The 102,866-nt window shown below is 40.0% G+C and overlaps 1 protein-coding gene across 3 annotated transcripts; it reads left to right on the top strand.

The window, feature by feature from the left end:
* The first annotated feature begins 19,649 nt into the window (after window positions 1–19,649).
* spartin lies at window positions 19,650–95,705 on the top strand. Of its 3 annotated transcripts, none has more exons than XM_053791111.2 (12): window positions 19,650–19,951; window positions 24,310–24,485; window positions 26,630–26,760; window positions 32,122–32,246; window positions 35,140–35,210; window positions 35,640–35,823; window positions 49,608–49,757; window positions 50,363–50,548; window positions 70,795–70,989; window positions 75,788–75,909; window positions 85,774–85,904; window positions 88,956–95,705. In XM_053791111.2, the coding sequence occupies exons 2-12, from the start codon at window positions 24,312–24,314 to the stop codon at window positions 89,230–89,232; spliced, it is 1,746 nt and encodes a 581-aa protein (XP_053647086.1). In that variant the 5' UTR covers window positions 19,650–19,951; window positions 24,310–24,311; the 3' UTR covers window positions 89,233–95,705. The 3 variants fall into 3 exon arrangements, with proteins under 3 accessions (XP_053647086.1, XP_053647085.1, XP_053647087.1); XM_053791110.2 differs by having other exon boundaries at window positions 19,667–19,922; XM_053791112.2 differs by having other exon boundaries at window positions 19,672–19,922; window positions 50,363–50,536.
* The last annotated feature ends 7,161 nt before the right edge of the window (window positions 95,706–102,866 follow it).

The following is a 102,866-nucleotide window of genomic DNA, read 5'->3' as shown; positions in this document are numbered from 1 at the left end:
GGTAGCCACAGCCACTCAAGAGGGAGAGGTTTTTTAGTGCCAGGAAGGAAAAAAAACTGGCAGGAAATGGCAGAAATCGTACACCAAATCCAGTCATTCCTGGAGTGGAACCACAGTCGATGGCCTCCACTCCAAACCAACAGATACAGATACTAATGCCGGAAAAAAAATCCCCCCCCAGTACCAACAATACCACCAGTCCGATAACATTCTTCTTTGCAAATATACAGGGTCTAAAGCCAGCAACAAACAACAAAATACCTTTCATCCGTGGACTGCTTGCAGAGGCAAAGGCAATGTTCGCGGCTTTCACTGAGACCCACATAAAGGATCACTTGGACAATGAAATATGGATCCCAGGTTACAACCTATACAGATGTGACAGAGTGAACAGGCAAAAGGGGGGGGTTGGCCTGTACATTGCAGAGTCACTTGTTTGCACAGAACTGCTTAATGCCTCAAATGACGTAGTGGAAGTTTTAGCAGTAAAGGTCGAGAACCAAAACCTAGTCATTGTGGTAGTCTACAAGCCTCCGGATGCAGCATCCCAGCAATTCCAGGAACAGATGTTAAAAATTGACCACTGTCTGGAAAATCTTCCAGCTCCTGCACCCAACATCTTGCTCCTGGGGGATTTCAACTTAAGGCACCTAAAATGGAGGAATATAGCAAATAATATTGTTGCAGTAATAACACCAGGAGGCAGCTCTGATGAAAACTCACACTCACACGAGCTTTTAAATCTCTGCACAAAATTCAATTTAAACCAGCAAATAATAGAGCCTACTAGACTGGAGAATACACTAGACCTCATATTCACTAACAATGATGATCTGATAAGAAATGTCACCATATCAAAAACAATATACTCAGATCACAACATAATTGAGGTTCAGACATGTATGCGAGGAGCCCCAGACCGACAAAATGAGACTAGTCACGAGGGAGCATTCACCAAATTCAACTTCAATAACAAAAACATAAAGTGGGACCAAGTAAACCAAGTCCTAACCGATATAAGCTGGGAAGATATACTAAGCAACACAGACCCAAACTTATGCCTAGAACAGATTAACTCGGTGGCACTCGATGTATGCACAAGGCTTATTCCTCTAAGAAAAAGGAGGAGTAGATGTAAAATAGAAAGAGACAGGCGCTCCCTTTACAGGCGACGGAAAAGAATAACAGAGCGGCTAAAAGAGGTCAATATATCTGAAATGCGTAGGGAGACACTGGTCAGAGAAATAGCAAGCATCGAACTTAAGCTAAAAGAATCCTTTAGGAGTCAGGAATCGAGGGAAGAACTAAAAGCCATAAATGAAATCGAAAGAAACCCAAAGTATTTCTTCTCCTATGTCAAATTAAAATCGAGAACAACGTCCAGTATTGGGCCCCTACTTAAACAAGATGGGTCCTACACAGATGACAGCAAGGAAATGAGTGAGCTACTCAAGTCCCAGTATGACTCAGTTTTTAGCAAGCCGCTAACCAGACTGAGAGTCGAAGATCAAAATGAATTTTTTATGAGAGAGCCACAAAATTTGATTAACACAAGCCTATCTGATGTTATCCTGACGCCAAATGACTTCGAACAGGCGATAAATGACATGCCCATGCACTCTGCCCCAGGGCCAGACTCATGGAACTCTGTGTTCATCAAGAACTGCAAGAAGCTCCTATCACGAGCCTTTTCCATCCTATGGAGAGGGAGCATGGACACGGGGGTCGTCCCACAGTTACTAAAAACAACAGACATAGCCCCACTCCACAAAGGGGGCAGTAAAGCAACAGCAAAGAACTACAGACCAATAGCACTAACATCCCATATCATAAAAATCTTTGAAAGGGTCCTAAGAAGCAAGATCACCACCCATCTAGAAACCCATCAGTTACACAACCCAGGGCAACATGGGTTTAGAACAGGTCGCTCCTGTCTGTCTCAACTATTGGATCACTACGACAAGGTCCTAAATGCACTAGAAGACAAAAAGAATGCAGATGTAATATATACAGACTTTGCAAAAGCCTTCGACAAGTGTGACCATGGCGTAATAGCGCACAAAATGCGTGCTAAAGGAATAACAGGAAAAGTCGGTCGATGGATCTATAATTTCCTCACTAACAGAACACAGAGAGCAGTCGTCAACAGAGTAAAGTCCGAGGCAGCTACGGTGAAAAGCTCTGTTCCACAAGGCACAGTACTCGCTCCCATCTTGTTCCTCATCCTCATATCCGACATAGACAAGGATGTCAGCCACAGCACCGTGTCTTCCTTTGCAGATGACACCCGAATCTGCATGACAGTGTCTTCCATTGCAGACACTTCAAGGCTCCAGGCGGACATCAACCAAATCTTTCAGTGGGCTGCAGAAAACAATATGAAGTTCAATGATGAGAAATTTCAATTACTCAGATATGGTAAACATGAGGAAATTAAATCTTCATCAGAGTACAAAACAAATTCTGGCCACAAAATAGAGCGAAACACCAACGTCAAAGACCTGGGAGTGATCATGTCAGAGGATCTCACCTTCAAGGACCATAACATTGTATCAATCGCATCTGCTAGAAAAATGACGGGATGGATAATGAGAACCTTCAAAACTAGGGAGGCCAAGCCCATGATGACACTCTTCAGGTCACTTGTTCTATCTAGGCTGGAATATTGCTGCACACTAACAGCACCTTTCAAGGCAGGTGAAATTGCCGACCTAGAAAATGTACAGAGAACCTTCACGGCGCGCATAACGGAGATAAAACACCTCAATTACTGGGAGCGCTTGAGGTTCCTAAACCTGTATTCCCTGGAATGCAGGAGGGAGAGATACATGATTATATACACCTGGAAAATCCTAGAGGGACTAGTACCGAACTTGCACACGAAAATCACTCACTACGAAAGCAAAAGACTTGGCAGACGATGCACCATCCCCCCAATGAAAAGCAATGGTGTCACTAGCACGTTAAGAGACTATACAATAAGTGTCAGGGGCCCGAGACTGTTCAACTGCCTCCCAGCACACATAAGGGGGATTACCAACAGACCCCGGGCAGTCTTTAAGCTGGCACTGGACAAGCACCTAAAGTCAGTTCCTGATCAGCCGGGCTGTGGCTCGTACGTTGGTTTGCGTGCAGCCAGCAGCAACAGCCTGGTTGATCAGGCTCTGATCCACCAGGAGGCCTGGTCACAGACCGGGCCGCGGGGGCGTTGACCCCTGGAACTCTCTCCAGGTAAACTCCAGGTAAAACACACTAATATACACAACACAATATACAGTACACACTAATATACGCAGCACAATGTACAGTACACACTAATATATGCAACACAATATACAGTACACACTAATATACGCAACACAATATACAATACACACTAATATACACAACACAATATACAGTCCACACTAATAAACGCAACACACAACATAGAATATGCAGTACATACAACATTAAAAAAATACACATACATTAGCATTAACACTGGGGTCGTCCCACAGTTATTAAAAACAACAGACATAGCCCCACTCCACAAAGGGGGCAGTAAAGCAATAGCAAAGAACTACAAACCGATAGCACTAACATCCCATATCATAAAAATCTTTGAAAGGGTCCTAAGAAACAAGATCACCACCCATCTAGATACCCATCAGTTACACAACTCAGGGCAGCATGGGTTCAGAGCAGGTTGCTCCTGTCTGTCTCAACTACTGGATCACTACGACAGGGTCCTAGATGCACTAGAAGACAAAAAGAATGCAGATGTAATATATACAGACTTTGCAAAAGCCTTCGACAAGTGTGACCATGGCGTAATAGCGCACAAAATGCGTGCTAAAGGAATAACAGGAAAAGTTGGTAGATGGATCTATAATTTCTTCACAAACAGAACACAAAGAGTAGTAGTCAACAAAGTAAAGTCTGAGACGGCTACGGTGAAAAGCTCTGTTCCACAAGGCACAGTACTCGCTCCCATCTTGTTTCTCATCCTCATACCTGACATAGACAAGGATGTCAGCCACAGCACCGTGTCTTCCTTTGCAGATGACACCCGAATCTGCATTACAGTGTCTTCCATTGCAGACACTGCAAGGCTCCAGGTGGACATCAACCAAATCTTTCAATGGACTGCAGAAAAAAAATATGAAGTTCAATGATGAGAAATTTCAATTACTCCGATATGGTAAACATGAGGAAATTAAATCTTCATCAGAATACAAAACAAATTCCGGCCACAAAATACAGCGAGAAACCAACGTCAAAGACCTGGGAGTGATCATGACGTAGGATCTCACCTTCAAGGACCATAACATTGTATCAATCGCACCTGCTAGAAAAATGACGGGATGGATAATGAGAACCTTCAAAACAAGGGATGCCAAGCCCATGATGACACTCTTCAGGTCGCTTGTTCTATCTAGGCTGGAATATTGCTGCACACTAACAGCACCTTTCAAGGCAGGTGAAATTGCTGACCTAGAAAATGTATAGAGAACCTTCACGGCGCGCATAACGGAGATAAAACACCTCAATTACTGGGAGCGCTTGAAGTTCCAGAACCTGTATTCCCTGGAACGCAGGCGGGAGAGATACATGATTATATACACCTGGAAAATCCTAGAGGGACTAGTACCGAACTTACACACGAAAATCGCTCACAACGAAAGCAAAAGACTCGGCAGACGATGCAACATCCCCCCAATGAAAAGCAGGGGTCACTAGCACGTTAAGAGACAATACAGTAAGTGTCAGGGGCCCTAGACTGTTCAACTGCCTCCCAGCATACATAAGGATGATTACCAATAGACCCCTGGCTGTCTTCAAGCAGGCACTGGACAAGCATCTAGAGTCGGTACCTGACCAGCCGGGCTGTGGCTCGTACGTTGGATTGGGCGCAGCCAGCAGTAACAGCCTGGTTGATCAGGCTCTGATCCACCATGGGGCCTAGTCACACACCGGATCGCGGGGGTGTTGACCCCCGGAACTCTCTCCAGATAACTCCAGGTAAACACCTGTAAGTAAGTATACACCTGTAAGTATGGTATACACAAATACAGTTACATAGATTATCATACATAGCAGCATGTGTGTAAAGTACCTAGGATAACCCAAAAAAGTCAGACAGAGTGACTTATTTACATTGGGGTCTTGCACTCAAATACTTTTTATAGATTCAAATAACTGATTTCAATATATACTGAAGCCATCATTAAAAGAGCGTGGCACGTGCAAAAAAAAAAAAAATGCCGGTACACGAATCAAGATCCCAAGATGAAGAATGAGAGACATTTAGGAATCTTCAATCCTTGTTCTATCTAGGCTGGAATATTGCTGCACACTAACTACCTTTCAAGACAGGTGAAATTGCTGACTCCAGGTAACTATAGGTACATCTTTCTTATACGTGTGAAATTTTCCACTGAGGACTTCGTCTCCTGCTGCTTCAGCTTCTTTGTGGTATATAAGCCACTTCTTCGCATATGCTGTACTTTTCCCAAGACTGATGGACTGAACACAACGACCCCAGGCTGAGGGACTCCCTATAGGCCTATACAGACGAAGGCGAAGAGTCACAGAGCTGCTGAGAGTGGCCAATATATCTGAAATACGAAGGAAGGCAATGGTTAATGAAATTGCAAATATCGAATTTAAGCTGAAGTAATCTTACAGGAGACAAGAATCGCAGGAAGAACTTTATAAAAGCCATGGAGGAAATTGAAAAAAAATACTTCTTCTCTTATGCCAAATCTAAGGGAAAAGCAACATCCAGTATTGGACCCAGCTTAGGCAAGATGGGTTAGTTTCGTTAGTTTAATATGTTTATTATGCACCCCATACCCATCCCGTGGGCGGTAGTTAAAAGATTATAGAGGTACATAATGGGTCCAGGGACTGGACACGCGGACACAGATGACAGCCAAGAAATGAGTGAGATACTAAAGTCCCAATACGACTAAGTGTTCAGCGAGCTGCTACCCAGACTAAGGGTCGATAATCCAAATGAATTCGTTATGAACGAGACCCACAATTTAGTCATCCTAACACCACAAGACTTTGAAAAGGCAATGTATGACATGCCCTGGACCCATTATGTATCTATGTAATATGTAAATACCCTTGTAACTTTTCATGATTGTGACCAGATGTACCTACAGTTCATTACCTTAGTAACTTGCTCAGCTATCAAAACTTTGGGGCCCAGTCCCTGGACCCATTTTGTACTTCTGTAATCTTTTGACTACCGCCCACAGGATGGGTATGGGGTGCATAATAAAGATATTAATTAAACTAACTAACCATGCACTCTGCCCCCAGGCCCAGACTCATGGAACTCTATGTTCACCAAGAACTGCAAGAAGCCCCTGTCGCGAGCCTTCAGCATTCTGTGGAGAGAGAGAATGGACACAGGGGTTATCCCACACTCACTAAAAACAACAGACATAGCCCCACTCTACAATGGTGGCAGTAAAGCAATTGCAAAGAACTACAGATCGATATCACTAACAGCCTGGAGTTTACCTGGAGAGAGTTCCGGGGGTCAACGCCCTCGCGGCCCGGTCTGTGACCAGGCCTCCTAGTGGATCAGAGCCTGATCAACTAGGCTGTTACTGCTGGCTGCACGCAAACCAATGTACGAGCCACAGCCTGGCTGGTCAGGAAACGACTTTAGGTGCTTGTCCAGTGCCAGCTTGAAGACAGCCAGGGGTCTGTTGGTAATCCCCCTTAAGTATGCTGGGAGGCAGTTGAACAGTCTCGGGCCCCTGACACTTATTGTATTCTCTTAACGTGCTAGTGACACCCCTGCTTTTCATTGGGGGGATGTTGCATCGTCTGCCAAGTCTTTTGCTTTCGTAGTGAGTGATTTTCGTGTGCAAGTTCGGTACTAGTCCCTCTAGGATTTTCCAGGTGTATATAATCATGTATCTCTCCCGCCTGCGTTCCAGGGAATACAGGTTCCGGAACCTCAAGCGCTCCCAGTAACTGAGGTGTTTTATCTCTGTTATGTGCGCCGTGAAGGTTCTCTGTACATTTTCTAGGTCAGCAATTTCACCTGCCTTGAAAGGTGCTGTTAGTGTGCAGCAATATTCCAGCCTAGATAGAACAAGTGACCTGAAGAGTGTCATCATGGGCTTGGCCTCCCTAGTTTTGAAGGATCTCATTATCCATCCCGTCATTTTTCTGGCAGGTGCGATTGACACAATGTTATGGTTCTTGAAGGTGAGATCCTCCGACATGATCACTCCCAGGTCTTTGACGTTGGTGTTTCGCTCTATTTTGTGGCCAGAATTTGTTTTGTACTCTGATGAAGATTTAATTTCCTCGTGTTTACCATATCTGAGTAATTGAAATTTCTCATCATTGAACTTCATATTGTTTTCTGCAGCCCACTGAAAGATTTGGTTGATGTCCGCCTGGAGCCTTGCAGTGTCTGCAATGGAAGACACTGTCATGCAGATTCAGGTGTCATCTGCAAAGGAAGACACGGTGCTGTGGCTGACATCCTTGTCTATGTCAGATATGAGGATGAGGAACAAGATGGAGAGAGTACTGTGCCTTGTGGAACAGAGCTTTTCACCGTAGCCGTCTCAGACTTTACTTTGTTGACTACTACTCTTTGTGTTCTGTTTGTGAAGAAATTATAGATCCATCTACCAACTTTTCCTGTTATTCCTTTAGCACGCATTTTGTGCGCTATTACGCCATGGTCACACTTGTCGAAGGCTTTTGCAAAGTCTGTATATATTACATCTGCATTCTTTTTGTCTTCTAGTGCATCTAGGACCTTGTCGTAGTGATCCAATAGTTGAGACAGACACGAGCGACCTGTTCTAAACCCATGTTGCCCTGGGTTGTGTAACTGATGGGTTTCTAGATGGGTGGTGATCTTGCTTCTTAGGACCCTTTCAAAGATTTTTATGATATGGGATGTTAGTGCTATCGGTCTGTAGTTCTTTGCTATTGCTTTACTGTCCCCTTTTGTGGAGTGGGGCTATGTCTGTTGTTTTTAGTAACTGTGGGACGACCCCCGTGTCCATGCTCCCTCTCCATAGGATGGTAAAGGCTCGTGATAGGGGCTTCTTGCAGTTCTTGATGAACACGGAGTTCCATGAGTCTGGCCCTGGGGCAGAGTGCATGGGCATGTCATTTATCGCCTGTTCGAAGTCATTTGGCATCAGGATAACATCAGATAGGCTTGTGTTAACCAAATTCTGTGGCTCTCTCATAAAAAAATAATTTTGATCTTCAACTCTCAGTCTGGTTAGCGGCTTGCTAAAAACTGAGTCATATTGGGACTTGAGTAGCTCACTCATTTCCTTGCTGTCATCTGTGTAGGACTCATCTTGTTTAAGTAGGGGCCCAATACTGGACAATGTTCTCGACTTTGATTTGGCATAGGAGAAGAAATACTTTGGGTTTCTTTCGATTTCATTTATGGTTTTTAGTTCTTCCCACGATTCCTGACTCCTATAAGATTCCTTTAGCTTAAGTTCGATGTTTGCTATTTCTCTGACCAGTGTCTCCCTACGCATTTCAGATATATTGACCTCTTTTAGCCGCTCTGTTATTCTTTTCCGTCGCCTGTAAAGGGAGCGCCTGTCTCTTTCTATTTTACATCTACTCCTCCTTTTTCTTAGAGGAATAAGCCTTGTGCATACATCGAGTGCCAGCGAGTTAATCTGTTCTAGGCATAAGTTGGGGTCTGTGTTGCTTAGTATATCTTCCCAGCTTATATCGGTTAGGACTTGGTTTACTTAGTCCCACTCTATGTTTTTGTTATTGAAGTTGAATTTGGTGAATGCTCCCTCGTGACTAATCTCATTATGTCGGTCTGGGGCTCCGCGCATACATGTCTGAGCCAATACCATAAAATTCTTTGAAACGGTTCTAACAACCCAGGCAACACGGGTTTAGAGCAGGTCGCTCCTGCCTGTCCCAGCTACTGGATCACCATGACAAAGTCCTGGATGCTGTAGAGGATAAACAAAATACAGATGTAGTATACACAGATTTTGCAAAAGCTTTCGACAAGTGAGACCATGGTGTAATAGCGCACCAAATGCGCTATAACTTCCTGACATATAGAACACAAAGATTAATAGTAAACAGAGTAAAGTCTGAGGCAGCTATGGTGAAAAGCTCTGTTCCACAAGGCACAGTACTTGCTCCCATTCTATTCCTCATCCTCATATCTGAGACAAACAGAGATGTAAGCCATTGCTCCGTGGATGGTTCTATCCAGTATATAAAGTGCATGAAGCATTAAAGATTACAGATGTTGCACAGTGACATACTTCAGTTAGTTCACGGAAAAAAAATATTACACCATTTTAGACATGAAATTGACAAAGTGGCACTTATACTGTTCAACTACCTCCCAGCATACATAAGGGGGATTACCAATAGACCCCTGGCTGCCTTCAAGCAGGCACTGGACAAGCACCTAAAGTCGGTACCTGACCAGCCGGGCTGTGGCTCGTACGTTGGATTGCGTGCAGCCAGCAGTAACAGCCTAGTTGATCAGGCCCTGATCCACCATGAGGCCTATCACAGACCGGGCCGCGGGGACGTTGACCCCGGGAACTCTCTCTCCAGGTAACACTTTCAACCTTCTACATAGTATACACCAATACTGAAATTATTATTATTATAATCAAGGGGAAGCGCTAAACCCGTAGGATTATACAGCGCCTAGCGGGGGGGGGAAGGTGGAAGGCATTCAGGCTTAATTCGGGGAACTGGAGCACAGATCCAATTCCCTAAATCAAGAGCCCCTCACCAACATCAAGGAACCTTCCCTGAGGGGACCAATACTGAAAGTATGATGGGTGTCAGAAGAGCAAGCACTCAAATGGAAAGAAGTCACTGATTTTTTTTTTTTTTGGGGGGGGGGGGTTATCCTAAATAATTTACACAAATGTTAAATTATGTATGATAATTGTACTTATGTGTACCTGTACCTAAATAAACTTACTAAGAGGCAGTCTCAAGTTTTGCACGGAAACCTAACCTAAGGGGCATCATATGTTTTCATCATTTTCTGCTACTGATGTTGCAAAACTGTTCCTGCCTCTCAGCTGTTTGACCAGATTATATTAAAGTGGCAGTCATTGCCTCCTCTCTCTCTCTCTCTCCCTCGACCCAGCCCACCTCTCCCTCTCATCACACTAATAATGCACACAATTCTTACCACTTCCCTCTTGTTGTTTCCATATTTTTCTCTCATTATACAATCTAAAATAGTTTGATACTTGTGACGTCACTAAGTTTTCACTTCCAGACACTTTATTCAAGATTTGCCTTAATACTTCCTAAGGCATTTATATTTTTATTTTTATTTTTGGCTTATATGCAAATCATCATCTTTTCAAAACGGATTTTCTTAATGATGTCAATTTAGTCGTATAAACAGAAAGGTGGAAGGTCGTACATTCATTGTTTGACTTTTAAGTAGACAAATATTTCAGGAGAAAAGGAAGTAAATTCGGTGTTGTACTTATACCTACAGAAATAAAATTTGTTTGACATTATAAAAACGATAAAAATAACGTCCCAGTAAAATGAAATGCACAGATGGATGTTTTTACGACAAAGAGAAATGAATGATTAATTAAATTAGATACGATTATGGGTGTCTTTTACGAGAACCTCAATGTAAGTAAGTCACTGGCTTTTTTTTTGTTTATCCTGCTGGGTAATTTATACTTGTTACTATGCATGATAAATGCACTTATGTGTACCTGTGGCTAAATAAATTTACTTACTTAACTTACTAAACTTGAACGAAATATTTTGCCAGGTAGAATATGGCAGTTGTTAATGACGTCAGTTATATCATGACGGGTTAGTAATGACGTCACAAGATATATATATATATATATATATATATATATATATATATATATATATATATATATCCACAGGTTAGTAAGTTTATTTAGGTACAGGTACACTTAGGTAAAATTATCATACGTAATGTAACATATCTGCATATCACTTAGGATAACCCAAAAAAGTCAGATAAAGTGACTTTTTTCCCTGAGGTCTTTGGTTGGGTATTGGGTTTTTTTAAGTTTATCTGCTACACCTGGTCTATAAGACTGCACAGGTAACCCTTTCACCACTAGACAAGATTACTTTAATCTCTAAACTAGGGATTAAAGTCAGCATATATACGGTGAGAGAAATATCCTCAGGATATATATCTTGTTCATAGAGGTGTTTATCCTCAATGTATATATGCTGAATTTAATCCATATTTTTAGTTTTAAAATATCCCCGATTGGCATGTGTGCTATGCTGCCTTAACCCTTCAAGGAAGGTTCCTTGACGCTGGTGATGGGCTTTTGATATAGGGAACTGGATCTGTGCTCCAGTTCTCTGAATTAAGCCTGAATACCTTCCACCCCCCCCCCCAGGCGCTGTGTAATCCTAAGGGTTTAGCGCTTCCCCTTTTTTATAATAATAATAATAATAATAATAATAATAATAATAATAATAATAATAATAATAATAATAATAATAATAATAATAATAATTCACTATGTAACGCAATTTTTGTTCCTGGGAAGTGTTATTTTCCAACTTCTCTTATTGCAAAACAATAGAAAATGCCCATTATTCCTTTTAAATTTTGCATTTGAGGCTTACAGGATAAATTTTTAACAAAAAATGGCTAAATTTCAATACTTTTTGCTAGTTTTGGATGTAAAATAAAAACATAATAAAATAAAATTTACAAAAATTTTATTTTAAACCTTCTGAAACATATTTACAAAGTTAAAATGAGCAATTTTTCTAGATTTGTTAGCATGCAACAAATCGCTTTCCCGTTTAAAGCCCCCAAATGTAGTATCCCATCATGTTTTCATTATAAGATCCCTGATATCTGTTTTCAAAGTCCATTATATCTTGGTGGGAGCGCTTCCCTTGCTTTTCTGAGTATGCTCCCATATTCTCCTTGAAATTGTTAAGATGAGCATCAAGGATATGGACCTTAAGGGACATCCTACAGCCCATCTCAACAAGTTCCACATAATTGTCAGCCTTGTTGTTGCCCAGAAAGCCCTGTGCTACAGCAACAAAACTCTCCCGGGCTTCCTTTTCCTTCTCTGTAAGCTTCTTTGGAAATTCTGAACACTCCATGATTTTCCTGACTTGTGGTCCAGTGAAGGTGCCAGCCTTCACCTTCGCCTCTTTGTCAAGAGCTGTAACAAACTGTTTCATTAACCCTAGTTTGATATGTAATGGAGGGAACAGAGCCTTTTGAGGATCCACCAATGGTTTATGTTTGATATTATGTCTTCCTACTGAGAACTCAGTCCTTTGAGGCCAGTGTTTCTTCTGGTAATGTGCTGCTCTGACAGAAATAACAGGGAAACTTGGTAAAATCTCCCTAGAGTCCCATAAAAAATGCCACCATTTTGAAGTCTCCGATAACCTAGCGGCCATACTTATCATAGCTCAAAGCTTCCAGTAGAAGTTTGACACTGTTGCTGTCCTCCTTAAAATGCACTGAATGAGCCAAAGGAAAAGATGGATACTTGTTCCCATTGTGCAGAAGTACAGCTCTTAGGTTTCTGGAGGAGCTGTCAATGAAGAACCACTCATTTGGATTGCATGCAGTTCCAATTGCATCAAACAGGCCTGCTACATCATTACAGTAGCACAACATGTCTTCATTAGTGAAGCTTGAGAAATGTTGGTGACGTTTTCTCTGGCTTGTCATTTGCACACTTTCATCCACTAAGTCCCGTCCTTGAGCCTTGAAATCAAAAGCTCAGCATTTGACTTTGTCAAATCAAGATCGTTGATAAGGTCATTGAACTCTATTTGGTTTGGGTAGTAAGGATTCCTCCCAATAGCTGCATCTGTGAGATCATAGTCTTGTTCACTGTGCTCTTCATTTTCTGATTTACTGCTTTCTTCTTCTGACTAAGCAAATTTCCTAAATTTGCTTGTAACAGATAAATGAACTGTAGATATAAACCCATATGTACACCTGTTAACCTTTTTGGGGCCTAGTTCCTAGGCCTTTTGTGTATCCATATGCTCTTGTGCTACCGTCCACAGGATGGATATGGGGTGCACAATAAACTAGCCACTTCAGTGGCAAAATCTAATCTCTAATCTTCTTCTGACGGTTGACTTCCTTCTGGAGGTGTAGGTACAGGAAGATCAGCACCGTGTGGTACTGGCGCAATAGAAGAGGGAAGGTCTGGATAAGAAATAGCAGGTGTATTTTTCCCAGTTCGGCGCTTGGAAGGATCCACCAGGCAGAAGTAGCAGTTGGTCGAGTGATCAGTGGGTTCACACCATATTTGAGGAACAGCAAACTTCATGGCTCTATTTTCTCCTCTATACTATCCTGTAAAAGAACAAAAGAATTAGTTTCTGTTACATACATTTCATTTAAAAATGTTCCTATTCAAGATTTTGCCCTTCATATAACTAATGACTTTCTTACCTTCCAATGTTTCTACAATACTCACAAGCAACATGAGGTGCCCAAGTCTTTTCTTGGTCCCCAGCTGGCATGCCAAAATATGCTTTGTAAGCTTCACACATTTTTTTAGATGCTGTTCCAGAGAGCTTCTTTGCTCTTGTCTTAATGAATTGGCCACATATGTAGCAGAATGCATCTCTAGAATGATTGCAGCCTCTTGATGCCATTTCACTTTTTTATTTATTTATTTATTTATTAACAATTTGAGCACACATACAGAGGTACAAAAAAATACAGATAAGAGCAGCATGCCAAAGCCACTTATACTATGCATAGCATTACGGGCTGGCTTAAAATTAACTTAAGATTAACTAAGCAATGATGAAATCAGTGATAAAACATTAATGTAAACAGATTACTATACAGCACAAGTGAGTATTACAAAGACAGGTCACATGGTTGCATGCATTGTTGTACATTCAGTCGTATGAAGTATTCTGTTAGGTAGTGTATTTAAAAAATAATAAAGTTAGATTCGGTTTTAGGTTTAACATTTATGTGATATAATTGTGAGAAACATTTAAGATATACAATTTATAAGGTTCAGTTATTCAGTATTTATTTGGTTTTGGGTGAGTAAGTGATCTTTGAGAAGAGACTTGAATTTATAAACAGGTAGTGTTTCTTTTATATTTACAGGTAATGAATTCCAGATTTTAGGGCCTTTTATGTGCATTGAGTTTTTGCAGTGTGAGATGGACACGAGGAACATCAGAGTGATCTGTGCCTTGTGTTATGGTCATGTGTTCTGTTGAGGTTGGCAAGATGTTTGAGGGGAGGGTTAATATCAGAGTTAAGTGTTCTATGTATGTAATAGGTGCAGTAATAAGTATGGATGTTTTGTATGGTGAGTAGGTTTAGTGTATTGAATATTGGTGGAGTGTGCTGCCTGTAGTGAGAATTTGTTATCATTCTAACTGCAGCCTTTTGTTGGGTAATTAGTGGTCTGAGATGGTTAATTGTTGTTGAGCCCCATGCACAAATTCCATAGGTGAGATAGGGGTAAATAAGAGTGATATAGGGCCAGGAGGGCTGACTGTGGAGCATAGTACCGTATCTTCGATAGTATGCCTACAGTCTTGGAAATTTTCTTAGAAATTTGTTGTATATGTGTTTGAAATTTGAGTCTATTATCAAGGTGGATTCCTAAGAATTTTCCCTCTGTTAGCTTTGTGATAGGTGATCCGTTTATCATTATGTTAAGAGGGACATCTGTAGCTCTGCTACCAAACTGAATGAAGTAGGTTTTGTCAATGTTTAGTGTAAGTTTGTTAGTCCTCATCCAGGTAGATATTTTCTGTAATTCGGTATTTACAGTATTGGCTAGCATGACTGGGCTCGGGTGAGAGAAGACGTATGTAGTGTCATCTGCAAATAGTGTGGGTTTGAGTAATTGCGAAGCATTTGGAAGGTCATTTATGTATAGGAGAAAGAGAAGAGGGCCAAGGACACTTCCCTGTGGGACACCAACTGTAATTGGTTGCACAGAAGAGTTTGCCCCATTAGCGTACACATATTGGCTTCTGTTGCTGAGGTAAGACTTGAGGTAGTTGAGGGAGTGCCCTCTTATACCATAGTGTGACAATTTTACGTGGAGCAAGTCATGGTCAACTGTATCAAAAGCTTTACGTAAGTCAATGAAGATATCTTCTTTTTTCTCTATTGCAGTGTATATACCTGGAGTTTACCTGGAGAGAGTTCCAGGGGTCAACGCCCCCGCGGCCCGGTCTGAGACCAGGCCTCCTGGTGGATCAGAGCCTGATCAACCAGGCTGTTGCTGCTGGCTGCACGCAAACCAACATACGAGCCACAGCCCGGCTGATCCGGAACTGACTTTAGGTGCTTGTCCAGTGCCAGCTTGAAGACTGCCAGGGGTCTGTTGGTAATCCCCCTTATGTGTGCTGGGAGGCAGTTGAACAGTCTCGGGCCCCTGACACTTATTGTATGGTCTCTTAACGTGCTAGTGACACCCCTGCTTTTCATTGGGGGGATGGTGCATCGTCTGCCAAGTCTTTTGCTTTCGTAGTGAGTGATTTTCGTGTGCAAGTTTGGTACTAGTCCCTCTAGGATTTTCCAGGTGTATATAATCATGTATCTCTCCCTCCTGCGTTCCAGGGAATACAGGTTTAGGAACTTCAAGCGCTCCCAATAATTGAGGTGTTTTATCTCCGTTATGCGCGCCGTGAAAGTTCTCTGTACATTTTCTAGGTCGGCAATTTCACCTGCCTTGAAAGGTGCTGTTAGAGTGCAGCAATATTCCAGCCTAGATAGAACAAGTGACCTGAAGAGTGTCATCATGGGCTTGGCCTCCCTAGTTTTGAAGGTTCTCATTATACATCCTGTCATTTTTCTAGCAGATGCGATTGATACAATGTTATGGTCCTTGAAGGTGAGATCCTCCGACATAATCACTCCCAGGTCTTTGACGTTGGTGTTTCGCTCTATTTTGTGGCCAGAATTTGTTTTGTACTCTGATGAAGATTTAATTTCCTCATGTTTACCATATCTGAGTAATTGAAATTTCTCATCGTTGAACTTCATATTGTTTTCTGCAGCCCACTGAAAGATTTGGTTGATGTCTGCCTGGAGCTTTGCAGTGTCTGCAATGGAAGACACTGTCATGCAGATTCGGGTGTCATCTGCAAAGGAAGACACGGTGCTGTGGCTGACATCCTTGTCTATGTCGGATATAAGGATGAGGAACAAGATGGGAGCGAGTACTGTGCCTTGTGGAACAGAGCTTTTCACCGTAGCTGCCTCGGACTTTACTCTGTTGACGACTACTCTCTGTGTTCTGTTAGTGAGGAAATTATAGATCCATCGACCGACTTTTCCTGTTATTCCTTTAGCACGCATTTTGTGCGCTATTACGCCATGGTCACACTTGTCGAAGGCTTTTGCAAAGTCTGTATATATTACATCTGCATTCTTTTTGTCTTCTAGTGCATTTAGGACCTTGTCGTAGTGGTCCAATAGTTGAGACAGACAGGAGCGACCTGTTCTAAACCCATGTTGCCCTGGGTTGTGTAACTGATGGGTTTCTAGATGCGTGGTGATCTTGCTTCTTAGGACCCTTTCAAAGATTTTTATGATATGGGATGTTAGTGCTATTGGTCTGTAGTTCTTTGCTGTTGCTTTACTGCCCCCTTTGTGGAGTGGGGCTATGTCTGTTGTTTTTAGTAACTGTGGGACGACCCCCGTGTCCATGCTCCCTCTCCATAGGATGGAAAAGGCTCGTGATAGGGGCTTCTTGCAGTTCTTGATGAACACAGAGTTCCATGAGTCTGGCCCTGGGGCAGAGTGCATGGGCATGTCATTTATCGCCTGTTCGAAGTCATTTGGCGTCAGGATAACATCGGATAGGCTTGTGTTAATCAAATTTTGTGGCTCTCTCATAAAAAATTCATTTTGATCTTCGACTCTCAGTCTGGTTAGCGGCTTGCTAAAAACTGAGTCATATTGGGACTTGAGTAGCTCACTCATTTCCTTGCTGTCATCTGTGTAGGACCCATCTTGTTTAAGTAGGGGCCCAATACTGGACGTTGTTCTCGATTTTGATTTGGCATAGAAGAAATACTTTGGGTTTCTTTCGATTTCATTTATGGCTTTTAGTTCTTCCCGCGATTCCTGACTCCTAAAGGATTCTTTTAGCTTAAGTTCGATGCTTGCTATTTCTCTGACCAGTGTCTCCCTACGCATTTCAGATATATTGACCTCTTTTAGCCGCTCTGTTATTCTTTTCCGTCGCCTGTAAAGGGAGCGCCTGTCTCTTTCTGTTTTACATCTACTCCTCCTTTTTCTTAGAGGAATAAGCCTTGTGCATACATCGAGTGCCAGCGAGTTAATCTGTTCTAGGCATAAGTTGGGGTCTGTGTTGCTTAGTATATCTTCCCAGCTTATATCGGTTAGGACTTGGTTTACTTGGTCCCACTTTATGTTTTTGTTATTGAAGTTGAATTTGGTGAATGCTCCCTCGTGACTAATCTCATTATGTCGGTCTGGGGCTCCGCGCATACATGACTGAACCTCAATTATGTTGTGATCTGAGTATATTGTTTTTGATATGGTGATATTTCTTATCAGATCATCATTGTTAGTGAAGATGAGGTCTAGTGTATTCTCCAGTCTAGTAGGCTCTATTATTTGCTGGTTTAAATTGAATTTTGTGCAGAGATTTAAAAGCTCGCGTGAGTGTGAGTTTTCATCAGAGCTGCCTCCTGGTGTTATTACTGCAACAATATTATTTGCTATATTCCTCCATTTTAGGTGCCTTAAGTTGAAATCCCCCAGGAGCAAGATGTTGGGTGCAGGAGCTGGAAGGTTTTCCAGACAGTGGTCAATTTTTAACAGCTGTTCCTGGAATTGCTGGGATGTTGCATCCGGAGGCTTGTAGACTATCACAATGACTAGGTTTTGGTTCTCGACCTTTACTGCTAAAACTTCCACTACATCATTTGAGGCATTTAGCAGTTCTGTGCAAACAAGTGACTCTGCAATGTACAGGCCAACCCCCCCCTTTTGCCTGTTCACTCTGTCACATCTGTATAGGTTGTAACCTGGGATCCATATTTCGTTGTCCAAGTGATCCTTTATGTGGGTCTCAGTGAAAGCCGCGAACATTGCCTTTGCCTCTGCAAGCAGTCCACGGATGAAAGGTATTTTGTTGTTTGTTGCTGGCTTTAGACCCTGTATATTTGCAAAGAAGAATGTTATCGGACTGGTGGTATTGTTGGTACTGGGGGGGGATTTTTTTTCCGGCATTAGTATATGTTCTAGCATGTGTATAATAGCATCATTAGTATTTTTATTAGGCCTGAATCCAAATCCAATATGAAGTTCAACGATGAGAAATTTCAATTACTCAGATATGGTAAACATGAGGAAATTAAATCTTCATCAGAGTACAAAACAAATTCTGGCCACAAAATAGAGCGAAACACCAACGTCAAAGACCTGGGAGTGATTATGTCGGAGGATCTCACCTTCAAGGACCATAACATTGTATCAGTCGCATCTGCTAGAAAAATGACAGGATGGATAATGAGAACCTTCAAAACTAGGGAGGCCAAGCCCATGATGACACTCTTCAGGTCACTTGTTCTATCTAGGCTGGAATATTGCTGCACTCTAACAGCACCTTTCAAGGCAGGTGAAATTGCCGACCTAGAAAATGTACAGAGAACTTTCACGGCCCGCATAACGGAGATAAAACACCTCAATTACTGGGAGCGCTTGAGGTTTCTAAACCTGTATTCCCTGGAACGCAGGAGGGAGAGATACATGATTATATACACCTGGAAAATCCTAGAGGGACTAGTACCGAACTTGCACACGAAAATCACTCACTACGAAAGCAAAAGACTTGGCAGACGATGCACCATCCCCCCAATGAAAAGCAGGGGTGTCATTAGCACGTTAAGAGACCATACAATAAGTGTCAGGGGCCCGAGACTGTTCAACTGCCTCCCAGCACACATAAGGGGGATTACCAACAGACCCCTGGCAGTCTTCAAGCTGGCACTGGACAAGCACCTAAAGTCAGTTCCTGATCAGCCGGGCTGTGGCTCGTACGTTGGTTTGCGTGCAGCCAGCAGCAACAGCCTGGTTGATCAGGCGCTGATCCACCAGGAGGCCTGGTCACAGACCGGGCCGCGGGGGCGTTGACCCCCGAAACTCTCTCCAGGTAAACTCTCTCCAGGCAGGGGTTGAGTATGTTTTGGGAGATAAGGTAGGAGTAGATTCGTTTATGTAGCCAGAGCTGAACTGAATGCTGGTTTTTGAGCCCCTGTTTTTATATTTGCAAAGCAAAACCCTAGATTATTATTATTATAATCAAGGGGGAAGCGCTAAACCCGGAGGATTATACAGCGCCGGGGGGGGGGGGGGGGATGTGGAAGGCATTCAGGCTTAATTCGGGGAACTGGAGCACAGATCCAATTCCCTAAATCAAGAGCCCCTCACCAACATCAAGGAACCTTCCTTGAGGGGACAAAACCCTAGAACATAATAGTTTTACATCAGTCTTTCTTGAAAGTGTTCCAGAAGTGTCCTGACCACAAAAGCAAAGTTCTGTGATCAATTTTTTTTTTTTTTTAAATTTTTGTTTAGTTATAAAGAATTGGGAAATGATGCTTATTTCCCCGGAACACGACAAAAGTGAAATTTTGTTATATAATATGCAACTTAATGAGAGTCGCGTATTAGATAGACCTTAAACCCCATTAACCAAACAAGCAGTGATGTCACTGAGGGTGATGATGTGAAGTGAGTGATGATGAGCGAGACTCACACCCTGTGTCAGTGCTGGGCCGCACCTCACACTCTGTATCAGTGCTGGGCCGCACCTTACACCCTGCATCAGTACATTGCTGGACAATAAACTCGCCTTGCTGAAGACTTCTTGCTGGTACAGCAGCAGGTGGGGCTCCACACTCACTGTAACTCGCTGTAAGGAGCATTGTAACACTAACTCTGTAACTCTCACTGTAACAACTCACTAACTCACTGTAACTCACTGTAACTCTCACTGTAACTCTCCACAACAACTGCAGCAAAGTAGTAGTAGTGTTATTTGATACACAACTTTGCAAAGTGAGTGTCAGGAAGGTATAATGTGTGGTGAGTGGTAACCTGTGGTTGCAGGGGTCAAGTCACATCTCCTGGACCCCTGATTGGTGACCTGTGTTCATGTGGTTATGGGGGTTAAGTTACAGCTTCTGGACCCCTGGGTGGTGTCCTGTGAGGAACCTCCGTGGATATAAGTCACATTATTTATCCATGACTTGGTGTGCCTTTAACACGCTCATAACACCTGAATGCTCTCAAACCATTGTAAAAATATATTTGTATGACATGTACACAAAATATAATAAAAATTTGTGTGGGTGTAAAGGTGGGAGGTTTAGTTTAATATATATATCATGCAACGACTCCAGTGGAAATAAGTCACTTTGACTTTTATGGGTTAGCCTAGGTAATTTTCAGTATGTATGATGTACCTCTACCTTAATAAACTTACACCATGTACCCATGGTGTAGGTGGTAGTCAAAAAATTAGAGAAGCACATAATGGGTCCAGGGACTGGGCCACAAAGTTTTGATAGCTAAACAGGTTACAGTGGTAATGAACTATTTACATGTTTATATCTAATTACAATTATAATGAGTTATTTATAGAAGTAAGAATCAGGTTGCAAAACATATTACAGAAATATAATCTTAAACTTTTTTACAAACATAAAATATAAGTGGTTGTAGGGAGCCTTATTGTGTGGGCATGTGAGTGGGTGTGAGGGTGGGATCAAAGGCCCCTAATACATAATGTGTATGGTGAAGGGGAACTTAGTAAACATGATTTAGCTTCAGCTGCCTTACTCTAATACTCCTCTGTAGGTTTAGTGCTTTGTTCTGATTGATCTGCTGTATCCAATATTATGCAATTTCAGTTGTAATTCATCCTGGCCTACATGCTCTCTTGGACCCAGGGCCAGCATGACTCTCACCATCTTATTCTGGGGAATTTCTAGTCTTCTAGTCTTTTTTTGTTAGAGCAGTACTGTGATGAATAAGAATAATCTACATGACACCGTATAAGAACTAGATACAAGGTCGTACAAGCCTCAGTAGGTAGGTGACAAGATTGGACCGAACAGGTATTTCCAGATATTTTAGCGAGGGTACAGTTGTGATGGGTTCCCCATTACACAGTACAGTGGACCCCCGGTATTCGATATTAATCCGTTCCTGAGAGCTCATCGAATACCGATTAATATCGAGAACCGAATCAATTTTCCTCGCAAGAAATAATGGAAATCAAATTAATCCGTGCAAGATACCCAAAAGTATGAAAAACAAAAATTTTTACTACATGGAATATTAAGTTTAATGCAATAGAATAATAACAATAAAATAATTGACACTTACTTTAATGAAGATCTGGTGATGATTGATGGGATGGGAGGAGGGGAGAGGTGCTAGTGTTTAGAAGGGGAATCCCCTTCCATTAGGACTTGAGGTAGCAAGTCCTTTTCCGGGGTTACTTCCCTTCTTCTTTTAATGCCACTAGGACCAGCTTCAGAGTCGCTGGATTTCTGTCGCACAACATATCTGTCCATAGTGACTGTTCAACTGCCTCCCAGCATACATAAGGGGGATTACCAACAGACCCCTGGCAGTCTTCAAGCTGGCACTGGACAAGCACCTAAAGTCGGTTCCTGACCAGCCGGGCTGTGGCTCGTACGTTGGTTTGCGTGCAGCCAGCAGCAACAGCCTGGTTGATCAGGCTCTGATCCACCAGGAGGCCTGGTCACAGACCGGGCCGCGGGGGCGTTGACCCCCGGAACTCTCTCCAGGTAAACTCCAGGTGTACCTCCCGTTCCTTTATGACATCCCTAAAGTGTTTCACAACATTGTTAGTGTAATAGTCACCAGCACAGCTTGCAATAGCTGTGTTAGGGTGATTGTCATCAAAAAAGGTTTGCACTTTAAGCCACATTGCACACATTTCCTTAATCTTTGAAGTAGGCAACTTCTTCAATTTCTCTATCCCCTCCTCCGAAGCAGTTTCCTCAGGTCTGCCCTCTTGTTGTTCAAGATGATCTATCAGCTCATCAGTGGTTAGTTCTTCACTGTCCTCCACCAACTCTTCCACATCCTCCCCACTAACCTCCAACCCCAAGGACTTACCCAATGCCACAATGGATTCCTCAACTGGCATAGGATTCTCAGGGTTAGCCTCAAATCCTTCAAAATCCCTTTTGTCTACACATTCTGGCCACAGTTTTTTCCAAGCAGAGTTCAAGGTCCTCTTAGTCACTCCCTCCCAAGCCGTACCTATCAGGTTTATACAATTGAGGATATTAAAGTGATCCTTCCAAAACTCTTTTAGAGTCAGTTGAGTTTCTGTGGTCACTATAAAGCACTTGTGAAACATAGCTTTTGTGTACAGTTTCTTGAAGTTGGAAATGACCTGCTGGTCCATGGGCTGCAGGAGAGGAGTGGTATTAGGAGGCAAAAACTTGACCTTAATGAAGCTCATGTCCCCAGAAAGTCACTCTGACAAGTCTGTAGGATGACCAGGGGCATTGTCTAATACCAGGAGGCACTTAAGGTCTAATTTCTTTTCAGTTAGGTAATTTTTCACAGTGGGGGCAAATGCATGGTGTAACCAGTCATAGAAAAAGTCCCTAGTGACCCATGCCTTACTGTTTGCCCTCCACAGCACACACAAATTAGCCTTGAGGACATTGTTTTTCCTGAACACTCTGGGAGTTTCAGTGATACACCAATAAAGGCTTCACTTTGCAATCACCACTAGCATTGGCACACATCAACAGAGTAAGCCTGTCTTTCATAGGCTTATGTCCTGGGAGTGCTTTTTCCTCCTGAGTAATGTAGGTCCTGCTTGGCATTTTCTTCCAAAACAGGCCTGTTTCGTCGCAATTAAACACTTGTTCAGGTTTCAGTCCTTCACTGTCTATGTAATCCTTGAATTCCTTCACATATTTTTCAGCTGCTTTTTGGTCCGAACTGGCAGCCTCGCCATGCCTAATCACACTATGTATGCCACTACGATTCTTAAATCTTTCAAACCAACCTTTGCTGGCCTTAAATTCACTCACATCACCACTATTTGCAGGCAATTTCTTTACCAAATCGTCATGCAACTGCCTAGCCTTTTCACAAATGATTGCTTGAGAGATGCTATCTCCTGCTATCTGTTTTTCATTTATCCATACCAATAACAATCTCTCAGCATTTTCTAACACTTGCGGTCGCTGTTTCGTAATCACAGTTGCACCTTTTGCAAGAACAGCTTCCTTGATTGCCGTTTTCCCGGTCACTATAGTAGAGATGGTTGATTGGGGTTTATTATACAACCTAACCAGCTCCGACACACGCACTCCACTTTCGTACTTTGCAATTATCTCTTTCTTCATTTCATAAGTCATTAGCGACTTTTTTCTTGAAGGGTTGGCACTAGAAGCTTTCTTGGGGCCCATGGTGACTTATTTTGCAGAAACAAGCACCAAACACAGTGATAATATGGATAATATGGAATGTACTGAATGTATCTTTAGATGCGCGCACACTGGCTGGCTTGTAAACACTGGCATACAAGGGGCAGTTCAGGCCACACGTGGACACGTCTCGTACGAATCGTATCGAATATCGAGGAAAATTTTTTGCGATATAATGTATCGAATACCGGATTTATCGAATACCGATGCCATCGAATACCGGGGGTCCACTGTACATTAAAAATGTTTATCCTTGCTCAGTGTACTTTTTTTTGTGCCAAAGAGTATGGCTTCTGTTTTTCCTAAGTGTAGTAATGTTTATCTACAAACCATATCCTGCAAGACTAGTTCCAGTGACAGTACATTAACTATATCCTGTTGGTTTTTATCCTAGATAATTTACATCAAGTATGATAATTGTACTTGTGTCTACCTGTGACTATATAAATCTACTTAACTGAGCCTGAGAGAGTACTGTCATCTACATACAATTGAAGTTTATACATACTTAACATTGATGGGCATGTCATTTACATAACACAACAGTAGGGGACCCAGAACACTCCTCTTGGAAACACCACACGTCATTGGCAGGAGCTTTGATTCTTTGTTATTGACCTTGACAATTTGCTAACTGTTGCTCAGGCAAGAACAGTCTACAAAGTCTGTATCAATAACTTGTAGTGTTCTACACAATACATTATGGTTAACTGTATCAAATGCCTTTTGCAAGTCTTGGATCACCATTCTTTTTATATTGAATTTTTGAATGATTATTTATTTTAGAAATGAGTGCTGAACCTCCTAAACAGCCAGCACCAAGTCGGCCACCACCACCAAGCAACCTGTTGGGAACAGCGTGTACAATCACACCGGAGGAGGAATTTGAGAAGACGTATGTAGAGGCATACAAGCTGATTGACCATGGTATCACATTGGTGACAAAAGGGCTTCATACTCAGGTTTGTATGAAATCATAAAACTTGCATTTTATTTAGAAATATTAGGGCATAGGTCAGTAACCTGAGTGTCAGCTCATTCTTAGAAATGTATTTTTCACATCTGGTGTAGATGATAGTAAAAAGCATTATCTGAGTATTGTACATTATAAAAAATGCACATGGATCCGGTGATGTTTATGGAATAATTAGACCCATTGCTCATAGAAGCTTTTACAGAAGGGAATTTTATGAAATATTTTGTATAATTTGGGGCAGCAGCAAGTTCTATCACATTTGATGGTCTGTACCTGGAATATACCTGGAGGGTCTAAATAAAACTTATTGTTTGGGTTCTTTTAATTCTGATGTCAGTATGCATACCACTATACCCTCACACCTGTGGAGTTAAAGTAACAAATTCCTGCATGATTCCTCACTTCTCAACATCATTACCAGAAGATGATTTTGGGAGTCATTGCCCCCTGTGGCTTAGTTCCAGACCAAACCTAGTTGACGGCATGATCAAGCAGGCTGTTGGTGCTAGCCACATGCAGTCTGATATGCACCACAGCCCAGCTGATCAGGAACTGACTTGAGGAATTTACCAAGTGTACGCTTGAACAGTGGCATCGCTAAGGTTGGTGTCACCCGGGGCGGCATCTTTGGTGTCGCCCCCATGAAATCCAGGGGTGAAGGGATGGGGGGGAATTAACTCCAGTTACATCACTACTGCATGACTAATGACTAATGTTTAGCAATGAGAACGTTTAAGGGCCATAAATCGAGCAGGAGAATACTTCTCAACTTTATTAATGATAAAATAAATAATTGCAGTAATATTGAGGAAACATAAAATTAAATACCACTTTCAGCACTGTACAGGCAACAGATCCTACATTTATTCATCTTCAACAATGCAAAAAAAAAAAAAAAAAAAAAAAACTTGAAAAATAAAGAAAAACATTGCAATATCAGAGAAGCATTAGTTCCGATTTGACCTTGAGTACAGGTAACATCTCAGTGACTCTGATCTTACATTTCCTTGCCTTCAGTCCTGCAAAATCATCTATCACATCATCAAAATCAATGATTTTCCCGATATAGGGCTATTTGTACTTTGTAATCATACGATAGGCTATATAGAAATGAAGGATTTTTCTCTTATGTTGCTGCAGCACTGTTTTGGGCATTAGTGTCACCTTCTTTAGAGGCTTTATGGTGTCACCTCCTAAATGGTGTCACCTGGGGTGGCCCGCCTCCCTTGCCCTCCCCTTACGACGCTGCTGCTTTTGAAGACAACTTGGGGTTGTTGGTAATTCCCTTTTTGTATGAAGTGTGTTGAAAAATCTTGGTCCCTTTATGCTTAGAGAGTTATCTCGTATCATAATTGCTGAACCCCTGTTTTTCACTGGGGATATTTTGCACCATTTGCCAAGTCACTCGTTTGTGTAGGAAATGATCTGTGTGTGCAGGTTTCGGATAAATTCCTCCAGAATTTTCCAGGTACAGTGGAACCTCAAATATCGAACTTTCTTCAGTCCAGAAGGCTGTTCGAGTGCCTTTACCAAATGAATTTATTCCCATCAGGAATAATGTAAATTAGATTAGTCCATTTCAGACCCTCAAAAATACACTTATAAAAGCACTTACAAAAATACACTTGCATAATTGGTTGTGTTGGGAGCAGTTCGATTTTTGAGGTTCCACTGTATATATATACATTATGATGCTACTTTCCCGCCCATGTTCCTAGGAATACAGTTCGAGGGACTTAGTGTTCCTAATAATTTAGGTGCCTGACTGAAAATATAAGGGTAGTAAAGGCTCTCTATACATTCTCCAGCTCTGTAATTTCACCAGCCATAAAAGGGGGTTGATAATGTACAGCAGTATTCCAGTCTAGAAGAAATAAGTGATAGACTATCATATTTGGCTTTGCATCTGTGTAAAATGTCCTATAGATCAGGGAATCCATACAAAAGATCATAAATAGGAGTGGTCACACTGCAAACTGCAGCTTCCTGTTTTAAATTTTGTTATACAGTATTTGCCAGCTCTCACAATAAATGACATTTTGTATAGTACAGTAATATTTTTTAACTTTAAATTTTTTGACTGTTTTCATAATTCAGATCTACTAAAGGATTCCTATACTTTACTTTCAGGCTGGAGTTGTGCTGCAGAAAGGTCTTGCAATGATTGACAAAGCTCTCACTACCAAAGTTGAATCCTTTGACTGTAGTGCTGAAAAGGTACAGCAGTATGCTGAGATGCAGCTCAAGATGAGATGCACAAGGTAGAAGTGTTTTCAGTTTAACAAAAGTGTCGGCTTTTCCTTTGAATTTTTTGTTGGCTTATGTTGGAGAGCTATTCCAAATGTTTATAATAATGTTACTGTGGATAGAATGTTTGTGTTTTTTAATAACTTGACACCTAAGAAAATGCTACATGAGGATGTAAAAGAGTATAATTGCTGACTATAATATGTATAGAGCTAGACTTGGAGTAATATTTTATTTAATTTTGAACTGTAATTTGTAACATGTGTCTTATGTTATGTAAATGTGTTTTATGCTAAATATCTTATTTAGCTTATGCATTTCCTAAGAGGGAAGGCTTTTTATAGTAATTAGGTACAGTTATCCTCAGGAGGGATACGTTATGGTACATACGCTGTTGTCTTTCTCTCATTTCTTCTTTTCCTCCCTTCCATTATGTTCCTTGATATCTTAAGAATGCCTCTTCAAATGAGACAATAGATGTCATCCTCTGTAAGACAGTGGTTGCTGCTATCCATAGTGCCAGCAATATTGATAACAGAATATTTAACAATTTAATTTCTGGCTTGTATGGAAAATTGTGAAATAAGTGCAGTATCTATACGTAATGGGGATTTATTTATATTTGAAGATTCGTATCTTGAAGCTTTGTATTTTATTTATATTTGTGACTTTTGTATTTCATTTGTAATCTAGGGTTTCAAAAAATTATACAGTGGAACCTTGGTTTTTGTGATTAATTTGTTCCAGAAAGTCTGACAAAACCTGAATTGTATGAAAGCTGAAGCAATGTTTCCCATAAGAAATAATGTAAATCCAATTAATCCATTCCAGACACCCAAAAATATTAACAAAAAATACATTTTATAGAGAAAAATTATAGTTTTACATACAGAAAACAATGACAAATAAACATAAATGACTAATGAAATGGCTAAATGAACATTTAACATAACTTTCACCTTTATTGAAGACTCTTGTTGGCGTGTGGAAGACAGCGAGGAGGGGAGAGGGAGGAGGAGTGGTTATTGTTTAGAATTGGAATCCCTTTCTGTAAGGACTTCAGATATCAAGGCCCTGACTGGGGTTACTTCCCTTCTTTGTCTTTTACTGGCACTAGGACCAGCTTGAGTCAATGGACCCCTGTCGCACAAAAAATCTGTCCAGAGAGGTCTGTTTCTGGCGTCTCTTTAAGATTTGCCTAAAATGGGACAAGGCATTGTCATTGAATGTTGATGTGGACTTCCCGTACATTCTGGCGAGATCGGCGGACACACGTACGCCACTTTTGTACTTTGCTACAAGTTCTTTCTTGAATTCTATTGTGTTTCTTGCCTTCATAGTGGCTTATTTAGCAGTTGCACTCAATAAACGAGCACAAAAAACAATGGATTACTACAAAATGTTTCGGATGAATGCGCGGGGTAATGCTCACTTAATGAGAAACAAAACCAGACTGAGTCAGAACGCATGAGATGTTTCGTGTGGGCACGGGCAGGCAGACCATTGTCAGCTCTATGAAAACCGAGCAGATGTACAAAAACTGGGACAAAATTTTGATGAAAAAAGTCGTTGAAAACCAAATCCTACGAAAACCAGGGCATACGACAACCGAGGTTCCACCATATATTTGTTTCAGTTTTGCTTTTTATGGATTACCATGTTTATAGTTGTACTGTAATTGGATTTGGAAGTGTTTATTTGACCCCTATCCCTGGCTACTGCCACATCACTTCCCGTCAACGTTTTGCTGTTGGTAAAACTTTGCCACATTTCCCTACTAAACTTTAACAAATATATAAAACTTGCCACACCTATACCCAACAAGTATGTACAGAATATATTAAGATAATGCATTTGAGAAAGTAATAACTAGGAAAAATTCAGTATTATTGTAATAAAATAAGCTAAGTCTTTTTGAGCTCTGAGTACCAGCTTCCAGTGCTGTGGAGGGACGATACAACTCAGTACGATGTAAACTGTGGTGGAACTATTAACCCTTTGACTGTCGCAACCCCCAATCCTGAGGTGTCTCCTGGTGTCGCAAAATTAAAAAAAAAAAATTATTTTTTCTTATGAAATGATAGAGAATCTTTTCCCGATTGTAATGACACCAAAAAAACGAAATTTGATGGAAAACTGACGGAATTATGCTCTCGCGAAGTTAGCGACCTTGGCGCTGTTTACAAATCGGCGATTTCGCCCACTTTGAGCCCTATTTTCTGCTAATTCCATTGTTCCAGTCGCCCAAACTCATAGCTATTTCTTTAGAACTCCATTTTTTCTATTGATTGAGTACAAGAAACTGCCCATTTACCGATTTCAACTACCTAATAATGTGGTCAGAAATTTGCAATTTGGCCAATTTCACGAAAACTAAGAAATATGACAATTTCAAAATAAGGTCCAGAATGAACAATGCAGACATTCCTGGCTCTAAAATAGCATTTTCTATGCTCATCAGTCATGTCTCCAGGCCCCTCTGATATTACTCTTGCTTTCTATTTTGAATTTTTATTCAAACAAAAAATAGAAGACTTACTATTATGCAGACTACTGCAATACTGTAATAATTGTATAAATAACATCAACCCAGATAAGGCTAAAGAGGTCTTTGTGGCATTTATGGATTTGGAAAAGGCGTATGACAGGGTGGATAGGGGGGCAATGTGGCAGATGTTGCAGGTGTATGGTGTATGAGGTAGGTTACTGAAAGCAGTGAAGAGTTTTTACGAGGATAGTGAGGCTCAAGTTAGAGTATGTAGGAAAGAGGGAAATTATTTCCCAGTAAAAGTGGGCCTTAGACAAGGATGTGTGATGTCACCGTGGTTGTTTAATATATTTATAGATGGGGTTGTAAGAGAAGTAAATGCGAGGGTCTTGGCAAGAGGCGTGGAGTTAAAAGATAAAGAATCACACATAAAGTGGGAGTTGTCACAGTTGCTCTTTGCTGATGACAATGTGCTCTTGGGAGATTCTGAAGAGAAGTTGCAGAGATTGGTGGATGAATTTGGTAGGGTGTGCAAAAGAAGAAAATTGAAAGTGAATACAGGAAAGAGTAAGGTTATGAGGATAACAAAAAGATTAGGTGATGAAAGATTGGATATCAGATTGGAGGAGAGAGTATGGAGGAGGTGAATGTATTCAGATATTTGGGAGTGGACGTGTCAGCGGATGGGTCTATGAAAGATGAGGTGAATCATAGAATTGATGAGGGGAAAAGGGTGAGTGGTGCACTTAGGAGTCTGTGGAGACAAAGAACTTTGTCCTTGGAGGCAAAGAGGGGAATGTATGAGAGTATAGTTTTACCAACGCTCTTATATGGGTGTGAAGCATGGGTGATGAATGTTGCAGCGAGGAGAAGGCTGGAGGCAGTGGAGATGTCATGACTGAGAGCAATGTGTGGTGTGGATATAATGCAGAGAATTCGTAGTTTGGAAGTTAGGAGGAGGTGCGGGATTACCAAAACTGTTGTCCAGAGGGCTGAGGAAGGGTTGTTGAGGTGGTTCGGACATGTAGAGAGAATGGAGCAAAACAGAGTGACTTCAAGAGTGTATCAGTCTGTAGTGGAAGGAAGGCGGGGTAGGGGTCGGCCTAGGAAAGGTTGGAGGGAGGGGGTAAAGGAGGTTTTGTGTGCGAGGGGCTTGGACTTCCAGCAGGCATGCGTGAGCGTGTTTGATAGGAGTGAATGGAGACAAATGGTTTTTAATACTTGACTTGCTGTTGGAGTGTGAACAAAGTAACATTTATGAAGGGGTTCAGGGGAACCGGCAGGCCGGACTTGAGTCCTGGAGATGGGAAGTACAGTGCCTGCACTCTGAAGGAGGGGTGTTAATGTTGCAGTTTAAAAACTGTAGTGTAAAGCACCCTTCTGGCAAGACAGTGATGGAGTGAATGATGGTGAAAGTTTTTCTTTTTCGGGCCACCCTGCCTTGGTGGGAATCGGCCAGTGTGATAAAAAACATCAACCCATTCATGACTGCATATTAGAATGGCTAGTTGGACATTTATTGGACAATGGCATCATTTGTTTACTTTTGAACATTGGCAAAAATCAAACATTTCCGCTACTTTGAGCTCCATTTCTAGGTTCTTTTTATAGTAAAATCAATCAAAATCACCTCTTTTTATAATATGTTTTCCATTCTATCAAATGAGACCAAGAAAACGAGAATACAACCATAAATACTATACGAAAATAGACCACAAATTCGGCATTTTAATTAAAAAAGACGGTCGGAGTTTTTTTTTTCTCATTATGCACTGCGTGCTCCAGGATTTTTTTTATATGGTGCACACTGACCACACAGACCCATTCTCTCACATGTGGGCCTACCAGCTTTCTCCTGCTTGATTTGAAGTCGCTAGAAATTATGAGTATATATACGTCAAACACGGTACCTCGTAAGACGTATATATACAGCCGCGACAGTCAAAGGGTTAAACCTAAACAGAAATACTTTCATGGCTGTGACGCGGTGAAGATCATAGATCTCGCTACACAACTTTTCTCCTTTAATAATTTTTTTGAGGCTGGATATTTCTCCAACGTATTCAGTAATTGTAAATACAGCTACAGTAGGTACATGATTGTTAAAGGCATGGTAATGTTAATTGCTGTGTAGTATAATTATGGGTTACTATCCTTTGGTTGCTGCGTCTGTTGTCAAACCTCACGGTACAATTAAGTAGTCATTTTCCTGTGCAATATGTACTTCGGTACAATATTTCAGTCATGATTTACTGAATGTGATACCTGGATATGCAGCTTGTGAAATTCTACTATATTTGCAATGATTTTTTTTTGTAGATTGGCATTTCTAAGTCTCTAATATGTTCCAAGGTGCCCTGATCATGAGTATGGAATATCATAAATTAGGGCATTATTTCGAGAATGGAGGCTTGGGCTACCTACTTCAATTGCCCTTATGTAACTAGCCCATTGCTGATTCGACAGGGATACAGCACAGTATACAGTAGAACCCCATATCTGCGGATTCGGTTTCCATGGTTTCAGTTGTCTATGATTTACTGTGGCCAGAAAACAACCCTTAATTTTGCTTAATAATGACACCAAAGCAGAAAAGTAGTGACGATGGGAGTTCTTCAAAGACTAAGAGAAGTCGTGAAGTGCTTCCCATCAGTGAAAAAGTACTAAAATTCTTGACTTATTGTGCATAATTTATCAATTAAACTTTATCATAGGTATGTACAGTATGTAAATGAAACGTGACTTATGTACGAAGTTAGCAGCTATCCACGGTTTCAGGTATCTGTGGTAAGTCTTGGAACATATCCTCCGCGGATATGGGGGGACTGTTGTATGTCAGACACAGTAATGATGTCTGTACTCTTCATAAATACTTTTGTTATTCCAGGAAAGAAGTGTTGAGCCACTTTGCTGACTGCCAGACATCAGTTATCTCAAGTAGTAATGCTACAGCTCCTCAAGTAGAGGATGCCCCACCCTCCTATGATGATTATCTTAAGTCTCTTGATCTAGGTGAGTTACATTCATTCTGAGTTAGGAAAAGACAGAGAACTCTTCCTGAGGTCTTGCAGTCTAGTAACTGAATGTAATTATCAAGGAAAATTGTCATGTCTTATAGGTACAGTATAATTTTTCTTTGTTTTTCTTAGTGCATTTTGATCAGACATGTGGTGATTAAATTTTAACCCTTTGACTGGCGCAACCCCCAATCCTGAGGTGTCTCCTGGTGTCGCAAAATTTAAAAAAAAAAAAATTATTTTTTCTTATGAAATGATAGAGAATCTTTTCCCGATTGTAATGACACCAAAAAAAACGAAATTTGATGGAAAACTGACGGAATTATGCTCTCGCGAAGTTAGTGACCTCGGCGCTGTTTACAAATCGGCGATTTCGCCCACTTTGAGCCCTGATGAAGATTGAGACACTTATGCAGCATATGGGAATCTTTATTCAGGAAACGTTTCGCCACACAGTGGCTTCATCAGTCCAATACAAAGAGGAAGGCGTAAGGAGAGGAGGAGAATGAGGTAATCAGTCCCTCAACCTGGAGTCGATGTGTTCAGTCCATCAATCTTGTAGAATGTACAGCATAGGGCCGTAGACGTGGCTTATATACTGTAGTGAGGTGACGTGAAGCAGGTGGAGGCGGGGTCATAGTGGTACCATCCACTAGTCGAAGTAGGTCTTCGTCCAAAGGTTGAACAAGTGTTGAAGAATTCTTTGTAACAAGATCCCATGATGCTGCAGTGTCTGACAGTTGTGATGAATGGTTTGAAAAACCGACATGTTGAAGATTGAGACACTTATGCAGCATATGGGAATCTTTATTCAGGAAACGTTTCGCCACACAGTGGCTTCATCAGTCCAATACAAAGAGGAAGGCGTAAGGAGAGGAGGAGAATGAGGTAATCAGTCCCTCAACCTGGAGTCTACGGCCCTATGCTGTACATTCTACAAGATTGATGGACTGAACACATCGACTCCAGGTTGAGGGACTGATTACCTCATTCTCCTCCTCTCCTTACGCCTTCCTCTTTGTATTGGACTGATGAAGCCACTGTGTGGCGAAACGTTTCCTGAATAAAGATTCCCATATGCTGCATAAGTGTCTCAATCTTCAACATGTCGGTTTTTCAAACCATTCATCACACTTTGAGCCCTATTTTCTGCTAATTCCATTGTTCCAGTCGCCCACACTCATAGCTATTTCTTTAGAACTTCATTTTTTCTATCGATTGAGTACAAGAAACTGCCCATTTACTGATTTCAACTACCTAATACATGTAATGTGGTCAGAAATTTGCAATTTGGCCAATTTCACGAAAACTAAAAAATATGACAATTTCAAAATAAGGTCCAGAATGAACAATGCAGACATTCCTGGCTCTAAAATAACGTTTTCTTTGTTCATCAGTCACGTCTCCAGGCCCCTCTGATATTACTCTTGCTTTCTATTTTGAATTTTTATTCAAACAAAAAATATTAGACTTACTAGTATGCAGACTACTGCAATGCTGTAATAACTGTATAAATAACATCAACCCATTCATGACTGCATATTAGAATGGCTAGTTGGACATTTATTGGACAATGGCATCATTTGTTTACTTTTGAACATTGGCAAAAATCAAACATTTCCCCTACTTTGAGCTCCATTTCTAGGTTCTTTTTATAGTAAAATCAATCAAAAACACCTCTATTTCTGTAATATGTTTTCCATTCTATCAAATGAGACCAAGAAAACGAGAATACAACCATAAATACTATACGAAAATAGACCACAAAGTCGGCATTTTAATTAAAAAAAAACGGTTGGAGTTTTTTTTTCTCATTATGCACTGCGTGCTCCAGGTTTTTTTTTATATGGTGCACACTGACCACACAGACCCATTCTCTCACATGTGGGCCTACCAGCTTTCTCCTGCTTGATTTGAAGCCGCTAGAATTTATGAGTATATATACGTCAAACACGGCACCTCGTAAAACGTATATATACGGCCACGACAGTCAAAGGGTTAACTTTGGCAGGCATGTTGAAAATGTGGTTGAGGTATGAGTTAATGGCATTGCAAAATTAAGTTAAAATGCAAGAGTAAAAAATTTTTACTCTGAAAATTGTTGACGTGCTTCACATTGTAATGTTTGATTAGCTTGAGACCTAAATGAGAATTACAGTACCTCTTTAATTTTAAGCTTTTCTTTCATAAAATAGCTCTTACTGGATCTACTTCTTTAGCGGATTATCTTTTGCAAAAATTTGAAGTATTTATAGAGGCACTATGGCCTCTACTCCACCCATAATCAAAGTGGTGGAACAGGCTTGCTTAATTACTCAAGAGACTAATATGTGGTAAATTCATTTGATATATACTCTTCAGTCTAATTTTTATTTGTTAATTGTAATTTTATCTTTCCATTTTTTCTCTTTACAAAAATACATTTAGAAAGATATAACACTGCTGTACATTCCTACATGTGATGTGGTTAGTCTATTCTCGCCTAATTTTCAACTAAAGGAATGTTAGGGAGTATATCTGTCTCACTGTTAGTGGACAAAGGATTGAACCTCTGCCATGAATTGTGTTGAATGACCTACACAGGTTTAACTTTCAGGTATAATATAATAATCATCAAATGTTCAATAAGAAGAATAAGTTACAATACCATGGTTGGAACAATTTACAAATAATCCTCACTTAGGAGAGGAATCTTGTGACATTTTGGCATGTCCTAAACCATTGTCAGGTCACCCTGCAAGGGTGATGCTAATGAAGCAGTCTTGATCCAATAAATTGGAGCTGCCCTCTTTCTCTGATCACACCTCTATAAGCTCAGCACTTCTCATGGATGTAATAAAATTATAACATGTTCAAAATACTATTCTATTTATGTTTTCCCACTACAGGTGCAACGAGCAGCATCAGTATGTCAGCAACAAGAAGTACTTATCCTCGCCTCAACGCTCTTAACCCTCAGGTGCATCACAGTGGTTTTGATGTTTTTGCATTTGTTAGAGATGAGTAAATACTTGTAGTATTCATGTTAGTCTTCAGTGAAATATCTTGGCCGTTGACCCAGATGTCTGTTCATGTAACATATATTTGCTGTAAAGTTATTGGAAGAATGACTCCAAAATGCAGGTGCTTGGCAGGTATCAGGTTGACATAAAGATGTTAATTCAATGAGGAAATATAAGTTGTGGAACCTTAGTCTCTGAAAACTGCCATTTTAACTGAAATTGTGGTAACTGGGTTGAATAACATACGGGTCATATATGCTTACATTCTTGAGACCTCTAAAAAAAAAAAAATGGTGGGGGGGGGGCAAAGATTTTTTTAAGTTTTGTTATTCCTCAGTTCCCCCTGAATCCCTTCAGTAATAGTAATGGAGTGTACCAATACACAGGTTCAAGAGTCGGCCTTTGAGGAAATTGCAGAGGAGACTCCTCTTGTGACCCCAGTCTTGTCACCTCAGCAGGGAGAGATGATCTTCGAAATAGAGAATGGTGTTCAGATATTCTTCATCTACCCTGATGGCCAGGTCACAAGTCCCTCGTATCCATCCTTTCTTGCTGTCTTCAGTTTTCCTCGTAAGTGTTGCTTAGCTTAGTGACAATCTGAGTTAACACACATTGTAAAGTATAATACAGTGTGGCGGTATAATGTCTGGTATTCTACCAAACGGTGATCCTTGTTTCACCAACATTTTTGCCAAATGTGAGTTGTGATGTCATGACTTGAAACTTTTATTTGACGGAAACATAATAAGATTTAATCTAAGTCACATTTGAATTGAATATCAAATTAAGGTTTTCCCTTCTAAGTGTGTGGGTAATAAACTTTAAGTTGTATATATATATTGGTAGAATTACTGACAATATGTAAAGTAAAAGGACACGAGTGCAACTAATGTGACATTTTATTGTGGCAATGTTTCACTCTCCAGGAGCTTTGTCAAGCTGTTACAAACAATACATGGACACAGAGGGTGTGTGTGTGTGTGTATATATATATATATATATATATATATATATATATATATATTTTTTTTTTTTTTTTTTTTCAACAAGTCGGCCGTCTCCCACCGAGGCAGGGTGACCCAAAAAAAAAGAAAGAAAATCCCCAAAAAGAAAATACTTTCATCATCATTCAACACTTTCACCACACTCACACATTATCACTGCTTTTGCAGAGGTGCTCAGAATACAACAGTTTAGAAGCATATACGTATAAAGATACACAACATATCCCTCCAAACTGCCAATATCCCAAACCCCTCCTTTAAAGTGCAGGCATTGTACTTCCCATTTCCAGGACTCGAGTCCGACTATATGAAAATAACCGGTTTCCCTGAATCCCTTCACTAAATATTACCCTGCTCACACTCCAACAGATCGTCAGGTCCCAAGTATCATTCGTCTCCATTCACTCCTATCTAACACGCCCACGCACACCCGCTGGAAGTCCAAGCCCCTCGCCCACAAAACCTCCTTTACCCCCTCTTTCCAACCCTTTCGAGGACGACCCCTACCCCTCCTTCCTTCCCCTATAGATTTATATGCTTTCCATGTCATTCTACTTTGATCCATTCTCTCTAAATGACCAAACCACCTCAACAACCCCTCTTCTGCCCTCTGACTAATGCTTTTATTAACTCCACACCTTCTCCTAATTTCCACACTCCGAATTTTCTGCATAATATTTACACCACACATTGCCCTTAAACAGGACATCTCCACTGCCTCCAACCGTCTCCTCGCTGCTGCATTTACCACCCAAGCTTCACATCCATATAAGAGTGTTGGTACTACTATACTTTCATACATTCCCTTCTTTGCCTCCATAGATAACGTTTTTTGACTCCACATATACCTCAACGCACCACTCACCTTTTTTCCCTCATCAATTCTATGATTAACCTCATCCTTCATAAATCCATCCGCCGACACGTCAACTCCCAAGTATCTGAAAAACATTCACTTCTTCCATACTCCTCCTCCCCAATTTGATATCCAATTTTTCTTTATCTAAATCATTTGATACCCTCATCACCTTACTCTTTTCTATGTTCACTTTCAACTTTCTACCTTTACACACATTCTCAAACTCATCCACTAACCTTTGCAATTTTTCTTTAGAATCTCCCATAAGCACAGTATCATCAGCAAAAAGTAACTGTGTCAATTCCCATTTTGAATTTGATTCCCCATAATTTAATCCCACCCCTCTCCCGAACACCCTAGCATTTACTTCCTTTACAACCCCATCTATAAATATATTAAACAACCATGGTGACATTACACATCCCTGTCTAAGACCTACTTTTACCGGGAAGTAGTCTCCCTCTCTTCTACACACCCTAACCTGAGCCTCACTATCCTCATAAAAACTCTTTACAGCATTTAATAACTTACCACCTATTCCATATACTTGCAACATCTGCCACATTGCTCCTCTATCCACTCTATCATATGCCTTTTCTAAATCCATAAATGCAATAAAAACTTCCCTATCTTTATCTAAATACTGTTCACATATATGCTTCAATGTAAACACCTGATCTACACATCCCCTACCCACTCTGAAACCTCCTGGCTTTAAGTGAAACAAAGCTGAAGGGGGTGGGAGAGTTTCAATGGAGAGGAATAAATGGGATTAGGTCATGGGTTTCAAATAGAGTTAGAGCTAAAGAAGGAGTAGCAATAATGTTGAAGGATAAACTATGGCAGGAAAAGAGGGACTACAAATGCATAAATTCAAGGATTATGTGGAGTAAAATAAAGATTGGATGTGAAAAGTGGGTTATAGTAAGCGTGTATGCACCTGGAGAAGAGAGAAGTGTAGAGGAGAGAGAGAGATTCTGGGAAATGTTGAGTGAATGCATGGTGAGTTTTGAATCAAGTGTGAGAGTAATGGTGGTTGGGGATTTCAATGCTAAAGTGGGTAAAAATGTTATGGAGGGAGTAGTAGGTAAATTTGGGGTGCCAGGGGTAAATGTAAATGGGGAGCCTTTAATTGAGCTATGTGTAGAAAGAAATTTGGTAATAAGTAATACATATTTTATGAAAAAGAGGATAAATAAATATACAAGGTATGATGTAGCACGTAATGAAAGTAGTTTGTTAGATTATGTATTGGTGGATAAAAGGTTGATGGGTAGGCTCCAGGATGTACATGTTTATAGAGGGGCAACTGATATATCAGATCATTATTTAGTTGTAGCTACAGTTAGAGTAAGAGGTAGATGGGAAAAGAGGAAGGTGGCAACAACAAGTAAGAGGGAGGTGAAAGTGTATAAACTAAGGGAGGAGGAAGTTCGGGCGAGATATAAGCGACTATTGGCAGAAAGGTGGGCTAGTGCAAAGATGAGTAGTGGGGGGGTTGAAGAGGGTTGGAATAGTTTTAAAAATGCAGTATTAGAATGTGGGGCAGAAGTTTGTGGTTATAGGAGGGTGGGGGCAGGAGGAAAGAGGAGTGATTGGTGGAATGATGAAGTGAAGGGTGTGATAAAAGAGAAAAAGGTAGCTTATGAGAGGTTTTTACAAAGCAGAAGTGTTATAAGAAGAGCAGAGTATATGGAGAGTAAAAGAAAGGTGAAGAGAGTGGTGAGAGAGTGCAAAAGGAGAGCAGATGAAAGAGTGGGAGAGGCACTGTCAAGAAATTTTAATGAAAATAAGAAAAAATTTTGGAGTGAGTTAAACAAGTTAAGAAAGCCTAGGGAAAGTATGGATTTGTCAGTTAAAAACAGAGTAGGGGAGTTAGTAGATGGGGAGAGGGAGGTATTAGGTAGATGGCGAGAATATTTTGAGGAACTTTTAAATGTTGAGGAAGAAAGGGAGGCGGTAATTTCATGCACTGGCCAGGGAGGTATACCATCTTTTAGGAGTGAAGAAGAGCAGAATGTAAGTGTGGTGGAGGTACGTGAGGCATTGCGTAGAATGAAAGGGGGTAAAGCAGCTGGAACTGATGGGATCATGACAGAAATGTTAAAAGCAGGGGGGGATATAGTGTTGGAGTGGTTGGTACTTTTGTTTAATAAATGTATGAAAGAGGGGAAGGTACCTAGGGATTGGCGGAGAGTATGTATAGTCCCTTTATATAAAGGGAAAGGGGACAAAAGAGATTGTAAAAATTATAGAGGAATAAGTTTACTGAGTATACCAGGAAAAGTATACGGTAGGGTTATAATTGAAAGAATTAGAGGTAAGACAGAATGTAGAATTGCGGATGAGCAGAGAGGCTTCAGAGTGGGTAGGGGATGTGTAGATCAAGTGTTTACATTGAAGCATATATGTGAACAGTATTTAGATAAAGGTAGGGAAGTTTTTACTGCATTTATGGATTTAGAAAAGGCATATGATAGAGTGGATAGAGGAGGAATGTGGCAGATGTTGCAAGTATATGGAATAGGTGGTAAGTTACTAAATGCTGTTAAGAGTATTTATGAGGATAGTGAGGCTCAGGTTAGAGTGTGTTGAAGAGAGGGAAAATACTTCCCGGTAAAAGTAGGTCTTAGACAGGGATGTGTAATGTCACCATGGTTGTTTAATATATTTATAGATGGGGTTGTAAAAGAAGTAAATGCTAGGGTGTTCGCGAGAGGGGTGGGGTTAAATTATGGGGAATCAAATTCAAAATGGGAATTGACACAGTTACTTTTTGCTGATGATACTGTGCTTATGGGAGATTCTAAAGAAAAATTGCAAAGGTTAGTGGATGAGTTTGAGAATGTGTGTAAAGGTAGAAAGTTGAAAGTGAACATAGAAAAGAGTAAGGTGATGAGGGTATCAAATGATTTAGATAAAGAAAAATTGGATATCAAATTGGGGAGGAGGAGTATGGAAGAAGTAAATGTATTCAGATACTTTGGAGTTGAAGTGTCGGTGGATGGATTTATGAAGGATGAGGTTAATCATAGAATTGATGAGGGAAAAAAGGTGAGTGGTGCGTTGAGGTATATGTGGAGTCAAAAAACGTTATCTATGGAGGCAAAGAAGGGAATGTATGAAAGTATAGTAGTACCAACACTCTTATATGGATGTGAAGCTTGGGTGGTAAATGCAGCAGCAAGGAGACGGTTGGAGGCAGTGGAGATGTCCTGTTTAAGGGCAATGTGTGGTGTAAATATTATGCAGAAAATTCGGAGTGTGGAAATTAGGAGAAGGTGTGGAGTTAATAAAAGCATTAGTCAGAGGGCAGAAGAGGGGTTGTTGAGGTGGTCTGGTCATTTAGAGAGAATGGATCAAAGTAGAATGACATGGAAAGCATATAAATCTATAGGGGAAGGAAGGAGGGGTAGGGGTCGTCCTCGAATGGGTTGGAAAGAGGGGGTAAAGGAGGTTTTGTGGGCGAGGGGCTTGGACTTCCAGCAAGCGTGCATGAGCGTGTTAGATAGGAGTGAATGGAGACGAATGATACTTGGGACCTGACGATCTGTTGGAGTGTGAGCAGGGTAATATTTAGTGAAGGGATTCAGGGAAATCGGTTATTTTCATATAGTCGGACTTGAGTTCTGGAAATGGGAAGTACAATGCCTGCACTTTAAAGGAGGGGTTTGGGATATTGGCAGTTTGGAGGGATATGTTGTGTATCTTTATATGTATATGCTTCTAAACTGTTGTATTCTGAGGACCTCTGCAAAAACAGTGATAATGTGTGAGTGTGGTGAAAGTGTTGAATGATGATGAAAGTATTTTCTTTTTTGGGATTTTCCTTCTTTTTTGGGTCACCCTGCCTCGGTGGGAGACGGCCGACTTGTTGAAAAAAAAAAAAAAATGTACTGTAAATGCTTCAAAGCATGTTTACACTATCATATATTAAGTTAGCATAGAACTACCTGGAGTCTACCTGGAGGGCATTCTGGGGGTCAATGCCCCCGTGGCCCAGTCCACGACCAGGCATCCCGGTGGATCAGGGCCTGATCAACGAGGTTGTTACTGCTGGCCGCACATAGTCCAATGTACGAACCACGGCCCGGCTGATCCGGCACCAACTTTAGGTATCTGTCCAGCTCCCTCTTGAAGACAACCACGGGTCTATTGGTAATTCCCCTTATGGCTGGTGGGGGTGGGGCTGTTGAACAGTCTTGGGTCCCAGACACTTGTTGTGTTTTCTCTTAGTGTACCAGTGGTGCCCCTATTTTTCACTGGAGGTATGTGGCATCACCTCCCAAGTCTTTTGCTTTTGTAGGGAGTGATTTCTGTGTGCAGATTATGAACCAGTCCCTCCAGAATTTTCCAGGTGCTGCCAAGCATTCCCAGTAGTTAAGGTGTTTGATGGAACTTATACATGCAGTAAAGGTTCTCTGTACATTCTCTAGATCTGCAGTTTCACCTGCCTTGAATGAGGATGTTAATGTACAGCAGTATTCCAGCCTAGAGAGAGCAAGTGATTTATAAAGAATCATCATTGGCTTAGCATCTCTTGTCTTTAATGTTCTCATTATCCATTCTATCAGTTTCCTCGCAGATGTGATAGTGGCATTGTTGTGGTCCTCGAGGGTGAGATCTTCGGACATTATTTATTTATTTATTTATTTATAAATTTTAGCATACATACAGAGGTACAAAAAAATACAGGTAAGAGCAGCATGCCAAAGCCACTTATATGCATAGCATTACGGGCTGGCTTAAAATTAACTTAAGATTAAGATTACACCCAGGTCCTCATTACTTTTCCACTCTATTGTGTAATTAAAGTTTGTATTATACTCAGTCCTAGCTATTATTTCCTCCAGTTTTCCATAATGGAGTAGTTGGAATTTGTCTTCGTTGAACATCATATTATTCTCCGTTGCCCATTGGAAAACTTGGTTTATATCTTCTTGAAGATTTGCCGTGTCTTCAGTGGATGACACTCGTGCAGCTCCTAGTATTGTCTGCAAAAGATGATACAGTGCTATGGTTTACATCTCTGTCTATGTCTGATATGAGAATGAGGAACAGGATAGGGGCAAGTACTGTGCCTTGTGGAACAGGGTTCTTCACTATGGCAGCATCCGATTTAACTGTTTACCACTACTCTTTGTGTTCGATTGGTTAGAAAGTTGTAGATCCATCTGCCTACCTTGCCAGTTATCCCTTTAGCACACATTTTGTGTGCTATTACACCATGATCGCACTTGTCAAAGGCTTTTGCAAAATCTGTGTATGATACATCTGCATTTTGTTTGTTTTCCAATGCATCTAAGACCATAGCATAGTGGTTCAATAGTTGTGAGAGGCAGGAGCAACCTGCTCTGAAACCATGTTGCCCTGGTTTGTGCAATTTTTGGGAGTCCAAATGGTTTGCTATCCTGGTTGTTGGAACTCTTTCAAAGATTTTTATGATGTGGAACGTTAAAGCTGTTGGTCTATAGTTCTTAGCTACTGCTTTGCTGCCACCTTTATGGAGTGGGGCTATATCCGTTGTTTTTAGTGACTGGAGTCTCACCTGTGTGTATGCTCCTTTTCCATAGCATACTTAGGGCCCGTGAGAGGGGTTTATTGTAGTTCTTAATGAACACAGTGTTTACAAACACCCATGACTTAACATGATTCTTTTTTTCTTTTCTCCCTCTTCCCCTTTCCTCTTTCTCCTTTGGGTTTTCTTTCTTCTGCCTTGGGTTTTTGTCCTTTATTATTTTTCCCCCTCTGTGTTCTTGTTCCTACCCTCTGTGGGCTCCTAGCTCCCTTGCAGTGCTCCTCTTTCTTAGTATTGTACTGACTCCACTACTACTACTTCCACTACTACCTCTCTTGTCCCATCCCTGTCTGCTGGCCTATGTATGCTCCCTCCTTCTCTCCTTTTCGTTAGTGCGACTTTGTACATGGTCCAAGTCGGATCGAAACATCATCGTAAACTCCTCTCTTCTATGTGTGGGTTATTTGTGTATTGTTCCAGTCACAGTATTGTGCCTTTTTTTGTTATTTAACATAGAGTTCCACGAGTCTGGGCCTGGTGCTGAGTGCATGGGCATGTCATCGATAGCTTTCTCAAAGTCTAGTGGAGTTTGTGTTGTCAGAAATTTTGCATACATTGGCAGGGTTTTGAGGCTCATTCATGAAAAAATTATTTGGAGGCTGATTAGTGGCTTGCTGAACAAAGAGTCATATTGAGATTTCAGTTTCTCACTCATTTCTTTGTCATCTGTGTAGGCTCTGTCTTGTCTGAGCAGGGGCCCTATACTAAAAGTTGTTTTTGCCTTGTTTTTGGCATATGAAAAGAAATATTTAAAATTTCTTTCAATTTCACTAATTGCTTTTAGCTCTTCTTGCCTCTCCTGGATCCTGTATAAGTTCTTTAACTTAAGCTCAATATTTTACACTTCCCTGGTTAGCGCTTCCTTCCGTGTTTCAGATAATCTGGCATTCTTAAGGAGCTCAGTGATTCTTTGCCTTCTGTAGAGGGAGCATCTCTCTCTCCAGTTTACTACTATTCTTTTTTTTCTTAGGGGGAATATGCCTTGAACATACATACTTCAGCTACCAGGAGGTTGATCTTTTCAAGGCACTGGTTAGGGTCCATGTAATTTAAGATATCTTCCAAACATGTTTCATTTAGGACATAACTTACCTGGTCCCAGTTGATGTTCTTGTTGTTGAAGTTGAATTTGGTAAAGGTACCCTCATAGCTGTATGCATTTTGCTGATCAGGACCCCTGTACATGTAAGTCTGGACTTTGATTAGATTGTGATCAGAATTAAAAAAAAAATATAAAAGTAAAATACAAATACAGTACAGGAGGCCCTCCACATTCGCAAGGGTTAGGGGATCAAGAACCTCGCGAATCTTGAAAATTCGCGAATGTTTGGTGGGCAAATATGATGTAGGGAAATATAATAATACTGTTCTGTAGCATTCGTAAACATTTTGATGCACAAATATTTTATTTGATTTTTTTTTATTAACACATCGGCCATTTCCCACCAAGGCAGGGTGGCCTGAAAAAAGAAAAATTTTTGTCGTCATTCACTCCATCACTGTCTTGCCAGAGGCATGCTTACACTACAGTTATATAACTGCAGTATTAACAGCCCTCCTTCATAGTGCCGGCACTGTACTTCCATCTCCAGGAATTAAGTCCAGCCCGCCAGTTTCCCTGAATCCCTTTATAAATGTTAAATTGCTTACACTCCGACAGCATGTCAAGTCTTAAAAACCATTTGTCTCCATTCAATCCTATCTAACTCGCTTACGCACACTTGCTGGAAGTCCAAGCCCCTCGCACACCAAACCTCCTTTACCCCCTCCCTCCAACCTTTCCTAGGCCAACCCCTACCCCACCTTCCATCCACTAAAGATTTATACACTCTCAAAGTCATTCTATTTTGTTCCATTCTCTCTACATGTTCAAACCATCTCAATAACCCCTCCTCAGCCCTCTGGATAATAGTTTTGGTAATCCCACACCTCCTAATCTCCAAATCACCATACATTGCCCTCAGACATGACATCTCCACTGCCTCCAGCCTTCTCCTTGTTGCAACATTCACAACCCATGCCTCACACCCATACAAGAGCATTGGTATAACTATACTCTCATACATTCCTTTCTTTGCTTTCATAGATGAAATTCTTTGTCTCCACAGACTCCTCAGTGCACCACTCACATTTTGTCCCCTCATCAGTTCTATGATTCACCTCATCCTTCATAGACCCATCTGCTGACATGTCCACTCCCATTTTTTTTTTTTTTTTATCACACTGGCCGATTCCCACCAAGGCAGGGTGGCCCGAAAAAGAAAAACTTTCACCATCATTCACTCCATCACTGTCTTGCCAGAAGGGTGCTTTACACTACAGTTTTTAAACTGCAACATTAACACCCCTCCTTCAGAGTGCAGGCACTGTACTTCCCATCTCCAGGACTCAAGTCCGGCCTGCCGGTTTCCCTGAACCCCTTCATAAATGTTACTTTGCTCACACTCCAACAGCACGTCAAGTATTAAAAACCATTTGTCTCCATTCACTCCTATCAAACACGCTCACGCATGCCTGCTGGAAGTCCAAGCCCCTCGCACACAAAACCTCCTTTACCCCCTCCCTCCAACCTCTCCTAGGCCGACCCCTACCCCGCCTTCCTTCCACTACAGACTGATACACTCTTGAAGTTATTCTGTTTCACTCCATTCTCTCCACATGTCCGAACCACCTCAACAACCCTTCCTCAGCCCTCTGGACAACAGTTTTGGTAATCCCGCACCTCCTCCTAACTTCCAAACTACGAATTCTCTGCATTATATTCACACCACACATTGCTCTCAGACATGACATCTCCACTGCCTCCAGCCTTCTCCTCGCTGCAACATTCATCACCCATGCTTCACACCCATATAAGAGCGTTGGTAAAACTATACTCTCATACATTCCCCTCTTTGCCTCCAAGGACAAAGTTCTTTGTCTCCAGAGACTCCTAAGTGCACCACTCACCCTTTTCCCCTCATCAATTCTATGATTCACCTCATCTTTCATAGACCCATCCGCTGACACGTCCACTCCCAAATATCTGAATACATTCACCTCCTCCATACTCTCTCCCTCCAATCTGATATCCAATCTTTCATCACCTAATCTTTTTGTTATCCTCATAACCTTACTCTTTCCTGTATTCACTTTCAATTTTCTTCTTTTGCACACCCTACCAAATTCATCCACCAATCTCTGCAACTTCTCTTCAGAATCTCCCAAGAGCACAGTGTCATCAGCAAAGAGCAACTGTGACAACTCCCACTTTATGTGTGATTCTTTATCTTTTAACTCCACGCCTCTTGCCAAGACCCTCGCATTTACTTCTCTTACAACCCCATCTATAAATATATTAAACAACCACGGTGACATCACACATCCTTGTCTAAGGCCTACTTTTACTGGGAAATAATTTCCCTCTTTCCTACATACTCTAACTTGAGCCTCACTATCCTCATAAAAACTCTTCACTGCTTTCAGTAACCTACCTCCTACACCATACACCTGCAACATCTGCCACATTGCCCCCCTATCCACCCTGTCATACGCCTTTTCCAAATCCATAAATGCCACAAAGACCTCTTTAGCCTTATCTAAATACTGTTCACTTATATGTTTCACTGTAAACACCTGGTCCACACACCCCCTACCTTTCCTAAAGCCTCCTTGTTCATCTGCTATCCTATTCTCCGTCTTACTCTTAATTCTTTCAATAATAACTCTACCATACACTTTGCCAGGTATACTCAACAGACTTATCCCCCTATAATTTTTGCACTCTCTTTTATCCCCTTTGCCTTTATACAAAGGAACTATGCATGCTCTCTGCCAATCCCTAGGTACCTTACCCTCTTCCATACATTTATTAAATAATTGCACCAACCACTCCAAAACTATATCCCCACCTGCTTTTAACATTTCTATCTTTATCCCATCAATCCCGGCTGCCTTACCCCCTTTCATTTTACCTACTGCCTCACGAACTTCCCCCACACTCACAACTGGCTCTTCCTCACTCCTACAAGATGTTATTCCTCCTTGTCCTATACACGAAATCACAGCTTCCCTATCTTCATCAACATTTAACAATTCCTCAAAATATTCCCTCCATCTTCCCAATACCTCTAACTCTCCATTTAATAACTCTCCTCTCCTATTTTTAACTGACAAATCCATTTGTTCTCTAGGCTTTCTTAACTTGTTAATCTCACTCCAAAACTTTTTCTTATTTTCAACAAAATTTGTTGATAACATCTCACCCACTCTCTCATTTGCTCTCTTTTTACATTGCTTCACCACTCTCTTAACCTCTCTCTTTTTCTCCATATACTCTTCCCTCCTTGCATCACTTCTACTTTGTAAAAACTTCTCATATGCTAACTTTTTCTCCCTTACTACTCTCTTTACATCATCATTCCACCAATCGCTCCTCTTCCCTCCCGCACCCACTTTCCTGTAACCACAAACTTCTGCTGAACACTCTAACACTACATTTTTAAACCTACCCCATACCTCTTCGACCCCATTGCCTATGCTCTCATTAGCCCATCTATCCTCCAATAGCTGTTTATATCTTACCCTAACTGCCTCCTCTTTTAGTTTATAAACCTTCACCTCTCTCTTCCCTGATGCTTCTATTCTCCTTGTATCCCATCTACCTTTTACTCTCAGTGTAGCTACAACTAGAAAGTGATCTGATATATCTGTGGCCCCTCTATAAACATGTACATCCTGAAGTCTACTCAACAGTCTTTTATCTACCAATACATAATCCAACAAACTACTGTCATTTCGCCCTACATCATATCTTGTATACTTATTTATCCTCTTTTTCTTAAAATATGTATTACCTATAACTAAACCCCTTTCTATACAAAGTTCAATCAAAGGGCTCCCATTATCATTTACACCTGGTACCCCAAACTTACCTACCACACCCTCTCTAAAAGTTTCTCCTACTTTAGCATTCAGGTCCCCTACCACAATTACTCTCTCACTTGGTTCAAAGGCTCCTATACATTCACTTAACATCTCCCAAAATCTCTCTCTCTCCTCTGCATTCCTCTCTTCTCCAGGTGCATACACGCTTATTATGACCCACTTCTCGCATCCAACCTTTACTTTAATCCACATAATTCTTGAATTTACACATTCATATTCTCTTTTCTCCTTCCATAACTGATCATTCAACATTACTGCTACCCCTTCCTTTGCTCTAACTCTCTCAGATACTCCAGATTTAATCCCATTTATTTCCCCCCACCGAAACTCCCCTACCCCCTTCAGCTTTGTTTCGCTTAGGGCCAGGACATCCAACTTCTTTTCATTCATAACATCAGCAATCATCTGTTTCTTGTCATCCGCACTACATCCACGCACATTTAAGCATCCCAGTTTTATAAAGTTTTTCTTCTTCTCTTTTTTAGTAAATGTCTACAGGAGAAGGGGTTACTAGCCCATTGCTCCCGGCATTTTAGTCGCCTCATACGACACGCATGGCTTACGGAGGAAAGATTCTTTTCCACTTCCCCATGGACAATAGAAGAAATAAAAAGGAACAAGAGCTATTTAGAAAAAGGAGAAAAACCTAGATGTATGTATATATATATTGCATGTGCGTGTCTGTGAAGTGTGACCAAAGTGTAAGTAGGAGTAGCAAGATATCCCTGTTATCTAGCGTGTTTATGAGACAGAAAAAGAAACCAGCAATCCTACCATCATGCAAAACAGTTACAGGTTTCTGTTTCACAGTCATCTGGCAGGACGGTAGTACTTCCCTGGGTGGTTGCTGTCTACCAACCTACTACCTATAGTTTGTGAAGCTTTTACCTCACAATACAAATGACTTACATTGTGTACAAGTTGTCTTCATGTTGGTGCAGTAGGATAAATAACAACATTCCCATTCTCATGCAACACACCAGAGGGGGAGCTGTATAAACAAATTTTATTCATAATTTGAAATGTCCACATTAGTGAATCGCCATAAAGCGAAGTGCCATAAAGCAAAGTGCCGTAATGTAGGGAAAGGAAACCTCTGACTTAGAAATAGTTCTTTTGAGAAGTTTCTAGGATGGTTTTTACTGGTTTTACTGGCTGTTTCTTGTATAAATAGAATGGATGACATACTACTGAAATAGGTGATTTTTTTTTTTTTTTGGGGGGGGGGGGGGTCAAGACTAAAGGTACAGCTTGAAATCGGGTTTAAAGTGGCAGAAATATTTCATTTTATATGATTTTCCTTAGGATAGGTAAGGCCCCATATCCCCTGGTATGCCTTCCGCCTTGTCTGTTTTATGGATTTTTACCAGGTGTGGGTCAACCATGACCAATCATTCCTGGTTATGTTATTGTCTGAGAAATAGGGTCAAACTTTGTTTTTCATGTGATGAATTGAAAATGTATGACAAGTATAATATAGGCGAGACCTGGGAATGTGATTATTGAGCAAAGGAGATGTTACTTTAGTGGTTGGAATGCCTACAGTCTTTATTTTGGACCTTTTTTTTTTTTTTTTTTATTTGTGTAAAATTGGCCAAATTACCAACTTCTGTGTACTTAGATGGTAGTTCTGGTAGTTAAATGGACAGTTTTTCGTGCACAGTTGATAGAATTGAAAACATATTAGCAAAATAGCTAAGAATTTGGTTGAATTGAACAATGGAATTGGCATCAAATAGGACTTACAGTGGGCAAAATCTGTGTAAATTGCACCCATATTGCCAAATTTGTGCTTACATAATTTTGTATTTTTTTTTTTTTTTACCCAATTTTGTATTTTTGGTGTCATTACTTTCAGAAAAAGATTGTCATTTCAATGAAGGGGTTAATAACATATTACAATCTCTTATTGATAACTGTTTTTTTGCAATATACTCACATTTACATTGCTTTTGCCTAGGCCTAAGATCTGTCCAAATGCCAACAGAATCTATTGGTGGTGCTGCAGCTCCCAGCGCTGCCCGAGGGTTCATTCAGGTTGGCGAGTGGAATTATCCACTGATCCCTGCCCAGAGTCCTGTGCTCCATTCTTTCTATGGTGCTTACATGTTCCCAGATGTCAGCAGTAGTGTACCAGGTAGTATTGTGTGTTCATTGTTGAGAGACTGAAGGATATTCCATTCAGATGTAAAGATTTTACTCACATTTTCATCTCCAAGTTCTGTCATAAATAATTACTGCACTTTTTTGCTTTTACGGAAGTAAAGTCTGTATTCTTGTGTAGTGAATGGTAAGTAGGTGGCAAACTAGGAATGCAGAACATGTGTAGCAGAGTGTAAGCCTTTACATTATACTATATATATAGATGTATCACCCTGAATAACACTTGCTAAAGATCAGTTTCATGCTAAATTTCATAGAATGAAATGGCTCGTTCTTCTACATCTGTTTTATATTTGTCTTTTCTGACTGTCAAAAAATTATGATTCTGCAAAACTTTAGGCTCAGTTTTTCACAGGTAATAGCAATGATTGGATCAATATTCACAAGTAACTCTTACTTTAGATGACACTTCTGTCCTTCCCAAACCATTATCAAGCTGCATGTGGTCCATAATGCACCTGAAGTTCATCTATAAATTAATTTTCAAATTATGGTTTAGTTGTGAATTGATTGGTATTTCCTTCAGTTGGGCTTAATGTCCTTCAAAACTTTTGTATAAGCCATTGTATTACCCAACAGGTTCAAGTGTGGGAGTGATAATTCCAGACACAGTGGACAAGGAAACCAAAGAATTCTTTGAGCAGATCCTGATCCAAATGACCTCATACCAAGAGCAGGCAGTGCCTCCTGGAGTTGACCATTTGAAACAAACGAAGATTATCCAGCAGTCCACGTCGGAGCGGATTGCATCAGGTTTGGTGACAGGTACTATGGAAGGAACAGCAAAATCACCAATTTTAAATTTTTCAAGATTTCAATTTGTATATAATTGTGACATGTAATATCTTTGAAGTTTTATGTACAGTACCAACACTTACATGGGTTTAAACCTAGTGCTGTGAATGTTGCAGTGGGGAGGAGGCTGGAGGCAGTGGAGATGTCATGTCTGAGCAAAATGTGTAGTGTAAATATTTTGCAAAGAATTCGTAATTTGGAGATTAAAAGGTGTGGAGTTACTAAAAATATTATCCAGATAGCTGATAATGGGTTGTTAAGGTGGTTTGGTTATTTAGAGTGGATGGAGAAAAATAGGATGACTTGGAGGGTGTATAAATTTATAGTGGAGGGAAGGTTGGAGGGAGGGAGTAAAGGAGGTTTTGTATGCAAGGGGCTTGGACATACAGCAGGCATGTGTTAGATAGGAGTGGAGACAGATGCATTGCACTCTAAAGGTGGGGTGGGGATATTTGCTGTTTGGAGGGACATTTGAACTGTTATCTGTGTCTCTGGCAAGACAGTGAGTGTGAATAATGGTGAAAGTGTTTTTTTTTTTTTCTCCCTGCCTTGGTGGGAAATGGCCAGTGTGTTAAAAAAAAAAGTGTTCACTGAGTTAAATGTTAAGAAAAATTTAAGAACAGCATCTGTATCTGAGTGCATGAAAAGGCCTCTGATGATATCTGCAGTGTAATAAGAAAAGTTTAATTCTTATAGTAAAAGAATCCTCATCAGCAACATCATGCTTCGGCTAAATCCTCATCAGCAGCATCATGCCTTGGCTAAATCCTCATCAGAAACATCATGTCTCGGCTAGATCCTCATCAGCAACATCATGCCTCGGTTAAATCCTCATCAGAAACATCATACTTCAGCTATATAGTTGTTGGCTTTGGTTTGCATTTTATTTGACTAAAAAACTCTTTTATCTTTTGGGCATTTTCACTCTGTTTTCCTAATATAGTGTACAAGGCTTCCTCCTAAATTGCACAATCATTCTTCACAATATAGTATACAGTCTCTCCTCACTTAGTGATGTACTAGTTTACTGATGCCTTAGACTACGACGAGCTCTCTGACCAGTATTCATACCTAAATGATGTCTATTAGAGCTGATTTCCTCTATTCTGTTTATTTCAATATACAGTACGTACACTACTGTATAAATATTTAAAAATATGCCAGAAATGTTATAATGGTGCAAAGGTGACATTAAAACAATATCAAAGATGGTTGGCACAAACTCTACCATTATAGTATGCTCCTCCCTTAGCAACGAATTCATTTAAGGATGTGGTCTTAGGAACGGAACTCCATCGTTAAGTGAGGAGAGGCTGTATACCATTTCTACTACGCTCTCCCATCCCTGATGCTGGGTCACCTTAATGCAGTGGAGAGGTATGTTTGGTTTGTGCTTAGGGGTAGGGGTCTCTGATAGTAGGGCCACTCACTGCAGGGTGTGTGCTTGACTGAGAACCCAGTCTCTTTCAGCATATTGTGGGGTTGTTTCCCCCTTTTATATAAATTTGCTTTCACTAGAGATTGATGACACAGAAAATTATGGCAGTGGAATGGAAAAATACTTGGAATAGTATTATTTGCTTTGTGATTTTTTGCATTATGAGAGTGAATTGGTCATGACAGTAGAAAGTTGATAAGGAGTATGAATTTAATGTTAGAAACATTGTAATACCCAGATAGTTATTAGTGTTTAGTATATAGTGTTTCTACACTTCAAACATGTTTGTAATAGTGTATAATACTTACCTGTATTTCAAACTATTGTTTGTAATACAGTTTATAATGCTTTACTATACTTCACATTATTATTCCTATTTTTTTTTTAATACGTCAGTCGTCTCCCTCCGAGGCAGGGTGACCCAAAAAGAAAGAAAATCCCCAAAAAGAAAATACTTTCATCATCATTCAACACTTTAACCTCGCTCATACATAATTGCCATCTTTGCAGAGGCACTCAGATGCAACAGTTTAGAAGTCCCTCCAAATTTCCAATATCCCAAACCCATCCTTTAAAGTGCAGGCATTGTACTTCCCATTTCCAGGACTTGAGTCCGGCTAGCCAGTTTCCCTGAATCCCTTCACAAAAATATTACCCTGCTCACACTCCAACAGCTCATCAGGTCCCAAAAACCATTTGTCTCCATTCACTTCTATCTAATATGCTCATGCATGCTTGCTGGAAGTCCAAGTCCCTCGCCCACTAAATCTTTTTTTACCCCGTCCCTCCAACCTTTTTGAGGATGACCCCTATCCTGCCTTCCTTTCCCTACAGATTTATACGCTCTCCAAGTCATTCTACTTTGATCCATTCTCTCTAAATGACCAAACCACCTTAACAACCCCTCTTCAGCCCTCTGACTAATACTTTTAGTAACTCCACACTTCCTCCTAATTTCCACACTCCGAATTCTGTGCATAATGCTTACACCACACATTGCCCTTAGACAAGACCTCTCCACTGCCTCCAGCTGTCTCCTCGCTGCAGCATTTGCAGCCCAAGCTTCACACCCATATAAGAGTGTTGGTATCACTATACTTTCATACATTCTCTTCTTTGCTTCCATGGATAACATTTTTTGTCTCCACAGATAACTCAACGCACCACTCACCTATTTTCCTTCATCAATTCTTTGGTTAACCTCATCATTCATAAACCCATCTGCTGACAAGTCAACTTTCAAATATCTGAAAACATTTACTTCTTCCATACTTCCTCTCTCCAATGTGATATCCAATTTTTCTTTATCTAAATTGTTTGATACCCTCATCACTTTACTCTTATCTATATTCACTTTCAACTTTCTACCTTTACACAGCCTCCCAAACTCGTCCACTAACTTTTGCAACTTTTCTTTAGAATCTCTCAAAAGCACAGTATCATCAGCAAAAAGTAACTGTGTCAACTCCCAATTTGTATTTGATTCCCCATAATTTAATCCCACCCCTCTCCCCAACACCCTAGCATTTACTTCTTTTACAACCTCATCTATAAATATATTAAACAGCCATGGTGACATTACACATCCCTGTCTAAGACCTACTTTTACCGGGCAGTAATCTCGCCTCTTACGACATGCATGGCTTACGGAGGAAGAATTCTATTCCACTTCCCCATGGAGATAAGAGGAAATAGACAAGAACAAGAACTAGAAAGAAAATAGAAGAAAACCCAGAGGGCTATGTATGTATATGCTTGTACATGTATGTGCAGTGTGACCTAAGTGTAAGTAGAAGTAGCAAGACGTACCTGAAATCTTGCAAGTTTATGAAACAGAAAAAAGGACACCAGCAATCCTACCATCATGTAAAACAATTACAGGCTTTCGTTTTACACTCACTGGGCAGGACGGTAGTACCTCCCTGGGCAGTTGCTGTCTATCAGCCTACTACCTAGTACTCGTTAAACTTTTTCCCCAATAATTTTTGCAGTTTCTTTTGTCCCCCTTCCCTTTAAATAAATGAACTGTACACACACTGCCAATCGCTAGGTACTGTCCCCTAATATAGTTCCTAATATAGTGTATACTTCTTCATAAAACACAATTCTTTGATAATATCTTTTTGATCAATATTTTGTAAGTTTACACACACAAAGTTGCAGTACAGATCTATTTGCAGAATCCTTCAAGGGGAGGGGAAATGTTTTGACGTCAAGGTACTGGAGCTACCCCATTTGGTTCAAGCTAATTACCTCTCATTCCTCAGACATTACGTAACCTCCAAAGCCTTGGCACTTCCCAGTGAATGCTAACTAATAATTATCTATAGAAAAAGCTCTGCATAATTAGGTGTTAGGATGGGTGTTGATCATTTGGGGACAGCATTTACAAAACAATGCTGACAACATGTACCAATATGATCACTGAAGATTGCTTTTCATTGATCTTGAGATAGAATTTAATGTCTCAAAAGCATGATTTTCTCCTTTACCATCATCCAACATATTTGCCTAATTTTATGAGTTATCTTTTCATGTCATAGCTTTTTTTTTTTTATATAGTATATGGCCTAGGGGTTGTAGTTTTAGCTCTGTTGAATACAGGGAATGCTGTGAAGTATTATTTTGTAACAAGTCAAATTGCTTATTATAGTGATTGAATGGATATAAATAAGATTTTGCTCGAGGTGATTGAAAGGTTGTATAAGAATATGACTATTGATCAGTCTTCCACTATTGCAGCATTAATCAACAAAGTTACAGTACTCTGACTGGAAGGAAGATTCTTGCAGTTACACTTCATAATGAAGCAGCATTTGGTAGATTTAACAGGACAAGGTTGTATGATTTTGCTGAAAAAGCAACATATAACCTGTGGAGAAATCTGTCACAGGTGTGGAAATGTACCCTCAATACATTCATGAATGGGGCATGCAGCTGCTCATTTCAGCTGCCATTAGTAATTCTTTAGTATATTTTAAATGCATTTTTGTGCTCTGTGGTTGTAGGTCCTTTATATGTACAGTGGTACCTTGGGATATGAACAGCTCAAAACTCGAACAGTTATGTAAGTGTATTCATGTACGTCCTAGGTAGTAGGTTGGTAGACAGCAACCGCCCAGGGAGGTGCTACCGTCCTGCCAAGTGAGTGTAAAACGAAAGCCTGTAATTGTTTTACATGATGGTAGGATTGCTGGTGTCCTTTTTTCTGTCTCATAAACATGCAAGATTTCAGGTACGTCTTGCTACTTCTACTTACACTTAGGTCACACTACACATACATGTACAAGCATATATATACACACACACACACCCCTCTGGGTTTTCTTCTATTTTCTTTCTAGTTCTTGTTCTTGTTTATTTCCTCTTATCTCCATGGGGAAGTGGAACAGAATTCTTCTTCCGTAAGCCATGCGTGTTGTAAGAGGCGACTAAAATGCCGGGAGCAAGGGGCTAGTAACCCCTTCTCCCGTATAAATTACTAAATTTAAAAAGAGAAACTTTCGTTTTTCTTTTTGGGCCACCCTGCCTTGGTGGGATACGGCCAGTTTGTTGAAAAAAAAAAAAATTTATGTACGTGCTTTTGTAAGTGTATTTTTGGGGGTTTGAAACGGATTAATCTAATTTACATTATTCCTTATGGGAACAAATTCGTTTGGTATTGGCACTTGAACAGCCTTCTGGAACGAAATAAATACGTATCCCAAGGTAACACTGTATTTTTATATACATGTATTTGCATCGGTGTTCTCATAATTCGCTAAAATCTATATCATAAGGTAATATTTTGTGCCCCTATTATTTGTACCCTTACTAAACCTCAACCATTGACTTACTACCAGCTAAATGTTACCTCCCTCACACCCAGTAACAAATGTGTGCTATAGAAAATCACGAAGACCAAACATAAAAGTGTAACAAGTTAAAGTTAGTGGCACTGATTCACTGCAGAGACATAACACAGGTTAAGAGTTTTAAAGATGTTGCCTCTTTCTTACAAAGGTGTGTGACCCAACTAAGGGAAAATATTCCGTTTACTAGTTCTTTCAGAGATGTGATAACATCACGATTCAGACGATCCTCCAAACAGCAATATCCCTACCTCTTGGAGTGCAGGTGTTTTTCTTCCTACCTCCAGGAATTAAGTCCTGCTAATTGGTTTTCCTGAATGTCTTCACAAATGATACCTTGATCACACTCCAACTGCACGTCAAATCCTAACAACCACTTGCCTCCACTCAGTCCACCCTAACAAATTCATTCACACCTACTGGCTGTTCAAGAACTTACTTCACCACCAGCCTCCAACCTTTCTTGGGAGCTCCCCCATCCTAGATTTATACCCTTTTTGCCATCCTATTCTGCTCCATCCTTTCTAAATTGCCAAACCACTCCTCCCTTTGAATTATACATTTTATAACCCCACTGTTGAGAAATGGTATTACCAGCTAAGTTTAAATATAGGGAAACTTAACTTAGAAAGACAGCTCATCGCCTGCACAGCCGCCCCTGCAGACGAGGTCTTGAGAAGCTGTTGAAGTCATCTCTCAACGGGCTGTAAATGAGTTATAATTTGTAAGATTATAAATTACCCCTAGGGGGTGTTATGTCAGCATATTTCATTCACTGATGGCTGACAAACTTACTTGTGTGGACTCAATGGTCCGCATATCACCGGGGTTTATGATAAGTGACTAACTCACGACTTTATACTCAACTGCGCAGTCAATAGTAGTACATCACGAGTTAGAACACTTACCTGGGTATATGTATCTCGCCCATAATTATGCCCGGATATCCATTGAGTTGATTGAAGAATAGTGTTCTTTGAAGAATGTCGCACTACACTCTGTTGGATCGCAACACTCGTTGTTACACTGTTCATCAATAATTGTTCATACAATATCACTAAGAAGTTGATCACACTTCTCTGTAAGTGTTTATCGTGTTTTGTGAGACACTTTGTTCACACTAACGCACAGATCGTTCTTTGTTGGTTATCCTGGCGTCAGTGTCACTCTCAGTAGAGTCAAAAGTAATTTGAAGACGCCACAATGCCCCACGCCGTCACTGCCCCCAGCACAAAGGAAAAGCTGACATAGTACCTTTGCTTCCTTGCCACTTCCTCCATGAGGCAAAGAAGAATGTTTGATTCTTGCTGTCTTAAGCATAGTCAACAATGTCCACTATCTTTACTATGGTAATAAAATGGGAGCAGGATTTTCCTTAATTGTCCTGCTAAGGTAAGAGATGAACTGTCTTTTATTAAACTACACTTTGCAACACTGCAAGGAGCGTCGGTCGAAGCGACCACGTCCCATACTCATACTGCATCTGCTATCAAGTACTCGCTGTAGCAGTAAACAAGATGCTTGCCCCTTCTGAGAGGGCTGGGCCCTTCAGGGCTGAAAGGGGCTGAAGGGGGCTGATAACCCCCTCCTGGAGAAAATTTCTCCACACCCACACCCTCTTATCATTTTTATGCTCCTAAATCTCTGAGCAGTCACACCACACATTGCTCTCAAATATGACATCTTCACTGCCTCTAACCTATTACTCACACTATAATGTTTAACCCCTTGACTGTCGCAACCCCCAATCCTGAGGTGTCTCCTGGTGTCGCAAAATTTAAAAAAAAAAAAAAAAAAAAAAATTTTCTTATGAAATGATGGAGAATCTTTTCTCGATTGTAAGGACACCAAAAAAAAAAAAAAAAAAAAAAATTTGATGGAAAACTGACGGAATTACGCTCTCGCGAAGTTAGTGACCTCAGCAATATTTACAAATCGGTGATTTCGCAAACTTTGAGCCCTGTTTTCAGCTAATTCCATTGTTCCAGTTGACCATACTTATAGCTATTTCTTTAGAACTCCATTTTTTCTATCGATTGAGTACAAGAAACTGCCCATTTACCAATTTCAACTACCCAATAATGTGGTCAGAAATTTGCAATTTGGCCAGTTTCATGAAAATTAAAAAATGACAATTTCAAAATAAGGTTCAGAATGAACAATGCAGACATTCCTGGCTCTAAAATAACATTTTCTTTGTTCATCAGTCACGTCTCCAGGCCCCTCTGATATTACTCTTGCTTTCTATTTTGAATTTTTATTCAAACAAAAAGTAGAAGATTTACTGTTACGCAGACTACTGCAATACTGTAATAATTGTATAAATAACATCAACCCATTCATGACTGCATATTAGAATGGCTAGTATAGCCCTTGTGGCTTAGCGCTTCTTTTTGATTTATAATTAATAATAATTAGAATGGGTAGTAGGTTGGTAGACAGCAACCACCCAGGGAAGTACTACCGTCCTGCCAGATGACTGTGAAACAAAAACCTGTAACTGTTTTGCATGATGGTAGGATTGCTGGTTTCTTTTTCTGTCTCATAAACACGCTAAGATAACAGGGATATCTTGCTACTCCTACTTACACTTTGGTCACACTTCACAGACACGCACATGCATATATATATATACATACATCTAGGTTTTTCTCCTTTTTCTAAATAGCTCTTGTTCTTTTTTATTTCTTCTATTGTCCATGGGGAAGTGGAAAAGAATCTTTCCTCCGTAAGCCATGCGTGTCGTATGAGGCGACTAAAATGCCGGGAGCAATGGGCTAGTAACCCCTTCTCCTGTATACAATTACTAAAAAAGAGAAGAAGAAAAACTTTATAAAACTGGGTTGCTTAAATGTGCGTGGATGTAGTGCGGATGACAAGAAACAGATGATTGCTGATGTTATGAATGAAAAGAAGTTGGATGTCCTGGCCCTAAGCGAAACAAAGCTGAAGGGGGTAGGAGAGTTTCAGTGGGGGGAAATAAATGGGATTAAATCTGGAGTATCTGAGAGAGTTAGAGCAAAGGAAGGGGTAGCAGTAATGTTAAATGATCAGTTATGGAAGGAGAAAAGAGAATATGAATGTGTAAATTCAAGAATTATGTGGATTAAAGTAAAGGTTGGATGCGAGAAGTGGGTCATAATAAGCGTGTATGCACCTGGAGAAGAGAGGAATGCAGAGGAGAGAGAGAGATTTTGGGAGATGTTAAGTGAATGTATAGGAGCCTTTGAACCAAGTGAGAGAGTAATTGTGGTAGGGGACTTGAATGCTAAAGTAGGAGAAACTTTTAGAGAGGGTGTGGTAGGTAAGTTTGGGGTGCCAGGTGTAAATGATAATGGGAGCCCTTTGATTGAACTTTGTATAGAAAGGGGTTTAGTTATAGGTAATACATATTTTAAGAAAAAGAGGATAAATAAGTATACACGATATGATGTAGGGCGAAATGACAGTAGTTTGTTGGATTATGTATTGGTAGATAAAAGACTGTTGAGTAGACTTCAGGATGTACATGTTTATAGAGGGGCCACAGATATATCAGATCACTTTCTAGTTGTAGCTACACTGAGAGTAAAAGGTAGATGGGATACAAGGAGAATAGAAGCATCAGGGAAGAGAGAGGTGAAGGTTTATAAACTAAAAGAGGAGGCAGTTAGGGTAAGATATAAACAGCTATTGGAGGATAGATGGGCTAATGAGAGCATAGGCAATGGGGTCGAAGAGGTATGGGGTAGGTTTAAAAATGTAGTGTTAGAGTGTTCAGCAGAAGTTTGTGGTTACAGGAAAGTGGGTGCAGGAGGGAAGAGGAGCGATTGGTGGAATGATGATGTAAAGAGAGTAGTAAGGGAGAAAAAGTTAGCATATGAGAAGTTTTTACAAAGTAGAAGTGATGCAAGGAGGGAAGAGTATATGGAGAAAAAGAGAGAAGTTAAGAGAGTGGTGAAGCAATGTAAAAAGAGAGCAAATGAGAGAGTGGGTGAGATGTTATCAACAAATTTTGTTGAAAATAAGAAAAAGTTTTGGAGTGAGATTAACAAGTTAAGAAAGCCTAGAGAACAAATGGATTTGTCAGTTAAAAATAGGAGAGGAGAGTTATTAAATGGAGAGGTAGAGGTATTGGGAAGATGGAAGGAATATTTTGAGGAATTGTTAAATGTTGATGAAGATAGGGAAGCTGTGATTTCGTGTATAGGGCAAGGAGGAATAACATCTTGTAGGAGTGAGGAAGAGCCAGTTGTGAGTGTGGGGGAAGTTCGTGAGGCAGTAGGTAAAATGAAAGGGGGTAAGGCAGCCGGGATTGATGGGATAAAGGTAGAAATGTTAAAAGCAGGTGGGGATATAGTTTTGGAGTGGTTGGTGCAATTATTTAATAAATGTATGGAAGAGGGTAAGGTACCTAGGGATTGGCAGAGAGCATGCATAGTTCCTTTGTATAAAGGCAAAGGGGATAAAAGAGAGTGCAAAAATTATAGGGGGATAAGTCTGTTGAGTGTACCTGGTAAAGTGTATGGTAGAGTTATAATTGAAAGAATTAAGAGTAAGACGGAGAATAGGATAGCAGATGAACAAGGAGGCTTTAGGAAAGGTAGGGGGTGTGTGGACCAGGTGTTTACAGTGAAACATATAAGTGAACAGTATTTAGATAAGGCTAAAGAGGTCTTTGTGGCATTTATGGATTTGGAAAAGGCGTATGACAGGGTGGATAGGGGGGCAATGTGGCAGATGTTGCAAGTGTATGGTGTAGGAGGTAGGTTACTGAAAGCAGTGAAGAGTTTTTACGAGGATAGTGAGGCTCAAGTTAGAGTATGTAGGAAAGAGGGAAATTTTTTCCCAGTAAAAGTAGGCCTTAGACAAGGATGTGTGATGTCACCGTGGTTGTTTAATATATTTATAGATGGGGTTGTAAGAGAAGTAAATGCGAGGGTCTTGGCAAGAGGCGTGGAGTTAAAAGATAAAGAATCACACACAAAGTGGGAGTTGTCACAGCTGCTCTTTGCCGATGACACTGTGCTCTTGGGAGATTCTGAAGAGAAGTTGCAGAGATTGGTGGATGAATTTGGTAGGGTGTGCAAAAGAAGAAAATTAAAGGTGAATACAGGAAAGAGTAAGGTTATGAGGATAACAAAAAGATTAGGTGATGAAAGATTGAATATCAGATTGGAGGGAGAGAGTATGGAGGAGGTGAACGTATTCAGATATTTGGGAGTGGACGTGTCAGCGGATGGGTCTATGAAAGATGAGGTGAATCATAGAATTGATGAGGGAAAAAGAGTGAGTGGTGCACTTAGGAGTCTGTGGAGACAAAGAACTTTGTCCTTGGAGGCAAAGAGGGGAATGTATGAGAGTATAGTTTTACCAACGCTCTTATATGGGTGTGAAGCGTGGGTGATGAATGTTGCAGCGAGGAGAAGGCTGGAGGCAGTGGAGATGTCATGTCTGAGGGCAATGTGTGGTGTGAATATAATGCAGAGAATTCGTAGTTTGGAAGTTAGGAGGAGGTGCGGGATTACCAAAACTGTTGTCCAGAGGGCTGAGGAAGGGTTGTTGAGGTGGTTCGGACATGTAGAGAGAATGGAGCGAAACAGAATGACTTCAAGAGTGTATCAGTCTGTAGTGGAAGGAAGGCGGGGTAGGGGTCGGCCTAGGAAGGGTTGGAGGGAGGGGGTAAAGGAGGTTTTGTGTGCGAGGGGCTTGGACTTCCAGCAGGCATGCGTGAGCGTGTTTGATAGGAGTGAATGGAGACAAATGGTTTTTAATACTTGACGTGCTGTTGGAGTGTGAGCAAAGTAACATTTATGAAGGGATTCAGGGAAACCGGCAGGCCGGACTTGAGTCCTGGAGATGGGAAGTACAGTGCCTGCACTCTGAAGGAGGGGTGTTAATGTTGCAGTTTAAAAACTGTAGTGTAAAGCACCCTTCTGGCAAGACAGTGATGGAGTGAATGATGGTGAAAGTTTTTCTTTTTCGGGCCACCCTGCCTTGGTGGGAATCGGCCGGTATGATAATAATAAAAAATAAAAAAAATAGAATGGCTAGTTGGACATTTATTGGACAATGACATAATTTGTTTACTTTTGAACATCGGCAAAAATCGAACATTTCCCCTACTTTGAGCTCCATTTCCAGGTTCTTTTTTATAGTAAAATCAATCAAAATCACCTCTATTTCTATAATATGTTTTCCATTCTATCAAATGAGATAAAAAAAAACGAGAATACAACCATAAATAATATATGAAAATAGACCACAAAGTCGGCATTTTAATTAAAAAAAACGGTCGGAGTTTTTTTTCTCATTATGCACTGCGTACTCCAGGATATTTTTATATGGTGCACACTGACCACACAGACCCATTCTCTCACATGTGGGCCTACCAGCTTTCTCCTGCTTGATTTGAAGCCGCTAGAATTTATGAGTATATATACTGAGAGTAAAAGGTAGATGGGATACAAGGAGAATAGAAGCATCAGGGAAGAGAGAGGTGAAGGTTTATAAACTAAAAGAGGAGGCAGTTAGGGAAAGATATAAACAGCTATTGGAGGATAGATGGGCTAATGAGAGCATAGGCAATGGGGTCGAAGAGGTATGGGGTAGGTTTAAAAATGTAGTGTTAGAGTGTTCAGCAGAAGTTTGTGGTTACAGGAAAGTGGGTGCGGGAGGGAAGAGGAGCGATTGGTGGAATGATGATGTAAAGAGAGTAGTAAGGGAGAAAAAGTTAGCATATGAGAAGTTTTTACAAAGTAAAAGTGATGCAAGGAGGGAAGAGTATATGGAGAAAAAGAGAGAGGTTAAGAGAGTGGTGAAGCAATGTAAAAAGAGAGCAAATGAGAGAGTGGGTGAGATGTTATCAACAAATTTTGTTGAAAATAAGAAAAAGTTTTGGAGTGAGATTAACAAGTTAAGGAAGCCTAGAGAACAAATGGATTTGTCAGTTAAAAATAGGAGAGGAGAGTTATTAAATGGAGAGTTAGAGGTATTGGGAAGATGGAGAGAATATTTTGAGGAATTGTTAAATGTTGATGAAGATAGGGAAGCTGTGATTTCGTGTATAGGGCAAGGAGGAATAACATCTTGTAGGAGTGAGGAAGAGCCAGTTCTGAGTGTGGGGGAAGTTCGTGAGGCAGTAGGTAAAATGAAAGGGGGTAAGGCAGCCGGGATTGATGGGATAAAGATAGAAATGTTAAAAGCAGGTGGGGATATTGTTTTGGAGTGGTTGGTGCAATTATTTAATAAATGTATGGAAGAGGGTAAGGTACCTAGGGATTGGCAGAGAGCATGCATAGTTCCTTTGTATAAAGGCAAAGGGGACAAAAGAGAGTGCAAAAATTATAGGGGGATAAGTCTGTTGAGTATACCTGGTAAAGTGTATGGTAGAGTTATTATTGAAAGAATTAAAAGTAAGACGGAGAATAGGATAGCAGATGAACAAGGAGGCTTTAGGAAAGGTAGGGGGTGTGTGGACCAGGTGTTTACAGTGAAACATATAAGTGAACAGTATTTAGATAAGGCTAAAGAGGTCTTTGTGGCATTTATGGATTTGGAAAAGGCATATGACAGGGTGGATAGGGGGGCAATGTGGCAGATGTTGCAGGTGTATGGTGTAGGAGGTAGGTTACTGAAAGCAGTGAAGAGTTTTTACGAGTTTTTACATAGGAAAGAGGGAAATTATTTCCTAGTAAAAGTAGGCCTTAGACAAGGATGTGTGATGTCACCGTGGTTGTTTAATATATTTATAGATGGGGTTGTAAGAGAAGTAAATGCGAGGGTCTTGACAAGAGGCGTGGAGTTAAAAGATAAAGAATCACACATAAAGTGGGAGTTGTCACAGTTGCTCTTTGCTGATGACACTGTGCTCTTGGGAGATTCTGAAGAGAAGTTGCAGAAATTGGTGGATGAATTTGGTAGGGTGTGCTAAAGAAGAAAATTAAAAGTGAATACAGGAAAGAGTAAGGTTATGAGGATAACAAAAATATTAGGTGATGAAAGATTGGATATCAGATTGGAGGGAGAGAGTATGGAGGAGCTGAATGTATCCAGATATTTGGGAGTGGACGTGTCAGCGGATGGGTCTATGAAGGATGAGGTGAATCATAGAATTGATGAGGGGAAAAGGGTGAGTGGTGCACTTAGGAGTCTGTGGAGACAAAGAACTTTGTCCTTGGATGCAAAGAGGGGAATGTATGAGAGTATAGTTTTACCAACGCTCTTATATGGGTGTGAAGCATGGGTGATGAATGTTGCAGCGAGGAGAAGGCTGGAGGCAGTGGAGATGTCATGTCTGAGGGCAATGTGTGATGTGAATATAATACAGAGAATTTGTAGTTTGGAAGTTAGGAGGAGGTGCGGGATTACCAAAACTGTTGTCCAGAGGGCTGAGGAAGGGTTGTTGAGGTGGTTCGGACATGTAGAGAGAATGGAGCGAAACAGAATGACTTCAAGAGTGTATCAGTCTGTAGTGGAAGGAAGGCGGGGTAGGAGTCGGCCTAGGAAAGGTTGGAGGGAGGGGGTAAAGGAGGTTTTGTGTGCGAGGGGCTTGGACTTCCAGCAGGCGTGCGTGAGCGTGTTTGATAGGAGTGAATGGAGACGAATGGTTTTTAATACTTGACGTGCTGTTGGAGTGTGAGCAAAGTAACATTTATGAAGGGGTTCAGGGAAACCGGCAGGCCGGACTTGAGTCCTGGAGATGGGAAGTACAGTGCCTGCACTCTGAAGGAGGGGTGTTAATGTTGCAGTTTAAAAACTGTAGTGTAAAGCACCCTTCTGGCAAGACAGTGATGGAGTGAATGATGGTGAAAGTTTTTCTTTTTCGGGCCACCCTGCCTTGGTGGGAATCGGCCAGTGTGATAATAAAATAAATAATATACGTCAAACACGGTAAGACGTATATATACGGCCGAAACAGTCAAAGGGTTAAAGCCTGTCTCCTGCATTTTTATAAAAATAATTTACTACTATACTCATAAATTCTGTTTTTGATATACCTTTGTTGATGAGTTCCGAGAGTCTTTATACTCCCGGAGCCTGGCCATGAGCCAGGCATCCATAAATAAATTTTTCTCTCCACAGATGCCTTAACAGTCCACCTAATATATTTAAGTATTCTTATCTTTCATATACCCATCAGCCTAAACTTCTATTCCTAAACATCTAAATACTGTACGTTCACTTCCTCCATACTCCCACCAATCTGATACCTAATATTTTATTACTTAAACTTTTTGTTACTTTCAGCTTTTGAACTTCCCACTAAATATCAGACTCATCATTTTTCATTCTCACCTTTCAACACCCTAACATTCACTACTTTTTCAACCCCAGCTATAATAAGTATTGAATAATTATGGTGACTTCACCCATACATTTCTAAGTCCTATTTTACTGGAAAATAATCTACTTTTCTCCTCACTTTCTCCATAAAAGCATTTTACTGCTTTTAGCAACTGTATACCTATTCCATTCATTTGCATCGTTTACCACATTGCCTCCCTTATCTACCCTGTCGTATCCCTTTTTGAAATCTATGAATGCAACAAAAAGCTTCTCACCCTCATCTAGGTAAAGTTCATAAATATGCTTCAGTGTAAACACCGGGCGGGTCTACACATCCCCTTCCCTTCCTAAATTCGCACTGTTCCTCTGCAATCCTATTTTCTGTCTTATCCTTTACTCTTTTGCTAATAATCCTGTGGTTCACTTAACCTTGTATACCCAAAAGACTTGTTGCCTTACACTTTTTTTTTTCTTTGTCCCCTTTTCCCTTATACAAAGGAACTGTGCATGCTATCTGCAAGTCCTTCACAAATTCACCAGTCTTTCTAAAACCGTATCTTTACCTACTTTTATCATCTTGGTATTAATCTCATTTGATCCAATTGTTTTATCCTCTTTCATTTTGCCTGTTGCTTTGTGCACTTTCCCCACACACACCTCTGGCTCTTGCTTACTCTTATCAGATTTTATTCCTTTCATTATCAACATTCAGCAACTTCTCAGAATATTTCTGGCATCTTTGCAGTACCTCTACCTTCCTATCTAACATCTCCCCTCCGTTGTTGTTAACTCCCAAATTGCTTTGCTCCCTAATCTTTCTCTAGTTATTAATGTCTCCAAAACTGTCTTTTATTCTCTTAAAAATTGTCTGAAGACTTGTCCATTCTCTTGTTTGCTCTTATTTTGCACTCTCACCAGTCTGTTAACCTATTTATTTTTCTGTCTCTGTAGTCTAGCATCCATGAATGATTTTTACATTGTAAAGACATCTCTAGTGCTAGCTTTTTCTCCCATACCATCTTCTTGACCTTATCAGTACCCACCCACCCTTCCTAAACCAATAATTTCTGCTGATTTCACTCTAGCACTGTATATATGTTGGTAGAATTACTGACAATATGACTGATATATCACTGCCCTTGAAGACCTCACCAACGACCTAAATGTTATCATCGCCACCGCCTACAAAGGAGGTGGAGTCGTCATACTCAACACCAGTGACTACAACACCAAAATGATGACCCTTTTGAATGATCAGTCTACATACAAACCCATCAGCACACAACAGTGGGAGACACTCACCCAAGATTTTCTATACAAAACCAGACAAATACTCAAATGCACTAGAGAAGGGAAGAAACTTCTGTACTTGTTACCCAGCAACCCTAAACCAGTATACATGTATGGTTTACCCATGACCCATAAACATAATATTCCTCTTAGACCAATCACATCAGGTATAGGCAGTGCACCATATAAACTAGCTGGAGTTCTTGCCAAACATCTTTCCTGCCTTCTGGGGACCATCAGCCCTGCTCATCTTAAGCATTCGGGCAACCTTCTCAACCGCATCCGAAACCTCTCCATCCGTAACAAGAAACTAAGCAGTTTGGACGTGACTTCCCTCTTCACTAAAGTACCTACCACACAAACCATCAAGGTTCTACGACGTAAAGTCAATCAGGACCTAAATCTTCCTCTACCTCCCGGAGATTTTGTTGCCCTGATTGAACTCTGCGTTAATTTCAACTGTTTTTCTTTCAGTAACAGGCTCTACAAACAAACCTTTGGCATGGGAATGGGGTCTTCCATCAGTGCTGTCTTAGCCAACTTATACATGGAACACATCATCCCCTCAAGCATCACTTGGTTACGTTACGTGGACAATGTCCTCGTAATAACTCCTAAACGTTTTGATGTACGGAATCTTCAGGCAAGGCTCAGCACAGTTGAACCAGCGATCCAGTTTACACTAGAAGAAGAGTCCAGTGACAAGCTGCCTTTTCTAGACATCCTCATTCACAAAGTAGATAACAACCTAAGATTTCAAGTTTACCGGAAACCTACAAACAAAAATGATCTTGCACACTTCTATTCCAGTTAAGATACTAAGACCAAAAGAAGCATCATCATCAGGTTTATCCTAAGAGCGTACCAAATTTGTAGTCCTAAGTTTCTTGACGAGGAATGTACACACATTCATCAAACCTTCACTGATCTACGTTTTCCTTCCTTTTTCATTAAAGATTGCAAGAAAAGAGATCATATCATTAATTCTCCATGCACCAACACCACTCCTAAGAAAGTTATAATTCTTCCCAACAGCCAGGTTGCTTTGAACATTTCTATAGTACTAGCACAAGCTAACACTAGAGTCGCCATCACTTCCAGCACTTCAATAAAGGACCTAACCAGGACAAAATCCAAGCACCATGAACCAGTCAATGCAGGGGTTTATACTATACCCTGTGGAGGCTACAACAAGATTTATGTAGGCGAAACAGCAAGAAACCACGAAACCCACTTCAGTGAACACATTTATGCTTGTAGGAACGATAATTTGAACAACGCCTGTATACAACAACAAAATTCCACCAATCATCTCGTGAAATTCAGGGACGCCTGATTAATGATCAAAGAAACTAATTTCTGAAGATGCAAGTGCCTTGAATCAGCACTAATCACTGTTTCTAATACAATTAAACAAAACAAAGGCAGCTTTACCATCTCTGAAGTCTTAGCAAGAATCCTCCTGAAAACAGTAAACCCTGCCATCACATAGTCTCTCCTGCTAATGCTACACATGCATATTACAGAAGATGAACACTGAAACAAGCCTTCTCTATTCCAACCTCCAATAGAAATATTTGTCTAACCTATATTTTATGTTACCCAAGTAATAGCTTTCATATCCTTTTACTCATGTGCAAGCTAATTGTTCTACCATATTGTATTACTACTACTACTATAACTTATATCACTACTACTACCACTAGTATTACACCTCACTCTAAGCCTATATGTACCCTCTGTGTCCATGTACTGTTTGTAATGGCTTAACAAAGCTCCTGGAGAGCGAAACGTTGCCACAGTAAAATGTCACAGTTGCACTTGTGTCCTTTTACTTTACATACTCTAGCACTGCATTCTTTAATCTTCACCGCTATAACTCTTCACCCTCCTCATTACCTGTACTCTAGCTTCCATATCCTTTCTTTGAGTAATTGTTGATACCCTCCCTTTATTTTATTTTTTTTAGTTCATTCACTTCTTTTTCTTACCAATGCTGTTATCCATGTAGTCCATCTGATGGTAGTTACTGTGCTGAACCACCAAATAATGATTTGATATATCAGGTAGTCACTGAAAATATGCACATCAGTGTTTTGTAACATGCTGGCCATCTCCCACTGAGGCAGGGTGACCCAAAAAGAAAGAAAATCCCCAAAAGAAAGTACTTTCATCATAATTCAACCCTTTCACCTCACTCACACATAATCACTGTTTTTGCAGAGGTGCTCAGAATACAACAGTTTAGAATCATATACGTATAAAGATACACAATATATCCCTCCAAACTGCCAATATCCCAAACCCTTCCTTTAAAGTGCAAGCATTGTACTTCCCACTTCCAGGACTCAAGTCCGGCTATATAAGAATAAACGGTTTCCTTGAATCCCTTCACTAAATATTACCCTGCTCGCACTCCAATAGCTCATCAGGTCCCAAATACCATTTGTCTCCATTCACTCCTATCTAATATGCTCATGCACACTTGCTGGAAGTCCAAGCCCCTCGCCCACAAAATCTCCTTTACCCCCTCCCTCCCAACCTTTACGAGGACAACCCATACCCTGCCTTCCTTCCCCTACAGATTTATATTCTCTCCATGTCATTCTACTTTGATCCATTCTCTCTAAATGACCAAACCACCTCAACAACCCCTCTTCAGCCCTCTGACTAATACTTTTATTAACTCCACACCTTCTCCTAATTTCCACACATTGCCCATAGACAGGAGATGGCCTTATAGCCATTAATTCAGTCTGGCACACTGCTGTTGTTACACAATTAATCATACATGTATACTTATTTATCCTCATTTTAAAAAGTATAGTCACAGTCGGCCTCCCTTTGACTTATGTTGGCAGTGTTATTTTGAATAACTACTGAAAAACCTCCACATTCCCTCAGTTGATGACTCATTCCCTGCTTGTATAAAGACCTCGTGCCAGGCGGTGAATTTCATAAATAAATGGGAGATTGTAGTTGGGTAGATCATGGGGCATTATCTCTTAAGGAGATGATGCCCCTGCATGTATGTAAACTGGTGCCATAATAAAGTAAACTTGGCACACATCCCAATCTATTCTGTTAGAAGTGGTGCACTTGATAAACTTTTTTTTTTTTTTTTTTTTTTCAACAAGTCGGCCGTCTCCCACCGAGACAGGGTGACCCAAAAAAGAAAGAAAATCCCCAAAAAGAAAATACTTTCATCATCATTCAACACTTTCACCACACTCGCACATTATCACTGTTTTTGCAGAGGTGCTCAGAATACAACAGTCTAGAAGCATACACATATAAAGATACACAACATATCCCTCCAAACTGCCAATATCCCAAAACCCTCCTTTAAAGTGCAGGCATTGTACTTCCCATTTCCAGGACTCAAGTCCGACTATATGTAATAAATAATAAGTAATAAATAATATGTATCACTTTCCAGCTTGGGTGTGGAGGAGAGCTTGCATGAATTGATTTTGTGCCTAATGAAGAAATACAGTATATAATAGAAATAGATATTAAATACCTTTGTGTGTAGTATTTAGAAAATGTTTACACATTTTTTAACTGCATGCAAACACTTGGACATTATAAAAAAACATTTTTTTAATACTGTTTGTAAGTCTGTAGTCACAATACTGTGGTAAAATATTTTTAATACTGTATTGAATTACTGTATGTGATTTTGCTGTACCATTGATTAGCTTAAGAGTGGTTACTGTATGTTACTCCAGAGAGTATTGTACTTTCATTATGCATACTTAATTATTTCTTTGTCAGGTGTTTTAGTAACATGGTTTTCTTGTCTAGGTTCCTGATAATACAATATGTACCTTCTTTGTATTTTTATACTGCATGTAAATTGTTGGCACTGAGGGAAGTACCTTACCCTGCTGTCCACACAAGGCTCTTGTGTAAGAGTTGTGAGGGTCCCTTACCAGATACTAATTTGTGCCACATAATTTCCTGATGGCATACAACCTTCAAAGGTAGTGTTTTCATGCTAGTTAAATCTGTGCCGCATACTTTCCTGATGGCATACAACCTTCGGTGGTAATGCCTTCGTGCTAATTAAGGCATTTGATCCAAGCAATTAGGGTAATCATTCCTCTTATTATCAAACCTGATGCCTCCCATTTCCCAAGCACGGTTTGATCTTCATGAGTGTAGTACTTTCCTATAAATATAGAATTAATACTAAAGGGATGAAGGTCCTGAAGAGAATATGTAATAGTTTTTTTTATGTAGGTTTATTTTGTAATTGTCTTAAATTAAAAATATACACTGTAGTGACTGAGGTCCTAGCTAGGCATAATGTGTTAAGTACATTTTATCACTGTTTAAAATTAGAATGAACATTCTGTTTGTTTCAGGAGCAGAGGTGTTGTCAAAAGGGGTTGTCTGGGGTGCAGAAAAACTCGGTGAGCTGATAAGCTTTGGATCTGAGAGCTTGAAAGGTTATCTTCAGCCAGTAGAGCAGAAAAAAGAAATTGATCCTAAATGGCAGTCAACAGCCAGAGTGGCAAGAGATGTATCTGGGAAAGCAGTGAAAGTCAGTGGATATCTCTGTAAGCTAAGAATTATATTATTTTCTTATTTGTGAGTTCTATATTTTTTTTAATTTATTGACTTCACATTCAAGAATTTTTACTAGTACTTTACTTTTTTTTGTTTTCTTTAATAATGAAGCATTCCACATTACATATGCATTTTCATATCTGTTTTTGCCAAAAAGCTCTTCAATTAAAATAGTAAATAATAATAATAATAATAATAATAATAATAAATTAACATTAAAAGTATATTTGTCAGTAGTGTAAATGTATTGAAAAATATTCTTATAAGGATCTTAAGAGGAATTGAGGATGGAAAGGCAGAATTATATATAGTGGACCCTCGTTATTGGCCATAATCCGTTCCAGAAGGTTGGCCTAAAACTGAAATGGCCGAAAAACGAAGTAATATTTCCCTTACGAATTAATGTAAATACAAAAGGAGAGCAAATGATAGTGGGAGAGGCACTGTCAAGGAGTTTTAAAGAAAATAAGAAAAAATTTTGGAGTGAGTTAAACAAGTTAAGAAAGCCTAGAGAACGAATGGATTTGTCAGTTAAAAACAGAGTAGGGGAGTTAGTAGATGGGGAGATGGAGGTTTTGGGTAGATGGTGGGAATATTTTGAGGAACTTTTAAATGTCGACGAAGAAAGGGAGGCAGCAATTTCATGCACTGGCCAGGGAGGTACATCTTTTAGGAGTGAAGATCAGGATGGGAGTGTGGGGGAGGTGCGTGAGGCATTATGTAGAATGAAAGGGATAAAGCAGTTGGAACTGACGGGATTATGACAAATGTTAAAAGCAGGGGGTGGATATAGTGGAGTGGTTATTGTTTAATAAATGTATGAAACAGGGGAAGGTACCTAGGGATTGGCAGAAAGCTTGTATACTTCCTTTATATAAAGGGAAGGGGGACAAAAGAGATTGTAAAAATTATAGAGGAATAAGTTTACTGAGTATACCAGGAAAAGTGTACGGCAAGGTTATAATTGACAGAATTACAGGCAAGACATAATGTAGGATTGCGGATGAGCAAGGAGGTTTCAGAGTGGGTAGGGGATGTGTAGATCAAGTGTTTACATTTATTTATTTATTTATTTATTTATTTATTTATTTCCAATTTGTGCACACATACAGAGGTACAAAAAAAATACAGATAAGAGCAGTATGCCAAAGCCACTTATACTATGCATAGCATTACGGGCTGGCTTAAAATTAACTTAAGATTAACTAAGCAATGATTATTATTATTATTATAATCAAAAAGAAGCGCTAAGCCACAAGGACTATACAGCGCTGCTACTAAGCAATGATGAAATCAGTGATAAAACATTAATGTAAACAGATAACTATAAAGCACAAGTGAGTATTACAAAGACAGGTCATATGGTTGCATTCAGTTAGGTAGTGATTCTGTTAGGTAGTGTATTTAAAAAAAATAAAGTTAGATTGGGTTTTAGGTTTAACATTTATGTGATATAATTGTGAGAAACATTTAAGATATACAATTTATAATGTTCAGTTATTCAGTATTTATTTGGTTTTGGGTGAGTAAGTAATCTTTGAGAAGAGACTTGAATTTATAAACAGGTTGTGTTTCTTTTATATTTACAGGTAATGAATTCCAGATTTTAGGGCCTTTTATGTGCATTGAGTTTTTGCATAGTGTGAGATGGACACGAGGAACATCAAAGAGTGATCTGTGCCTTGTGTTATGGTCATGTGTTCTGTTGAGGTTGGCAAGGAGATGTTTGAGGGGAGGGTTAATATCAGAGTTAAGTGTTCTATGTATGTAATAGGTGCAGTAATAAGTATGGATGTTTTGTATGGTGAGTAGGTTTAGTGTATTGAATATTGGTGGAGTGTGCTGCCTGTAGTGAGAATTTGTTATCATTCTAACTGCAGCCTTTTGTTGGGTAATTAGTGGTCTGAGATGGTTAATTGTTGTTGAGCCCCATGCACAAATTCCATAGGTGAGATAGGGGTAAATAAGAGAGTGATATAGGGCCAGGAGGGCTGACTGTGGAACATAGTACCGTATCTTCGATAGTATGCCTACAGTCTTGGAAATTTTCTTAGAAATTTGATGTATATGTGTATGAAATTTGAGTCTATTATCAAGGTGGATTCCTAAGAATTTTCCCTCTGTTAGTTTTGTGATAGGTGATCCATTTATCATTATGTTAAGAGGGACATCTGTAGCTCTGTTACCAAACTGAATGAAGTAGGTTTTGTCAATGTTTAGTGTAAGTTTGTTAGTCCTCATCCAGGTAGATATTTTCTGTAATTCGGTATTTACAGTATTGGCTAGCGTGACTGGGCTCGGGTGAGAGAAGACGTATGTAGTGTCATCTGCAAATAGTGTGGGTTTGAGTAATTGCGAAGCATTTGGAAGGTCATTTATGTATAGGAGAAAGAGAAGAGGGCCAAGGACACTTCCCTGTGGGACACCAACTGTAATTGGTTGTGCAGAAGAGTTTGCCCCATTTGCGTACACATATATGTGAACAGTATTTAGATAAAGGTAGGGAAGTTTTTATTGCATATATGGATTTAGAAAAGGCATATGATAGAGTGGATAGGGGAGCAATGTGGCAGATGTTGCAAGTATATGGAATAAGTGGTAAGTTACTAAATGCTGTAAAGAGTTTTTATGAGGATAGTGAGGCTCAGGTTAGGGTGTGTAGAAGAGAGGGAGACTACTTCCCAGTAAAAGTAGGTCTTAGACAGGGATGTGTAATGTCGCCATGGTTGTTTAATATATTTATAGATGGGGTTGTAAAAGAAGTAAATGCTAGCGTGTTCAGGAGAGGGGTGGTATTAAATTATGGGGAATTAAATACAAAATGGGAATTGACACAGTTGCTTTTTGCTGATGATACTGTGCTTATGGGAGATTCTAAATAAAAATCGCAAAGGTTAGTGGATGAGTTTGGGAGTGTGTGTAAAGGTAGAAAGTTGAAAGTGAATATAGAAAAGAGTAAGGTGATGAGGGTATCAAGTGATTTAGATAAAGAAAAATTGGATATTAAATTGGGGAGGAGGAGTATGGAAGAAGTGGATGTTTTCAGATACTTCGGAGTTGACGTGTCAGTGGATGGATTTATGAAGGATGAGGTTAATCATAGAATTGATGAGGGAAAAAAGGTGAGTAGTGCATTGAGGTATATGTGGAGACAAAAAACGTTATCTATGGAGGCAAAGAAGGGAATGTATGAAAGTATAGTAGTACCAACACTCTTATATGGGTGTGAAGCTTGGGTTGTGAATGCAGCAGTGAGGAGGCAGTTGGAGGCAGTGGAGATGTCCTGTCTAAGGGCAATGTGTGGTGTAAATATTATGCAGAAAATTCGGAGTGTGGAAATTAGGAGAAGGTGTGGAGTTAATAAAAGTATTAGTCAGAGGGCTGCAGAGGGGTTGTTGAGGTGGTTTGGTCATTTAGAGAGAATGGATCAAAGTAGAATGACGTGGAGAGCATTTAAATCTGTAAGGGAAGGAAGGCGGGGTAGGGGTCGACCTCGAAAAGGTTGGAAGGGGTAAGGGAGGTTTTGTGGGCGAGGGGCTTGGACTTCCAGCAGGCGTGCATGAGCATGTTCGATAGGAGTGAATGGAGATGAATGGTATTTGGGACCTGACGATCTGTTGGAGTGTGAGCAGGGTAATATTTAGTGAAGGGATTCAGGGAAACCAGTTATTTTTGTATAGCCGGACTTGAGTCCTGGAAATGGGAAGTATAATGCCTGCACTCTAAAGGAGGGGTTTGGGATATTAGCAGTTTGGAGGGATACATTGTGTATGTTTATACGTATATGCTTCTAAACTGTTGTGTTCTGAGCACCTCTGCAAAAACAGTGATTATGTGTGAGTGTGTTGAAAGTGCTGAATGATGATGAAAGTATTTTCTTTTTGGGGATTTCTTTCTTTTTGAGTCACCCTGCCTAAGTGGGAGATGGCTGCTTTTTAAAAAAAAAAAAAAAAAAAAAAAAGTTAATCTGTTCCAGACAACCAAAAATATTCACAAAAAATAATTTTTGTAAAAATTAATTATAGTTTTACATACACAAAACAATGAGAACTAAATATAATAAATACATGAACAATTAAATCACTATTACATACCTTTATTGAAGACTCTTGTTGGCTCATGGAAGATAGTGAGGAGGAGAGAGGGAGGATTTATTGTTTGGAAGGGGAATCCCTCTCCATAAGGACTTCAGGTCTCAAAGCCTTGCCATGCCTTACCACACTGTGTATGCCACTACGCTTCTTAAATGTCTCAAACCAGCCTTTGTTGGCCCTAAATTCACTAACAGCAGCACTTGTTCCAGGCATTTTCTTCAAAAGATCCGCATGCAACTGTCTTGCCTTCTCACAGATACATGTACATGTAATCAACTCCACAGCACTATCTCCTGCTAATTGTTTTTCGGTGATCCACAACAACAATAACTTCTCCATATCTTCCATTATTGGTGACCTTTGTTTCGTTAGCACATTTACTCCTTTTGCAACATTAGCTTCCTTGATTTCTACTTTCTTTGCCAGTATAGAAGTGATTGTTGATTTGTTTTTCTCATGCATTCTGGTCAATTCCAGCACCCGCACACCACTCTCATATTTTTCAATAACTTCTTTCTTAAATTCCTTCGTGTTTCTCACTTTCTAAGTGAAATATCGGCTGATAACCGGAAGCCGAAATACCGGCCAATAATCGAGTTGGCCAGTATGTGGAATGGCCAATAACCGAGGGTCCACTGTACTCAAATATTCAAGAGACTGTTTGAAGACAAAAGATAATTTATGTAAATTGCAGTAAGTCAGGTTGGGAAGGCAACAATGGCACTGGGAAAGCGCTTGGCACCACAGATTCAGAAACAGAGCACCCGGGCTATCAGTCACTTTACAGGACAGAATGAACAACAAGCCAGCTCAAATGTGAGTAACTAAAATGCTGTTTTTACATTTTTTTATGTATGTAACTCCTGGGCCACTTAAAACAATGTTATATGGTATATGCAAACATTGCCTAAGTTGCTGTTGTATTTCTGTTGTTTAGGTAACCTGGTACTAGAGTAATTCCTTATGATTTACTCTATATACTGTGTACTCACCTATTTGTGGTTGCAGGGGTCGAGTCATAGCTCCTGGCCCCACCTCTACCTTGATTGCTACTTGGTCCTTTCTCTCCCTGCTCCATGAGCTTTATCAAACCTCATCTTAAAACTATGTATGGTTCCTGCCTCTTACCTCCATGGGGAAGTGGAACAGAATTCTTCCTCCGTACGCCATGCATGTTGTAAGAGGCAACTAAAATGCCGGGAGCAAGGGGCTAGCAACCCCTTCTCCTGTATATATTACTAAATGCAAAAGGAGAAACTTTCGTTTTTCCTTTTGGGCCACCCCACCTCGGTGGGATACGGTCGATGTGTTGAAAGAAAGAAGATATATAGGTAGTAGGTTGGTAGACAGCAACCACCCAGGGAGGTACTACTGTTCTGCCAAGTGAGTGTAAAACGAAAGCCTGTAATTGTTTTACATGATGGTAGGATTGCTGGTGTCCTTTTTTCTGTCTCATAAACATGCAAGATTTCAGGTACGTCTTGCTACTTCTACTTAAACTTAGGTCACACTACACATACATGTACAAGCATATATATACACACCCCTCTGGGTTTTCTTCTATTTTCTTCTATTCTTGTTCTTGTTTATTTCCTCTTATCTCTATGGGGAAGTGGAACAGAATTCTTCCTCCGTAAGCCATGCATGTTGTAAGAGGCAACTAAAATGCCGGGAGCAAGGGGCTAGTAACCCCTTCTCCTGTATGTATTATCCCACCCTGCCTTGGTGGGATACGGCCGGTGTGTTGAAAGAAAGAAGATATTTTTTAACACTGAGGCAGGGTGACCCAGAAAAAGAAACACTTTCACCATCATTCACACATAATCACTGTCTTTGTAGAGGTGCTCAGATATGACAATGTAGATGTCACTCCAAACAGCCAGTATCCCATACCTGTCCTTTAAAGTGCAGGCACTGTACTTCCCACCTGCAGGACTCAAGTCCAGCTAACCAGTTTCCCCGAATCCCTTAACAAAATATTACCCTGCTCAGACTCCAACATCTCGTCAGGTCCCAAAATCTATTCGTCTACATTCACTCCTATCTAACACGCTCACACATTTTAAAGGGGGGCAAAAATTTGAAAAAATATTCAACAACAAATGCACTCTTTCAGTGACACGTTCATATGTGTATACACAGTGGTGGGCACATCTAACTGAAAAGTTAGCTTCACTAACCGCTGATCCACTAACCAAAAAATTAGCTCCGCTAACACTAAACTGCTAAATGCCAAAAAAATTAGCGGAAGCTAACACTAAACGCTAACTTTTTCATATGAATTCAGATTCGGTTTAGTTTTTTGGTCTTTTACTCTTAGTTTTAAGACTTTTGGAACAGATCTGGAGAGCTTCCTAATAAGATATAGAATGCCAAGGTTATATGATGATCAAGTGCCGCTAGTGCGAAAATAGCAATTGTTTAATTTTGTGATGTAACACGAGTGACCGACAACGTCACACTTGATCGAGCTAGCTTATTTAACTGTTTTCTTTACTAGTTCCAGTTACCCATTGTATTTGTTCATTTCCATGGGGAAGTGGAAAAGAATCTTTCCTCCGTAAGCCATGCGTGTCATATGAGGCGACTAAAATGCCGGGAGCAATGGGCTAGTAACCCCTTCTCCTGTAGACATTTACTAAAAAAGAGAAGAAGAAAAACTTTATAAAACTGGGATGCTTGAATGTGCATGGATGTAGTGCGGATGACAAGAAACAGATGATTGCTGATGTTATGAATGAAAAGAAGTTGGATGTCCTGGCCCTAAGCGAAACAAAGCTGAAAGGGGTAGGGGAGTTTCAGTGGGGGGAAATAAATGGGATTAAATCTGGAGTATCTGAGAGAGTTAGAGCAAAGGAATGGGTAGCAGTAATATTGAATGATCAGTTATGGAAGGAGAAAAGAGAATATGAATGTGTAAATTCAAGAATTATGTGGATTAAAGTAAAGGTTGGATGCGAGAAGTGGGTCATAATAAGCGTGTATGCACCTGGAGAAGAGAGGAATGCAGAGGAGAGAGAGATTTTGGGAGATGTTAAGTGAATGTATAGGAGCCTTTGAACCAAGTGAGAGAGTAATTGTGGTAGGGGACCTGAATGCTAAAGTAGGAGAAACTTTTAGAGAGGGTGTGGTAGGTAAGTTTGGGGTGCCAGGTGTAAATGATAATGGGAGCCCTTTGATTGAACTTCGTATAGAAAGGGGTTTAGTTATAGGTAATACATATTTTAAGAAAAAGAGGATAAATAAGTATACAAGATATGATGTAGGACGAAATGACAGTAGTTTGTTGGATTATGTATTGATAGATAAAAGACTGTTGAGTAGACTTCAGGATGTACATGTTTATAGAGGGGCCACAGATATATCAGATCACTTTCTAGTTGTAGCTACACTGAGAGTAAAAGGTAGATGGGATACAAGGAGAATAGAAGTATCAGGGAAGAGAGAGGTGAAGGTTTATAAACTAAAAGAGGAGGCAGTTAGGGTAAGATATAAACAGCTATTGGAGGATAGATGGGCTAATGAGAGCATAGGCAATGGGGTCGAAGGTAGGTTTAAAAATGTAGTGTTAGTGTTCAGCAGAAGTTTGTGGTTCCAGGAAAGTGGGTGCGGGAGGGAAGAGGAGCGATTGGTGGAATGATGATGTAAAGAGAGTAGTAAGGGAGAAAAAGTTAGCATATGAGAAGTTTTTACAAAGTAGAAGTGATGCAAGGAGGGAAGAGTATATGGAGAAAAAGAGAGAGGTTAAGAGAGTGGTGAAGCAATGTAAAAAGAGAGCAAATGAGAGAGTGGGTGAGATGTTATCAACAAATTTTGTTGAAAATAAGAAAAAGTTTTGGAGTGAGATTAACAAGTTAAGAAAGCCTAGAGAACAAATGGATTTGTCAGTTAAAAATAGGAGAGGAGAGTTATTAAATGGAGAGTTAGAGGTATTGGGAAGATGGAGGGAATATTTTGAGGAATTGTTAAATGTTGATGAAGATAGGGAAGCTGTGATTTCGTGTATAGGACAAGGAGGAATAACATCTTGTAGGAGTGAGGAAGAGCCAGTTGTGAGTGTGGGGGAAGTTCGTGAGGCAGTAGGTAAAATGAAAGGGGGTAAGGCAGCCGGGATTGATGGGATAAAGATAGAAATGTTAAAAGCAGGTGGGGATATAGTTTTGGAGTGGCTGGTGCAATTATTTAATAAATGTATGGAAGAGGGTAAGGTACCTAGGGATTGGCAGAGAGCATGCATAGTTCCTTTGTATAAAGGCAAAGGGGATAAAAGACTGCAAAAATTATAGGAGGATAAGTCTGCTGAGTATACCTGGTAAAGTGTATGGTAGAGTTATTATTGAAAGAATTAAGAGTAAGACGGAGAATAGGATAGCAGATGAACAAGGAGGCTTTAGGAAAGGTAGGGGGTGTGTGGACCAGGTGTTTACAGTGAAACATGTAAGTGAACAGTATTTAGATAAGGCTAAAGAGGTCTTTGTGGCATTTATGGATTTGGAAAAGGCGTATGACAGGGTGGATAGGGGGGCAATGTGGCAGATGTTGCAAGTGTATGGTGTAGGAGGTAGGTTACTGAAAGCAGTGAAGAGTTTTTACGAGGATAGTGAGGCTCAAGTTAGAGTATGTAGGAAAGAGGGAAATTATTTCCCAGTAAAAGTAGGCCTTAGACAAGGATGTGTGATGTCACCGTGGTTTAATATATTTATAGATGGGGTTGTAAGAGAAGTAAATGCGAGGGTCTTGGCAAGAGGCGTGGAGTTAAAAGATAAAGAATCACACACAAAGTGGGAGTTGTCACAGCTGCTCTTTGCTGATGACACTGTGCTCTTGGGAGATTCTGAAGAGAAGTTGCAGAGATTGGTGGATGAATTTGGTAAGGTGTGCAAAAGAAGAAAATTAAAGGTGAATACAGGAAAGAGTAAGGTTATGAGGATAACAAAAAGATTAGGTGATGAAAGATTGAATATCAGATTGGAGGGAGAGAGTATGGAGGAGGTGAATGTATTCAGATATTTGGGAGTGGACGTGTCAGCGGATGGGTCTATGAAAGATGAGGTGAATCATAGAATTGATGAGGGGAAAAGAGTGAGTGGTGCACTTAGGAGTCTGTGGAGACAAAGAACTTTGTCCTTGGAGGCAAAGAGGGGAATGTATGAGAGTATAGTTTTACCAACGCTCTTATATGGGTGTGAGGCATGGGTGATGAATGTTGCAGCGAGGAGAAGGCTGGAGGCAGTGGAGATGTCATGTCTGAGGGCAATGTGTGGTGTGAATATAATGCAGAGAATTTGTAGTTTGGAAGTTAGGAGGAGGTGCGGGATTACCAAAACTGTTGTCCAGAGGGCTGAGGAAGGGTTGTTGAGGTGGTTTGGGCATGTAGAGAGAATGGAGCGAAACAGAATGACTTCAAGAGTGTATCAGTCTATAGTGGAAGGAAGGCGGGGTAGGGGTCGGCCTAGGAAAGGTTGGAGAGAGGGGGTAAAGGAGGTTTTGTGTGCGAGGGGTTTGGACTTCCAGCAGGCATGCGTGAGCGTGTTTGATAGGAGTGAATGGAGACAAATGGTTTTTAATACTTGACGTGCTGTTGGAGTGTGAGCAAAGTAACATTTATGAAGGGGTTCAAGGAAACCGGCAGGCCGGACTTGAGTCCTGGAGATGGGAAGTACAGTGCCTGCACTCTGAAGGAGGGGTGTTAATGTTGCAGTTTAAAAACTGTAGTGTAAAGCACCCTTCTGGCAAGACAGTGATGGAGTGAATGATGGTGAAAGTTTTTCTTTTTCGGGCCACCCTGCCTTGGTGGGAATCGGCCAGTGTGATAAAAAAAAAAAAAAATCTGTTTCTGTTCATGTTTGCATTTAACTTAATTTAGATTTTGAACCCAATAAACTACAAACAAGTAGTTGAAAATTGTGCTTAAAGTTGAAACCTTGAGGCCAGCTTATCGCTGCACCAGCGATGCAGCCATGCAGGTGCACACAAATAGTTAAATGAACGAATGAAATCAAACGTCAGTTTAAATCCAATATACATTTTATTTTCTGAGCGGCCTCTGCTTCAACCACAGCCGCTGCAGACTCCTGAACAACACCCTCAGGCAGAACAGAAACGTCTCCCCTGTTCATAACGATAAGTGACTACACACCTCAGTGATGGCTGACACTGTAAGACTATAACAATGCTGCTCTGATGTTGCTGCTGCTGCTGCATTGACAAGTCACATTTACATGTAGTCGGCCAATAGCGTGCCTTACTTACTGTTGGAGAAACTCCCACAGCAGACAGGAACAAACACATGCGTTGTTGAAAAGGCATTGCTTTCTGACTACCAACACTGTATGAATTTTTTTTTTGGACTCAAAGTTAGCGGAACTTTCTTTAGCAGAAGCTAATTGGTCTTCTAACGGTTTCCGAAGTTAGCTGAAACTCTAATCCGTTAAACAAAAAGTTAGTTCTGCTAATTAGCGGTTAGTGGATTAGTGGAACTGTGCCCACCACTGTGTATACATATTTATCTTTATAAGAAATTTTGCCTTAATCCTAACGAGTAAATATAACTTCTCTTTACCAATTTTTTGTCGTGAATTTCAGTAAGTTCAGTTATGCTTCAGGAGGAAACATTATGTTCAGTAGACTGCACTGCACTGTGTAGCAGTGGTGTACACTACACTGTACTGGGTAGCAGTGGTGTACACTACACTGTACTGTGTAGCAGTGGTGTACACTACACTGTACTGTGTAGCAGTGGTGTACACTACACTGTACTGTGTAGCAGTGGTGTACACTACACTGTACTGTGTAGCAGTGGTGTACACTACACTGCACTGTGTAGCAGTGGTGTACACTACACTGTACTGTGTAGCAGTGGTGTACACTACACTGTACTGTGTATCAGTGGTGTACACTACACTGTACTGTGTAGCAGTGGTGTACACTACACTGTACTGTGTAGCAGTGGTGTACACTACACTGTACTGTGTAGCAGTGGTGTACACTACACTGTACTGTGTAGCAGTGGTGTACACTACACTGTACTGTGTAGCAGTGGTGTACACTACACTGTACTGTGTATCAGTGGTATACACTACACTGCACTGTGTAGCAGTGGTGTACACTACACTGTACTGTGTATCAGTGGTGTACACTACACTGTACTGTGTAGCAGTGGTGTACACTACACTGTACTGTGTAGCAGTGGTGTACACTACACTGTACTGTGTATCAGTGGTATACACTACACTGCACTGTGTAGCAGTGGTGTACACTACACTGTACTGTGTATCAGTGGTGTACACTACACTGTACTGTGTAGCAGTGGTGTACACTACACTGTACTGTGTAGCAGTGGTGTACACTACACTGTACTGTGTAGCAGTGGTGTACACTACACTGTACTGTGTAGCAGTGGTGTACACTACACTGTACTGTGTATCAGTGGTGTACACTACACTGTACTGTGTATCAGTGGTGTACACTACACTGTACTGTGTAGCAGTGGTGTACACTACACTGTACTGTGTAGCAGTGGTGTACACTACACTGTACTGTGTAGCAGTGGTGTACACTACACTGTACTGTGTAGCAGTGGTGTACACTACACTGTACTGTGTAGCAGTGGTGTACACTACACTGCACTGTGTATCAGTGGTGTACACTACACTGTACTGTGTATCAGTGGTGTACACTACACTACTGTGTATCAGTGGTGTACACTACACTGTACTGTGTATCAGTGGTGTACACTACACTGTACTGTGTAGCAGTGGTGTACACTACACTGTACTGTGTAGCAGTGGTGTACACTACACTGTACTGTGTAGCAGTGGTGTACACTACACTGCACTGTGTATCAGTGGTGTACACTACACTGTACTGTGTATCAGTGGTGTACACTACACTGTACTGTGTATCAGTGGTGTACACTACACTGTACTGTGTAGCAGTGGTGTACACTACACTGTACTGTGTAGCAGTGGTGTACACTACACTGTACTGTGTAGCAGTGGTGTACACTACACTGTACTGTGTATCAGTGGTGTACACTACACTGTACTGTGTATCAGTGGTGTACACTACACTGTACTGTGTAGCAGTGGTGTACACTACTGTACTGTGTAGCAGTGGTGTACACTACACTGTACTGTGTAGCAGTGGTGTACACTACACTGCACTGTGTATCAGTGGTGTACACTACACTGCACTGTGTATCAGTGGTGTACACTACACTGTACTGTGTATCAGTGGTGTACACTACACTGTACTGTGTATCAGTGGTGTACACTACACTGTACTGTGTATCAGTGGTGTACACTACACTGTACTGTGTATCAGTGGTGTACACTACACTGTACTGGGTAGCAGTGGTGTACACTACACTGCACTGTGTATCAGTGGTATACACTACACTGTACTGTGTATCAGTGGTGTACACTACACTGTACTGTGTATCAGTGGTGTACACTACACTGTACTGTGTATCAGTGGTGTACACTACACTGTACTGTGTATCAGTGGTGTACACTACACTGTACTGTGTATCAGTGGTGTACACTACACTGCACTGTGTATCAGTGGTATACACTACACTGTACTGTGTATCAGTGGTGTACACTACACTGTACTGTGTATCAGTGGTGTACACTACACTGTACTGTGTATCAGTGGTGTACACTACACTGTACTGTGTAGCAGTGATGTACACTACACTGTACTGTGTAGCAGTGATGTACACTACACTGTACTGTGTAGCAGTGATGTACACTACACTACTGTGTAGCAGTGATGTACACTACACTACTGTGTAGCAGTGATGTACACTACACTGTACTGTGTATCAGTGGTATACACTACTGTGTATCAGTGGTATACACTACACTGTACTGTGTAGGAATGATGTACACTACACACTGTACTGTGTAGCAGTGATGTACACTACACACTGTACTGTGTAGCAGTGATGTGCACTACACTGTACTGTGTAGCAGTAATGTACACTACACTGTACTGTGTAACAGTAATGTACACTACACTGTACTGTGTATCAGTGGTGTACACTACACTGTACTGTGTATCAGTGGTGTACACTACACTGTACTGTGTAGGAATGATGTACACTACACACTGTACTGTGTAGCAATGATGTACACTACACTGTACTGTGTAGCAATGATGTACACTACACTGTACTGTGTAGCAGTGGTGTACACTACACTGTACTGTGTAGCAGTGATGTACACTACACTGTACTGTGTAGCAGTGATGTACACTACACTGTACTGTGTAACAGTGATGTACATTACACTGTACTATATAGCAGTGGTGTACACTACACTACTGTGTAGTGGTGGTGTACACTACAACATACTGTGTAGCAGTGATGTACACTACTGTACTGTGTAGCAGTGTACACTACACTGTACTGTGTAGCAGTGATGTACACTACACTGTACTGTGTAGCAGTGGTGTACACTACACTACTGTGTAGCAGTGGTGTACACTACACTGTGCTGTGTAGCAGTGGTGTACACTACACTGTGCTGTGTAGCAGTGGTGTACACTACACTACTGTGTAGCAGTGGTGTACACTACACTGTACTGTGTAGCAGTGGTGTACACTACACTGTACTGTTGCAGTGGTGTACACTACACTGTACTGTGTAGCAGTGGTGTACACTACACTGTACTGTGTAGCAGTGGTGTACACTACACTGTACTGTGTAGCAGTGGTGTACACTACACTGTACTGTGTAGCAGTGGTGTACACTACACTGTACTGTGTAGCAGTGGTGTACACTACACTGTACTGTGTAGCAGTGGTGTACACTACACTGTACTGTGTAGCAGTGGTGTACACTACACTGTACTGTGTAGCAGTGGTGTACACTACACTGTACTGTGTAGCAGTGGTGTACACTACACTGTACTGTGTAGCAGTGGTGTACACTACACTGTACTGTGTAGCAGTGGTGTACACTACACTGTACTGTGTAGCAGTGGTGTACACTACACTGTACTGTGTAGCAGTGGTGTACACTACACCGTACTGTGTAGAACATAAGAAAGAAGGAACACTGCAACAGGCTTACTGACCCATGCAGAGCAGGTCCATGACCCTTACCCCCGGATTAGCCCAATGACCCACCCAGTTTGGTCACCTCCACTCAAGGATGGAGCACGGCACCAGACCCAGCAGCACAAGCTAGTCAGGTCCAACTCACACCCACCCACACCCACTCATGTATTTATCTAACCTATTTTTAAAACTACACAACATTTTAGCCTGAATAACTGTACTTGTTCAAATTAACTGTACATGTTCAAATTATCGTCTGAATCCTGATTTATTAATTCTCTGACATACTTGACTTTATTAGCACTCCTGCTCTCCAACAGCCAATTCTCACTCCATCTGAACCTCTGAAGTGAAGGAGTAAGTTTGCCAAACTTAGACAATTCACAAGAATTAACAATCTATTGATCTTAAGATTACAAAGTTCATTTCTTTACCACTGCACCATAGGCAGACATGGTAATTGTAAGACCAATAAGCTGTCTCTTTGAAGCCCAAACACACTTTTTGAATTGTTCTATTTTTTTTTATTACAAGTTTTCAGCATATTGTTAAAGAATGATTTGGACTTTTAGGAAGGAAGTGCGACTTGACATTTGTACTATACCAACCAACAGGTCGAAGGTGTGATGGAAGTAGCAGCAGGAGCATTGCGAGGAGCCTCCACCATCTACATGAGTTTAGAAACTGCTGCAGCCACTTTAGCCTCCAGTATTACTGATAACACTGTCAAAGTGATCACTCATAAGTATGGAGTTTGACTTCCGTATATCTCCCTGATTATTAGTGTTCATGGGGAAGTGCTGAACCCACAATTCCCATGTGGGAATTGAGAGGCAACCAGGTTTAATTCGAGGAAGGGGGAGAGTAGCTCCAGTTTCTTGGATCATGAGCACTTCAGCATGAAGGCATTACCCCTTGAAGGTGACACTTTCCTAATTATAGCTACTTGAAGCATTAACTTGCTGGAAGGGCTGAGCAGGTTCACCATCTCTAATTACACATACTTAAGTAGGCCGAACAACTACTAAGAATTGTATTTTTTCCCAGCAGTCTTCCTATATTACTCTTTCCTCAAATTCCAAATAATTTCCACAGCATCTGCTTTACTATGTTTGGACTGTAGAGCTAGAGTATTTTAATTTTTGTTCAAATTAGTGTAATGTAAACTGGTAATTTATTCATATTTTTTCTGTTCTAAGAAACTGTGTGTTTATATTCAGATTTGGGCAAGTATTTTACTTCATAATATCTTGCATGTTAAGTCATTGTTATTTTTTCATTTAGGCCCTTTATTCCCTTGCAAGTGTTTTGTCATACTGCATAATATCTTAGATTTTATTTTCTCTTTGCTGGTGATTGCAGAAAGAGTAGGGTATTGAAAATACTGTAAATCCTCAATAATGGACCTCTATATAATGTGCCTTGATGTAACAGTTTTGAGATAAACAAAGCACACTGGTTATGTTATATTTTTTGCTCATTTAATTTCACAGATTATTATAATATCTAAACTGTGTGTACACTATTGTATTAGGTACTGAGTAGAGTATTTTGGTTTCTTTCCTTCAATTTAACATTATTCTGATTTAACGAACACTCATAAGAACTTAAGAAAGAAGGAACACTGCAACAGGCCTACTGACCCATGCGAAGCAAGTCCATGTCCTCCTCCTTCCCGGATTAGCCCAATGACCCACCTAGTCAGGTCACTTCCACTTAAGGAAGGAGCACATCATCAGACCTAGTAGCACAAGCTAGTCAGGTCCAACTCACTCCCCTATTAGTTTGTAATATCAAGGTTTTACTGTATGTAGAAATATAGGGAATGAATGGAGACAGTAAATATATTTAGATATTTGCTAGGTATATCAGCAAATGGATCTACGAAGAAAAGAAAGTCGGAAATATTGATGAATTGGGTAAGAAAGAACGTAAATAGGGGACTGTATGAGCACAGTGGTGCGGATGCTTCAGTATACATGTGAGGTATGTTTTCTCTTTAAATTATGTATTTTACAGTGAGAAGGTGGTTTAATGGACAAGCATTGCGATAAATGATTGTAATGTGAATAGTGGTGGTTTGGTCATTTAAAGAGGATGGAGCACAATATGATGACTTGGATGGTGTATAAATCTGTAGTAGAGGGAAGGAGGGGTAGGGGTCATCTTAGGAAAGGATGGAGGGAGGGGGGTAAGAAGTTTTGTGTGCAAGGGGCTTGGACAAATAGCAGGCATGTGTGAGCATGTTAGACAGGAGTGAATGGAGACAAATGGCTTTTGGGACTTGATGAGCTGTTGGAGTGTGAGCAGGTTAATATTTCCTGAAAGGTTTCAGGAAAACTGGTTAGCTGGACTTCAGTCCTAGAGTGGGAAGTACAATGCCTGCACTTTAAAGGAGGGGTTTGGGATTTTTGCTGTTGAAAGTGACACCTAAACTATCGTATCTGTGTGCCTGTGCAAAGACAGTGATAGTGTGAATGATGGTGAAAATGTTCCTTTTTTTTTTTTTTTTTTTATCACCCTGCCTTGATGGGGGATGGCTAGTGTGTTAAGAAAACAATAGAGTGAAGAAATTTAAAACATTAATGATAGTGTGAAAAATGCTGTATAAAGAATGGAAAATGGTTTGTGAAATATCTGGTATATTTAAACCTTGGTGGATAGGAAGTCCAAGGAAGAGGTGAAAGGAAAATGCAAATGAGGTAGGGCCATAAGTGTCTATTAGGCATATGTGAGCTTGTTAAATTTGAGTGAATGAAGGCAAGTTTTCTATAGGATCTGTGGTACTGTTGAAGCATGGTAATATTTATAAAGGGACTCAAAGAAACCAGTTACTTGTACTTACTAGTAAGTTTTGCAAGTGAGAAGTAAAGTTTACATTTTAAAAATAGGGGGAAAGGGGGATGAATATTTCTGGTTTGGTGGCCCATAATGTCTCTGCCCTTTTAGTAAGTAGGAAATAGCCAATGTATTTGAAAAAGCATAGTTGTTTCTAAATACAGTACTAAAGTTTATATCCTTTTGATTTTTTATAAAAATGTTTTTGAAGTATGAGAAACTTGGTCATCCAAATATTGGCAACCTTCCTCCATCAGTTTCTTGTGTTTTTCTTTTCTTTTATGAGGCAATGAAAAATACTACAGTAAATTGGTTTGGTCATGTAGAAAGGAAGGAAAGCATTAGGTTTATGAAGTGTGAACAGATCCAGAGCAGAATTACTGTATGTTTATTTTCTGTAGGAAAATTCTGAATTTCTACCTAAATTGAGCATAGAGTATTTGGATCTCTATCATTCAAAATTTGATTTTGCACTTTCTGAATTAGGGGAATTTTAAATAAGAGAAATTACTGTAATACAGTAATAAAGATATACGTGATCTGAAATGTTAAACATATATATAAGTCATGGTTCGAAACCACTCTTAAGTGTTAGATGGAATTAAATTTTGTAGTATAAAGTGTTCTGTCTTGTTTATTGAATATTTAGAACCAAGGTGAGTATTTTATCAAAATATAAACATAAAGATATTCTGGAACACTAATTAGCTGGACTAGAGGAGGATAGTAAAGTGCCTACATTTTGAAGAAGTGGGAATACTGTCTGGCAAGACAGCTGTTCAATGAATGATGGTGGTTTTTTTTTTTTTGCCACCCTTCCTTGGTAGGAGATAGCTGGCGTGGTAATTAAAAAAAGTTTGTTTAGTTGCTAGTTATTGGTTGATATAACTATAGTACTGTACATGTAGAGTTTTACTTACATTACTAAAGCATACCTTATGGTGATCTTCTCTGGCAGGTATGGTGATGATGCTGGACATTTGGCCGACAATACCTTGTATGCTGTTGGACAAACTGCTTTGGCGGGACATAACATTTCCTCTTTAGGGGTCAAAGGAATTGCCAAACGTACTGCAAAAGACACTGGTAGGGCTCTTGTTTATGAGCACGAGGCCAAGAAAAAAGAATCGGTGACCTCTGGACAAGTAGAGAAAGCAGATGAAGCAGTGGAAAATGAGAACCCTGGATCAGTACCAGTGAGGCCAGTGAGGGAGAAGAAAAAGCCACCTCTGTGAAGTGGCCACTGGTGGGAAAGGGCCTGGGCCTGCATATTCCAGCAAGTACAGCACTTGCCAGCCACTGTTGCTCTGAATAAAAAAGTACCGTCCTTCTCAGGGTATTATGGAATATTTCTCAATAGTAGAATCAAAACTTAAATGAAAAAAATGAATTGAAGCTGTCACAAACTCATCCATTATAATTCTATTACAGTATTTAGGTGCTTGATGCATATAGAGGTCATAATAAGCTCACTAAATTACTTTAAACTATCGTCTGTTTGAGTTTGTAGATGTAGTTATTATGTACATTTGTATAAACATATATAAACCATAATTTACATATTTTTATCTTTTGATAGAAAACTAAAGTAGATGGAGAAGAATCTTTCCTCTGTAAGCCATGTGTGTTGTAAGAGATGACTAAAATTCCCAAAGCAAGGGGCTAGTGACCCCTTCTGTATAAATTACTAAAATATAAAAAGAAGAGAACTTTGTTTTTCTTCTCTTTCAGGTCACCCTGCCTCAGTGGGAGATGGCTGTTGTGTTAAAAAAAAAAAAAGGCAGACTATCTTAGTTTGTATGTAATGACTTCTATTTGTACTATTCTATAATTGCTTGTTTACTTTTATGACATAATCCAAATAGAATTTAAGATTGCAGCTATTCCTTTCAAAAAAGTTATTGAAATAAAATATTTGAATTCTGCATTGCCTTTTGTTACATAATGAAGACATCAGATGAGGTTGGGATGGAGTAGAAAGTATAATACTTTAACATAAAGTAATACTGAAAGAGGTAAAAAGGTCAAATAAATTTGTCAAGAATTAGTCACAAATATACAGTGGAACCTCAGTTTTCGTTTGCCCTGGTTTTCGTCGAATTCGGTTTTCGACGACTTTTTTCGTCAAAATTTTGTCCCAGTTTTCGTTCGTCACCTCAGATTTTGTTGATTTGACAGTGGTCCACCGTACCGAATATGTCCACCTGCTCGCGCCTACACAAAGCATCCCACATATTCTGCGCATCCATCCGAAACATTTCGTAATAATCCATTGTTTTTTGTGCTTGTTTATTGTGTGCGACTGTTAAATAAGTCACCATGGGGCCAAAGAAAGCTCTGAATCCCAGTCCTTTGATAAAGAAGGTGAGAAACACGATAGAATTCAAGAAAGAACTTGTAGCAAAGTACGAAAGTGGAACTAGTGGCAAAGTTTTGTGGAGAAATATCACTACCACCTTCTACAAAGGCAGAGGGTGGTAGTGATGGTGGTGAAGGGTGGTAGTGGTGGTGGTAGTGGTGATGGTAGTGGTGGTGGTAGTGATGGTGGTAGTGGTGGTGGTAGTGGTGGTGGTAGTGATGGTGGTAGTGATGGTGGTAGTGATGGTGGTAGTGATGGTGGTAGTGATGGTGGTAGTGATGGTGGTAGAGGGTAGTAGTGATGGTGGTAAAGATAATCTCTCTTCCCTCTCCCCTCCTCACTGTCTTCCATATGCCAGCAAGAGTCCTCAATAAAGGTAAAAGTGATGTTAAATGTTCATTTATCCATTTCATTTGTCCTTTATATTTTTTCTCATTATTCTCTATAAAATGTAATTTTTGTTAATACTTTTGGGTGTCTGGAATGGATTAATTGGATTTACATTATTTCTATTGGGAAATATTGCTTCAGTTTTCATTGAATTTGGTTTTCATCAGACTTTCTGGAATGAATTAATGACAAAAACCGAAGTTCCACTGTACTTAGAGGGAAACTTGCATTTTATCATTGTATTGAAAATGTGTAAATGGCATCCATTTCTTTCCTTATGAATACAATTAATTTAATTTTTGCTGTTTAATTCATTTGACTCAAGTTACCTTAGCAATTGTGGTGCTGGAGCTTATATGCTTAGATAAGAGAGGGACTGTTTGGACCTTTGTAACCTGACTAAAAGAATGAAGAATAAAGTTATTGAATTATTAAGAGATTTTAAGTGTTGTCATATATGTAGGTAGCTAACCAAAGAAATTTATGATGGTTTGGCATAATTTAAATGTTTAATTTTATGGATTTTGATTTTTACACCTTCATTTGAGAACAAGAAAAGCAGAAAAGTGAAGGTGGGAAGGGCTCTGCTTTCAATCTGTAGGAAGGGTGGAGATATTGTGGCTGGAGAGTAATCTGAATTGTGATGTCAGCACACTTCTGGCAAAACGGCAATTGAATGAACGATGATGAATGCATTTTTACTGCATTACCTTGCCTTGGCAGATGGCAATTGAGGTATGAAAAAAAAAGTATATGTATATATGTGCATGGGAGGGAATAGGTGGTGGGGGTTGACATGTCCATGCCATAAAGTTCCACACATTTTCTTTTGGATTTAAGTCCAGTGAGTTACCTGGCCAGTCATTAAAGATTGAAATTTCACAGTCATTTAGCTAATTGTTTGCCTTTGGCAGTATGGCATGGGGCTTTGTCTTGCACACAAAATTTCCCTAGCACTTCTTGAAACTATCAGCAAATGTGGTAGTCTGCTAAAGGCATACTTATGTACATGCATAGTAATGATGTCTACTGTTCATGCATTTATTTATTCACGAACAGTAGGCATACTGTACCTCATTTATTAAGATGAGGTACAGTATGTTTTTTATGGATAATTTAGCTGTATAGCCCTTGTGGCTTAGTGCTTCTTTTTGATTATAATAATATGGATAATTTATCTTATAGATCTGATATTTGCCATGGCTGTTGATTGTGCCTTTGAAAGGATGTCGGAGAAAACTGTACTGAGTTCCGTGATATTGAACCCTTTTGAGGTCCGTGCTGTAGTACTACAGGTTGAGCTTGGGGTCTGTGTTCTAGAACTACGTGATGAGCTCAGCTCAGATAAGTAGTGAGTGGTAAATTTTGGCCTAGATATGAGAGAATGGGTTTATGCAGTGAGTGTGCACCATATAAAGAAAATATCCTGCCCAATGCAGTGCATGATGGAGGAAAAAACTGTGTGTATTTGGTTTAAATCAGCAACTTTGCAGTGTATTTTTGGATGGTTTTTATAGTTGTATTTTCATTTTCTTGATATCATTTGAGAGAATGGAAGATATATTACAGAAATAGAGATGATTTAGGATTGCAGAAGCGTTTGATTTTTGCCAATATTCCAGAGGACAGGGATTACATCACTTGTCCAGCATGCGCCCAACCAGTTGGTTTGATACGGGTTCATGAATATGCTGACATTATTTATACAATTATTGCAATAATGCAGTGGTCTACACAACAGTAAATCTATTTTTTGTGTTAATAAAAATTCAAAATGGAAAGCAAGTGTAATATAGGAGAGGCCTGGAGACATAATTAATGAACAGAGGAATTTTTTTTTTAGGGCCAGGAATGCCTGATTGTTTATTCTGGACCCTATTTTTAAATTGTCAATTTTTTAGTTTTGTGTGAAACTTGCCAGATTATTGATTTCTGATCACTTTATTGGGTTGTTGAAATAGTTAAATGGGCGGTTTCTTGAACTGTATCGATAGAATGGAAGGTATACTAGTGAAATAACTAAGAGTTTGGTTGATTGGAACAATGGAATTGGCCTAATATAGGACTCAGAGTGGGTGAAATCTCCTATGTGTAAATATCGCCAAGCCCTCTAAATTTGCAAAAGCGTAATTGTGTAAGTTTTCCATCAAATTTCTTACTTTTGGTGTCTTTACCTCTACAATTTCATATATTTTTTTTTTAAATTTTGGACCCTGAGAGCAATTTTCATATCGAGTCTGGACTCCGAAAGGATCAACAGTAGTCTTGCATGTACTGTGTGACTGTTTCATGCAAATAAAGCTATTAGCACTTAAAGTATCCACACCCCTCAAATTGAAAGCCCATTCTCTGCCCACAAGTTTGACAGAAAAAATTATATTCTAAAATGGTAGAGAATAATTTTCTAAAAGTAATGATGACACCAAAAATGCCAAATATGATGAAATACTTACCAAATATGCTTGTATGAGTTTGGAGGCTGGGGAGCACTTTACACAGTGATTTTTGCCTACTTTGACTCCTCTCTTAACCTTTTCAGGGTCCCCAGGCCCTCTCCCAGACTTGTTCTCAGGGTCACCCAAATTTTAAAAAAAAAATTAATTTTTTCTTATGAAAAGACAGAGAATCTTTTCTCGATCATAATGACACCAAAAGTATGAAATTTGATAGAAAACTTATGGAATTATGCTCTCGTGAAGTTAGCGGTCTCGATGATGTTTACGCATCGGCGATTTTGCCCACTTTGAGCCCTATTTTAGGCCAATTCCAGCGTACTAGTTGACAAAAATCATAACTATTTCACTAGAACTCCATTTTTTCTATCGAATGAGTACAAGAAACCACCCATTTACCAATTTCAACTATCCAATACAGTGGTCAGAATTTAGCAATTTTGCCAATTTCACAAATTTCAAAAGATGCCAATTTCTAAAAAGGGTCCAGAATAAACAAGAAAGACATTCCTGGCACTAAAATAACATTTCCTCTGTTCATTAGTCACATCCCCACGCCCCTCTTACATTCTTTTGCTTTCCACTTTGAATTTTTATTCTCACAAAAAATAGAATGTTTACTGTTATGTAGACTACTGCATTAGTGTAGAAATGGTATAAATAATATCGGCACACTTGTGTATTGGACGCTTAGCATGATTTGTTTACTTTTGAACTTTGATAAAAATCGAACATTTCTGCTACTTTGAGCTCAATTTCAAGGTACTTTTCATTGTAAAACCAGTCAAAGTCATCTCAATTTCTGTAATATGTCTTCCATTCTATAAAATGAGACTAGGAAAACTAGAATACAACAATAAATACCATACGAAAATACAGTGCAAAGTCGCTGTTTTAATCCAAAAACAGTCAGTTTTTTTTTTCTCATTACGCACTGTGCTGCAGGATTTTTTTTATACTGCGCACACTGACCACATAGACCCATTCTTTCATATGTAGGCCTACCAACTTTCTCTCGCTAGATTTGAGGGCGCTAGAATTTAGGCGTACTAGTACATCAAAAACCCTGGTGTGTAAGCCGTACTAGTACGTCTGAAACCCTGAAAGGGTTAAGCCAGTTCCTGTGCTACCCAATTCCTGGCTGTTTCATTTCTATCCCTTCCATACTATCCAATGCTCACAAGGAACTGCCCATTCATCCATTATAACCACCCTATTAAGCAGAATTAAGAAATTTGTCCAATTTTACACTATTCAATAAATTCCAATGTAAAAATAGTGTCCAAAACAAACACTAGGCATTAGAACCACTAAAGCAACCTTCTTGTTCATTATGTTCTCAGGCCTCTCCTCTTTCCCTCCATTTTTAATCCATTGTTACACAAATTGATACTTTCCCCAATATATCTCAATTAACCCTTAAACGGTCTAAACGTATATATACGTTCACGCGCGTAGCGCCCCAAACGTATATATACGTTTTCTTTGTCATTCATTCAACATTGCCACAATAAGCCTGAGTCACCTAGACATGAGAGAATGGGTGTGTGCACTCACTGTGTTCCATATTTAAATAATTGGGGATGCCTGGGTACCATATGCTCTTTTTTCCTTTTAAAAGAAAAGATTTCTTTTTTCCTCAAAAAATTTGGAGCGCTACGTGAGTGAACGTATATATACGTTTGGACCGTTTAAGGGTTAATAAACTAGTACAGTGGTACCTCGGGATAAGAATTTATTTCGTTCCAGAAGGCTGTTCGAATCCTGCTACCGAACGAATTTGTTCCCATAAGGAATAATGTAAATTAGATTAATCCATTTTAGACCCCCAAAAGTACACTTACAAAAGCACTTACATAAATACACTTACATAATTGTACGAGTTTTGAGATGTTCATAACGTGAGGTACCACTGTAAGACCACAAGTAAGGGCTCTACCCTTCCTCAGAAAACTTACCCAAATCGACCATCTCCACCATTTTAAGGCCTATCTCGGGCTACTTCCGGTCTTAAACCAACCAAAAGCTTCTGCATATTGGTAGTCTGGTCTATCTATTGGCACCAAGAAATAACCAATAAAACCAAAAAAACAAATTCGCTATTTTAAATCAAACACGGGTCAGAGGTTAGCCGTTTACATCATTCACTGCTTGGGGTAGGATAATTTGCTGTTCACAACAAATCTGAGGGAACTATGAAACTTACATTCTAGTATGTCATGGATGTTGATCTCTATAACTTAGTAGTACACACATGGCAGACAATTTTTGGGGTTAATGGATGGTGTGTGACTGATAAATGTGATTGGTTTCAGGAGTTTTGCAAGTGAATCTCAAGTGTGCCAGTATTTATTTTTAAATTAAGCTTCATGGGAGTTTAACATTAATACTCGCATTATTTAAAGTTTTGTCTACTTAGCTTAAGATTTTTTATTTTATTTTACAAGTCTGTATTTAGCTAACCATGTGTCGGAAATACACCAAAAATTACATTATATTGATAGTTCATGTTTGTATTCATTTATTCCAATGATGGGCATCTATTCGGGTGATGTTTGTGTTTAATACTAACCTGGCTTATTAACCACAGGCATTCCTAAAGAAGTGACTTAAGTGTATTACGTTAGTTTAGAGGATGAAGAGTTTTAATGTACTTCACATGAATACTTGAGAAGAACAACAATGAAGCCTCCATTAGGTAAAACTCCAGGCTAGATGGATATCAAGTGTTAAGATGTATAACACTGTTACTGAAATGTAAGATTGTATTTTTTTTCGTTTTAGGTCACCTTGCCTCAGTGGGGTACAGCCGGTGTGTTAAAAAAAAAAAGATTGTATTATATAATGCATTGTATAATGTGGTAAGTACAGTGCCTGCACTCTGGGGATATTTGCAGTTTGGAGGGACATATGAACTCATATTTATGCGTCTTTAGCAAGATATTGATAATGTGAGTTGTGAAAGTATTTCTTTTTCTGGTCACCCTATTCGGTGGGTGGGAGACAGCCAGTGTGTTAAATATGACTTGTGTTCTTGATGTGGAAAATACAGTGCCTCCATCATGAGATGGAGATGGTTGTCAAGTTGAAAAATAATAATATTTATAATGGCAATGTGGTAAAGATTTGACTGCTTAAGTCCAATATACAGTGGACCCCCGGTTCGCGAAGTCATCGGTATCCAATAAATCCGGTATCCGAAGCATTATATCGCAAAAAATTTGCCTCGGTTCCCGTTACAAAACCCGGTATGCGATACGATTCATAAGAGACGTGTCCACGTGTGGCCTGAACTGCCCCGTGTGTGCCAGTGTTTACAAGCCAGCCAGTGTGCGCGCATCTAAGGATACATTCGGTACATTCCATATTATTACTGTTTTTGGTGATTGTTTCTGCAAAATAAGTCACCATGGGCCCCAAGAAAGCTAGTGCCAACCCATCGAGACCAAGGGTGCTAATGACTATTGAAATGAAGAAAGAGATAATTGCAAAGTATGAAAGTGGAGTGCGTGTGTCGGACCTGGCCAAGTTGTATTGTAAATCCCAATCAACCATCTCTACTATAGTGAGCAGGAAAACGGCACTCAAGGAAGCTGTTCTTGCAAAAGATGCAACTGTGATTACAAAAGAGCGATTCCCCTTCTAAACAATAAAAACTTTGACACTCTCCTCTCCTCCCATCCCATCAATCATCACCAGATCTTCATTAAAGGTAAGTGTCAATTATTCTATTGTGATTATTCTATTGTTATTATTGTTATTGTAATTATTCTATTGCATTAAACTTAATATTTCATGTGGTAAGTTTTTTTTTTTTTTTTCATACTTTCGGGTGTCTTGCATGGATTAATTTGATTTCCATTATTTCTTGTGGGGAAAATTGATTTGCTTTCCGATAATTTTGCTTTACGATGAGCTCTCAGGAACGGATTAATAATGTGAACCGGGGGTCCACTGTACTGTAATTGCAGGAACAACACTGAATAGCAATGAAACTACAACCCACCCAGCAAATGTTGAAACTGTTGGGAAATAGGAAATATAGTAGGTTGGTAGACAGCAACCACCCAGGGAGGTACTACCGTCCTGCCAAGTGAGTGTAAAACGAAAGCCTGTAATTGTTATTGAAAGCCTGTAATTGTTTTACTTGATGGTAGGATTGCTGGTGTCTTTTGTCTGTCTCATAAATATGCAATATTACAGGTATGTCTTGCTACTTCTACTTACACTTAGGTCACACTACACATACATGTACACGTTTATTTATACACACTCATCTGAGTTTTCTTTGATTTTATCTTAATAGTTCTTGGTCTTATTACTTTTCCTTTTATATCCATGGGGAAGTGGAATAAGAATCTTTCTTCCGTAAGCCATGCGCGTTGTAAAAGTCAACTAAAATGCCGGGAACAATGGGCTAGTAATCCCTTTTCCTGTAAAGATTACTAAAAAGAATAAGAAGAAAATTGTCAAAGTGGGAAGTCTGAATGTGCGTGGATGTTGTGCAAATGATAAGAAAGAGATGATTGTGGATGTTATGAATGAGAAGAAGCTGGATGTCCTGGCTTTAAGTGAAACAAAGCTGAAAGGGGTAGGAGAGTTTCAGTGGAGAGGAATAAATGGGATTAGGTCAGAGGTTTCAAATAGAGTTAGAGCTAAAGAAGGAGTAGCAATAATGTTGAAGGATAAGATATGGCAGGAAAAGAGGGACTATAAATGTATTCAAGGATTATGTGGAGTAAAATAAAGGTTGGATGTGAAAAGTGAGTTATAGTAAGCGTGTATGCACCTGGAGAAGAGAGAAGTGTAGAGGAGAGAGGGAGATTTTTGGAAATGTTGAGTGAATGCGTGGGGAGTTTTGAACCAAGTGTGATAGCACTTGTTGTTGGGGATTTCAATGCTAAAGTGGGTAAAAATGTTGTAGAGGGAGTAGTAGGCAAATTTGGGGTGCCAGGGGTAAATGTAAATGGGGAGCCTTTAATTGAGCAATGTGTAGAACGAGATTTGGTAATAAGTAATACATATTTTATGAAAAAGAGGATAAATAAATATACAAGGTATGATGTAGCACGTAATGAAAGTAGTTTGTTAGATTATGTATTGGTGGATAAAAGGTTAATAGTTAGGCTAGAGGATGTACATGTTTATAGAGGGGCAACTGATATATCAGATCATTATTTAGTTGTACCTACAGTTAGAGTAAGAAGTAGATGGGACAAGAGGAAGGTGGCAACAAGTAGGAGGGAAGTGAAAGTGTATAAACTAAGGGAGGAGGAAGTTCGGGTGAGATATAAGCGACTATTGGCAGAAAGGTGGGCTAGTGCAAAGATGAGTAGTGGGGGAGGGGGGGTTGAAGAGGGTTGGATGAGTTTAAAATTGCAGTATTAGAATGTGGGGCAGAAGTTTGTGGTTATAGGAGGGTGGGGGCAGGAGGAAAGAGGAGTGATTGGTGGAATGATGAAGTAAAGGGTGTGATAAAAAAGAAAGTTAGCTTATGAGAGGTTTTTACAAAGCAGAAGTGTTATAAGAAGAGCAAAGTATATGGAGAGTAAAAGAAAGGTGAAGAAAGTGGTGAGAGAGTGCAAAAGGAGAGCAGATGATAGAGTGGGAGAGGCACTGTCAAGAAATTTTAATGAAAAGAAAAATTTTTGGAGTGAGTTAAACAAGTTAAGAAAGCCTAGGGAAAATATGGATTTGTCAGTTAAAAACAGAGTAGGGGAGTTAGTAGATGGGGAGAGGGAGGTATTAGGTAGATGATGAGAATATTTTGAGGAACTTTTAAATGTTGAGGAAGAAAGGGAGGTGGTAATTTCATGCACTGGCCAGGGAGGTATACCATCTTTTAGGAGTGAAGAAGAGCAGAATGTAAGTGTGGGGGAGGTGCGTGAGGCATTACATAGAATAAAAGGGGGTCAAGCAGCTGGAACTGATGGGATCATGACAGAAATGTTAAAAGCAGGGGAAGATATAGTGTTGGAGTGGTTGGTACTTTCGTTTAATAAATGTATGAAAGAGGGGAAGGTACCTAGGGATTGGCAGAGAGCATGTATAGTCCCTTTATATAAAAGGAAGGGGACAAAAGAGATTGTAAAAATTATAGAGGAATAAGTTTACTGAGTATACCAGGAAAAGTGTATGGTAGGGTTATTATTGAAAGAATTAGAGGCAAGACAGAATGTAGGATTGCGGATAAGCAAGGAGTTTTCAGAGTGGGTAGTGGATGTGTAGATCAAGTGTTTACATTGAAGCATATATGTGAACAGTATTTAGATAAAGGTAGGGAAGTTTTTATTGCATTTATGGATTTAGAAAAGGCATATGATAGAGTGGATAGGGGAGCAATGTGGCAGATGTTGAAAGTACTATATGGAATAGGTGGTAAGTTACTAAATGCTGTTAAGAGTTTTTATGAGGATAGTGAGGCTCAGGTTAGGGTGTGTAGAAGAGAGGGAGACTACTTCCCGGTAAAAGTAGGTCTTAGACAGGGATGTGTAATGTCACCATGGTTGTTTAATATATTTATAGATGGGGTTGTAAAAGAAGTAAATGCTAAGGTGTTCAGGAGAAGGGTGGAATTAAATTATGGGGAATCAAATACAAAATGGGAACTGACACAGTTACTTTTTGCTGATGATACTGTGCTTATGGGAGATTCTAAAGAAAACTTGCAAAGGTTAGTGGATGAGTTTGGGAGTGTGTGTAAAGGTAGAAAGTTGAAAGTGAATATAGAAAAGAATAAGGTAATGAGGGTATCAAATGATTTAGATAAAGAAAAATTGGATATCAAATTGGGGAGGAAGAGTATGGAAGAAGTGAATGTTTTCAGATACGTACTTGGGAGTTGACGTGTCGGCGGAAGGATTTGTGAAGGATGAGGTTAATCATAGAATTGATGAGGGAAAAAAGGCGAGTGGTGCATTGAGGTATATGTCGAGTCAAAAAATGTTATCTATGGAAGCAAAGAAGGGAATGTATGAAAATATAGTAGTACCAACACTCTTATATGGGTGTGAAGCTTGGGTTGTGAATGCAGCAGTGAGGAGGCGGTTGGAGGCAGTGGAGATGTCCTGTCTAAGGGCAATGTTTGGTGTAAATATTATGCAGAAAATTCGGAGTGTGGAAATTAGGAGAAGGTGTGGAGTTAATCAAAGTATTAGTCTGAGGGCTGAAGAGGGGTTGTTGAGGTGGTTTGGTCATTTAGAGAGAATGGATCAAAGTAGAATGACATGGAGAGCATTTAAATCTGCAGGAGAAGGAAGGTGGGGTAGGGGTCGTCCTCGAAAAGGTTGGAAGGAAGGGGTAAGGGAGGTTTTGTTGGTGAGGGGCTTGGACTTCCAGCAGGCATGCATGAGTGTGTTTGATAGGAGTGAATGTAGACAAAAGGTATTTGGGACCTGACGATCTGTTGGAGTGTGAGCAGGGTAATATTTAGTGAAGGGATTCAGGGAAACCGGTTATTTTTATATAGCCGGACTTGAGTCCTGGAACTCTAAAGGAGGGGTTCGGGATATTAGCAGTTTGGAGGGATATGTTGTGTATCTTTATACGTATATGCTTCCAAGCTGTTGTGTTCTGAGCACCTCTGCAAAAACAGTGATTATGTGTGAGTGAGGTGAAAGTGTTGAATGATGAAAGTATTTTCTTTTTGGGGATTTTCTTTGTTTTTGGGTCACCCTGCCTTGGTGGGAGACGGCCAACTTGTTGGAAAAAAAAAAAAGTTACACTTGCTGACTCAGTTACATTACAGTGTAATACAGTTGAATGTTTATTTTCCAAAAGATATATTAGTTACAAAGGTAAGATGATAATGCCATCATATGACATGTCGTATGTTATATAGTTGGACAGTACCCTTTCCCAGCAGGTGAGTGGTCTACCAGCTACTATCTATTCCTGTTCAACCAATCATCTTGCACCTTTCATTTACAGCGTCTTCTTACTCTGCTACATTCACACTCTCGTCTTCCTTTCCCAGGTTGTGCTTCTGTCACTGTGGTGGAAGCATATGTTCACATGCCCTCACCTTTTCTCCAACGATTCTGTGCTGGCATGCATCCTTCCTCTGCCACAGAATTTTCTGTCCATTATAAGGCTGCTAAATGGTCAGAGGGACTTAAGCGTTGCAATGTTCCAAGTCTTTATTTTTAATTATAATAATAATGTTCTAGGTCCTCAAGAACTGTCAATAATTCAAGGTACCCGATTACCAATGTGGATAGTTGCCTCACAGATGGATGCTCCTGCCATGGTGCTTATTGCAGGATAACCCTTATGGGTTTCAGTGCTTCCCCTGAATATGCAGTAATATTTCTACTGCTTCCTTCAAAAGGGATTGCCTTGATGCTGGTGGTGAAGGGATCTTAATTCACTTGGAGCAATCCTTCTTGGCTCAAAGTTGGCCCATACTAGTTTACTGCTTCCCACTGAATATTTCTGAGCCTCAAGATGTTGATTTGCAGGATTTCCTCAAATGTTTGTACATACTATTTCTAAGGCCTTGAAAGTCATTTTAACACAGTTTTTACTCTATTGTGGTTTGAAGACCCTTGTGATCTCAAAGATTCAGGTGTAATCTGGAGAGATAGTGATTGAATGAATGATGGTGAATGTGTTTTCTTTAGGTCACCCTGCTTTGGTGGGTAATGACTGCCGATTAAAAAAAAGATATTTGTGAAGTTCCAGTAATGAGATCAACATACCATATACTGTACAGGAGACTGGAATGTTAGCATAGCCATCACCTGCAGCTCAATGTAAGTTTTTAGATATTCCTCTTTGCAGACAGGGATGGAATGTAGCTCTTGTTCCCTGTGGTTAATGAATCATGAATAACTAATAATTTTTTTTTATTAACAGGGTTGCAAGAGCTTTGATACATCACTACCTGAGGGGTGAGATGAGATCTTTTGCTCAAGGACTGATTGGGCTTCTTTCAAGTTCATCTTGAGTAACATGGCTTTAGTGCTTGCATACATATGGTAAAAGATAGTAGAGGGCTTGGAAGTCCACACTGAGGCTGTCTGCCGAGACCTATCATGTATTATCTAGGTGTATGAGTCAAGGATAGAAAAGCAGAAGGTTCTTTCACTATCCTTCTGCCACTGTCTGCATGTAAGTGGGGGAAAATACACCATTTTGAAAAAATGGCATAGAATTTACAGGGGATGGAACTAGGTAGAGCAGATGGTCTTCAATTGTCTTGACCCAGTTAGGACTGTTACTATGTTAACTACTTGTATTACTCAGCTGCCACTCGCAGAGCTCTGTGCACCAACAATTTTGCTTCTGGTGCTGTATGACCCTGGTAGGTTTAGTGCTTCTTCTTTTATTATAATTTGCTTCTGGTCACAACCAATTCTACTATGTCTATCATATGCTTCTACCACTACTGCTATTGTTGACTCTTGCCTCATTGTGAACTGAATATCCTGGTGCAGTTGCTGAACAAACAGGAATCTGTTGACTCCAGATTGCCCCACCTGTTATATATACATAAAGGCCCCTCTTTACAGTGCTTTGCTATGCGGTATTTCGCTAATGCAGTGGTTTTCAATTATACCCATTCTTCATTTATTCAGATTTCATATTATAAATATATTCACCACTTAATATCAGCCAAAGACAAAAATATTTTGAGGTAAGTAATGTGTATACTGTATATGCATTT

Source organism: Cherax quadricarinatus, chromosome 59, assembly GCF_038502225.1.
Source record: "Cherax quadricarinatus isolate ZL_2023a chromosome 59, ASM3850222v1, whole genome shotgun sequence".
In the NCBI taxonomy this organism is placed as follows: Eukaryota; Metazoa; Arthropoda; class Malacostraca; order Decapoda; family Parastacidae; genus Cherax; species Cherax quadricarinatus.
Note: the sequence above shows the minus strand (reverse complement) of the source record. Positions and strands in the feature narration are given on the sequence as shown.

What these genes read in the sequence shown, in the direction of transcription:
- spartin (XM_053791111.2), top strand. Translation starts at nt 24,312, where the DNA reads ATGAGTGCTGAACCTCCTAAACAGCCAGCACCAAGTCGGCCACCACCA. An exon ending in TGCATCAGGTTTGGTGACAG is followed by an intron (nt 50,549 to 70,794) that starts GTACTATGGAAG and finishes TGTTTGTTTCAG; the next exon opens with GAGCAGAGGTGTTGTCAAAA. An exon ending in GAAAGTCAGTGGATATCTCT is followed by an intron (nt 70,990 to 75,787) that starts GTAAGCTAAGAA and finishes TGTAAATTGCAG; the next exon opens with TAAGTCAGGTTGGGAAGGCA.